The sequence below is a fragment of the Astyanax mexicanus genome, chromosome 21 (genome assembly GCF_023375975.1).
Source record: "Astyanax mexicanus isolate ESR-SI-001 chromosome 21, AstMex3_surface, whole genome shotgun sequence".
In the NCBI taxonomy this organism is placed as follows: domain Eukaryota; kingdom Metazoa; phylum Chordata; class Actinopteri; order Characiformes; family Acestrorhamphidae; genus Astyanax; species Astyanax mexicanus.
Window position 1 is genome coordinate 11,620,258 of NC_064428.1, and position 132,068 is coordinate 11,752,325.

Consider the following 132,068-nt stretch of genomic DNA (forward strand, 5'->3'; position numbering starts at 1 on the left):
ATTCAACCCCGTCACACTCAAACCCATCACATTTAACCCCTTTGTATTCTACCCTGTTACACTCAACCCCATCACATTCAACCCCGTCACACTCAACCCCATTAAATTTAACCCCTTTATATTCAACCTTGTCGCACTCAACCCCATCACATTTAACCCCTTTATATTCAACCCAGTCACACTCAACACCATCACAGTCAACTCGTCACACTCAACCCCGTCACACTCAACCCCATCACATTTAGCCCAGTCACACTCAACCCCATCACATTCAACCCCGTCACATTTAACCCCTTTATCTTCAACCCCTTCAACCTCAACCATTGTCACATTCGGAAAGTCCAGAGGTTTGTATTTATCAATACTTTTAATTATAACACCTACATAGATCCAAGCTGTATTGAAATGTGGATTATCTCTTCAATCATGTTAATATTCTCAACTCAACTGATTGTTTTGTATTAATATTTTGCTTATAAGAGAAAAAATATGAGGTAAATGTTTATTGCACTGTATTTGTCATTTACATGACAGTTATTCAAGCCTAGCACAATCTTGATGGTAATGTACGATTTTGGGTAAAATATGAAGGTAAAAACTGGAAAAAGCTACTGTAAACTGTTTTTACAATCAACTAGTGTGTATTGGTGCATGGCAGGGAATAAAAAGTAAGCAACATGAAGTGATAACATTTCAACATACATTAGTTTCTGTGTAATTTTCAGTCTTATAAATATGAAAAAGAGATAGATAATACTTTGGTATTGCGTTGCTGTTCCGTGTCTCTGAGAGGGTAATTACAGAAACATATGCAAAGCAGGATCTGAGACTGAATACTGTTGCAGGTGAAATCCAAACCATGATGGAGGAGAGAGATGGGAGGGGATGGAAAGTACAGAGATGTAGATATATGGAGAGAGGATAGAGAGATACAGGAACAGAAGAGACAGAACAGAGGAGGAGAAACCAACAGGAGCAGACGAAGAGAGAGGAAAACGAACGACATACTCTCAGGTAGGATCTGCATTTACTCATTTATTATTACAATTTAGTGCAGAAAAGATTTTTTTATATATTTTTTTATTATACAGGACTCTCAGAAATGTGCTTCACTTTTTCTTAAATTCCCTTTTATTCTTTTTTTCCCATTTTCCCAAACTTTTTAGGTTTCATTTTTTTATTTGTACACTGTCCCTTTTACAATTTCTTGATAAGTGGACCAATAGCAATTCTCCAGAATTACCTAAACATTTTTTTACATTGATTTCCATTAAAAGTTAAAGTTTTATCTCTCTCCTATAAAGTTGCTGCCACCACAGTATGAAGCTTTTCCAGGATATGGACCTCATGGTTCTCAATGATTAGAAGTAAACTTTAATTAAATATTAGACCTTTAATTTTGGAATAAAGTAGAATAAAGTATTTTACCAAAAAAAAATCTAAGGATTTTTATGTGTATTATTAGTCGAAAATGTGGATGCTCTTATCTGGGGAGCTGTTAACTTGCGGTTTCTGGGACTGGTAACTGAATTTGATGAATTTGAATCCAGTACAACAGAGGAAACTGTTGCTTCCCCTCTGTTGGGGTGGTCCTGATGAGTGCCAGTTCCATCATTATAGCATCTTCGATGGTCTTTGCGGCAACTGCACTTAAGAATACTTTTTGAAAGTTCTTGAAATGTTTCAGATTGATTTATTCAAGGAGGCCTATGGCTATTCACTGTATACATGTAACTCTATCTCTTTACAACTTTACAACTTTATTAAGAGACATTAACTCTTGATGAGTTCAGCACAGCTGTTAACTGAAAGCCTGAATTACAGGTGACTCTACCTCATGAAGCTGACTGAGAAAATCCAGCCAAGTGTGCAAAACTGTTCTCTAAGCAAGAGATGCTACTTTGAAAAATGTAAACTATAAAACATATTCTAATCAGTTTAACACTTTTTTGTTTAATACACAATTCAATATGTGTTTCTTTATAGTTTGGATGACTTTAGTATTAATCTACAATGAGAAAACACTGAATTTAAGGTGTGTCCAAACTTTTGACACAGACAGGGCATGTTGTTTGACACAGACAGGGCATGTTGTTTGACACAGACAGGGCATGTTGTGGGCACTGTGGTTTAAACACGTTTTTATGTCTGCAGACCTAAAACATTTGGTATTGTTAGCACTTAATTTGAAAGCGATCTACATAGGGGCTACATAACACATTCATAAGCATTGCATAGTGTATTTATAAAGTGGTAATTAAATATTTATGAATAGACTTGCAACATGACATGATAAGACGTTTTACGGAATCATGCAGTGCTGACAATGTATAAATAGAACATGTATTATGTATTTTATATTTGTTATTTAAATGTATGTACATATATTTAGAACTATATACATACATTTATACATACATCATTCTCCCTTAAATGACACTTTATGAGGTTCTGGTCCCTGTCAGCAGTGTTTTTCAGCTTTATATAGAAATGTAATGCCCCTAAGCTAAAAGGATGCTTTATTGTTTAACACTTTTTTATCTTATTTTTATTTCATTAAACATCATATGTTATTTTGAGAGTACGGGCATAAGCTATTCATATATGTTCAGGCATTTCAAAATAAATATATTACGCAATGCTTTTGAATGTGTTATAAAGCTCCTATGTAGATATTTCAAATAAAGTTTTAACCATATTTCAATATCAATATTATTAAACATTTTAATAATATTAGAAGTTATTTAGTGAAGTGATGTTCCCCCAGTCTACAAAGATTTAAATCTTACTTTTCTTTTTCAGAAAATGGATCCGAATTGTATTTCTGTTATGTTCCTCCTCTCAGGTAAATAGTGATTATTTGTTCTTTTGTAATCATGTTTTTAATAAAAATGCTGTATATATAACAGTTGCAGAAGCATAGTACAGTAAACAGATGATGTTTTACTATCCTTTTTAAAGCCCATCCCCACCATGACTACAACCTGCCCCACTAGACCCACATTTATTAGTCTTTTGGTTTGTCTGTTGGCTCAGAGTGGTCTAGCGATCTAATGTGCTGCCACTATGGTTGCTGGTTCGAATCCTAGTTATGCAGCTTGCCATCAGCTGCCGGAGCCCAGAGAGTGCACAGTTGGCCTTGCTCTCTCTGGGTGGGTACAGTAGACGGCGCTCTTTCCCCTCATCACTCCTAAGGTGATGTGGATCAGCACAAGGCTGCATCTGTGAGCTGATGTATCAGAACTGAGTCGCTGCGCTTTCCTCCGAGCGTTAGCGCTGTGATGCCACTCGGCAATGCAGTTAAAAAAAAGAGGCGGAGTCTGACTTTACATTTAACGGAGGAGGTGTGTGCTGGTCTTGACTCTCCTGGTGTTGTGGTATGACTAGTGATAGGGGATATACAGCTGAATAGGTTATTTCTCCATTATCAACCTTAAAACATACTGAATAATGCAACATTAAGTAAATAAATCAGGGAAGCTGCACGAATGGGTGGACAATTTTAGTGAAAATTTGATGGAAATGTGGTTGATCTTGTGCACAATATACTAATGTTGACGCTATTTCTCCTGATCTTCACAGCTGTGTGTGGTGTATCTCCATACGTTCCTCATCGGTATCACTTTGTGAATCAGAATAAAACCTGGACTGAAGCTCAGAGCTACTGCAGAAAGACCTACACTGATCTGGCCACCATCAACAACATGGACGAGATGAAGAAGCTGAACGACACTCTGAAAAATCTGAGAAAATTGGCCATCTACCCTCATATAGGCCTGAAGAGGAGAGGCACTGGGAGATGGCAGTGGTCTCTGGCAGATGAAAGTTTCTACGGTTCAGGATGCATGCTTGGAACCTCCAGCGCTGCACTAGTAAGCAGTCCTGGAAAGGATTGTGTTGCGATGAATAAAAGTGATGGGTCCTGCATTACTTATGACTGTATGACGACATTCTCTTCTTTTGTGTGTTATGGTAAGTAACAAACAGACTGTAGGTAATGTGGGAGTTAAATATGTTTCCAGGTTGAGTGTACCGGGGTTGAATGAGACAGGGTAAAATGAGGCAGGGTTCAGTGTGACGGGGGTTCAGTGTGAAGGGGTTGAATGTGACGGGGTTGAGGGTGATGGGGTTAAATGTGACAGGATTGAGTGTGATGGGATGGAGTGTGTCTGGGCTGAATGTAACAGGATTGAATGTGAAGGGGTTGAGTGTGACAGGGTTGAATGTGATGGGGTTGAGTGTGAGGGGGTTGAATGTGATGGGGTTAAATGTAACTGAGTTGATTGTAATAAGGTTGAGAGTGACGGGGTTGAATGTGACGGGGTTGAGTGTGATGCGATTGAGTGTGACAGAGTTGAATGTGACGGGGTTAAATGTGAAGGGGTTGAGTGTGTCTGGGCTGAATGTAACAGGGTTGAATGTGACGGGGTTGAATGTGACAGGGTTAATTGTGACAGGGTTGAATGAGACGGGGTTGAGTATGATGGGGTTGAGTGTGTCTGGGCTGAATGTAACAGGGTTGAATGTGCCATGGTTAAATGTAACAGGGTTGAGTGTTAGGATTTTGAGTTTGTCGTAGCTGAATAATAATTTGGTTGAATGTGACAGGGTTAAATGTGATGGGATTGAGTGTGAAGGGACTGAGTGTGTGCAGGTTAAATGTTATGGGGTTGAGTGTGTGCAAGTTAAATGTGATGAGGTTGAGTGTGATGTGGTTTAATGTAACATGGTTGAGTGTGACAGGGTTGAGTTTGTTGTGGTTGAATGTGATGATGTTGAGTGTGATGTTGGGTTTAATTCAACAGGTTTGAATATGATGGGGTTGAGTGTGACAGGGTTGAGTTTGATGGGGTTATACGTGATGGGATTGAATGCAATATGGTTAAAAGTGATAGTTGAGTGTGACAGGGTTTAATGTGTCATGATTGAATGTGACGGGGTTGAGTTTGTTGTGATTGAATGCGATGGGGTTAAATATGACAGGGTTGAATGTGATAGAACTGTGTCCAGGTTGAGTGTGACGGGGTTGAATGTAAAAGGTTCAGTGTTACAGGGTTTACTATAACAGGGTTACATTAACATCTATTTTAATCAATGTAATATAGGTCATTATCACCTGAGCTTTTGTTGTATTTTGGGCAAAAACTCACTGAATTGTTAATTTGTCTAAATGTTTTTCAGTGGATAAAATAGGCCCAGGAAATTATATATTCATTAATGACAGTAAGACCTGGCGTGAAGCTCAGAGCTACTGCAGACAGAGCTACACAGACCTGGCCAGTGTGAGGAACCTGACAGAGAACAAGCAGATCTGTGAAGTGGCAGAAAACAGCAGTGGTAGTTTCTGGATTGGCCTGTTTTACGATATCTGGGAGTGGTCTGATCAGAGTAACTCCTCATTCCGGTACTGGAATTCTACCCAGGCAAATAATAATCAGCAAGTAGCTGGTGGAGGTGAGAACTGTACCGGCGTGTCTTTAAAACAATCGGGTCTGTGGCATGATATAAATTGTGACGTCCAGTTTCCATTTATCTGCCATGAGGGTGAGTTACATTTAAATGATTCATTATGGTCAAAATAATGCAAAATTTCTGGTGATTACAGATTAAAAAATTTAATCTGATCAATCACAACAATAGTGTGTTATTAACTACGATTCATTGAACTTGTTCTTCTTAAGACACAAGTTTTTATAGTTGTCATATCCTTGCCCTGTTCCCTGTCGTTTTCCTTCCCTCCACGTGCACTCTGTAGCCCCCCCCATTACCTGTCCCCAGGTGTTCTTTGTTTCCTGCTTCGTCCATGTGTATTAATAGTCCATTTGTCCTAATGTCTGTGTCCGTTCTTGTACGTGTTTACATCTGTTAGGTTGTTAATTTTCTTAGTTTCTATTCAGTCTTTTCATTGTTTCCAGGTTTTGGTTTATTTCTCTTTATTTCTGGTTCTTTGTTTGTTTTCTTGTTTATATTGTCAGTAAATACTTGCATTTGCGTCTGCTCTCCGTGTCCTCTCCCTGCTTCAGCATGACAATAGTGGATATCTAAATGTAAATAAAAGAATGAATGTAAGAAATGTAAAATTGTAAAAATCTCAGCTTGGTTGTAAGGATGTCTGATTTGCTGAGTATGAAAGGACATAAAATTTCACAATCTAGCATTGAATACTTTATGCAAAGAACCCAAATGGTGTCCTAAATCAGTTTTATTCTCCCTTCCTCCAGATAAGCTGATCTTGATCCAGCAGAAGCTGAGCTGGAGAGAAGCTCTGAGATACTGCAGAGAGAATCATGTGGACCTGGTCTCAGTTCACTCTGAGGAGATCCAGCTCTGGGTGAAGGATGTGGCTCAGAAAGCCTCCACTAATCATGTGTGGCTGGGTCTGCGTCACACCTGCGCCCTCAGCCTCTGGTTCTGGATAAGTGGAGACTTTATCTGCTATGATAACTGGGCTCCAGGTAACGGTGCAGAAGGTGAAGACTGCAGTCCTGTAGAGAGAACCGGAGCGGTGCAGGCTAGAGGAGATCAGCAGTGGGTCAGCCTGCCTGAGAACCAGACACTCAACTTCATCTGCATCAGATATGAAGGTTAGGTCGTGAGTGTTTGTGGTGGAGAAGATTGATGCAGGCCTTGTTGTTCAGCCTTCTTGTACTTCTCTTTCTGGAATCAGGGATTCATTATCCAGAGTTCCTATCGTTGTAATTCTCATGATTGCAAAAGTTGCATTCCTATACTCTTTAATTGTTTTGCGCAACATTTACACGGTGTAGCTAGTAATGACCAAAAAAATAGTGTACCAAGAAATTCGCCCATTTTGCCATTTTCTCAGGGTTGTTGAACCTGGGCCTGAAGACCTGCACACTCGTAGATTGCTGGAGCTGGTGTCCCAGCCAATCAATTTCTTTAAATGTCCCTTTAAACCCATTATGTATGTTTTTCACTATAAAACGCACCAGAATATAGGTTGCATTTTGCAACACTAGTAAGGAACAGGGGTGTCACCATGTTTTCCGACATGTTTACAGCAGGACTTGCAGCTGGATGGTGGTGGTGTTGGTGAAGGGTAGGCTAACTAAGTCAAGTAATGCTTAGATAAGATAAAAACTGTGATTCTTAAACTTTATTTGGGTGAGTAAAGCACTTCTGTTAATTTACAGTAAGCTTAGATTTCCAGATTTCCACTAAGGATGCATCAAAGCACTACACTGAGGAACCCTGAGTGTTTCGATAAGCCTGGGTGATATAACAGAAAGAGCTCACATTTAGCGCTTTTCTGCTAAAAGAACCAGCCCACATTTCCAGCAGATTTAGTCTAACCACCAAAACATCACATTATATGCCATCAACAGAGGGTGCTACACAGTGGCCCTGAACAGAAGCAGTCACAGTTTGCACTGAAAAACCTAGTATTCTTCGGTTCCCGCTGTGAACAAACATTCCTTGTTCCAGTCCAATGATTTCTTTTGTCAATAAGTGTACATGGTTTAATGCTTTAGTCTATAATAAATTGTATAGCTTATATAAAATGTATAGCTTAAACTACATTCTTTTGTTTCTTCTGTTTTTTATGCTTTTTATTGCTGTTTATTCACTGCATGAATAGGTGTTTATATCTATATGATGGGCTGTTTCTGCATATACCTGTAACATACAGTACATGTCAACCCACTTTTATTTGCTTTATTATAATTTTTAATTAAAATCTATGTAAAAAAAAAATCTGGGTTTGGCTCCATTTATCTGTTTAGCTATACAGTATGTGAATTAATAACAAATAAAAAAGTTCCATTCACACTTTATACAAAGATCTAAAAAATGAACAAGTAAGCACATATACTGATCAAGCGTTATAACATTATAACATTATGACTTTTTTCTATACACTATATCTTTTTTAAGCTCTGATAATACCAGAGCAATTTGTAGTTCCATAATTACAATCTGTAGTCCTATATCTATTTTTCTGAATACTTTTCTATCAGGACCACCACATATGAACTGTTATTTGGGTTGTGAGTCAATAACACTGAATAGATTGGTGGTGGTGTATGAGGTGTAAGTGTGCGTTGTGCTGGTACAGTGCTGCAGGAGTTTTAAACTCTGTGTTCACTCACTGTCCTCCACTCAATTACACACTCCCACCTACAGCTGCTTCCCATAGGAAGCAATCCATAGGATGCTTCCCATAGGACACTGGCCATAGGACACTTCCCACAGGACGTCACCCATAGAATGCTTCCCAGAGGATGACGGCCATAGGACGCTTCCCACAGGATGTCAGCCATAGGACTCTTCCCACAGGACGTCAGCCATAGGACACTTCCCACAGGACGTCATCCATAGGACGCTTCCCATAGGACATTTCCCATAGGATGTTTCCCACAGGATGCCACACATAGGACGCTTCCCACAAGATGTTGCTCATAGGATGCTTCCCACAGGACGTCACCCAAAGAACGTTTCCCACATGATGCCACCTAGAGGATGTTTCCCACAGGACGCTGCCCAGAAAATGCTTCCCCCAGGATGCCACCTATAGAATTTTTCCCACAGTCACTGCCCATAGGAAGCTTCCAACTGGTACCGCCCATAGGACGCTTCCTACAGGACGTTGCCCAAAGAACGTTTCCCACAGCACGCTGCCCGTAGGACACTTCCCACAGGATGCCGCCCATAGGACATTTCCCACAGAATGGCGCCCATAGGACACTTCCCACAGGATGCCGCCCATTGAATACTTCCCACAGCATGCTGCCCATAGGACACTTCCCACAGTATGCCGCCCATATGACGCTGATCACACGATGTTGCCCAAAAGACAACGCCCATAGGACACTTCCCACAGGATACCGCCCATAGGATGCTTTTCACAAGATGCTGTCCACAGGACCTCACCCACACAATGCTGTTGGTGGACAGTAGTGACAGTAAGTTAACCTTTTTTTGTAATTAATAGCTAAAATGTTCTCCTATGATGCAATGAAACATATAAAATCTTATATTATACATGTTTTTTAACCTTTAAAAAAAATGTTTTTATTGTGGTCATTTCCACCAATGTGCTATAGGCAAGGATTATATTTCCGTGTATTTTGGTAGGCACAATATGCAAATCAGTTAATCATTAATACCACACCCTGGTTATGTCTAACCATCTGTGACTCAATGCTATTAGAGGCACACTGCTCAGTCCAATCAGCTCCCCCTCCTGCCCCACCACTAAACCCATACATCACCCAGTGCCCCTCCCAAACTACTTCTTCCATTTTTTTTTTCACAACACACACTAACACCACCACCATGGTAATCAGTGCTAAAAAAGAGAAAAAAAACAGTGGTATAGTGTCATTTCCTCTTGTGAATTATTAGTAATCAGTGAACTAATGTATTATAACTGTTCTATACTGTTCTTTTCTCATTTGTTCCTGTATCCATTTATCTCCTCTCAAATCTCTGTTAGCTCCAACCCGTCACACACACCCATCGTCTGAGGCTGAAGTCATTTGAATTAGATGACAGCTTACAGGTTCAGGGCCTACGGCACAAGTTTTGCATAACTTTATCAGAAACATCAGAGACATATCAGGTATCTACACCCACTGCACCTGTTTTGCATATGTTTGAAAGTACAAGTCAGTGTAATAGGGAAGAAGATTATCATGTACACACAATGTTGAGCTGATGTTGCAGGATCTTTCTAGGACCATTTTTTATTGCTGTATGAAAAAGGGAGCGAGGGTTTGAGTCTTGTTGAATGCACTATGTTTTTTAAAGGCAGTTTGGATAGATCTGTTTCTAAATTCAGATTTTTTTATTGCAAATTATGAAACATGATTGAAATGTGTTGCTTTTTTGTCTAATATGTCCAACCTGTCTACTAAAAAAGTAAATAAACAAATTAAAAAACATCACTACAGATACATTTCTGCTGCTTTTCTCTGCTATGGAGCTTCTTAAAAGGAACTATTAGATAAAAACACATGAAATTATAGGAATTATACATTATAATTGGGTAAAGTTTAGGGTTAGGTTGAGGTGTGGTTTAATCCTAGTTTTAGATACAGGTTGAAATTAGGTTATGAGTCCAGCTAAGGATAAGTTATAGTTGAACTCCATCTCCACAATACTCACACTGGTAACTGAATACAGTGTAAATACTACACTCTGGCACACTTAGAGTGTAAAATCCAGTGAACAGCAAGGGTTAACAATCTTCCTCAGTAATCCAACACTGGCAGCTTGTCGAACCCAGGTATCAAACCCCCCCAAAAATGCTATAATCAATAATTGAGTGCTGTAACCACAGAGCCAACATGCTCCAGATCTCAAACTGAAAGACCTGACTTGTAATCATCCATGTTCTGGCTGATGAGCCTTACAATCAATGTGTTTATGGGTGCAGGATCTCAGAGACTTTTGGATTTTGGTCAGTTTTAAACACCCTGAGCTTCTGGTTGGGAAACATTTTGATGGTGGTTTGTTGGACTGTACTAGTTGCCATTTCACAGTAAGGCCACAATTGACCTCTGTACCTTCAGTGGAACGTCTACAGCCGTAGGCCTGGTAAGGTCAAATCAGGTCAGTGATGGTATCTCTACAAATTTGCATTCGTAGAGGTGGCTAGTGGCTACATGTGGCAGCTCTGTTGAGGCCAGTGGCAGCTCCAGTGTGTCCTCCTCCAGCTCAATCCATACAGTGGAGGTTTGGCCAGCAGTTCAGGAAAGATGTTGCTGACGCCCTCACCTTCTTAGGCCAAACAGAACAGAAACAATAACTAGATTGCTATTTCTGCTGGTGTTAATTTGTGACTGGTTGCTATTTGCTAAGCTGTTGCTAAACGGTTGCTAGGTGGTTGCTAAGGTGTTGTATTATTATCCATGTTGGTTGCAATGTTGTTTCTGCTGAGGTCTTGGTAGTGCCCATGGTGGTTGCTATCTTGTCGCTTGGTGGCTGCTAAGGTATTGCTCGGTGGTTGCTAAGATGTTGCTATACATCAGCTCACCAAACTCTGGCCCTTAATTCTCTGTGTTTTCATTCTTGTACCGAATAACCACATGCTAATGTCATGTTCCATGCTAGTGGTATTATGAAACTTTAAAGGAGCGTGCCTGATGCCTTTCACCCCCTTCTATTCTAACGTCCTTTTAATACCACCCTCTCCCGATTATATTGTGTTTAATGTTACTCTTTACTTTTTCTCTGTGTGTGCTTGTTTACCTGTATCCCCAAAAATAAAATATTTAAACAATATCTCAACAATTACTCAAATTAAAATGTAAAATTCAAAAGTTGGAAGCCATATAAATTTCATCCAATGTTATTAGAGAAACAACAATCTAGCTAAACCTGGTTCTTCGGCTATGACTTAATTAACCCTGAAGTGGTGCGTTATTTTCTCAGTTTAACATCAAAACCAAGAAGTCAAGACATAGCTTTTTAGTGTCACCTGCTAGCTAGCTAGTAAATATTCTATCGTAGGGGAGCTTGGTCTTACACAGAGTGTACACTTGCATGTTTAGCTGGAATGTATTTGGCTGAATTTAACTCTCATGTTAATATTAATTTCATGTCTGATTTGATGTTACAGATTAACGTGGACACAAAAGTAAGTTCAGAACATTTTATACAAGAGTGTTTTTTTAAGACACTGGTTGAAATGTGAAATTTGAAGAAGGATGCTGTGCCCATGTTATTTGCCTGGGCAGAGTTAGTATATAACTGGTTAGCAAGCTAAGCTAACGTGCGAGAACACAGCAAACAAAGGCGGTTACCTAGATACCATCCACATTGTGCCCATAACCCTTAATCCAGTTACTGAAGTCTTTTAGTAAAACAGCCAGAGTATCTTGCACCAATTTTCTCCCCATTTTTGAACTAGTGGATATTCTGCTGGCTCCTTCACTGCCTTGGAATTTCAGGTTTAGGAACGTACCCCCCAGCCTCACTTTCCTTTCAACATGGGCGCAGAGTGAATAAGGTGCATATGGTACTTCATTGGGCCCTGGCACTAAGCCTGTATTTGATCGATGCACTACGTCCCGTACTTCATTTTTACTTTAGGGTTAAACATCCATTTGCCATTCTTTGGCCCAATCCCATTTTACCCCTTGGCCCTACCTCTTACCCCTACACCTCTGTTTTGAGAGTGCAAACCAAGGGGTAGGGGTGTCTGGATTCTTGTTAGGCTGGAGGGGTTGGTTAGATGAAGGGATATGACTTGTAAGATCTACATACAGAGATTTTTCAGATGCACACTTCATACTGAGGGGTATGAGAACCACTGGTAAGATGGTGGAACAAGCGACCAAAAAATACCACCTGTTCAAGGGGTAAGTGGTAGGGCCAAGGGGTGAAATGAGATTGGGCCTCAGTTACCTACTTGTGGAAAATCAGCTGGCATCTTTCCTTTCTAAAAAAGGTTCTCCTAACTCTTCCTTTCCCCCTGTAGGGGAAAGCAGAACACTTCTAACTAAACAGTGCTTTAACAGATTTCTAAGACTTTCTAAGATTTTTCTGATCCCATCAGCAACATTTAACACAAACCCAAGACATCTAACCATCCCCTCACCCATATGACTCTCATCAAGTAGGAATCTCCCTTTGGTTCCCAATGTTTAACTGAATTAGACCCACAACACCTCCACAAGACTCAGCAGTGATTCCTGGAGCGCCAGACTTACTATCAGGGCGTAAGGGGTTAACAGTGTATGAACCACAACTCAGAACTGAATGGTGACATTTAAGCCATGCTGATTATTTGTTTTGTAAATCCATCTGCAGTGGGCTACATTTCCTCTTTACAGGTACTTCCCAAATACCGTCAGTGAAACTGTTGTAGGGCAGATTAAAGCAAATCAGAGATGCTATCTTCATATGACTGCGTTCAAGAGAGGAGGAGCGATATTAGAGAGAATAATAAAGAAAGAGGAGAGATACTGTACAGATCACAACAGGAGGTGAAGAACGACAGAGACACATCAGGACGAAGAAATCGGATCTGAACATCTAGATTCCAGAAATGGATCAGAAGTGGATCTCAGTCTTTCTGCTGTTCTCAGGTCAGTGAACATCATTTAGTACTAAATTACACACCAGATAATACATTTTTAACTTTTTGTTAACTTTCCTAAGCACATGTATCTGCAGACACTCATCTTGTTACGAGTTTCAGTCATGATTTTTGTGCACTGGAAGTTTACTACAGAAAAAAAAAACAAGAATTAAATGTGACTCACCACAGTATAGACTTTATTTTTGACAATTTGACAATTTATCAAACATTTAACACAATACTTTAAAAACAATAGTTTAAAAACATACTTTTCAAATCATGTTTTTCTCTTTTTATGCAAAATATTCTGTTCACCTCATCTTTAAACAATAATTAGACTAATTTAACACAATATTACATAATAAAATGATTCCACAAAAAAAACTAGCCTGACTCTGCTTTAGATTTGCTTTAGATTTGGACATTGTGTTTCCTTTAAACCCCTCTCAGCATCACCAGCTAAAGAGAAGAGAATCCAATGACAGTTTTTAATCGTACAGCAACAACAATGTGCTGTTTTAAGCAGGATTAATCGCTTGGTGAAATGAATTGAAAAATTAAAAGTCCTTTCTTTACTATTTTTTCCCAGTAAACATTTACAGTATTTCCATAAAATTATATATACATTGGAATACATGAATTACTGGTGTTTTACCAGCTTTAACTGTCCATTTTAAGGAAAATTACTTTAAAATAGTAGGTTTTCTTATTAAAATAATATGAAATTACTAATTACTGTAACTATATAAAAAAATACCGGATAAGTTTTATCACACCCAATTAAGTTTATTATAAATAATTAACTTTTTTTTTTTTAAATCAGTATGCATAACTGTAGTACATGAGAATATTAACTAATGTAGTTTTTACTTGTTTACCTAACATCAGTTACTATTATTTATTATTATTTATCTCATGTGTTGTTCATGTTAACAAATGCTTTACTTTTAATGTTGGTTGATCTACATAGCATTAAATAATGCAGTTGTTACATGTTTAACTAACATTATGTAAGCATTGTTAATGTATTTGTAATGGTTATTAATGTTATTTAGTCAATTCTTAATGTAAAATGTTACCACACTTTCTCCTGATCTTCACAGCTGTGTGTGGTGTATCTCCATACGTTCCTCATCGGTATCATTTTGTGAATGAGAGTAAAAACTGGACTGAAGCTCAGAGCTACTGCAGACAGAACTACACTGATCTGGCCACCATCAACAACATGGACGAGATGAAGAAGCTGAACGACACTCTGATAAATAAAGATGGCGAATATGTCTGGATTGGTCTGGAAAAAGGGAACATCGGGAAATGGGGGTGGTCTCTGGGAGGTGGAAATTTCTACAGTGTCGGAGATTCGTACCGGAACTGGGACAGTAAAGAACCAAATAATGATGGAGGGAATGAGTTCTGTGTTGGGATGTATAAAAAAAGCGGACAGTGGCTTGATGTCAACTGTGGAGATAATTATCGTTTTGTGTGTTTTGACGGTAAGATCTCCTACTAGATACAGACTAATGAAGAATAATACTAAAACCTGATTGGTTGTTCATATTCATTCTTTGATATTATTGAGCTGTGTTTCTTTGTTAGTTTTAAAAGTGCAGTTTTATCTGATTTTGTCTTTCAGAGAAGAAGACAGGAACTGAGAGATACATATTCATTAATGAGTCAAAGACCTGGCGTGAAGCTCAGAGCTACTGCAGAGAACATCACACAGACCTGCCCAGTGTAAGGAACGAGACAGAGAATGAGCAGGTTTGGAATTTGGTAAAAGCTCATTGTCACGATGAGAGGGCTTGGATCGGCCTGTTTATTGACTCCTGGGAGTGGTCAGACCAGAGTAAATCTTCATTCCGTTACTGGAACTCTACCCAGCCAGATACTGATGATAAATGTGCTGCAGCCTCTGTGAAGGACCAGTCTCAGTGGTATGATGTAAACTGTAACACATCATTCCCTTTTATCTGCTATGAGAGTAAGTTATGCTTAACTTATTCAATAAAGGAATAATGTATTTTTATTACATTTATTTTTTACATGGTTTAAACTGCAATATCTTTAATAATTTTGATAATAATATCAATAATATTTAATGTTCAGTTTTGCCTGTTTTTCTTTTTTCTCCAGATGAGCTGATCTTGATCCAGCAGAAGCTGAGCTGGAAAGGAGCTCTGAGATACTGCAGAGAGAATCATGTGGACCTGGTCTCAGTTCACTCTGAGGAGATCCAGCTCTGGGTGGAGGATGTGGCTCAGAATGCCTCCACTGATCATGTGTGGCTGGGTCTGCGTCACACCTGCACCCTCAGCTTCTGGTTCTGGGTGGGTGGAGAGTCTTTCTGCTATGATAACTGGGCTCCAGGTAACGGTGCAGAAGGTGAAGACTGCAGTCCTGTAGAGAGAACCGGAGCGGTGCAGGCTAGAGGAGATCAGCAGTGGGTCAGCCTGCCTGAGAACCAGACTCTCAACTTCATCTGCATCAGATATGAAGGTTAGATTTAGTGTTTATTAGTGTGATTTCTACAGAATATTCACATAGATCTCATTAAAATAACCCTGTTTTTTTCCACAGACTGAAACCAGGTGTGAAGTGTCTTCTGGTTCATCATCAGCTTTCCAACATTTACTCTATATTAGCTTATATTAGTGGTTTATATCTTATATTCTAGAACCATTGAGCTAAACTGCATTTACTTTTTCATATTTGAGCCTCTTTATCTGTTATCTCTTTATCAGTTACTAAAATTCAGAAGTAATAAATTCAGTTTTGTAATGTTGTCATTGTGCATAAGTGATGTTTATTGATCATTTTACTGCTGATAGTATGCACAGATTAGACTGATCGTAACTGTAACAGCCTAAAAAAAGCATGCTGATATCTAGAGCGGAACTCTCCAGACCAATTTTATTTTCATATCTAAAATTTCTAAATACGTTAAATCTGTTATATCAAAGAATATGTTTTTTATTTCTTTTCATCTTCATCTTAATGTATTTTCTAATATTATTTTAATCATTCTAAAACTGTTATTACTGTATTCTTTATTTGAATAAAGCAGATAAAATCAGATAATTGTCAGAATTTATTTTTACTATAAAAGAATCCATTATTGTTTTCTATGAAACCAATCAAGGGTGACAAAATTAAACTGTGACACATCACATCCATTCAGTTTATATTAATGGTTTATACTGTATATACTGTAACTGTTGTGGCTTTAAGTTTTTCTTAGATTTGCTTGTTTATCTGTATGTCAAATACTTGCATAAATTATTAAACTGAAAAAAAGTAAAAAAAAAAGCAAAAGCAAAAGCTCAATATTAGGACAGTAACTCAGTTGATGTTCATTGATTTTCTGCTGATAGGGGTAGCAGGGTTCAAGTATATAGAGCTTTACAATCTGCACAGATTAGATGGATAGTAACAGTAATAGTCCTGTCATCCTGCCACTGAGTCTGTATTAATATACTGCCTTATAATCCATACATCACTACAAATGGGGGGGGGAGGGCGACTTCACAACCACTTCAAGAGGTGGTGGCTGACTTCACATGTAAACAGACGCAGCAGTGTACGCTGCTGGCACAGGAGATGTGGAGGTGGCGGATGCCACTGTCACAGGAACAGAAGTGCCACTGGCACTGGAGCTGTGACGTAGGCGTGCTCCACTGGCACTGGAGCTGTGACGTAGGCGTGCTCCACTGGCACTGGAGATGTGGAGGTGGCAGAGGCCACTTGCAAAGGTACAGCAGTGACAGCAGCTCTTGCTGCCACAGGAACAGAGGCGGTGGGCTCTGCTGGAACTGGATCTGTAGTGGAGGCGGGTGCCACTGGCACTGAAGCTGAGTTGGCAGCAGGCACTGCTGGCACAAGAACAGGTGTGGTGCCGTGTGCAGCTGGCACTGAAGCTGCAATGACAGGCTTTGCTGGCACTGGAGCTAAGGCAGCGGATGGCTCGGGCAGTGTAGCTGTTGAAGTTGGTACTGGAACAGAGGTGGTGGGGCGCCGCAGGCACTGGAGCTGAGGCAGTGGGTGCCAACAAAGCTAGCACTGGAGCAGAAGAGGTGGGTGCCGCTGAAGTTGGTACTGGGGCAGAAGAGGTGGGTGCCGCTGAAGCTGATACTGGAGAAAAAGACCTGGGTGCCGCTGAAGCTGGTACTGGAGAAGAAGAGGTGGGTGCTGCTGAAGCTGGTACTGGAGCAGAGGCAGTGGGTGCCGCTGAAGCTGGTACTGGAGCAGAAGAGGTAGCTGCCGCTGAAGCTGGTACTGGAGCAGAGGCAGTGGGTGCCGCTGAAGCTGGTACTGGAGCAGAAGAGGTAGCTGCCGCTGAAGCTGGTACTGGAGAATAAAAGGTGGGTGCCGCTGAAGCTGGTACTGGAGCAGAAGAGGTGGGTGCTGCTGAAGCTGGCACTGGAACAGAGGCAGTGGGTGCTGCTGAAGCTGGTACTGGAGCAGAAGAGTTAGCTGTCGCTGAAGCTGGTACTGGAGCAGAAGAGGTAGCTGCCGCTGAAGCTGGTACTGGAGCAGAAGAGGTGGGTGCCGCTGAAGCTGGTACTGGAGCAGAAGAGGTGGGTGCTGCTGAAGCTGGCACTGGAGCAGAGGCAGTGGGTGCTGCTGAAGCTGGTACTGGAGCGGTGCAGGCTAGAAGAGATCAGAAGTGGGTCAGCCTGCCTAAGAACCAGACTCTCAACTTCATCTGCATCAGATATGAAGATTAGGTAGTGTGTATGTGTGCTTTGTACTAAACGTGCATATAGACATGACATAAAATCTTAATTATAGATTATTTTTCACAAATTGAAACCAGGTGTGAAGAATTTGTTTTGAATTTGTTGCCCAGAATCAGCAGCTCAACAACTTTACCACATTCTCTGTATATTAGCTTAAAGTAGTGCTTTATACTGTATGTGCTGTAACTGTTAAGGTAAAATGCATTTCCTTGTTTCATATCTCTGCTTTTTTACCTCTTTCCAATGACTTTCATCACTTACTTAACTGTGAAGTTAAAAAAGCAAATACATTTATGAGAATTTGGAGAGTGAAAAGCCTGCCCAAATCTAGAGCAGAGCTCTGAGACTAAAACTTGAAGCTTATTAATTTTTTTTTTACGTACTTTCTGTTCACTTCATATAAATGTATTTTGTACACTTATGTTAATCATCATGTCACTGCTCATACTGGATAAGTTATTTAAATAAATTTAATAAAAATCAGTTCACCGTCTGTCTTTTTCGTCACTCTCAATGAAAACAACTATTATCACACAGTGGTAAAGATAATAAATGGCAGTCTCTATCTAGAATTGTTGGTGTGAACAGGCAAGCTGGAATCAACTAATCAACTTTTGTTCAAAACACTTTACTTCTGTATATTTTTCCAGTGAGTAAAAGACAACGTCCATGCACCTTAATTATGTTCATTTTCAAGTCAAGTCAAGTCAATAGGCTTTTATTGTCAGTACAACTGAGTACAGGTACACAGTGTAATGAAATTACGTTCCTCCGGAACCACAGTGCAACATGGAACAACAAGCAATAGACAACATAAAGTGCAAGAGTGACGACAGTGCAACATAAAACTATAACTCTAAATAACAATAAATACAATAAATAAAAAAAAACGAGACAATTTAAAAGACAGGACAGTGCAGTACCTATATGGTATAATAATGTGTGTAGTGAGGATAAGGTGCAGAGATGTGTAACAAATAGAACATATATAATCACAGCAGTTACTGAGGTAGAGAGTTTATAGGTTTTGAGAGTAGCAGCAAATATTGCTGATAGAAATAAAGACATTTCAGTCTCTGTGTGCTGAGTGGGCATCTGTGTGTGTGGTTGATGTACAGTCTTTTTGTGTGTAAAGGGTGGGGGTGTACAGTTTAGTTTTGTGTGAGTGTGTTGGGTGAGTGGTGGGTGGGGGGGGTCAGCTCTATCTCTGTATGTTGAGGAGTCTGACTGCCTGGTGGATGAAGCTGTTGCAGAGTCTAGTAGTGGAGGCTCGGATGCTCCTGTATCTTCTGCCGGATGGCATCAGAGCAAAGAGTCTGTGTGACAAATGGGTGGGGTCGTCCACAATGCTGGTGGCTTTGCGGATGCAGCGTGTGGTGTAGATCTCGAAGACTGAGGGAAAGGAGACACCGATGATCTTCTCAGCTGTTCTCACTATCTGCTGTAGGGCCTTGCAGTCTGAATTGTTGCAGTTCCCAAACCAGACGGTGATGCAGGTGCTTAGGATGCTTTCTACAGTCCCTCTGTAGAACATGGTGAGGATGGGAGGTGGGAGATGTGCTTTCCTCAATCTCTGCAGGAAGTAGAGTTGCTGCTGGGCTTTCTTGGTTATGGAGCTGGCGTTGAGGGACCAGGTGAGATTCTCTCCAATGTGAACTTGGTTTTCTTCACAATTTCCACAGTAGAGCCGTTGATGTTCAGCTGGTGGTGGACACCTGGAGCTCTCCTGAAGTCAACAACCTTCTCTTTGGTTTTATCCACGTTTAGAGATAGGTTGTTGGTTCTGCACCAGTCCGTCAGCCACTGCACCTCCTCTCTGTATGCTGACTCGTCGTTCTTGCTGATGAGGCCAACTACAGTTGTGTCATCAGCCAACTTGATGATGTGGTTTGAGCTGTACTTGGCAGTACAGTCATGAGTCAGCAGAGTGAACAGCAGTGGACTGAGCACACAGCCCTGGGGGGCGCCGGTGCTCAGTATGGTGGTGCTGGAGGTGTTGTTTCAGTCAGGAAGTCCAAAACCCAGTTACAGAGGGAGGAGTTCAGGCCCTGCAAGCTCAGTTTTCCGATCAGGTGCTGAGGGATGAAGGTGTTGAATGTTGAACTGAAGTCAATGAACAGCATTCAAACACAGCAGTATTTGTTGTCCAGATGGGTGACAGCCAGCTGGTTTTTGATGTGCCTCATGACCAGCTTCTCAAAGCACTTCATGATGATGGGAGTAAGTGCAATGGGACGTTAGTCATTGAGGCAGGACACTCGAGACTTCTTTGGCACAGGGACGATGGTGGTCGTCTTGAAGCATGTTGGCACGACCGCAGTGCTCAGAGAAATGTTGAAAATGTCCGTGAGAACATCCGTGAGTTGGTCTGCACATTCTCCGAGCACTCTGACAGGTGTGCTGTCTGGTCCTGGGGCTTTCTGTGGGTTGACTCTGAGTAGAGTTCTCCGCACATCAGCTGAGGACAGGCACAGTACCTGGTCGTTTGGAGGAGGTGTGGTCTTCCTTGTTGTCGTGTAGTTCTGTGCTTCAAATCTAGCGTAGAAGGAACCTCTTCCAGCTGGCAGGCTCAGGAAACGGCGTGGATCTTAGCAGGCCTAGCGCGTAGCTCCGCTCGTATTTTTCAGAGTTAAAGAGGGTCTGTCAATTGTAAATGTGGGTGCCAGTTGTTCTCATAGCAAACTCTTGCATGATTGCAAGTTCAGATTGGATTATTTACAAAAAAACAAGCAAAAAAGCACCGTGTTTTGCTCCTGGAGTGGCCACTGCGACCGCTCGCGCCACCGACAGGAAGTATTTTGAAAGATTCCATTACTCATTTTTTAAGGCAACAGTTTTCCTCTTAGGGGTTAACAGTGTTTGATCATCAACCCAGAACTGAATGGTAACACTGAATCCTGCTGCTTATTTGTTTTGTAAACACATTTCCTCCTCAGGGGGGCTGCCCAAATACAATCAATAGAACTGTTGCTGACCTAGCTCTGACGAACGCTAATCAAATCAGAGATGCTATCTCTACAGAATTACGTGCAAAGGTAGAGGGGTGGAGCAATATTATAGAGAATTAAAAGAAAGAGGTGAGATACTGTATACTTCAGAACAGGATGTGAAGAACAACGTTGACACATCAGGAGAGAAATCTGATTTGATCTACGTTAACAAATTTTATTAAATATTTTATTCATGATATGGACCAGAAATGGATCTCAGTCTTCTTGCTGTTCTCAGGTCAGTGTACATCATTTAGTACTAAATTTCACAACGGAAAATATATTGTAAATTAGAATACATGAATTACTAGTGTTTTACCAGCTATAACTGTCCATTTTAGGGAAAATTACTTTAAAATAATAAGTTTTCTTAGCAAAATAATTTGAACATTACTGATTACTGAAATATATATATAAAATGACTAAACAAGTGTTATCACAGCCAATTCAGTTTATAACTACTATTTAGTTCATCATAAATAAATAACAATGCTTTTTCAATCAGTATGCATAACTGTAGTACATGAGATTATTAACTAATGTAGTGTTTACCTGTTTACCTAACATCAGTTACCATTATTTATGTAGTATCTCATGTGTTGTTCATGTTAACAAATGCTTTACTTTTAATGTTGGTAGATCTACATTCCCTTTGAAATTAGCATTAATTAATGCAGTTGTTACATATTTAACTAACATTATGTAAGCATTTTTAATGTATTTGTAATGGTTATTAATGTTATTTAGACAGTTCTTAATATAAAGTGTTACTACACTTTTTCCTGTTCTTCACAGCTATGTGTGGTGTATCTCCATACGTTCCTCATCGGTATCACTTTGTGGATCAGAGTAAAACCTGGACTAAAGCTCAGAGCTACTGCAGACAGACCTACACTGATCTGGCCACCATCAACAACATGGACGAGATGAAGAAGCTGAACGAGACTCTGAAAAATAAAGATGGCAAATCTGTCTGGATTGGTCTGAACAGAGGGAACACTGGGAAATGGGGGTGGTCTCTGGGAGGTGGAAATTTCGAAAATGTAGGAGATTCATACCGGAACTGGCACAGTATAGAACCAAATAATGCTGGAGGGAAAGAGTTCTGTGTTGCAATGTTTAAACAAAGCGGAACATGGTTTGATGTCAAATGTGAAGATAATTATCGCTTTGTGTGTTTTGATGGTACGAATTTCTACTTTAAATACAGATTAATTAAAGGCATGATCACATTATTCAGTGAGTTTGAATAATACTAAAACCTGATTGGTTGTTTCTATTTAATCTTTGATATTCTTGAACTGTGTTTCTTTATAAGTTTTAAAAGTGCAGTTTTAACTGATTTTGTCTTTCAGAAAAGAAGACAAACACTGAGAGGTACATTTTCATTAATGAGACAAAGACCTGGCGTGAAGCTCAGAGCTACTGCAGAGAACATCACACAGATCTGCCCAGTGTGAGGAACCCGACAGAGAACCAACAGATCTGGAGTGTGTTAAAAACTGATGACAGGAATTGGATCGGCCTGTTTAACGACTCCTGGAATTGGTCGGATCAGAGCAGCTCCTCATTCCGATACTGGGATTCTAACCAACCAGATAATAACAATGGAATTCAGCACTGTACTACCATGATAATGACTGAACAGGGTCACTGGAATGATAAAGACTGTGATACACCATATCAATTCATCTGCCATGAGGGTGAGAAGAACCTATTGTGTAATATTTTATGTTAATGTTGTTTAATATTCTAGAGTATTTTCAGTATGCATTTACTCCTTTGCCTTTTTTCTCCAGATAAACTGGTCTTGATCCAGCAGAAGCTGAGCTGGAAAGAAGCTCTGAGATACTGCAGAGAGAATCATGTGGACCTGGTCTCAGTTCACTCTGAGGAGATCCAGCTCTGGGTGAAGGATGTGGCTCAGAAAGCCTCCACTGATCATGTGTGGCTGGGTCTGCGTCACACCTGCACTCAGGGATTCTGGTTCTGGACGAGTGGGTTTACCGTCTGCTATCAGAACTGGGCTCCAGGTAACGGGACAGAAGGTGAAGACTGCAGTCCTGTAGAGAGAACCGGAGCGGTGCAGGCTAGAGGAGATCAGCAGTGGGTCAGCCTGCCTGAGAACCAGACACTCAACTTCATCTGCATCAGATATGAAGGTTAGATTTAGTGTTTATTAGTGTGATTTCTACAGAATATTCACATAGATCTCATTAAAATAACCCTGTTTTTTCCCACAGACTGAAACCAGGTGTGAAGTGTCTTCTGGCTCATCATCAGCTTTCCAACATTTACAGTGTATTAGCTTATATTAGTACTTTATACTTTATATACTGGAATGGTTGGGCTAAACTGCATTTACTTTTTTTATATGAGCTTCTTTATCTGTATTCCACTCAATTTCATAAATTGGTTGATAATTTTGAAACTGAAAATTTTGTACTAAAATTCTAAACTAATAAGTTCAGTAAGTGTTTGGACAGTAACTGAGATTTGTAATGTTATCATTGTACATAAGTGATGTTTATTGATTATTGTACTGTTAATAGTATGCACAGATTAGACTGATAGTAACTGTAACAGCCTAGAAAAGCCTACTGAGATCTGGAGCGGAATTATATTTTATATCTTATATTTTTAAGTATTTTAACATGTTAAGTCTGTTTTATCAAATAATATTGTTTCACTTTCTCTTCATCTTAATGTATTTTTTACTATTATGTTAATCATCATAAGATTGTTATTACTGGATGAGTAAATTGAATAAAGCAGATAAAATCAGATAATTGTCAACTTAATTTTGTGACTTAATTTTTACTATAAAACAATTAATTATTAATTATTTCTATGCGACCAAGAAGGGGTGACAAAATTAAACTGTGACACAGCACATCCATTCACTTTATATTAGCTTATATTAATGGTTTATACAGTATTTACTGTAACTGTTTGGCTAAACTGCATTTACGATTTACTTAGATCTGATTGTTTATCTGTATCTCATATACTTTAATAAATTACTAAACTGAAAAAACCTAAAAAAGCAAAAGCTCAATTAAGATTTGGACAGTAATTCAGTTGATATTTATTGATTTTTCTGCTGATAGGGGTAGCAGGATTAACGTAAATAAAGCTTTACAATCTGTACAGATTAGACTGAGAGTTACAGTAATAGTCTATATATGGCACTCCGTTGGGTCCTGCCACTGAGCCTGTTTGAGTACACTGCCTTATAATCCATACATCACTACAGCTGGGGGGGGGGGGGGTAGACCTGCCGTCACCCCTGTACCTGTGTAGATGGCACCTGATGCCTCTGCATCTCCAGTGCCAGTGGAGCACAGCTATGCCACAGCTTCAGTGGCACTTATGTTCCTGTGACAGTGGCATCTGCCACCTCCATTCCTGTGCCAGCAGCGCACGCTGTTCCTGTGGAGCTGTGGCGTAGGTGTGCTCCACTGGCACTGAAGATGCAGAGGCAGCAGGTGCCATCTGCACAGGTACAGGGGTGACGGCAGGTCTTACTGCCACAGGAACAGCAGGCACTGCTAGCACTGGAGCTGTAGTGGAGGCTGGTGCCACTGGCACTGAAGCTGAGTTGGCAGCAGGCACTGCTGGCAAAAGAACAGGGGTGGCGCCATGTGCAGCTGGCACTAAGCTGCAAGGACAGGCACCGCTGGAGCTGGTACTGGTACTGGAGCTGATGCGGTTGGTGCCACTGAAGCTAGTACTGAAGCGGGGGCAGCAGGTGCTGCTGAAGCTGGTACTCAAGCTGAGACAGGTTGTTTATAAAACCTGAGTTTTAGTAGTTCAAGAAACCCTCCACAGTCCTAGCATTTTTAGGCCTTTTTCAAAAATAATGTTAGCCCACTGTAAACTATTAGCCCTTATTAAAGTCTACATAAAATTAACCTTCACAACATCTGAAGAGGTAGGGCAAGTAAGGAGCTGTAAGGATACAGTTGGAGCACTGCATAATAAAGCCTTCACAGGTGCCATGCTGTCCATCATACTCACAGGGAATAGAAACCAAGAAAGGAAACACTAGCGTTTTACCATATTGCAGTACAGAAACCAGGTTGTCCAAATAACCCTCTTGTTTTGCCTTGACAAAAACAGACTTGCTGCATCCTCAGTGTGTCGTACTTTAGGTAACGCTTTCGAGGCAGGAGGCAAATGCAAGTCAGCTTTATTTTCCACTTAAACAAAAGAACAAAAATAAAGACAGAGAAACAAACTCTAGGACTAAGAAAACTGGGAAACATGAAACACCTGGGGAAGGAAACGAGGGGGCAAGGTATCAAACAAAACAGGTGAGAACACTAAAACAAAGGTGGGGCAGGGGCGGAGACAAGACTAAAAACAGGACAGGAATGGAAAAACACAAGAGATACAAAGGCTCAAAACTATTAACAATCCAACCTCAAGAATAACGTTGTTCAGTTTAGCTGACAGCTGTTCCCATACCTTTTTACCACTTTTTATCTACTGTAGTATAAGGTTGATTCATCATTAAATTGATATGAGACAATAACTGTCCATAAATTGAAGCAACGGTCTGGATCCACACAACACCTCTACAAGTTTCAGCAGTGATGTCCCAAACTCCCTATAAGGGGTTAACAATGTATGAACTACAACACAGAATAGAACAGTAATATTAAAATATGTGGCTTGCTTGTTTTGTAAACACATGTGCAGTGGGTTACATTTCCTCTTCACGGTTACTGCCTGAATACAATCAGTTGAACTGCTGCTGCCCTAGCTCTGACGAACTCTAATCAAATCAGAGATGCTATCTTCATAGGATTGCGTGCAAGAGAGGTGGAGCGACATTAGAAAGAACAATAAATAAAGAGGTGAAATACTGTATTGATCAGAACAGGAGGTGAAGAACGACGGAGACACATCAGGACGAAGAAATCGGATCTGAACATCTAGATTCCAGAAATGGATCAGAAGTGGATCTCAGTCTTTCTGCTGTTCTCAGGTCAGTGTAAATTATTTAGTACTAAATTTTACACCAGATAATACATTTTGAGCTGATGATTTTTGTGCACTGGAAGATTACCACTGAGTAAAACAAGAGTAAAAAGTGACTTACCACAGTGTAGGCATTATCAGACGTTTAACAAAATATTGTATAAAAACATACTTTTCAACACACATTTGAAATCATGTTTTTCTCTGTATATGCAAAATATTATGTTCACCTTATCTTTTAACAGTAATTAGACTAATTTAACACAATATTATATAATAAAATGATTCCACAAAGCAAATTAGCCTGATTGTGCTTTAGATTTGGCCATTGTGTTACCACAATTTCTCCTATTCTTTACAGCTGTGTGTGGTGTATCTCCATACGTTCCTCATCTGTATCACTTTGTGAATCAGAGTAAAACCTGGACTGAAGCTCAGAGCTACTGCAGACAGACCTACACTGATCTGGCCACCATCAACAACATGGACGAGATGAAGAAGCTGAACGAGGCTCTGAAGGATAAAGGTGGCGACTTTGTTTGGATTGGTCTGAACAGAGGGAACACAAGGAAATGGGGGTGGTCTCTGGGAGGTGGAAGTTTCTACAGTTTTGGAGACTCGTACCGGAACTGGGACAGTCGAGAACCAAATAATGCTGGGGGGAATGAGTACTGTGGAGCGATGTATCGAGACAGCGGACAGTGGCTTGATCACAGCTGTGAGACACTAAATGCTTTTGTGTGTTTTAACGGTAAGAACTACTATTGTAGATACAGATTAATGAAAAATGTGATCATTGTATTCTGCGAGTCTGGATAATATTGAAACCTGATTGGCTGGTCATTTGTGTATCATACAAAAGTTGAGCTTTTTTGTGCAATGTTAGACTCTGAAAATGGATCCGTTTTTAATAATGTAAATTTAATGCCTTTCAGAAAAGAATACAAGCACTGAGAGATACGTATTAATTAATGAGAGAAAGACCTGGCGTGAAGCTCAGAGCTACTGCAGAGAACATCACACAGACCTGCCCAGTGTGAGGAACCAGACTGAGAACCAGGAGGTTCGGAGTGTGGCAAAAAATGTTGGTGATATGATCTGGTTCGGCCTGTTTAATGACCCCTGGAAGTGGTCAGAAGATCAGAATAACTCCTCATTTCGATACTGGTCTCCCAACCAGCCAGATAATACTGATAAATGTGCTGCAGCATCTGTAAAGGACCAGTCTCAGTGGTATGATGTGAACTGTAACACATCATTTCCTTTTATCTGCTATGAAAGTAAGTTATGCTGAACTTATTCAATAATATAATAATGTATTTCTTAAATTTACCTTTTTAAATAGTTTAAACTGTAATAACTTTAATTATTTTGAAATTTACTGATAAAAGCAGCAGAACTTTTTTAGTGTTAATGTTCAGTTTTTGCCCTTGTTCTTCTCTCTCCAGATGAGCTGGTCTTGATCCAGAAGAAACTGAGCTGGGCAGAAGCTCTGAGATACTGCAGAGAGAATCATGTGGACCTGGTCTCAGTTCACTCTGAGGAGATCCAGCTCTGGGTGAAGGATGTGGCTCAGAAAGCCTCCACTGATCATGTGTGGCTGGGTCTGCGTCACACCTGCACTCAGGGATTCTGGTTCTGGACAAGTGGGTTTACTGTCTGCTACCAGAACTGGGCTCCAGGTAACGGTGCAGAAGGTGAAGACTGCAGTCCTGTAGAGAGAACCGGAGCGGTGCAGGCTAGAGGAGATCAGCAGTGGGTCAGCCTGCCTGAGAACCAGACTCTCAACTTCATCTGCATCAGTTATGAGGGTTAGGTAGTTTTGACTTTGTGCTTTGTATGTGCAAATAGACATGACATAAAATCTTTTCATAAAATCTGAGACCAAAATTTAAAGCTTATTTTATTATTTCTTACATTTGTAAAATAAAAATATTTTTTTTAAGTATTTTCTGTACATTTCATGTAAATGTATTTTATACAATGTTATGTTAATCATCATGACACTGTTCTTACTGGATGAGTTATTTGAATAAATTTAATAAAATCAGTTTATTGTCAGACTTTCTTTTCTTACTATAATACAATTCATTGTATACAATACAATGGATTATCTATGCAACCCATTTACAGTAGGTTGGGGAGCAGCGGCTCTCCAGCCCAGAGGGTTGCAGAACCCAATTGCAGAGCAGCAGGGTCTCAAAGCTGGTGAGGAAAAGGGGAAAAAAAGGGTGAAAAAACACAATAATTGGGTGGAGCCCCCAAAAACAGGTTGAAACCCTGGAATCGGCATGGATAGAACAGTGGGAAAAGAAAAGAGCCGAGGCTCGCTCAAGAAACTGGCATAGATAACAGCTTCAAAGCTTCACCCAGGACCTTTCTTAGGTACTGGAGACCCCTGCGTGCCCTTCGGGAGTCAAGGAGTTGTCGGACAATGTAGGCGGAGGCACCATCCACAGTATGGGGACTGGGGAAAGAGGCAGGGCCCACAGAACAAAGGTAGGGCTTCAGGCGGGAAACGTCAAGGAGGTATAAAACTGGATTAATACTAGATTAAAAGGGTTCCAGGTAACGTGGGGCCAGTTTTTGTGGGTTACCACGCAACAGGATTTCCTTGGCCAACAAACAGACTCGTTGACCATCCCGATAAGAGGGGGCGTGCTGCCGCCTCCTGTCTGTGTGGTGCTTCTGGGTCACCGTGGCAGACAAGAGGGCAGCCCAAGCCCTTGTCCACTCTCGGCGGCAAAGGTGGGCGATCTGGTCAGCGAAAAAGTCTCCCGTGACTGTCTTCTGTCCAGGAAAAGCAGGTGGAGCATACCCAAACTAGCACTTGAAGGGCGACATCCCCAGAGATGAGTGCCACAGAGTGTTGTGGGCATACTCTGCCTACTTTAACTAGTCGTACAGAGCAGAAGAGGCCAGACAGCAGAGGATCTGTTCTAGGTCCTGGTTGACCCTCTCTGTCTGGCCGTTGGACTGAGGTTGGAACCCTCACGACAAGCTGGCTTCTGCCCCCAGCAAACAGCAAAAGGCACCCCAGAATCGACTGATAAAGTGCACCCCATGGTCTGACATGATGTAAGAGGGCAGTCCATGGATGCAGACCACCTGGTCAAGCAACACCTTGGCCGTCCCCTGTGTGGTTGGAAGCTTGGGCAGAGTCATAAAGCACAGCCTTGAAGAACCTGTCCACTATGACTAATATCACAGTGTTGCCCCAGGATGAGGGAACCCCGTGATAAAGTCTAGGGACAGGTGGGATGCAAGAGAAGTGCAAGGGAAGGGTGCAGCAGACCCATGGGTTTGGTCCTGGGGTCCTTGTTCCGTGCCAATATTGCGCAGGCGTTCACAGGCATACGCATGTCCAGGAGCTCAAACATGCGCGTGACCCCTGGATTTACAGCCTGGGGTGAAACCTGTCCCCTGGTGAGTACCTGCTGAGGGAGGCGTGTACAAACTCTTGGCCATCTCCTGTACCCGGATCGGTCACTTGGGCCACACCTCCAGGGTGAGCTTCATGGCCAGTTCCCGATCTCCCACCATCTAATCCCTGCAGAGTAGGTGCAATTAGCCATCCAGCCCAACTCTCTGGGACAAGTCCGCACCCACACCTACTTCAGAAGCGTCCACCTGCACGACAAATGGGAGTCTGGGATCATGCAGTTGGAGACCCGAAGCCCGGGTCATCAGAGGGGTTAGCGTGGAGGCCACAGCGCTAAAATTCCTCACGAACCTTTGGAAACAGTTAGCAAAGCCCAGGAAGCGCTGGACCAGTTGCACAGATGTGGGCCGGGGCCAGTTCTCGACTGGCTTGACCTTGGTGGGGTCCGTGCGCAAAGCATTATGGGACACGACAACACCCAAAAATTAGATGGACTGCTCATGGAACTCGGACTTCTTCAGTTTGACGCAGAGGTGGTTCTTTTGGAGTAGTTGAAGAACCTGATGGACAAGGGTAACGTGTTCGTCCATAGAGCGACTGTACATATTGTATTCATGTGAACAGACAAGCCTGTATTAACTTATCAACTTTTGTTCTGTACACTTCATTTCTGTATTTATTTCTAGTGAGTGAAGAGACAACATCCATGCAACTCAATTATGTTCATTTTGATTGAATCCATTGGTAAATTTTTTAAGTCAGCAATTTATTACCTCTTAGGGGTTAACAGTATACGAACATCAACCCAGAACTGAATGGTGACATTTAAGCCATGCTGCATATTTGTTTTGTAAATACATTTCCTCTTCACGTGCAATGCCCAAATACTGTCAGTTGAACTGCCGCTGACCTAGCTCTGACGAAATCAAACCAAATCAGAGATGCTATCTCTACAGAATTGTGTGCAAGAGGGGTGGAGCGATATTAGAGAGAATCAAAAGAAAAAGGTGAGACACTGTACTGATCAGAACAGGAGGTGAAGAACGACGGAAACACATCTGGACAGACAAATCAGATCTGATCATCTATGGCAACACATAATAGTAGATATTTGATTCTAGGGATGGATCCGAAGTGGATCTCAGTCTTCTTACTGTTCTCAGGTCAGTGTGAATTTTGTATGTACTAAGAGCCTCATTAGTACTTACTTAGAAACCGGCTAACACATTTAGCTTTTTTGTAAATTGTCCTGAATAGCTGTATCTTTGCATTCTTTGATTTTCACTTTACATAGGGTATAATAAATTCAGTGAACAGAGCTGCATAAGTGTGTAATAATGTTTAACAGACCTAACTAATAACAATGGCATTATTGGTTTCAATACAAAGCATTTAAACTAAAAGTAATTACCTAAAATACTAAACATTACATCAATTAATGTATGTGAATAAATAAATAGAGGAACCAGGTACCACTGCATAAAATGTAGTACAGCCAACTTTATAAGTTTATAACTGCGTTTTAATTTTTAATCGATATTTAAAAATGCTTATCCAACCAGTACGCACAACTGCAATACATGGGAACATTAATGCAGTTATTTCTTCTCTACCTAACAGTGGCTAACATTATTAATGTAGTATCTCATGTGTTGCTCATGTTAGCAAATGCTTTACTTTTTATTTTAGTGTGTAATGAGCATAAAATATGGATTAATTATTGTATTAATTAATGTTAGTTAGTCAAGTTTCCACACTTTCTCCTGATCTTCACAGCTGTGTGTGGTGTATCTCCATACGTTCCTCATCGGTATCACTTTGTGAATGAGAATAAAACCTGGACTGAAGCTCAGAGCTACTGCAGAAAGACCTACACTGATCTGGCCACCATCAACAACATGGACGAGATGAAGAAGCTGAACGACACTCTGAAGGATAAAACTGTCGGTGATGTTTGGATTGGCCTGAACAGAGGGAACACTGGGAAATGGCGGTGGTCTCTGCCAGATGGAAATTTCTACACTGTAGAAGATACAGACCAGAACTGGAGCAGTGGGGAACCAGATAATCGTGGAGGAATAGAGTTCTGTGTTGCGATGTATAAATTTGATAAAAAGTGGTTTGATGACAACTGTGGGAGTAAACATACTTTTGTTTGTTTTGACGGTAGGAACTTTTACTCTAGATACAGGTTTGGACAATACTGAAATCTGATTGGCTGTTTAACTTGGTGTTCTGTTATTTACTGTACAGTTTAATGTCTTTCAGAAAATAAACCAAACAATGAGAGATACGTATTCATTAATAACAAAAAGACCTGGAGTGAAGCTCAGAGCTACTGCAGAGAGAATCACACAGATCTGGCCAGTGTGAGGAACAAGAATGAGAGAGAAATGGTCTATGCAGCAGGAAAGGATAATCATTTCTGGATCGGTCTTTCTAAAGACATTAACAACACCTGGAAGTGGTCAGATCAAAGTAGCTCCTCATTTCGATACTGGAACTCTAATCAGCCAGATAATACTTATAATACAAATTGTGCTGCAGCTTCTGTAAAGGACCAGGGTCAGTGGCATAATATAGAATGTGGGGAACAGCGCCCTTTCATCTGCCATGAGAGTAAGTTATACTTAATGTATATTAACAAAACTTTTATTTGGTTTATATTTTTATAAAAATGGTTTATTGCAAATTTCTCTGCAGCAGAACTATTTTAGAATATTCATTGTTCATTTATGCCCTTATTCTTCCATCTCCAGATGAGCTGATCTTGATCCAGCAGAATCTGAACTGGGCAGAAGCTCTGAGATACTGCAGAGAGAAACATGTGGACCTGGTCTCAGTTCACTCTGAGGAGATCCAGCTCTGGGTGGAGGATGTGGCTCAGAAAGCCTCCACTGATCATGTGTGGCTGGGTCTGCGTCACACCTGCACTCAGGGATTCTGGTTCTGGACGAGTGGGTTTACCGTCTGCTATGATAACTGGGCTCCAGGTAACGGGACAGAAGGTGAAGACTGCAGTCCTGTAGAGAGAACCGGAGCGGTGCAGGCTAGAGGAGATCAGAAGTGGGTCAGCCTGCCTGAGAACCAGACTCTCAACTTCATCTGCATCAGATATGAGGGTTAGGTAGTTTTTATGTGTGCTTTGTACAAAATGTGCATATAGACATGACATAAAATCTTAATTATTCATTATTTATCATTCATTATATTATATCACAACCAGGTGTGAAGATTTTTCTTGCCCAGAATCAGCAGCTCAACAGGTTTACCATATTCACTGTTTATTAGCTTAACTAAGTGCTTTATACTGTATGTGCTGTATCTGTTAAGGTTAAATGCATTTCCTTGTTTCTTATTTGTGCCTATTTACCTCTTTCCAATGACTTTTATCACTTACTAAACTGTGAAGTTTAGAAAATCAATTCATAAGCATTTGGACAGTGAAAAGCCTGCTCGAATTTAGAGCAGAGCTCTGAGACCAAAACTTGAAGCTTATGTTATTATTTCTTATATTTTTAAGATAAAAAAATGTAATTTTTTACACCTATGTTAATGATCATGACACTGCTCTTACTGGATGAGTTATTTGAATAAATTTAATAAAATCAGTTCACTGTCTGACTTTCATTTCTTACTATACTATAATACAATTCATTACGGATTATCTATGCAACCTATCAAGTATTTCCCCTCGGGATCAATAAAGTATCTATCTATCTATCTATCTATCTATCTATCTATCTATCTATCTATCTATCTATCAAACAAACTGACAACGTGCACAATGATGATAAAGACAACTCTAGATTAACACAATACATTAACACAATCAGCACAAACATCAATTATGAAAAGCATAATTGTAACTGTAATACAAAATGTAAAAAAAACATATTCAAGTTAATCTGCTAATGTCAAAACATAATGAACAAAATCAGAACATTGGCTCTTTCCTGAACTTCATATTAAAATCAATATTTTCCTGAATACAAATTAAACAGTTCATGTCCTCCAAACCTTTAGTTTCATTATGTTTGTCTAGTTTTACATCTATTTTCAAACATGCAGAATTCGGGTTGATTCCTGTTGTTACTGATCTGGAATTATTAAGTGGAGTAGAGAGAAAGTGAACAGGCAGCTTCTCCAAGTGTCCTGTAGGAGATTTCAAAACCATCTTTTTTTTTTACTGTAGAAAAAAAGGTTTTGTATCACCTACACCTTTAGCCCATATATGGTACAAGGCATTTTAATGGGTTAAATTTGCTCCTCTGAGTTGCTGACTACCCACCTGTCCAACCTGATATCAAGGGACGTTGGACCCTCAGGTTTTCCTGTCCCTGTCTCCATCACAGATCAGCTGCCCATCATCCAGTTTTGCCTCGGACTAGTGACTCACTTTCCACAACCAATTACATCAAAGTTTACATGAACTGCTTTCATTGCTGGTGTTGCTATACTCCTGAATATATACAGTAAGATGTGGACATAAAAAGACATTTTAACATTCAATTAAAATCTACTGACCAGTGGTAGGATGATGGACCCCACATATATGTGAGTCTTGGTCCTCCCAAGGTTTCTTCCTCCTGCAGCTCTAAAGGTGATTTTTCCTTGCCTCCACATTTACTGGGGGTTCTGTATTCTGTATTTTATGTTGAATGTTTTGCCTGTTTTTCTGTCCTGTGGTCACATTTCTGTGAAGCTGCTTTGTGACATCAGTTGTAAAAAGTTCTATAAAAATAAATTTAACTTGACTTGAAACAAAGTCAAATGGATGTTTAGCCCCAGAGTAAGAAAACCTACACTAAACCTAAACTTAATGTACTACACCTCAAGTTAACCATATCCTTACCTTGACCTCAGTTTAGCCAAACTTACTCTTTACCTCTAACTAAAACTAAGATTAACCCACATTTTAACACAACCATAAACGTTACCCAAGTACAATGTGTAATTCCTATAATATTTCATATGGCATAAAACCATGTTACTTTAAACCTGCTACCCCTATCAGCAGAAAATCATAAATAAATATCAATTATCTACAATGAAAACAGTACAAGTTACTGACTTACTGTCCAAATACTTATTAAACTTTTGCTTTTTTTTTCAAGTTCATTAATTAAAGAAAGTCTTTGAGATACAGATAAACAAGCACATACATGAAAAAAGTAGAAGCAGTATAGCCAAACGGTTACATTATATAAAATATAAATCATTATTATAAGCTAATATAAAGTGAGTTGATGTGTCACCGTTTTCATCATTTCAGCCATATAGACTGTTTAGTTTTAATGGAAGACAATAAGTATATGCTACCCATTCGCAAAGAACAAACAGAATCACACATGATCTGTTTTCATCTGATTTATTCAAATAACTCATTCAGTGAAAACACTTTTACTATGATTAAAAGAATAGAATAAAATACGTAAAGATCAGAATACAAGAAGAATACAAATATAATATACAGAAATTTATGTAATCTAAGTTATGCTCTCAGATCTCAGCAGACTTTATCAGTCTAATCTGTGCATACTATCAGCCGTAAAATTATCAATAAACATAATTTATGTACAATGACAACATTACAAAACTGAGTTACTGTCCTTATTTATTAATTTATCTGTATCCCATGGAATACAGATAAAGAAGCTCATACATGAAAAAGTAGATGCAGTTTAGTACAGTTGCAATAAAAAGTATGTGAACTCTTTAAGATTACTTGGATTTTTGCATAAAGTCACAACAATTGACAAACACAGTCTGCTTAAACTAATACCACACCGTATTCCCACATGGTTTAATTCAACACAGCATGTTAACATTCACAGTGAGGGGGGGAAAAGTATGTGAATTTTTGGATTTAATAACTTGTTTATCCTCCTTTGGCAGCAAAAACCTCAACTAAATGTTTCCTGTAGTTGCAGATCAGACCTGCAGAATGGTCAGGAGGAATTCTGGATCATTCCTCTTCACTAAACTGTTTCAGTTCTGCAATATTCTCGAGATATCTGGAGTGAATCACTCTCTTGCGGTCAGTACACAGCGTCTCAATTGGGTTCAGGCGGTCAGGACTCTCCAGAAGGCCCAGTATTTTCTTCTGTTGAAGCCGTTCGGTTGTTTATTTACTTCTGTGTTTTGGGTCGTTGTCCTGTTGAATCATCCATCCTCTTTTGAGCTTCAGTTGGGGGACAGATGGTCCCAAGTTTTTCTGCAAAATGTCTTGCATTACTGGGAATTCATTTTTCCTTTGATCACGGCAATCCGTCCAGTAACTGAGGCAGCAAAGCAGCTCCAAACCATGATGCCCCTTCCACCATGTTTCACAGTTGGGATATGGATTTGATGATGGTGTACTGTGCCTGTTTTCTCCACAGATAGCGTTGTGTGTTTCATCCAGACAACTCAATTTTGGTTTCATCTGTCCACAGAATATTTAGCCAGTGGTGCTGTGGAACATCCAGGTGCTCTTTCACAAACTTCAAACGTGCAGCAATGTTTTTTTTTTTTTACAGCAGTGGCTTCCTCCGTTGTGTCCTCCCATGAGCTACATTCTTGTTTAATGTTTTCCTTGTTGTTGATTTGTCAACAAAAATGCTAGTATGTGCCACAGATTTCTTCAGCTGACAAACTAGGATTCTTTCTCACCCCATTGATTATTCTGTGCTGTGCTTTTGCAGTCATCTTTACAGGATGACTGTGCCTAGGGAGAGTAGCAGCAATGCTGAAATTTCTCCATTTGTAGATCATCTGTCTTACCGTGGACACATGAACATCAAGGCTTTCAGACATACTTTTGTAACCCTTTCCAGCTTCATGCAAGTCAACAATTCTTGAACGTAGGTCTTCTGAGAGGTTGATCTTTTGTTCAAGGCATGATTCACATCAAGCAGCAATGCTTCTTAAGGACAGCAAACTCAAATCTGGTGTGTTTTTATAGTGCAGGGCAGCTTTAATCAACATATCCAGTCTCATCACATCCTGCCTTCAATTAGCTCTTAGAAAAGTCATTAGCCTAGGGCCGAGGTCACTAATGGGCGGACCACGGTCTTGGTCCGGACCCAAACGTTGTCCAATGTGGACCCAAACCTACTGAGAAGGTTTTTATTTGTATACATGCTTTGCGGCGCAGTAAATCACAGACCAATCACATGTGGAGTAAGATCACCAAACGCTCTCTTCAGTCAATCAGATCTGTGCAGACGTGGTAAGGAAAAAAAAGAAATAAACACAGCGCTTCTCGTGCAGGATCGAACCCGTGTTGTCAGGGTCGCGGTCCCGCTGCTCCGGCTGTTGATTTGGGACGTGGGACGAGACATTAAACAGGCCAATCCAATTCCTGTCATCAGTTTTTAACACACTCCAGATCTGCTGGTTCTCTATCTGGTTCCTCACACTGGGCAGGTCTGTGTGATGTTCTATGCAGTAGCTCTGAGCTTCAGGCCAGGTCTTTGTCTCATTAATGAATACGTATCTCTCAGTTCCTGTCTTCTTTTCTGAAAAACAAAATTAGATAAAACTGACTGCATCGGGCACTACTGCATTTACCCAGGACAGAGTGCCAATACATATCTGGGCACAGTCATACATACATTTACACACACAAACTTACATACACACCAGACACTTTACACACATACACACCAGATCAATTAAGAGTGTCCAATTTACCAGATCAATTTAGAGTGTTCAATTTTCTGGGCAGAAAATTCCCAGCGAGGAAACCCACGCTGGGAAGAACATGGAAACTCCACCCAGATTGGGACTTGAACCCAAGACTCCACTGCTGAGAGGCGAACGTGCTAACCACTAAGCCACCGTGCCGCCCAATTTTACTATGTGACGTTGTGTTAAATTAGTCTAATTACTGTTTAAAGATGAGGTGAACAGAATATTTTAAATATACAGAGAAAAACATGATTTCAAATGTATATTGTATATATATATTGTTTTTAAACAGTATTGTTTTAAACATGGTCTATTGTCAAAAATAAAGTAAGTCACTTTTTACCCTAGTTTTTCTCAGTAGTAAGCTTCCAGTGCACAAAAATCATAACTAAAACTCATGACAACATGAGTGCCTGGAGATACATGTGCTTAGAAAAGTGAACAAACAGCTCAAAATGTATTATCCAGTGTGTAATTTAGTACTAAATGATTTACACTGACCTGAGATCAGCAAGAAGATTGAGATCCACTTTTGATCCATTTCTGGAATCTAGATGTTCAGATCTGATTTCTTCGTCCTGATGTGTCTATTTCGTTCTTCACCTCCTGTTCTGGGGTGGGTTTCCCGAAAACGATCAACCTTAGCGAATAACGAACGAACTAACGAATGACGTGAGTAAAGAACGAGCCAGTTCTGCGAGTGTTTCCCAAAGAGCTTCGCAACGTGAAAATTAACGAACGAGGTTATAGAACGTCTTTGTTGACTCCTCCCCCGAAACAGCGCGCTCAATCGATCCACAAATATCGATTCAACACTGCATATATGCAGTATTTATTCACTATTACACCCTAAAAACGTAGAAATGTGTTGTAATCAACACCATTATACAAATTATAATATTTAAATTACAAAAGGATGTACTTTGTCATTAATAAAATACTCCTAAAGATACATGTCTAAATAAATACTCGAAAATCTAATCTATTTTAAAACATTAAACTTTTTTTTACTTTTTTAAAACTATTATTTTTTATACATATTATATTAATATATATTATACTAATATTAATTTATTATTATTATTATTATTATTATTATTATTATTATTATTATTATCATAATTATTAATAATATAAAAATAATATAATAATACATATACATATAATACATACACGTGTATATATATATATATTTTTTTTTTTGTTTACTAGATTATTCCATATGAGTCAATTTATAGTTTTCATGGTTTTAATATTAATTGACAATGTAGAAAAAAATAAATAAAAACATTAAATGAGACGTGTCAACTTTTGACTGGTACTTATATATTTGCGAGCTGACACACCCCAGAGTTTGCCCAGATGAATGGCCACAGTGTTGGTTAGAAGCACCTGATTAAGGAATAATATTAAATATTACCTGCACATTCACTGATACCCTTTACAATACGTGTAGGTGTGATTAAAGACACCGCAGGCGTCCCCTGCACCAGACCTACAGTACCAAGAATTTTCCCAATAGCATGGACATATATTATGTTGTGCTGTAATTCCCTGGTTGGAAGTGTATATAAGTGTGTGTATTCCACAGTAACAGCCTGATTACAGAATCCACGGACTTGGTGACTTTGCAGCTTTGCTTAGACCGTGAACATCATCTGCAGGAATCTGGATTTTAACTATTTATTCGTGGGTTTGATTGGTCAATTCCAATATGCCCAGTTAGACAACAAGCCACAGACAAAGTTGGCATTATAATATAATATAATATAATATAATATAATATAATATAACTCATTCACTCACTTACTCACTCATCGTCAACCGCTTTATCCGTTAAGGGTCGCGGGGGGCTGGAGTCTATCCCAGCTGGCATCGGGCGGAAGGCAGTATACACCCTGGACAGGCCGGCAATCCATCGCAGGGCAGACAGACACAGACACACACATCCACGCACACACTCACACCTAAGGGGCAATTTTTATCCGACATTCCGTTAGCCTGAAGTCTTTGGACTGTGGGAGGAAACCGGATATATAATTATATAATTATATAAATATATAATTGATTATAATTAATAGTAACATAATATAATTGCTTCAACCATGGAAATTATAATTTTTCTCCCTCAAAATTGGCGGTCCCTGGTGTTTAAGGTGCTGAACTGCAAGTCGAGATCCCCTAAAGAAACTCTCTAAAAATAACGATTGGGTCAGGTTACTCGTTAATCTGCGAGCGAGTTTACGTAGTACTTTAGTTACGCACTGGTTTGGGAAACACTCTTTAATTAACGATCAATCTTAAGTACGAGTTAACGAAGTTTTTAGCGTTACGAAGCTTTCGGGAAACCCACCACAGATCTGTACAGTATCTCTCCTCTTTCTTTATTATTCTCTCTAATATCGCTTCCTCCTCTCTTGCACGCAATTCTATGAAGATAGCATCTCTGATTTGCTTTAATCTGCCCTACAACAGTTTCACTGACGGTATTTGGGCAGTACCTGTGAAGAGGAAACGTAGCCCACTGCAGATGGATTTACAAAACAAATAACCAGCATGGCTTAAATGTCACCATTCAGTTCTGAGTTTGATTCATATATTGTTAACCCCTGACCCCCCTGATAGTAAGTCTGGCGCTCCAGGAATCACTGCTGAGTCTTGTGGAGGTGTTGTGGGTCTAATTCAGTGAAACACTGGGAACGAAAGGGAGATTCCTACTTGATGAGAGTCATATTGGTGAGGGGAAGGTTAGATGTCTCGGGTTTGTGTTAAATGTTGCTGATAGGATCAGAAAGATATGGCGTAGAAAGATTTCTTAAAATTATCTCAGCATTTCTTAGAAATAAGTCAAAGCACTGTTTAGTTAGGAGAATTTGGCGGCTCATGTCCCCCTGTCCGGCCAGACTAATGGAAGTTCCTGGAAGTCAGCCTTCCCCATCCACCATCCACCACCCACCACAGATCAGCTGCTCATTGTACAGTTTTTGCAAGATGCCTCTGACACTAGTTGCTCACTTTCCACTACAGTTTAATTGAACTCTAACTGCTTTCATTGCTGGTGTTGCTATACAACTGAACATATAAGACCTGTTTGGATGTATAATTACTTTTTTACATTAATTTCAAAGCTGTCTGAGCAGATGATGGTCCCACCCTATATGAGAGTCTCGGTCCTCCCAAGATTTCTTCCTCCTCCAGCACTTAGGGAGTTTACTCACTGGGGGTTCTCTATTATATGTTTAGTCTTCTACAGACTTGCGAGTATTTATTGAAAAACACAAAATAAACAAAAAACAAACAACCTAAAAACTGTAGAACTAAAGAACCGAAACAAAAGGAAATACGGAATACTCAGGAACTAATAGGAGGACTATTTATACACACAGAAGGGAACAGGGAACGGGAAACACCAGGGACTGGGTAACAAGGGGGAGGGGCTACAAATACACATGTAAGCACACAGAAGACAGTCACAGAGACACAGGAGGAGGGTAAAAGGACAGCTACTTCTGGCTTTAGTAACAACAGCAAGGCAAATAAAAGAAAAACTGGTGTAATGTGTCACAATTTTCATCATTCCAGTTACTCTGGTGAGTCATTAAATTGTTAGTACAGTTTTGATTTCAACTGGAGTTATCTGGCTGATCAGACTCCCAATATCAGAATGACACAATAAAATGAAAATAATGACACAATAAGATTCATTCAACAAGACTCAAATGCTCGCTTCCTTTTTCATACAGCAATTAAAACATGTTCCTAAAAAGATCCTGCAATAGCAATTCAACATTGCGTGCACATGATCATCATCTTCACTTTTACACTGACTGACCTGTGTTTCCAAACATATGCAAAACAGGTGCAGTGGCGGTAGGTACCTGATATGTCTCTGATGTTTCTGATAAAGTTATGCAAAACCTGTGCCGTAGGCCCTGAACCTGTAAGCTGTCATCTAATTCAAATGACCTCAGAAGATAGGTGTGTGTGTGAGGGGTTGGAGATAACAGAGATTTGAGAGGAGATAAGGAGATACAGGACCAAAGGAGACAAAAACAGTATAAAACAGTTATACTACATTAATTCAGTGATTAATAATAATTCAGAAGAGGAAACTTACACTGTACCACTTTTTTTCTTTTTCTTTTAAAAGAGTTAATTGAAAAAAAATGTAACATGTTTATTTTTAATACAGGTTGACATATTTTTCATTCTTGTTTTTATTATAATTATTTATGTGTTACATATTTGTATTTTTCTTACTAAATGCATTTTGAAATGTATGCCCAATTCCACCTATCAAGCATAAATTATGACCACTTCCTTCTTTCTACAGACATTCTACACCATTATTTTTCAGCTGCAGTGATTTGCACTGATTAGCATGGTGGTTGTCACGTAAGTAAGGGGATGGACGCAAGTGCAGAATATAGTGATAAAGTATATATTTATTAAACAAACAAGAGAAATCAAATCAGTAAACAAAACGCGGGTAATGCAAAAAACTCAGAACTAAGAAAACTATGAACAAAACTAGGTGTAACTTAATAAATAAAACACAGAATAACTATAATAACACTAGAAACATATACTTAACAAACTTTGTAAACTAACTAAGATAACAAAACAACAGACCTGGATTCAGGGACCACGGAACACAAAACTACACGGAGTACACGGAAGACAAAGATACAAAAGACTCGACACTGCACATTCAAACAGAGGGGCTTAAATACATGAGGAGAGTGAGAAACACCTGGGCTTGGATGACAAGGGGGCGGGGTTACAGACAAGACACAGGTGAGAACACTAATTGCTAGGGCAGGGCTGGGGCGGAGCTAGGGTGGAGACAGGTACAAAAACACATCAATAGCACATGGCTGGGAAACATGACCGGTAAACAGAGGGGCAGGAGCACATGGGACCAAATGAAGGAGAAACACAAGACAGACATGGGCTACACTGTGACTGGTGTATGAGGTGTTAGTGTGTGTTGTGCTGGTATAGTGAGTGGATCAGATGCAGCAGTGCTGCTGGAGTTCTTAAAGGGTTAAGTTATTTGCTGACTCCTCAGTCAGCTCAAATTTGAAAAATGCTAAAAAATGTGTACTAATAGTTTAATAATAAAGGCTCAGTGCCAGGACCCAACAGGGTCTAATAGGTTTCAGTCTAATAGGTTTAGATTGTAAACCTCTATACACGTTAAACTTGATTACCCTATCAACAAAACAATCATCAATAAACATCAATTATGTACAATAAAAGCATTACAAAACTAAGTTACTGTCCATATACTTTAGATAATATAGAAATATGGATAGAGCCAGGAGACAGATCCAAGTGTGTGACAGATGTGTTGTGTTCTTCCAGAATAGTCTTTATTATCTTTTGTTCATTTTTGGCACTTTTGATGGGTTGCATAGAAAACAATAATTAAATTAAAAAGTCTGACAATGATCTGATTTGATCTGATTTATTCAAATAATTCATTCAACAATTCAGTGAAAGCACTTTTATTGTGATTAAAATAACAGTATAAAATACATTAAGATAAGAACACAAAAAGAATACAAATATAATATATGGAAATATAATTGGTCTGGAGAATTCCGCTCCAGATCTCAACAGGCATTTCTATGCTGTTACAGTTACTCTCAGTCTAATCTGTGCATACTATCAGCAGTAAAATTATCAATAAACATCACTTATGTACAATGACAACAAATTATTATTATTGTCCAAATAATTATTACAATTATTAATTTTGATTAATACTAAAACTTATGAAATTCTATGGAATACAGATAAAGCAGGTCATATATAAAACAATTAATGCAGTTTAGCCCAACAGTTCTAGTATATAAAGTATGAACCACTAATATAAGCTAATATAGAGTAAATGTTGGAAAGCTGATGATGATCCAGAAGACACTTCACACCTGGTTTCAGTCTGTGGAAAAAAAACAGGGTTATTTTAATGAGATCTATGTGAATATTCTGTAGAAATCACACTAATAAACACTAAATCTAACCTTCATATCTGATGCAGATGAAGTTGAGAGTCTGGTTCTCAGGCAGGCTGACCCACTGCTGATCTCCTCTAGCCTGCACCGCTCCGGTTCTCTCTACAGGACTGCAGTCTTCACCTTCTGTCCCGTTACCTGGAGCCCAGTTATCATAGCAGAAGGACTCTCCACCCACCCAGAACCAGAAGCTGAGGGTGCAGGTGTGACGCAGACCCAGCCACACATGATCAGTGGAGGCATTCTGAGCCACATCCTTCACCCAGAGCTGGATCTCCTCAGAGTGAACTGAGACCAGGTCCACATGATTCTCTCTGCAGTATCTCAGAGCTCCTTTCCAGCTCAGATTCTCCTGGATCAAGACCAGCTTATCTGGAGATAAAAGGAAAATGAGTAAATGCATACAGTCTGGAATATAAAAAACATTAAGGTTAAATATTCTAAAGTAAGTTCTTCTCACTCTCATGGCAGATGAATTGATGTGAAGTGTCACAGTTATCATCGTTCCAGTGACCCTGTTTGGTCATTATTATAGTAGTACAGTTCTCTTTTCCACCATAATTATCTGGTTGGTTAGAATCCCAGTATCGGAATGAGGAGCTGCTCTGATCTGACCATTTCCAGGAGTCATTAAACAGGCCGATCCAGATCCGTTTACCAGTTTTTAACACACTCCAGATCTGCTGGTTCTCTGTCTGGTTCCTCACACTGACCAGGTCTGTGTAATAATCTCTGCAGTAGCTCTGAGCTTCAGGCCAGGTCTTTGTCTCATTAACGAAAACATATCTCTCAGTGTTTGTGTTCTTTTCTGAAAAAAAAAATGAGGTAAAACTGCACTTTTAAAGCGTTGTAAAAAACACGGCTCATGAACAGATCAAAGAATATTTCATTAATCTGTATTTAAAGTTCAAGATCTTACCATATAAACACACAAAACTATTTTTATCTTCACATGGGGCATCAAGCCAGGTTCCATCTTGTTTATACATCGCAACACAGAACTCATTACCCAGAGCATTATTTGGTTCTATACTGTTCCAGTTCCGGTATGAATCTCCTACACTTTCAAATCTTCCACCTCCCAGAGACCACCCCCATTTCCCAGTGTTCCCTCTGTTCAGACCAATCCAAAGAGCGCTGACATTTTTATCCTTCAGAGTCTTGTTCAGATTCTTCATCTCGTCCATGTTGTTGATGGTGGCCAGATCAGTGTAGGTCTGTCTGCAGTAGCTCTGAGCTTCAGTCCAGTTTTTACACTCATTTACAAAGTGATACCGATGAGGAACGTATGGAGATACACCACACACAGCTGCAAAGACCAGTAGAAAATGTGCTAACACTTTACATTTAGGATTTAATAATTAACATTAATTAATGTGATTATTATTATGAAAAATACATAATAAATACACTAAACATGCTTACGTAATGCTTTCTCATTATATTTAGACATATTAATTAACAATTAAAGCATTTGTCAACATGAACAACAGATGAGATATTACATTACTGTAATCCAGTGTTAGCTTAAGAAGACACAATAGCATTAGTTAATGTTCCCATGTACTGGAGTCATGCATACTGGTTGAACAAGCTTTTTAATTTAATTTATTATAAACCAATAAGATGTTATAAATATAATTGTCTATATTAATTCTTATGCAGTGGCAGCTGGTTCCTCTTTTAATTTAGTCACATACTTTAGCTGACAAAATATTTATTTTTAAGAAATTACTTTTAGTTTTGCTATTGTATGAACATTGAATGTTTTATTTCACTGAATTTAATATACCTGAAGTAAAAAAAACAAAAATGCAAAGACACAGCTATTCAGGAACTTTTACAAAAAGTAAATTATGTATTAGCTGGTGTCTAATTAAGTACTAATGATGCTCTTAGTAAATACAAAGTTCACACTGACCTGAGAAGAGTAAGAAGACCGAAATCAACTTCTGATCCATTCCTAGAATCAAATATATACTAATATATGTTAATGTAGATGATCAGATCCGAGTTCTCCTTGCTGATGCGTTTCAGTCGTTTTTCACCTCCTGTTCTGATCAATACAGTATCTCACCTCTTTATATAATATCACTCCACCCCTCCTGCAAGCAGTTCTGTAGATTTATAATCCCTAATTTGATTAGCGTTCGTCAGAGCTAGGTCAACAGCAGTTCCATGGATTATAAAGTGGTAGTTTCTGTGAAGAGGAAATGTAGCCCACTGCTGATGTGTTTACTATACAAATAAGCAGCATGACTTCAATGTTACCATTCAGTTCTGGGTTAATGTTTAAACACCTGTTAACCCCTAAGAGGTAGAGTAAGAGTAATCGCTTCACTCAAAATGAACATGTGTGGTAAGAGAGGATAATAGTAATAAATGGTTATAGTGAAAAATAGTGCACGACTATGCCATCTAAGTGAATTTCACCCCTAGGAACTATAACTGGCACTTGAGGCCAAGAAAATAAAGGACACACAGATTCAACATGCTTAGAGACCAGAGACGTAGGTCTGGAATTGAAAAAGAAATTTTATTAACAATTATTATTAAAAAAAAAACACCCAGAATCACTGGAATGAGCAAACACAGTTTAATACATTAAAAACTCAGATGGTAAGGGTTGGATTGAGGGCCTCCCACAGCAGAAGAAAGCAGGGGAAGAATAAAACATCACTTACACTACACACCACCCGTAACTGCACTGCATATCTCAAACACCAAAGTGATCAACACTACATAATGGTGAAAGGAATTACACACCCCAAGGTTTGCCTCTTTGGCCCACAGCTCCTGTCCAAGAGAAAAACTAAATGAAGTACGGCAGGTGGTAGAGGGGAGAGACCAACAATCACTCTTTAAACCTAATGTCTCTCAGCAGGACTGAGGGCTGAACTTGTTTTTTTCCAAAACATCAAAACCTTGCTAGGAACAGGGTCTGCATCCTGCAATGAATAAATATCTTAAGTGGAACTACCTGGACGCACAGAGACCACAGTCTGAGTTGCAGATACCATAGGGTCCACCTGGGAGGCCTGTTGGACTGACACAGGAAAAGGGGTACCTGAGAGGTACTCTGCCAAACCAGGACCTAGTGGATGCTGGCAAGACAATGCATCTGCATTTCTTGTTACTTTGACCTGAGCACTATTTTATTTCAAAATCGAAAACTGCAAGCTGCACAGCCCATCGGTGCTTTGTCGCTCCCAGTTTTACAGACTGGTGATAACTCATTGTATTGTTATTTGTATACACTACACACTTGTGCCCCAATAGGTACTCACAGATCTTTTCTTCCATGGCTCACTTGAGTGCAAGAAATTCCAACTTCATGGAACTGTAGTTAACCATGTTGCACTCAGAGGGCTAAAGACCTCGACTGGCAAAATCTACTGGCCGTAAACCACCTCCATGTTCTTATGAGAGCACAGCTCCCAGACTACTATGGCTACCATCAATATCCAGGGTGAAGGGACGTGAAAAGTCTGCATAAGCCATAACTGGGGCATTGGGATGTGCAAGCCATTCCCAAAGCCTGCCCTGGCCCCTTTTCGCCTTTCATGCCTATAAGTGCAGTCACCAATTTAATTGAGCAAATACCTCGCCTGTAAAAGCTGGCGAATCCTAAAAAGAAGCACAGCTCTGACACATTACCCGGAAGCTGTCACTGTGCTACTGCCTTGATTTTATCAGGATCACTACTAGAGTTAACATTTTAGCAGGATCTACTACTAGAGATAACATATCCCAAGTAGTTAGCTTCATATTGGAAAAAGACACATTTCTCCAATTTAACTTTTAAACCCTCCTTTTTGAGGTACCCAAGTACAACTTCCAGCCACTGCAAATGCTGTAAACAAAATAGGAGAACAAAATAATATCATCAGGGTAAAAAAGAATCGATTGTTACTTCTGATCCCCAAACATCTGTTGCATCAACATTTGGAAAGTGCTTGGGGCATTGCAAAGTCCAAAGGGATTCCGGTTCCACTCAAATAAGCCAAACGGTGTGCAAAAATCAGTTTTGGCCTTTTCCTGTTTTGCCACCGGGACCTGATTGTACCCACTGGCCAGGTCCAAGGTGGAAAAGTGCATCTAAGCTCTCCTCAATGCGAGCAGTGCTAAGAGATGTAGTGGTACTATTGATAGCATGCCTATGAGATGCTTCCAGTATCATGGAGTTTACTTACAAAAAGCATTAAAAGGTAAAAATACCAGGATGGACCATCTGCAAAGAGCAGCCTCAGTGTTTATGAACATATTCAACCTCTCCCGGGTGCAGTGGTTTGTTTCAGCCTCCTTTAAACAATACATCATCCCTGTCCCAATGATGAAAAACTACACTGATGGAAACTGATATCTGATGCCCCACCCTCTTCTTCAGCAATGTAGACTCCCAGGGTTGTGTCTGGAGCCCCCTAATCCGTCTACTCTACTGGCCGCAAAAATAATGCAGTGAAAAAATAAGCAGTTTAAAGTAAACTGCACTTCATATCTCACAAAAGCCCCACACTTTACATTGGACAGTACTAGAATAAAACAATTATTTATGTGTTTATCCATATTCATCATTATATAATAAACCTTGTCATGTTCGATGGGTCGCATAGATGATCCATTGTGAATTGTATTATAGTAAGAAATGAAAGTCTGAAAGACAACTGATTTTATCACATTTATTCAAATATATTATCCATAATTAACAGATTCATCATGATTAAAATAATTTAATTAAATGCATAAAGATGAAAAAATGATACATTAAAAGAGTTTCAAAATTGATCTAACAATGTAAGCAATGAAATAAGGTCACAGAGTTCTGCTTATTGATTTCTTTGCTTATTATTTTTAGCAGATGATACAATCTTATGGGATAGAAGTAAAGAAGCAGATATATGAAAGACGTTACAGCACAAACAGAATAAAGCACTACTTTAAACTAATCTACAGAGATTGTGGTAAAGTTATAGAGCTGCTGATTTCGGGACAGAAGAAGCTTCACACCTGGTTTCAGTCTGGATGAGGAAAAAAATTGAGAAAATAATAAATAATGAAGATTATACATTTTATTTCTATATACTGTATGTGTCTCTATTTCAATATTCTGAACAAATAACACATAAAGCAAATGAAGTTGAGAGTCTGGTTCTCAGGCATGCTGAACCACTGCTGATCTCCTCTAGCCTGCACCTTTCAAATCTTCTACCTCCCAAAGACCACCCCCATTTCCCAGTGTTTCCTCTGTTCAGACCAATCCAAACAGCACTGACAGTTTTATCCTTCAAAGCCTCGTTCAGCTTCTTCATCTCATCCATGTTGTTGATGGTGGCCAGATCAGTGTAGGTCTCTCTGCAATAGATCTGAGCTTCAGTTCAGGTTTTACTCTGATCCACAAAGTGATACAGATGAGGAACGTATGGAGATACACCACACACAGCTGTGAAGATCAGGAGAAAGTGTGGTAACATTTTACGTTAAGAATTGTCTAAATAACATTAATTACCCATACAAATACATAAACAATGCTTACACAATGTTAGTTTAACATGTACCAACTGCATTATGTAATGTTAATTTCTACATTAAAAGTAAAGTACTTGTTAACATGAACAACACATGAGATACTACATTAATATTGGTAACCGATGTTAGGTAAACAAGTAAAAACTTCAGTAGTTAATATCATCATGAACTACAAACTGGTCGAAAAGCATTGTTAATTATTTATGATAAATTAAATAGTAGTTGGCTCTAATAACACTTATCCAGTAATTTCATATTGCTAAGAAAACAAACTGTAATTTTCCTTAATATTGAGAGTTAAAGCTGTGAGAACACCAGTAATCCATGTATTCTATTCATAAATGTTTGACAGTAAATCATATGACATGAAAAACTGGCTATTTACATATTTGGGTACTACCTGTGAAGAGGAAACGTAGCCCACTGCAGATGGATTTTCAAAACAAATATTGTTTGTTTCTATGGTTTTTGTCTCATTTTTTTTCTGTTTTGTTATTGGTTTTCTGTATTTTTTTAACAATTACTTGCATTTGCAACTGCTCTCCACATACTCTTCTTGCCCTTGCTGCACCATACCATGACCATGGACTTAAAAGTGGACGCAGTGAGTTGTTCTTTCCTGAGTGTTATGTTGGCGATCCGGCGGACCCCTTTCTCTTCTCCAGTGTGCCGGCAGTGTCCACCTCTCTGGAGGTCTCTGATAACCATGGCCGGAGGAGGCTAAGAGGATGGCCTGATACGGCTACAGTTACACCAGCTAGGCTAATAAAAACTAAACTGATGTAATGTGTCACAGTTTTCATCAGTCTAGTTACTCTGGTCAGTCATTAACTTGGTAGTACAGTTTTCATTTCCACTGAAATTATCTAGCTGATTAGACTCCCAATATCAGAGTAACACATTTAACTCATCTTTTATCATTTGCAATAAAAAAAGTTGAACATAGAATAAGATCTATGTAGACTGCTCTCAAAAACTTTCAACAAGACTCAAACCCTCACACATCTTTCATACAGCAATAAAAACATGCTCCTAAAAAGATCCTGCAACATCAGTTTATGTACATTGCGTGTACATGACAATCTTCCCTTTCACACTGACCTGTGTTTCCAAACATATGCAAAACAGGTTCAGTGGACGTAGGAACCTGATATGTCACTGATGTTTCTGATAAAGTATGCAAAACCTGTGCCGTAGGCCCTGAACCTGTAAGCTGTCATCTAATTAAATGACTTCAGCCCTTAGAAGATGGGCGTTTGTGTGTGTGTGTGTGGGGGGGGGGGGGGGGTGGGGGTTGAAGATAACAGAGATTTGAGAGGTGATAAAGAGACACAGGAACAAAGAAGACAAAAACAGTATAGAACAGTTATAATACATTAATTCACTGCTTAATAATAATTCAGAAGAGGAAATTACACTGTTCCACTTTTTTCTTTTTATATTATGAGTTTAATGAACAAACTGTATGTTTTTTCTCAATAAGTGCATTTTTAAATGTATGTCCAATTCCACCTATCAAGCATAAAATTATAACCACTTCCTTCGTTCTACATATATTCTACAACACTATTTTTCAGCTGTAGTGATTAGCACTGATTAGCATGCAGGTGGTGTATGAGGTGTTAGTGTTTGTTGTGCTGGTATAGTGAGTGGATCAGATACAGAAGTGCTGCTGGAGTTCTTAAAGGGTAAAAAAAGAAGACTCCGCAATCAACTAAAATTTGAAAAATGCAAAAAAATTGTGTACTACTAGTTTACTAATACAGGATCAGTGCCAGGACCCAACGGAGTTCCATATATAGACTATTACAGTCAGTCTAATAGGTTCAGATTGTAAAGCTTTATATAATTTAAACCTGCTACCCCTATCAGAAGATAAACATTAATAAATAACAATTATGTACAATAAAAAAAATTAATATACATTAATATAAAGTGAATGAATATCATGCTTCACAGTTTAAATTTGTCAAACTCGATGGTTTGCATAGAAAACAATTCTAATTCTAAAACAATTGTTTTATAGTAAAAACAAAGTCTGACAATTATCTGATTTTATCTGCTTTATTCAAATAACTCACCCAATGAAAACAATCTTATGATGATTAAAATAGCATAAAATACATTAAGATAAAGGGAAATTATAACATTATTCTTAGGTAAAAACACATTTAACATTTGTTAAAATATTTTACATTATAAGATAAGAAAATATATTTCCACTCCAGATCTCAGGAGGCTTTTCTAGACTGTTACAGTTACTATCTGTCTAATCTGTGCATACTATCAGTAAATATTAATCCATAAACATCACTTATGTACAATTACAACATTACAAAACTGATTTACTGTCCAAATATTTATTGAACTTATTAACTTTGAAATTTAGTAACTGATGATATCCTATGTAATACAGATAAAGAAGCTCATATATAAAAATGCAAATGCAGTTTTGCCCAACAGTTCCAGTATATAAAGTATAAACCACTAATATAAGCTAATATACAGCAAAAGGTTGGAAATCTGATGATCAGCCAGAAGACACTTCACACCTGGTTTCAGTCTGTGGAAAAAAACAGGGTTATTTTAACGAGATCTATGTGAATATTCTGTAGAAATCAAACTAATAAACACTAAATCTAACCTTCATATCTGATGCAGATGAAGTTGAGAGGCTGGTTCTCAGGCAGGCTGACCCACTGCTGATCTCCTCTAGCCTGCACCGCTCCGGTTCTCTCTACAGGACTGCAGTCTTCACCTTCTGTCCCGTTACCTGGAGCCCAGTTATCATAGCAGATAAAGTCTCCACTCATCCAGAACCAGAAGCTGAGGGTGCAGGTGTGACGCAGACCCAGCCACACATGATCAGTGGAGGCTTTCTGAGCCACATCCTTCACCCAGAGCTGTATCTCCTTAGAGTGAACTGAGACCAGGTCCACATGATTCTCTCTGCAGTATCTCAGAGCTCCTTTCCAGCTCAGCTTCTGCTGGATCAGGATCAGTTTATCTGGAGATAAAAGGGAAAGGAGTAAATGCATACAGTCTGGAATATAAAAAAAATTAAGGTTAAAAATTCTAAAGTAAGTTCTTCTCACTCTCATGACAGATGAATTGATGTGGTTTGTCACACTTGTCATCGTTCCAGTGTCCCTGTTTGGTCATTATTATAGTAGTACAGTTCTCTTTTCCACCATGATTATCTGGTTGGTTAGAATCCCAGTATCGGAATGAGGAGCTACCTTGATCCCACCACTTCCAGGAGTCGTTAAACAGGCCGATCCAGATCCGTGCACCAGCTTCACTCCAGATCTGCTGGTTCTCTATCTGGTTCCTCACACTGACCAGGTCTGTGTGATGTTCTCTGCAGTAGCTCTGAGCTTCACGCCAGGTCTTTGTCTCATTAATGAAAACGTATCTCTCAGTGTTTGTCCTCTTTTCTAAAAAATCAGATAAAACCGCCCTTTTCAAACTAATAAAGAAACACAGCTCAAGAATATCAAATAATTAATATGAACAACCATCAAATTATCTTTCATTAATTTGTATCTAGTAGAAGATCTTACCGTCTAAACACACAAAACGGTAATTATCTTCACATGGGACATCAAGCCACATTCCATTTTTTTTCTTCATCGCAGCACAGGACTCATTACCCTTAGCATTATTTGGTTCGCCACTGCTCCAGTTCCGGTATGAATCTTCTACACTTTCAAATCTTCCACCTCCCAGAGACCACCCCCATTTCCCAGTGGTCCCTCTGTTCAGACCAATCCAAACAGCACCGACAGTTTTATCCTTCAGAGCCTCGTTCAGCTTCTTCATCTCGTCCATGTTGTTGATGGTGGCCAGATCAGTGTAGGTCTGTCTGCAGTAGCTCTGAGCTTCAGTCCAGGTTTTATTCTGATCCACAAAGTGATACCGATGAGGAACGTATGGAGATACACCACACACAGCTGTGAAGTTCAGGAGAAAGTGTGGTAACACTTTACATTAAGAATTGACTAACATAAATTAATGCATGGGATTAATAATTAATAATGTAAACTTCTGTTAGGTAATCAGTGAAAAACTGCATTAGATAATATCCTTGTATTTTGTTAATGTACTTGGTGATACATACCATTTGAATAAGCATTTATAAAATTGTATCATGAACTAAATAGTAGTTATAAACAACTTAATTGTCTGTCATAACACTTATCCAGTAATTTAATAAAAATGTATTCAAAGAAAACTCGACAGTTTAAGCTGGTAAAACACAGGTAATTAATGTATTTAATGTATTCACACAACACATTAATATTGCTTTAAAGAATCATTATAGGCAATTTAGACATTTAAACACTGTCACTGTATTCTCTTCTCTTTATGTGGAAATGCTGAGAGGCATTTAAAGGAAACACAATGTTGAAATCTAAAGCACAGTTAGGCTAATTTGTTTTGTGGAATCGTTTTATGATGTAATCTTGTCTTAAATTAGGCTAATCTTTATTTAAAAATGAGGTGATCAGATTTTTTTTGCATAAATAGAGAGAAACATGACAAATGTGTATTTAAAATAATTTTAAACAGTATTGTAATAAAGGTCTAATACATTTGGTCTATTTTCAAAAGTAAGCCATTTTTTACCCTTGTTATACTCAGTAGTAAGCTTCATGACTAAAACTCGTAACAACATAAGTGTCTGCAGATAGATGATCTTAGAAAAGTTAACAAACAGTTCAAAATGTATTATCTGGAGTAAAATTTAGTACTATATGATGTACACTGACCTGAGAACAGCAAGAAGACTGAAATCCACTTCTGATCCATGTTGTGAATAGATTATCTAATAATATTTGGTAACATAGATGATCAAATCTGAGTTCACTCCTGATGTGTCAACGTTGTTCTTCACCTCCTATTCTGATCTATACAATATTTCTTTTTGTTTTTTCTAACATTGCTCCACCCTCCACCCCTTGCACGCAATTCTGTATGGATAGCATCTCTAATTTTTTTTATTTCGTGAGAGCTGGGTCAGCAACAATTCCAGGGATTGTATTCTGGCAGTCTCCATGAAGAGGAAATGTAGCCCACTGCAGATGGATTTACAAAACAAATAAGCAGCATGACAATGTTACCATTCAGTTCTGGGTTGAGGCTCATACACTGTTAACCCTTAAGAGGAAAGCTGTTGCCTCAAAAAAATTACTAATTGTTTCACTCAAAATGTAAAAAAGAATTAAGTTGCATAGACGTTGTCTTTTCACTCACTGGAAATAAATACAAATGTGAAGTGTACTGAATATATGATAATAAGGTGATACAAGGTTGTCTATTTACATGGACAATTCTAGACAGAGACTGCCAGCCATGATCTTTACCATCCAGTGTGTTGACTGGGTACATGAAAAGAGCTAATATTTTAAAACTTAAGTTACGTTACATCCATGGCAGCATAGGGTGAGTAGTAGTAATGCAATAGAAAATACACTACAAAAGCCCATCCTTGGGACCGGTAATCGAAATGAGCTAAAAAATGTAAGCTTACATTCAAGAAGGTCCTTACAAAGCAGAAAGCTCAAATTCTAATCCCCCCACCCCCACCACCACTGCAACATGGCCATAGTCCTACTGCCTGGGACTAGCCCTACCAGGAGAAGGTTGTTTTCTCAGGCCCTGAAGTTAGAGCAATGATTGAGTATATCCAGACGACCCTTACCCTGGGGTTTATCTGTCCTTCCTCCTTCCAGGCCAGCACCAGAATCTTTATCGTAGGCAAGAAAAGATGGGGGGTTGAGGCCCTGCTTAGATTATAGGGGTGTCAGTAAGATTATGGTTAAGAACCGTTACCCCCTGCCCCTAATGTAATCCACCTTTGAGGCACTGCAGCGGGCCACAATTTTTACTAAACTGGTTAAGTAAGCATAGTTAGGGTAGGGCGGGTGACGAATGGAAGACGGCATTCACCCCAACCAGGCACTATGCATACCTGGTGATTCCATTCGGGTTGATGAATGCCCCTGCTGTCTTCCAGGGGTATATTAATGAGGCACTCCAGGAGGCGTTGGACCGGTATGTGTTTGTCTACTTAGACGACATTCTTATATACAGTCACTCTATGTATGAACATGTTACCCATGTCTGATGGGTTCTCCGGCCACTCCTGGAGAACCAACTTTGCGTCACTGGAAAAGTCCATGCGCAGTCCATCTCATTTTTGGACCTTTTATAGTGTCCCATAACACTGCGCATGGACCCCACCAAGGTCATGGCAATTGAAAACTGGCCCCAGCCCACATCTTTGCACCTGGTCCAGTGCTTCCTGGGCTTTGCTAACTTCTTCTGAAAGTTTGTGAGGAATTTTACTGCTGTGACTTCCCAGCTAATCGCTCTGACACGGAAGACATTGGGGCAGTTCAGCTGGTCCACAGATGCCCAGGAAGCGTTCGATGCTACCAAGCATCTTTTGACCCAGGACGTCCTCTCTAACCTGTGGGAGCATCTCCCTCTTTCGGGTGGTCCTTCTACAATCGTACCTCCAGCTAGGATCCTGGCACCCATGAGGTGGGCCCAAGAAACCGATATGGGTCCAGGAGACCTTAGGAGATGGGTACTCACCTGGAGACACTCTTTACCCCAGGCTGCAAATCAAGGGGTCACGCACACATTCATGCTCCTGCAACATTGGTTCTGGTGGCCCCACATGGAACAGGACATGGGCATGCACGTGACCGCCTGCACAATATGTGCACAAAACAAGGACCCCATAACCAAACTCACAGGTCTGCTGCACCCTCTGGCAGTTCCCACTTCTGGTGTCTGGTCCCACCTGTCCCTAGACTCCCATCGTGGGACAACACCGTGATATTAGTCATAGTGGACAGGTTCTCCAAGGCTGGGTGTTTTGTGGCTTTGCCTAAGCTCCTGTCTGTGCAGGACACATCCAAGGTGTTGCTTGACCAGTAGATCAGTGTTCATGGACTGCCCTCTGACATTGTGTCAGACCGTGAGGCGCACTTCACCAGTCAGTTCTGGGGTGCCTTTTGCCGTTTGCTGGGGGCAGAAGCCAGCTTGTCCAATGGCCAGATATAAAAGGTCAACCAGGACCTAGAACTGACCCTCTGCTGCTCTGTCCGAACAGTTGAAGTGGGCAGAGTATGCCCACAACACTCTTTGGCACTCATTTCTGGGGATTTTGCCCTTTGAGCAGTTTGGGTATGCTCTGCCTGCTTTCCCTGGACAGAAGAAGTCACAGGAGTCTCCTCAGCTGACCAGACTGTCCACCATTGCCGCAGAGAGTGGAGGAGGGCTCGGGCTGCCCTCTTGTCTGCCAGGGTGATCCAGAAATGCCACACAGACAAGAGGCAGCGGGTCGCCCCCTCTTATCGGGTTTGTCAAGAAGTCTGTCTGTCGGCCAAGCACATCCTGTTGCATGGTACCCTGGGTGAACTGGTGGCACGTTACCTGTAACCCTTTAAATTAGTGTGCCGGATTAATACAGTTTTGTAATGCCTTGCCCTGCCACCTGCCTTAAAGGTCCACCCGACCATTCACGTGTCCCGCCTGAAGCCCTACCTTTGTTCTGTGGGCCCTGCCTCTCCCCCCAGTGCCCATACTGTGGATGCTGCCACCGCCTACAACCTTCCACCAACTGGGGGTCTCTAGTACCTGAGGAACAGTCCTGGGTGCCAACCAGTCACTCCGCGCTAGATCTTTGAAGCTCTTATCTATGCCAGTTTCTTGAGCAAGCCTCTGCTATTTTCTTTTCCCACTTCTCTATCCATGACGTTTCCAGGATTTCAACCCGTTTTCGGGGGCTCCACCAGTTTTTTTGTGTTTTTCACCCATTTTGGGATTTTCCTCCCTTTTCCTCTTGAGTTTACCTGCTTTGGGTCCTGCAACCCTCTGGACTGGAGAGTTGCTGCTCCCCAACCCATTATAAATGGGTTGCATAGATAATTCATAATAAATTGTATTATAGTAAGAAAATAAAGTCTGACAATGAACTGATTTTATTTAATTTATTTAAATAACTCATCCAGTAAGAACAGTGTCATGATGATTAACATAATTGTATAAAATACATTTATACGAAATAAACAGAAAATACTTTTAAAAAATGTATATTCGTTTTTTTATTTTACAAATGTAAGAAATAATAAAACAAGTTTCAAGTTTTGGTCTCAGAGCTCTGCTCTAGATTCGAGCAGGCTTTTCACTGTCCAAATGCTTATTAATTGATTTTTTCTTAAACTTAACAGTTAAGTAAGTGATAAAAGTCATTGGAAAGAGGTAAAGAGGCACAAATATGAAACAAGGAAATGCATTTTACTTTAACAGTTACAGCACATGCAGTATGAAGCACTACTTTAAGCTAATATACAGAGAATGTGGTAAAGCTGTCAAGCTTCTGGGCAAGAAATCTCTTCACACCTGATTTCAACCTGGGAAAAATAATGAATAATTAAGATTTTATGTCATGTCTATATGCACATTTTGTACAAATCACACATAGACACTACCTAACCTTCATATTTGATGCAGATGAAGTTGAGAGTCTGGTTCTCAGGCAGGCTGACCCACTGCTGATCTCCTCTAGCCTGCACCGCTCCGGTTCTGACCACAGGCTCACAGTGTTCTCCCTCTGCACCGTTACCTGGAGCCCAGTTCTGATAGCAGACGGTAAACCCACTCGTCCAGAACCAGAATCCCTGAGTGCAGGTGTGACGCAGACCCAGCCACACATGATCAGTGGAGGCTTTCTGAGCCAAATCCTCCACCCAGAGCTGGATCTCCTCAGAGTGAACTGAGACCAGGTCCACATGATTCTCTCTGCAGTATCTCAGAGCTTCTGCCCAGCTCAGTTTCTTCTGGATCAAGACCAGCTCATCTGGAGAGGGAAAAGACAGGGCAAAAAAACTGTTCATTAAATATCCTAAAATAGTTTAGCTGCTTTTATTAGAGGGACTTGTAATAGATTTCAAAATTACTAAAGATATTACAGTATAAACCATTAAAAAATTAAATAACTTAAGCATAACTTACTTTCATAGCAGATAAAAGGGAATCCTATGTTACAGTTTACATCATGCCACTGAGACTGGTCCTTTACAGATGCTGCAGCACATTTATCATTAGTATCTGGCTGTCTGGGAAGCCAGTATCGGAATGAAGAGCTACTCTGATCTGACCACTCCCAGGAGTCGTTAAACAGGCCGATCCAGATCCGTTCACCAGTTTTTAACACACTCCAGATCTTCTGGTTCTCAGTCTGGTTCCTCACACTGGGCAGATCTGTGTGATGTTCTCTGCAGTAGCTCTGAGCTTCACACCAGGTCTTTGTCTCATTAATGAATACGTATCTCTCAGTGTTTGCATTCTTTTCTGAAAGACATTAAATTCATGTTATTAAAAATCATGATGATACACATAATATGATACACACATGATATTATACACAAATGAACAGCCAATCAGTTTTCAGTTTTCTTACCGTCTAAACACACAAAACGATAATTATCTTCACAATAGACATCAAGCCACTTTCCAGTTTCTTTATACATCGCAACACAGAACTCAATCCCCCCATGATTACTTGGTTCTCCACTGCTCCAGTTCCGGTATGAATCTCCGTCAAAATTTCCACCTCCCAGAGACCACTGCCATCTCCCAGTGTCCCCCCTGTTCAGACCAATCCAAACAAAGTGGCCACCATTATCTATCAGAGTCTTGTTCACCTTCTTCATCTCGTCCATGTTGTTGATGGTGGCCAGATCAGTGTAGGTCTGTCTGCAGTAGCTCTGAGCTTCAGTCCAGGTTTTACTCTGATTCACAAAGTGAAACCGATGAGGAACGTATGGAGATACACCACACACAGCTGTGAAGAACAGGAGAAAGTGTGGTAACATTTTACATTTAATGGAAACAGAATGGCCAAATCTAAAGGCTAATTAAAAGGCTAATTTTATTTTGTGAATTTATTTTATGTAATATTGTGGTAAATTTGGCCAATTATTGTTTAAAGATGAGGGGAACAGAGTATTTTGCATATACAGAGAAAAAATAAGTACGTTTTTAAAAAGAATTGTGTTAAACGTGGTAAATTTGGTATATTGTCAAATATAAGTCAACCCTGTGCTAGGTCAATTTTTACCCTTGTCTTTTTTTTTCAGTAGTAAGCTTCCAGTGCACAAAAATCATGACTGGAACCTGTAACAAAGATGAATGTCTACAGATACATGCACTTGTGTATTAATGTATTATCTGGTGTGAATTTGTGTACTAAATGATGTTCACTGACCTGAAAACAGCAAGAAGACTGAGATCCACTTCTGATCCATTTCTGGAATCTAGATGTTCAGATGCGAATTCTTTGTCCTGATGTGTCTCCCTCGATCTTCACCTCCTGTTCTGATTAATACAGTATTTCACCTCTTTCTTTATTGTTCTCTCTAATGTCGCTCCACCTCTCTTGCACGCAATCCTATGAAGATATCATCTCTGATTTGATTAGAGTTCGTCAGAGCTAGGGCAGCAGCAGTTCAAGTGATTGTATTCAGGCAGTAACCGTGAAGAGGAAATGTAACCCACTGCATGTGTGTTTACAAAACAAGCAAGCCGCATATTTTAATATTACTGTTCTATTCTGTGTTGTAGTTCATACATTGTTAACCCCTCATAGGGATCTGGGACATCACTGCTGAAACTTCCAGAGGTGTTGTGCAGATCTGGACCGTTGCTTCAATTCATGGCGGGTTATTATCTCATATCAATATTATGAGTAATCAAACTTATACTTAAGCCATGTGCTTGTTCTGTTTCTGTCTTGTCTCTGCCCTTGCCCCACCTAATCATTAGTGTTCTCACCTGTCTTGTTTGTTATCCCACCCCCTTCTTTCCTTCTCCAGTTGTTTTCTGTTTTCCAGTGTGTATACATACACCATGTGTTCTTTTGTTCTCTGTCGTGCTTTTTGTTTGACCCTGTCGTGTTAAACCCAGTTTGGATCTTTCATCATAATTTGTTTGAGCCTCAGTCGTGCTGTGTTTTTTGTCTACTAAGTTTCTGGTTTGTTATGTTTAGTTTGTCTGTTTGTTTTCTTTGTTTTCTTGTTACTTGTTAGTCCTGTGTGTGTGAGTAATCACAAGGCATGTGTGAAGCGTCTAGTGTAGTAGTGTAGGAATGCTTGTAGTTAGTGCATGCTAAATGCTGTTTTCTGCTTGCAATGTTCTGCTTTTAGCTATTGAATCTTGGAGCAGCAGGGTGCAGGCCCACATAATGCTTCCTGAGTCACAGTGCAGGTTTAGAAAGAACAGGAGCACCATCAATATGGTCTTCACAGCCCGGCAACACCAAGAGAAGTGCAGGGAACAAATTTTTTTTTACCAGTTTATGGCTATTGTCAACCTCTCTAAAGCCTTTGACACTGTGCAGAGAGAGCTCTTGTGGGGCTTCCTTCTCCAGATTGGATGCCCCACAAAGTATGAAAACATCCTACGACAGTTCCATGAGGGAATAAGTGGTAGGGTAGGGTAGTCATAGGAGGGCAAGTGTCAGACTCTTTCCCTGTGCATACAGGGGTAAGGCAGACGGGTGTGTACTGGCACCAGTACTATTTAACATCTTCCTCTTATGCGTCACACTCAAGTAGATCAAAGACAGCAGAGAGGTATCAGTGGCATACAGGGTAGCTGGCAAGCTCTTTAACATCAGGAGGCTGCAAGCAACCACCAAACTGCACAGAGTAAGGATACTGGAGCTACAATTTGCAGACGACTGTGTTCTTGGGTCCAACACTCCACAAGACTTCCAGTCTGTCCTCAATGCAGAAGCATTGCATACAGCATGGGGGTAGTCTGCCAATGGCGTGACAAAATCCCACCCACATCACCCACCTTTACTGTTGCAGATGAACCATTGTCAGTTGTTCCATCCTTCAGGTACCTTTGGAGTATTCTGTCTGATGACAATACTATCGAAAATGAAGTCCAGAACACAGTTTTTTTGCCTTTGGGAGACTTAGGTACCAGGTCTTCCTGAACAAAAACCTTCTGAGCACAAAAAAATGGTCTACAAAGCAGTCTGCATCACCACCATCCTCTAGAGCTGTGAAGCCTGGGTTACTTATAGCCGCCTGGAATACCAAAACTCTGGAATACTTTCACTTCCGCTGTCTCCAGCAAATCCTGGAAATTACTTTGGCGTAATTGAGGGCTGCACATTGAGATCTTGAGGAGAACAGGCTGCAGTAGCATTGAGACCACTATCACTCAGCATCAATCACGGTGGCTGGGACACGTCATAAGGATGCCCTACAACCAGCTGCCCTGCAGGGTGTTGTATGGCCAGCTCTACCATGGTAAGTGCTTTGCTGGAGGCCAGAAGAAGCACTTTAAAGGCGAGCTGAAAATAGCTCCTAAAAGGTGTGAAATCAAACTGAGATCTGGAAAATATGGCTGTTGACCTCAACACCTGGAGGCAGCTGTACCTAGATGGGACCCAAACACTGAAGGAGGAAAGGGCAGCCAGGAGACAACAACAATAACAACAATGAGTGCTCAGGAAAGAAAAAACCCTGGTTGCCAGCCAAACAAACACTACCTCCACACGACCTGCGTACAATAGAACTTGTGGATTCAGCATTGGCCTGTTCAGCCATAAGAAAACTCAAGTCTGTTTTTGGCAAGGCAAAAGGAGTTGGATTATTTGGACAAACTGGCTTCTGTACTGCAATATGGTAAAACGCTAGTGTTATCTTCCTTAGTCTCTATTCCGTGTGAGTATGACAGTGGACATGGCACCTGTAAAGGTTTTTAAATCCATCTGCTTCCTCACAGCATCTGACTTGCCCTACCTCTCCTAATGTTGTGAAGGTTCTTTTTTATAAAGGATTTTCTGAGGGATAAGGCTTTACAATGAGCTGACATTATTTTAAAAAAAGGCCTAAAATTGTAAGCACTGTGGAGGGTTTCTTGAACTGCTGAAACCCGCTACAGCTTGAGTACCAACTCCAGCAGCACCCTCCACTCCTGTTCCAGCTCCAGCAGTGCTTATCGCCCCAGGTGCCCACTGCCTCTGTTCCAGTACCAATTCCAGCGTCGCCAACCACATGCTCAAGTTCTTGTGGCACCCGCTGCCTTAGCTCCAGTGACAGCAACACCCACAGTCTCAGCTCCAGTGCCTGCAGCGCCCACCACCTCAGCTCCAGTCTCATCAACACCAGTCGTCTCAACTCCTGTGTCAGTGGCAGCTGCTGCCACGTCTGCTCCTGTGCCAGCATCACCCTGTGCCTCACAGTGTGCTCAAAGCAAAAGCACTATTCTGATATACCAGCTCACAGACACCTTGTGCTGATCGACATCACTCTAGGAGTGGATGATTGATTCACTCAAGGATGATTGAAGGCAGCTTCACGGCAGGTGGCAGGGTGGTACAAAACTGAATTAAACCGGCACACTATTCTAAAGGGTTCCAGGTAATGTGGAGCCAGTTTGCGCGGGGCACTGTGCAACAGGATGTCCTTGGCCAACCACCAGACTCATTGTTCAACCCAATAAGAGGGGGCAACACCCCGCCTCCTGTCTGTGACGTGCTTCTGGATCACCCTGGCAGACAAGAGGGGAGCACAGACCCTCCTCCAGGAGTCTCCCGTGTCTTCTGCCAAGGGAAAGCAGGCAGAGCATATCCAAACTGGCACTCAAAGGGTAACCAGGTGGATAGAGCCAAAGAGGCCAGACAGCCTCCGCCAGAGGGTCCGTTTTAGGTCTTGGTCTGGGGTTGAAACCCCAAGGACAAGCTGGCTTCTGCCCCCAGAAAACGGTAGAAGGTACCCCAGAACCAACTGTGCGGCCCATGGTCTGTCAGTGGGCAGTCCATGGATGCAGACCACCTGGTCAAGCAACACCTTGGCCGTACCCTATATTGTCAGGAGCTTGGGCAAAGACACAAAGCGCCCAGCCTTCGAGAACGTGTCCACTATGACTAATGGTGTTGCCCTGAGATGGGGGGATCCCCATGATAAAGTCTAGGGACAGGGGAGACCATGGATGCACAGCCTGGGGTAAAGAGTGTCCCCAGTTAAGAACCCATTTTCTGGACCCAGATTGGTCTCTTGGTACCACCTCACAGCATCCAAGAGCCCTCACTGAAAGGGAACAATCCACATCTGGCCTGGTGTGGGATCAGGCACTTGGCTTGCTGCATGTATGCCAGATTTTTGTAGTCAGTCCAGACTAGAAAGGGATGTTTGGTTCCCCCAATTCAGTGCCTCCACTCCTCCAGGGTGAGCTTCACAGTCAAGAGTTCCCCAGAAGGTGCATGGGTGCAGTCAGCCATCCAGCCCCACCTGCTGGGAAAAGACCATGCCCACACCTACTCCAGAGGGGTCCACCTCCATGACAAAAAGGAGTCTAGAGTCAGGCAGTGGGAGGACCAGAGCCTCGGTCAAAAGATGCTTTATGGCATCATATGCTTTATGGTCTCTGTGGACCCAGCTGAACCATCCCTATGTCTTCCTTGTCATAGCAGAGAGGTCACAGCACTAAAATTCTATGGAAGAAGTTGGATCAGGTGCACAGATGTGGGCCATGGCCAGTTCTTGACTGCCTTGACCTTTAGTGGGGTCCATGCACAGTGTTATGGGACACTACAAAGCCCAAAAACAAGATGGACTGCACATGGAACTCAGACTTTTATATTTTGATGTAGAAGTGGTTCTCCAGGAGTAGCTGGAGAACTCAACGGACATGGGTAACATGCTCGTCCATAGAGTGACTGTATATAAGAATGTCGTTTAAGTAGACAAACACATGCCGGTCCAATGTCTCTGAGAGCACCTCTTTAATATAACCCTAGAAATCAGCAGGGGCATTCATCAACCCGAAAGGCATCATCAGGTATTCATAGTGCCCGGAGAGGGTGATGATCGCCGTCTTTCATTTTTCACCTGCCTTTACCCTAACCATGTTTTAGCTCATTTCGATTAGCAGTCCAGAGGATGGGCCTTTGTAGTGTATTTGTAGTGTATCATCCTGCATTACTACTTCCAACCCTATGCTGCCATGCCAATGCCATGCCTATGTAGCCAGTGCTTGCCTCCACCTGATCCCCCTGATCTACTCTGCTAATTGGGTCAGTTGTTTCTGGGCAATTTCCTTGCCACTACCATCAACCTCACTCTTCTTTTCAGCAATTCTGAAAAGCAATTCTTTGCCTGGGTCTAAGTGTCCATTGGCCAATCTCTGCCCCATAGATGCACAGCCAATGCCCTTTTTGTGCCTCGTTCTTCCTCCCCTATTTACTCCAAAAGTTTCTGAGGCAATACTAAATTCTGTTCGACCATGTTTCCCCAGTAGAGGTTCTTCTCTCCACCATTGGTGATGAACACAGCATGAGCTTGACTTCAACAGAAGGCCATGATAACATCACACCCTCTGTGCATTTTACGTGATATTACATCCGAAGATTAAACCACTCCTGAGTCATTGCAGCCTGTGATCGCCTGTGTTGCTGGTCCCATCTCTACCTTGCTTGACTCATGAGCTCCACTGCCTTGTCCTTAAAGCTTTTCTTTAATCATCCCAAGTCTCCTTTTGCAACTATCCCATGTGCCCCTGCTCAACAATACTTCCCTAGTACTCTTTACATTTACATTACATTTATATTTATTTCCAGTGAGTAAAGAGACAACGTCCATGCCAATTCATTTATGTTCATTTTGAATGATTCCATTACTCAGTTTTTTAAGGGAACAGCTTTCCTCTTACGGGTTAAAAGTGTATAAACATTAACCTAGAACTGAATGGTAACATTGAAGTCATGCTGCTTATTTGTTTTGTAAATCCATCTGCAGTGGGCTACATTTCCTCTTCATGAACACTGCCAGAACACAATCAGTGAAACTGCTGCTGACCTAAGTCTGACGAAATTTAACCAAATCAGAGATGCTATTTCTAGAATTGTGTGCAAGTGGTTGAGGGTAGAGAGATATTAGAGATAATTTAAAAGAAAGAGGTGAGATACTGTATAGATCAGAACAGGAGGTGGAGAATGACATCAACACATCTGGGGAGAAATCAGACTTGATCTAACAAATATTATCTCATATTCTATTCACAAAATGGATCAGAAGTGGATCTCAGTCTTCTTGCTGTTCTCAGGTCAGTGTAAATCATTTAGTAATAAATTTCACACCAGATAATACATTTTGAGCTGTTTATTAACTTTCCTAAGCGCATGTATCTGCAGACACTCATGTTGTTATTAGTTACAGAGTTTTAGTCATGATTTTTGTGCACTGGAAGTTTAATGCTAAGTAAATATGATTTAATGGGTAAATTGTGAAAAAAAGGTTTCTTCGATTAAAGTAAATTAAATTACTGGATAAGTGTTTTCATAAATGCTGGGATGCTTAACTGCTTTACATGAACAAAAGACAAGAAAATTAATGAAGGCAGTTTTTGCTTGTTTACATAAGTGTAATTATTAATGCAGTATTTAATGTGATGTTCATGTTAACAAATGCCACACTTTCTCCTGTTCTTCACAGCTGTGTGTGGTGTATCTCCATACGTTCCTCATCGGTATCACTTTGTGAATCAGAGTACAACCTGGACTGAAGCTCAGAGCTACTGCAGACAGACCTACACTGATCTGGCCACCATCAACAACATGGACGAGATGAAGAAGGTGAACGACACTCTAAAGGGTAAAAGTGGAGACTATGTTTGGATTGGTCTGGACCGTGGGGACACTGGGAAATGGGGGTGGTCTCTGGGAGACGGAAATTTCGACACTGTAGGAGATTCGTACCAGAACTGGAGCATTGGAGAACCAAATAATCCTGGAGGGAAAGAGTTCTGTGTTGCGATGTATAATCAAAATGGAACGTGGCTTGATGTCGAATGTGGAGATAAATATCGTTTTGTGTGTTTAGATGGTAAGAACAACTACTACAGATACAGATTAATGAAAGGCATGATCAGTTTATTTAGTGAGTCTGAAATTATTGGGTCTTATGGAGTCTTATGTGATTTAATGTGTTTTAGGTTTTAAGACAAGCACTGAGAGATTCATATTCATTAATGAGAGGAAGACCTGGCGTGAAGCTCAGAGCTACTGCAGAGAGAATCACACAGACCTGGCCAGTGTGAGGAACCAGACAGAGAACCAGCAGGTCTGGAATGAGGCAAAAAATGTTGGTATTATGAAATGGATCGGCCTGTTTAATGACCCCTGGAAGTGGTCAAATAAGAAGAACTCCTCATTTCGATACTGGTTTCCCAATCAGCCAGATATTACTGATAAATGTGCTGCAGCATCTGTGATGGATCAGAGTCAGTGGCATGATGTAAACTGTAACACATCATACCCTTTTATCTGCTATGAGAGTAAGTAATGCTTGACTTATTCAATAATGGAAACCTTTTCTTTCCTAAATTAAGCATCGTACATTTTATATCTTTTTTTAAGTGTTTTAAATTGTGATGAATCATTAATTGCCCTTTTCCTATTCCCCTTTAGATAAGTTGGTCTTGATCAAGACAAATCGGACCTGGAGAGAAGCTCTGAGATACTGCAGAGAGAATCATGTGGACCTGGTCTCAGTTCACTATGAGGAGATCCAGCTCTGGGTGAAGGATGTGGCTCAGAAAGCCTCCACTGATCATGTGTGGCTGGGTCTGCGTCACACCTGCACCCTCAGCTTCTGGTTCTGGATGAGTGGAGACTTTATCTGCTATGAGAACTGGGCTCCAGGTAACGAGACAGAGGGAGAAGACTGCAGTTCTGTAGAGAGAACCGGAGCGGTGCAGGCTAGAGGAGACCAGCAGTGGGTCAGCCTGCCTGAGAACCAGACTCTCAACTTCATCTGCATCAGATATTAAGGTTAGATAGTGCAGATTACATTAAGGACTAATCCTTTTCCCTATTTATACTCTATTCCTTGTTTTTAATAGTCAACCTTCCCCTGGAACTGAGTTGTAAGGAGAAGTAGTTAAAACTTTCCCCCTAATTAATAGAACAACTCTTCTAGAACCCGATATGTCATCAAATAAATAAATAACACAGTTTTTTAGCAGCTATGAGCCGCCCTCTGTAGTCAACACTGCCAGTCTGTTTTGATGCAAATGAGCGATACATTTTAGTATTCTCAATGTTGGGCTTCAGTTACACACAGTAATGACACCTAGTGCATAGGGGTGTGAAGCCACTGGCCTGGCAGTCAAGAAGCAGCAGAGAGAGACACATGCACAGGGTTTCCGTGAATTAAAACTATATATTTATTAACAACTTTCCCTGCACCACGCCCAAAACAAACTTGAACCTGCATGATAGCTGCATGATTGTATTTTTCCTAGGAAAACATGCACTGTTTAAATAGGCCCAGCTGTGCTAATCAGTCTATTTTGCTCATGAGCGACACACTGGCATGTGCCTGGAGGGGGAAATTGCGGCTGACAACATGAGCCAGGTATTTGGGGGGTCCTCCTCGTTGGCAGGGGGCATTGCTGCCAAAATGAAATTGGGGCATTGCTAGGGTTGGTATGCTCCAGGTCAAACTATAGGATGGCCATTGGTGCTGCAATTGTGAAGGCTCTTGTGGTGTCAGTCCAGACTTTACTGGATCCCTGGCCATTAGGGGTAGTGACCAAGGGAGCTGCAGCACAGATTGAGGCAGGACCATTCTTAAATGTGACTACTGGTGCTGGAGCTTGTGAAAGTCCTGGACTGTCCAGGGTAGCATCGACCCCTACATCCTGGCCAAGGCTGTCCAATGGAGTTGTGGGGGCACCTGGTACTGACTGTATCAGGCTGTGCCATCCATCCTTGGACTTTCCCAGGACTTGGTTGATTGACGGTTCATTCAACAGTCTTGAGGCAAGGGGTAGTCTTTTGCAAAAAGAATAGGCTGTGTACCTTAAAGATGCTGTTGCCATGGAGCTTGCCGTGTACCCCCGTTTAAAGACGTCTGAAACTGTTAGAAGTTTCTTATAATGGAGTGTTGGTTTATTTGTTGGAGCTGGTAATGTCTGCTTAGTCGCTTGCACTGTTAAAAAAATCCATTGTGGGTATTTATGGTGCTGTGCAGTTGAGTTGTAGGAACGATCAGTGATGAATTGGAGGTAAAAAGAAAAAAGAGGATAAAACCTGACCAGTTTATACTTAGAATAAATGTAGTATAGGTATAAAAAGGTAGTATTCATATCGAGTAGCTGTATAACTCATTGGCATTGCTGCAGGACTGACACGATATTGCTTTTTAAATTTTTGTATCAATAAAGGTTTGACATGCGGAAGACGTATCTACAAAGCCTCCTTTCTGCTGCCGATGCTTCGACTGGCCTCTCCCTGATGCTGATGGATCTATGATCTATTCTGTTGGATGTGTGGTTGAGTAGGTCCATATAAACTGGTCCATGGGAGTGGAAGTTAGCTATTTGCTAGCATTTAGCCTTAAAAGGTGGAGCATGATTTTAAGTGGGACTAGCTAGCTAGTTAATTATACTTGATATGATCAAGGCATGATTGTGCAAAATGGAGGGATAGGGCTAAGTGTTAGGGACAAGGGCTGAAATGAGACTGGGCCTAAAATCTCCTTCTTCTTTCTTTCTGTTTTTTAGACTGAAGAAGAATGAAGTCTGGTGTGATCCTGCTTCCATGTTTGACGTCAGTGGATTCACAGTTGTAATTTTTAAATTTTACTATTCAATGTTTTTAAATGGATTTTGTAATTGTACGTGTAATTAAGTGTTTTAGGGGTGTAGTAATGTTATATTATTAATTAAATATATTTAAAGTGCTATGCAGATGTTTGGGCAGCCTTGGTCAAAATGTCTATTACTGTAAATAGTAGCACCTAAGTGTATATAAAGCTGTTTTGATATGGGTTGATATTCTGTCACTCTCTCACCTGCTTTTTCTCGCACTCTCTCTCTCTCTCTCTCTCTCTCTGGGATATCATAATACAGTAAAAAAGAAATAAACCTGCTCACTGTTTGTTTGTTCCAACAAGATCCCAAAGGTGGAGCCTCTGTGTAAACCGAACCGTGAAATTTTCTGTTCCGTTACACCCACGGTGCCAGTGTGTGTGTGTATCAGACACAGCAGTACTGCTGGAGTTTTTAACACTTGAATGTTTTTAAAACTAAGAATAGTCTTAAGTTTACTTTGTTTAACAGTAAATTAAGCCATGATATTTTACAATCAGTCCTGTTCAGATAGTGATTGCTGCAGTACTACCTTATCAATGGATGAGGTAAAAAATAGAATACATTAAAATATGGATCAACAGGAAATGTGATAATAAGATAATAACAAACATTATATTGAAAAATATTAAGCCAAAAAAGCTTAGAACAAAGTAAGTAGCTGGTTTGTAATATACTATCTGATGTCCTTTGTGCAATGTGTCGGCTTTCTTGGTTGTGGGCCTGAGTATCCTGTGGGAAGAAACTATTCCTCATCCCCTTTCAGGGTTTTCACCATCAGGGAGCAAAAGCACCTGCAGACCAACTGCAGCATCAACCCCACATCATTTTCTTACTTAAATCCAGGTGGCCAGGCAGTGTATTATCACCAAGGTTTTCAAATCTCAGCCACTTACATTCCTCAATCGTAATAGTAATGATCAGCAGCTTTTGTCTACATTTACTTGTGTGAACTGACAAGCTTGTATTAACTCATCAACTTCTGTTCAAAAAACCTCAAAATACAGTGAAAAGACAATGTCCATGCAACTCAATTATGGTCCATTTTGAGTGAAACAATTGATATTTTTTTAAGGCATTAACTTTCCTCTTAGGGGTGTGGTGTGCGGAGGCGGGGGAGCCGTGGGTCCACCCCATGCTGTGACATACAGCCCCTACCTGTCCCAGCTGGTCAGCATCTGGAATGATTAAGCAGCCACCTAGGACAGGCATAAAGACTCTTCCTCGTCCCTCCTTTGGAGAGAGATGCTGCTGGTGAGAGGAGAGCTGAGGCAACACAGACCCTTAAAGTCAAGAGTTGTGTAACTAGAGCTCCATTGGGCCATAGATATCTTTATTTAAGTTTTTTTGGGTGTGGTGGAGGGCCTTAATAAATTTACATTTTGAGTTCATTTACTCCCCATGTCTGTGTATCTGTGGGCTTTCTGACTGCCGGGTCATGGTGGCCTCGCCTCTATCCCTGGGGTGTCCGTCGAATTGGTGGAGAACGCGGGCTCGAAGGAGGGAAACCGTCTCATCACAAACCCGGAGGAGAAACCAACGGCTAACAGGGTCCAGAGCGGGGATGACAACGGGCTGGTGGTGCCAGCCTGCAGCGAGGACGGTCGACAGGATCCACAAGCACCGGTGCCAGCACCACAGCCGGCTTAGCAGCACAGCCAGGAGCTAGGGGCTACAGAGGTGGGCCAGAAGGTGGCCCGCGGTCCAGCTGCCCGAATCACCACACTGCCTGCTCCAGCGCCACGAGTCACCAAGCTGCCTGCTCCAGCATCACAAGTCGCTGCGACAGCTGCAGCTACTCCCACAGGCCACGTGGACGGTGGCTGGGAGGCACCTCGACATCTCCCAAGGCCCCTCCCTGGAGAACGGGGCCTGAATGAGCAAACTGAATCCCCTGCTCTCCTCACGCTGCTGCTCTCTTTTCGCCCCAGTCACCAGGAAATGCCTCACTTTTGACCCTGGTGGCTGGAAGCTTAGGGGGATGGACTGTGACGTGTGGAGGCACGGGAGTTGTAGATCTGCCCCATGCCGTGACAAACAGCCCCTACCTGTTCCAACTGGTCAGTATCTGGAATGATTAAGCAGCCAGCTGGAACAGGCATAAAGACTTTGCCTTGGCCCTCACTTGGAGAGACACTGCTGGTGAGAGGAGGGCTGAGGCAACACAGAGCCTTAAAAGGACTAAAAGTCGAGAGTTGGGTGACTAGAGCCCCATTGGGCCATAGATATGTTTATTTAAGTTGTTTTGGGTGTGGTGAAGGGATTTAAAGCTGAATAAAGCTACATTTTGAGTTCATTTAATCCCTTTGTCTGTGTGTCTGTGTGCTTTCTGACTACCAGGTCACGGTGGCCACACCCCTATCCCCGGGGCGTCCGTCACAGGGGTTAAAAGTGTATGATTCTTAACCCAGAACTGAATGGTAACATTGAAGTCCTGGTGCTTGTTTATTTTGCAAATATATCTCAGTGGTTTTCATTTCCTTTTCAAGGGGACTGCACAAATACTATCAATGGAACTGTTGATGACCTAGCTCTGACGAAAGCAAACCAAATCAGAGATGCTATCTCTACAGAATTGCGTGCAAGGTGTGGAGGGTGGAGGGATATTAGAGATAAATAAAAGAAAGAGGTGATTTACTGTATAGATCAGAACAGGAGGTGAAGAACGAAGGACACATCAGGAGCGAACTCAGATCTGATTATCTATGTTAATTACTATTGGATAATCTATTCACAAAATGGATCAGAAGTGGATCTCAGTCTTCTTGCTGTTCTCAGGTCAGTGTACATCATTTAGTACTACATTTTGAATAATACATTTTGAACTGTTTGTTAACTTTCCTAAGTGCACGTGTCTACAGACACTTATGTTCTTACCAGTTCCATTCATGATTTTTGTGCACTGAAAGCATACTATTTAGAACTACTAAGAAAAACAAGAGTAACTAGAAAGTGAAAGTTTAAGAACAAAGTTGGCCTGGAAAAGTGCACTAATAACGTTAAAAGTTAAAATGGTTGCAAAGCTGTTTCTGTCTGAAGAGTCTGACAAGTTGTTGCTATGCTGTTGACTTTAGGCCAAATGCTAAACTCCGAAAAGTTTTGGCTGAAATTATGAAATGCTAATACTTTTGTCTGATGTACCAGGGTCCAAAAACCTAGGCTAAAAGCAAAATTCCAAAACTTTTGCTTTAACTATGGCTAACAAATCAGTGTACAAAACCCTTTGAATACATGGTTGGTGTGGAATTCCAGGTCATTGCTAAGTGGGTGCTATGGTGTTGCTATTGTTTACCAATGGGTTGTTAAGGTGTTATGTTGTTGCTATGGAGTTCTAGGTTCTTGCTAACATTTTGCTGAACTGTTGCTAGGTGGTTGCTATCATATCTGTGGTCATTGCTAAGCTTTTGCTAGGCAGTTTCTAAGGTATTACAGTTGGTTGCTAAGGTGTTGATAGGATGTTGCTAGGCATTTGCTGTCATATCTAAAATGATTGACAAGATGTTGCTAAGCAGTTGCTCGGATATTTCAGATTGTTGTTAATTGGTTGCTATGGTGTTGTTTTGGTGTCCATGGTGGTTGGTACGGTGTTGCTAGGTGGTTGCTATGGTGTCCATTGTGTTTGCCAAGGTGTTGCTTGGTGGTTCGTAAGGTGTTGCTATAGTATCTGTAGTGGTTGCTTAGGTGTAGCTAAGCAGTTGCTAGAGGATTGCTGAGGTGTTGTAATGGTATCCGTGTTAGTTGCTATGTAGATTCTAGGTGGTTGCTATGTGTTGCTAGCTGGACGCTTGCTAAGGTGTTGCTATGGTGTCCTTTGTGGATGCTATGGTGTTGCTATGGTGTCCTTGGTGGTTGCTAAGGTGTTGCTTAGCAGTTACTAGGTAGTTGATAAGGTGTTGCTAAGCAGTTGCTATATGGTTGCTACGGTGTTGCTAAGTGTCTGTGGTGGTTGCTAGGTGATTGCTATGATGTTAATATGGTATGCATGTTGGTAAATATGTAGTTTCTAAATGTTTGTTTGGTGGTTGCTAAAGTTTTGCAACAGTATGGTGTACACGGTGGTTGCTATAGTGTTAATATGGTGTCCTTGGTAGAGCTTAGATTCTCTGCCCAAACCCGACCTGACCCGAGGACCGACCCGGGTCGGGCCGAGATTTCCCACCACATTCCTCGAGTCGGGTCGGGTCGGGTTGGGTCGGGCTCCAGAAAATAGTCCGAGATGTAGGCATCTGTTTTCTAATTCTAAAAAAATAGTGAAAACTGAAAGTGAAAAACCATTTGTGTTAACGATAATTAAAAGCAAAAAACATAACTAACTCGAGCTGTATTGTGTGTTTATAAAACTAACTAAAACTAACTGAAATTACTGATAGAACACCCACATTTTCGTGTTTAATTTATTTATAAGTGCTGTTGTACAGCGGACGGTGTTGTGCCGATTCTGTTTGCGAAGCGGAGTCGGATTCAGCAGGGAGTCGGATACGGCACAGCGGCAGTGCCTGGCACCTCGTGGTCCGTGGCGTTTGTTCTTGTTTAAATCGCTCGCGCTAGCTGCAAAACACGACAGAAAACACTGAGAAACTGCAGAACTATGTATGCGATTACAATATGAGCACCAGGCAGATAAAAGAGAAACAGGAGATACAGTGTGTGAGAACATTTACCTGTGAGTAGCTCATACACCAGAACACGCAAATCTCTCTCTCTCTCTCTCTCTGATTTCTTAGATTGATCTCTCTGATGAGTTGTGTGAAAACTAATAAAAACTTGCAAGCCCACCCTAAAAACAAATTAAAACTTACTGAACTGTAGGAGAAAAAAATAAAAACAAAATGAAATTAAACTATAATAAAAATGGGTCGGGTCGGATTTTTTGGGCCCGATCTAAGCTCTAGTCCTAGGTGATTGCTAAGGTGTTGTTAAGCAGTTGCTAGGTAGTTGGTAAGGTGTTGCTAAGCGGTTGCTATGGTGTTGCTATGGTGTTTGTGGTGGTTGCTAAGGTGTTGCTAAGTGGTTGCTAGGTGATTACTATGGTGTTGCTATGGTATCCATGTTGGTAACTATGTAGTTTCTAAGTATTTGCTAGGTGGCTGCTAAAGTGTTGCTACAGTATGGTGTCCGTGGCGGCTGCTATGGTGTTCGTGGTGGTTGGTAAGATGTTGCTTAGCAGTTGCTAGGTAGTTGGTAAGGTGTAGCTAGGTGGTTGCTAAGGCATTGCTATGGTGTCCGTGGTGGTTGCTAAGGTGTTCCTAAGCAGTTGCTAGGTAGTTGGTAAGGTGTTGCTAGGTGGTTGCTAAGGTGTTGCTATGGTGTCCATGGTGGATGCTATGGTGTTGCTATGGTGTCCCTGGTGGTTGTTAAGATGTTGCTTTGCAGTTACTAGGTAGTTGGTAAGGTGTTGCTAAGCAGTTGCTAGGTGGTTGCTATGGTCACTGTGTTGGTTGCTAGGTGATTGCTATGGTGTTGCGCTCACTGGGGGTTCTGTATTCTGTATTTTCTATGTTTAGTGTTTTGCCTGATTATTTGTCCTGTGATCATGTTTCTGTAAAGCTGCTTTGTGACAACACCAGTTGAAAAAAGCGCTATACAAATACATTTGATTTGATTTGATTTGCTGTGGTATCCATGTTAGTAACTATGTAGTTTCTAAGTGTTTGTTAGTTGGTTGCTAAAGTGGTTCTACACTATGGTGTACATGGCGGTTACTATGGTGTTGCTATGGTGTTTGTGGTGGTTGGTAAGGTGTTGCTTAGCAGTTGCTAGGTAGTTGGTAAGGTGTTGCTAGGTGGTTGCTAAGGCATTGCTAAGGTGTCCATGGTGGTTGCTGAGGTGTTGCTAAGCAGTTGCTAGGTAGTTGGCAAGGTGTTACTAGGTGGTTGCTAAGATGTTTCTTTAGTATCCGTGGTGATTGCTTTGGTGTTGCCATGGTATTTGTGTTGGTTACTATGTAGTTTCAAAGTGGTTGCTAAGGTGTTGCTAGGTGGTTGCTAAAGTGTTGCTATGCTTGGTGTCTAAACGTTTAACCAATAGCTGCTTTATCCAATAGCTCCTCCATACACGCACAGTACTGCAGAGCAGGGGAGAGAAAGAGTTCTGTGTGTAGAGCTGCTGGTGTATGAAATAGAATGTTGGGCCCCTCATTTATTCCTATGGGTAAATTCTGTACGATAATTGTACGAAAAATGTAAATCAGACTGATTCAGAAGGCTTGTTTTCGAAAAAAATTGTTCTATATTAATTTTCAATGGGAAAAATGCGAAAATTAACGTTAAAGTTTTTATGAAAAGCATACGAAAAAAAAATACAAATAACAGCCAATTGAGATAATAACTACTATTTAGTTCATGATACAATTTTAACAATGCTTATTTAACTGTATGCATAACTACAGTACATAAACAAAATAAGAACAAGAACAGTAACTAATGCAACTTTTACTCGATTACCTTACATTAGTTAACATTATTAATTATTAATCTAATGTACTAATTCATGTTAGAGTGGCTTGCAAAAGTATTCATACCCCTTGACCTTTTCCATATTTTGTCACATTACAACCACAAACTCAAATATATTTCACTGGAATTTAATGTGAAAGACCAACACAAAGTGGCTTACAATTGTGAGGTGGAAAGAAAGTTATGCATGATTCAAAACATTTTTTACAAATAAAAATCTGGAAAAATGCAATGTATTCATCCCCCCTGAATCAATACTCTGTGGAACCACCTTTTGCTGTAATTACAGCTGCAAGTCTTTTAGGGTCATTGTCCTGCTGGAAGGTGAATCTCCACCCTAGACTCAAGTCTTTTGCAGCCTCCAACAGCTTTTCTTCCAGGATTGTTCTGTATTTATCTCCATCCATCTTCCCATCAACTGTGACCAGCTTCCCTGATTCCTGAGCTGTCTGATTTGTTCTTTGGACACGTAGCAGCTGTATTTGTACTGAGATTAGATTTACACACATGTGGATTTTTTTTAGTCATTAGGAGTGTTGGTCTTTCACATTAAATTCCAATGAAATATGCATATTTATTTATTTATTTGTGGTTGTGATGTGAGAAAATACGAAAAAGTTCAAGGGGTATGAATACTTTTGCAAGCCACTGTATTTAGAGAATTCTTAACGTAAAGTGTTAGCACATTTTCTCCTTATCTTCACAGCTGTGTTTGGTGTATCTCCATACGTTCCTCATCGGTATCACTTTCTGGATGAGAAGAAAAACTGGACTGAAGCTCAGAGCTACTGCAGACAGACCTACACTGATCTGGCCACCATCAACAACATGGACGAGATGAAGAAGCTGAACGACACTCTGAAGGGTAAAGGTGTAGAATTTGTTTGGATTGGTCTGAACAGAGGGAACACTGGGAAATGGCGGTGGTCTCTGGGAGATGGGAATTTCCACAGTGTAGGAAACTCGTACCAGAACTGGAACAGCGGAGAACCAGATAATGCTGGGACGAGGGATGAGTTCTGTGTTGCGATGAAGAAAGACACAACCTGGTTTGATGTCAGCTGTTGGAAGAACTATTCTGTAATGTGTTTTGATGGTAAGATCTACTATTGCAGATACAGATTAATGAAAAACATGTTCACTTCATGAATTCAGTCTGAAAAAAAACTGAAATCCTATTGGCTGTCCATTTGCGTATCATATTCATTCTTTGACATTTTTGTGCAGTTTTTAACTACGTGAGTTTAATGTTTTTCAGAAAATAAACCAAACAATGAGAGCTACGTATTCATTAATAACAAAATGACCTGGCGTGAAGCTCAGAGGTACTGCAGAGAATATCACACAGACCTGCCCAGTGTGAGGAACCCAAATGAGAGCCAGTTGATTATAAATGCGACAATAAATGATAATCATTTCTGGATCGGCCTGTTCAATGACTCCTGGGAGTGGTCGGATCAGAGTAACTCCTCATTCCGATACTGGAATTCTAACCAGCCAAATGATTTCAATGGAAATCAGAACTGTACTACCATGATAATGACTGAACAGGGTCACTGGAATGATAAAGACTGTGATACACCATATCAATTCATCTGCCATGAGAGTGAGAAGAACCTAATTTGATTACATTTAATCTTAATGTATTTTATATTTCAGACTGTATGCATTTACTTCTTTTCCTTTTCTTCTCCAGATAAGCTGATCTTAATCCAGGAGAATCTGACCTGGAAAGGAGCTCTGAGATACTGCAGAGAGAATCATGTGGACCTGGTCTCAGTTCACTCTAAGGAGATCCAGCTCTGGGTGAAGGATGTGGCTCAGAAAGCCTCCACTGATCATGTGTGGCTGGGCCTGCGTCACACCTGCACCCTCAGCTTCTGGTTCTGGGTGAGTGGAGACTTTATCTGCTATGATAACTGGGCTCCAGGTAACGGTGCAGGAGGTGAAGACTGCAGTCCTGTAGAGAGAACCGGAGCGGTGCAGGCTAGAGGAAATCAGAAGTGGGTCAGCCTGCCTGAGAACCAGACTCTCAACTTCATCTGCATCAAATATGAAGGTTAGATTTAGTGTTTATTTGTACAGAATATGCATATATACATATACAGTATAAATAGGTATAATGTAAAATATATTAATTTTCTTTCCTGTTTTTCCCCAACAAGACTAAAACCAGGTGTGAAGTTTCTTCTGGTCCAGAATCAGCATCTCTACAGCTTTACCACATTTACTGTATATTTGCTTAAAGTAGTGGTTCATACTTTATTATTGTCACATATTAGCCAGTGTCTGTCCAGTGTTTTTTCCACTTTTGGTTCTATGTGCTTCTGCTCTGTTTTCCTGTCTGTGTTTCCAGCCATGGGCTTTTTTGAGCACATGGCAAAGTTTTGTTGTTGTTCTGTCTCCACCTTAGCCCCGCCCTAGCCATTAGTGATCTCACCTTGTGTCTTATTTGTTACCCCACCCCCTCGTTATCCAGTCCCAGGTGTTCCTCCCTCTCCTTGTGTATTTAAGCCCCTCTGTTTCAGTGTTTTTTTGGAGTCTTTTGTGTGCTACCTTGCTGTGTATGTGTCAGGTTGGGTTTTGAGTCTAGTTATATTGTTTTCTTGGTTTTGATTGTTCTTTAATCTCATCTTTGTTATTTTTTTATTCAGTCTTGTATTTTTTATTTGTGTTGTCTAGTGTTTGCTTTCTGTTTTATTTACTGGAGTTTATTAAAATTTATATCTGCACTTTTATTCTGTAACTGTTAAAAAAACTGCATTCACTCGTTTATGTATATGCTTGTTTATCTCTGTCCCATAGGATTTCATTGATTACTAAACAAGTTAAAAAAGCAAAGAAATCAATAGGCATTTGGACAGTGAAAAGCCTGCTCATATCTGGAGCAGAGCTCTGAGACCAAAACCTGAATATTTTTTTATTTTTTATTTTTTACTTCTTAGATGTCTAATCTTGTTTTAAAACCATATTCTTTAAATGTATCTTCATCTTAATGTTTTTTATACAATGACTTTAATCATCATGTAACTGTTTCTACTGGTTGAGTAATTTGAATAAATCTAATAAAACCACATCACTGTCAGACTTTCTTTCCTTACTATAATACAATTCATTATGGCTTATCTGTGCAACCCATCAACATGACAAGCTATATTTTTAGATGATAACGATGAATCTGGATGAACATAATACATCTGTCACACTTTTGTGTCTCCAACTGCCATAAAAACATCCTACAGTCCACTGTTCCTAAAGGAACTGTTCTAACATTCATCACCACCCGAATATTGATTTTCCTCAGCTGTTTAAAATATATATAGTAACAGGAAAAAGTATGTGAACCCTTTGGGATTATATTTGGATTTCTGCATAAATTGGTCATTAAATGTGTTCTGATCTTCATCTAAGTCACAACAATAGACCAACACAGTCTGCTTAAACTAATACCACACAAAAATGTATATGTTTGCATGGTTTTATTGAACACAACATTCACATTAAGGGGGGGGGGGGGGTATGTAAACCCCGAGGCTAATGACTTTTCTAAGAGCTAATTGGAGCCAGGATGTGATGAGATAGGATGTGTTGGTTAAAACTGCCCTGTCTTAAAAAAACACACACCAGTTTACTGTTCTTAAAAAGCATTATTTGATGTGAATCATGCCTCGGACAAAAGAGCTCTCAGAAGACCTACATTCAAGAATTGTTGATTTAATGAAGCTGGAAAGGATTACAAAAGTTCACAGTGAGACAGATGGTCTATAAATGAAGAAAGTTCAGCACTGTTGCTACTCTCCTTAGGCGTGGTCATCCTGTAAAGATGACTGCAAGAGCCCAGCGCAGAATGATCAATGAGGTGAGGAAGAATCCTAGAGTGTCAGCTGAAGACTTACAGAAATCTTTGGCACATGCTAATATTTTTCTTGACAAATCTACAATAAGAAAAACATTAAAGAAGAATGACAAGAGTTCATGGGAGGACACCACGGAGAAAGCCACATCGCTATGTGTGGAGAAAAAAGGCACAGCACACCATCATCAAAACCTCATCTCAACTGTGAAACATGGTGGAGGCTACATCATGGTTTGGGGCTGCTTTGCTGCCTTAGGGCCTGGACAGATTGCCGTCATCTACAGAAAAATTAATTCCCAAGTTAACCAAGACATTTTGCAGGAAAACTTAAGACCATCTGTCCGCCAACTAAAGCTCAAAAGTTTTTTTTTATTTTAATTTATATTATCTTTATTTTTTGCATAGCTATTTTTCCCCTTGTTTATGTAAATAAGTTTGACATGCCACTGTATATGAAAGGCATTTTGCAAACAAACTTGCCTTGCTTCTTAAGTAATTTTTTTTACCTTTTTTTTTAGGCTTAACCCAAATTATGTATTCAGCCCCAAATAAAAAAAGAGACTTTTGTTTGAGACAGTATGAACCCAATATATTTAACTTTTAATATACATCAATTCCTGCATTTAATCCCAAGATTGTGACAGAATTTACAGGGTTGTCATGTTGTCATTCCTTCTCACAACATTAAAAGGTGTTTTGACACTGTGATACCAAGGGATGTGGTGTTTCATTCTGTCAATAAGTAAAAACATATATAGTCCAATAATTTCCTGATCTACTGAGAATGTTTTTTCTGATCTCTCTGTTTTGCTTACTATGTTGTTTTACCATCATCATCAAGTCTAGCATTGTCTGCTTCTGTAAACAGTACTCTGGAATAACAAATCTCCTGTGGTAGCTGGCTTACTTTTGTGTTGAAAAAAGGATGTCAGCATGTGGGCCTGTATTAATTACAATAGTATTAACCAAGTAACAAAAACGTACCCATTGCCATTAATATATGTGGCCTTAGAACAGCTCCTCGGGGCCACAATTTTCTTAAAACTGGATCTTCTTGATTTTCCTACCAGTTTAGGACAATTTGAGTAGTTTGCCATGCCTTTTGGTCTAACAAAAGCTCCATGTGCTTTTCAAAGCATTCACTAACAATGACCTCTGAGAAGTACTTGGTGCTATGTACAATAAACTACCTAGCAGACATATTGACTTTCTCACTCACTTTACCTATACAAGTTTCATGGCTGTCTATTCTTCTTAATGAGCAGCTCTTTGTTAAATGAGTTAAGGAATGACAAGCTTTTCTCTAATTTGCTTACTTCTATTGAAGTTTTATTAGAAATCTCAACTCTGTGGCTCCATTCCCCTTGGTTCTCCTTAAGAGAGGGGCTAAAAAGCTTAAATGGGACCCTCAGGCTCAGTTTTCTGGTCCTTGAAAAAATGCTTTACCTTAGGTTTCTCTATTGAAGCATCTAATCCTATTTAACCATTTGTTGTGGATGTGGATACCTCAAATGTAGACAAAGGGGCAATTCTGTTGCAATGGTATGCTACCCTAAGTATGTTATTTCCAATTGCAGTCTACTCACACAGACAATTGGTTTTACAGTGCTAAACATTTACAGACCATAATAATCTAGAATGTCTACCCTCTGTTAAAATAAAGGGTATCAATTATTTAGTGATTTAACTGGTATTAAATTAAATTCAACTTAATTTCTATTAAATTTAACTGAACATGGTGAACATAAATTACTCACTATTGAATGTTTCCCTACATCCAACTGTAACCTAACCACTAGACTTAACATTTTAGGGCTAGTTTTAGGTTTAGATTTAAATTTTAGATTTTAGCATTGATTAGTTGTTGCAGTTAGGCTTAGTGTTAAGATTCAACGTAAGCTTCTATTGGGAATCATTTATATTCAACTTAGGGTTACATTGAACAGACATTCTGTTGAATCCACAATGGACCATCCAAGTAAAGAGTTACCTAGCATGATCTGAACTTAAAGGTGAATTAACAAGTTGTCTAAACAAGTTGAACAAGTGGGACTTTGGATACATACATGCATATATATATATATATATATATATATATATATATATATATATACACAAAGTTATATTACAAACACATGAGTAAAATCAGTACTCAGGTGATGATGAACATTTGAACAGTTCCTTACTGGACATATGTGACCTTCATAAAAGATGTTTTATGGAAATTGTATTTCCATATCCACATCATGATTGTTATCTTCAAATGATATTCCATGTCGTGTTGATAAGTTGAATAGATAAGCAAATCTGGGTTGTAGTATAGCAAGGAAAGAAAGTGTGAAGTGAAGTAATTTTATGAGATTTATTCAAATTACTCAACCAGTAAGAACAGTTATATGATTATTAAAGTAATTGTAGAAAACATATTAAGATTAAGATAACTTTTAAAATGATAAGACATAAAAAATATAAGAAGTAAAATAATAATAATAATAAGCTTTATACTTTGGTCTCAGAGCTATGCTCCAGATCTGGGCAGGTTTTTCCCGGGGTCAGGGTAAACGAGCACATTTTAAAAACAGCTACAGCACATACAGTATAAAGCACTGCTTTAAGCTAATATACAGAGAATGTGGTAAATCTCTTGAGCTGCTTATTCTGGACCAGAAGGTTCTTCAGACGTGGTTTCAATCTGGTTGAGAAAAAGAGTGAAAATAATAAATAATTAGGATTTAACATTATGACTATTTCCATATTCTGAACAAATCACACATAAACACTAAATCTAACCTTCATATTTGATGCAGATGAAGTTGAGAGTCTGGTTCTCAGGCATGCTGGCCCACTTCTGATCTCCTCTAGCCTGCACCGCTCCGGTTCTCTCTACAGGACTGCAGTCTTCACCTTCTGTCCCGTTACCTGGAGCCCAGTTATCATAGCAGATGGTAAACCCACTCGTCCAGAACCAGAATCCCTGAGTGCAGGTGTGACGCAGACCCAGCCACACATGATCAGTGGAGGCTTTCTGAGCCACATCCTTCACCCAGAGCTGGATCTCCTCAGAGTGAACTGAGACCAGGTCCACATGATTCTCTCTGCAGTATCTCAGAGCTCCATTCCAGGTCAAATTCTGCTGGATTAAGATCAGCCTATCTGCAGAGAGAAGAAAAAAAGGGCAAAACTGAACCTTAAATATTGTAAGATTCTAAGTTTGGCTGCTTTTTTCACAGAGATTGGCAATAAACAATTATTATAAAGTTATAAACCATATATGAAGGTAGTTAATACATAAATATATTAATATAGTATTGAATATATTAAGTATAACTCACTCTCATGGCAGATGAAAGGGTGCTGTTCCTCACATCTTATATCTTCCCACTGACCCTGGTCCTTCACAGAAGCTGCAGCACATTTTGTAAGACCATTATTATCAGGCTGGCTAGAATTCCAGTATCGGAAGGAGGAGCTGCTCTGATCAGACCACTCCCAGGAGTCTTTAAACAGGCCGATCCAAAACCGTTCGACTGCTATTCCCACACTCGAGATCTGCTGGTTCTCTATCTGGTTTCTCACACTGGCCAGGTCAGTGTGATGCTTTCTGCAGTAGCTCTGAGCTTCATACCAGCTCTTTGCCTCATTAATAAACACATAACTTTTAGTTTGTGTGTTCTTTTCTGAAAAACATTAAATTCAGATTATTAAAAACATAAAACTGCACAAAAACCCCAAAATGTTTGTATAGTACATAACTGAGCAGCCAATCAGATTCTAGTATTGTCCAGACTGCCTTTCATTAACCTGTATCTACAGTAGTATTTCTTACCGTCAAAACAAGCAAAAGTATAAGTCTTCCAACAGCCCTCATCAAGCCAGGTTCCACTTTGGTTATACATCGCAACACAGAACTCATTCCGCCCATCATTATTTGGTTCTTTCGTGTTCCAGTTCCGGTATGAATCTCCTACACTGTAGAAATTTCCACCTCCCAGAGACCACCCCCATTTCCCAGTGTTCCCTCTGTTCAGACCAATCCAAACAGAGCCTTGAGCTTTATCCTTCAGAGTATCGTTCAGCTTCTTCATCTCGTCCATGTTGTTGATGGTGGCCAGATCAGTGTAGGTCTGTCTGCAGTAGCTCTGAGCTTCAGTCCAGGTTTTACTCTGATTCACAAAGTGATACCGATGAGGAACGTATGGAGATACACCACACACAGCTGTGAAGAACAGGATAAAGTGTGGTAACATTTTACATTGAGAATTTACATGAATAAATGCAATAATTAACATGAAAAATACATAATTAATACAATAACAAAGCTTAGGTAATGTTGGTTAAACATGTAACAACTGCATTAATGCATTATTGTTACTTTCATATGGAATGTAGACAAACTAATAACATAAGAAGTAAAGCATTTGTTAACGTGAAAAACACATGAGATTAATAATAGACCACATTAATAATGTCATCCAGTCTCAGCTAAAGAAGAATCAACTGCATTAGTTGTTAATGTTCTCATGTACTGCAGTCATGCAAACTGGTTGAATAAGCTTACTATAAACCAGTAAGTAATTATAAACATAATTGTCTATAATAACTCTATGCAGTGGTCCTCTTTTTATTTATTCACTTTATTCATTAGCTGATACCATATTCATTTTTATTTCTTTTTCTGAGGAATTACTATTATGTATTGCGAGTGTATGAACATTGATTGCTTTGAATTGAAATCAATAATGCCTTTGCTATGCATTAAGAACGTCTGTTAAACAATAATAAACACTTTTGCAGCTCTGTTTACTGTTTACTTTATTTAATATACTCCAAAGTAAAGTGAAAACCAAAAATGCAATGATACAGCTATTCAGGAAAAAATACAAAAAAATTGACTACATGTTACTATGATGCTCTTAGTAAATACAAAGTTCACACTGACCTGAGAACAGTACGATCATTGAGATCCACTTCTGATCCATTTCTAGAGTCAAATATCTAAAAATATTTGTTAATATAGATGATCAGATCTGAATTCTCCCTCCTGATGTGTTTCCGTCGTTCTTCACCTCCTGTTCTGATCTATACAGTATCTCACCTCTCTCTTTGAATTTTCTATAGTATCGCTCCACCTCTTTTGCACGCAGTTCTGTAGAGATAGCATCTCTGATTTGATTGGTGTTCGTGAGAGTTAGGTCAACGGCAGTTCCACATACAGTATTTGGGGAAGTCCCCGTGAAGAGGAAATGTAGCCCACTGCAGATGTACAGTATTTACAAAACAAATAAGCAGCATGGCTTAAATGTCACCATTCAGTTCTGGGTTGAGGTTCAGACACTGTTAAACCCTAAGAGTTAAAGTGTTGCTTTACAAAAATGAGCAATGGAATTAATCAAAATAATCATAATTGAAGGGCATGGACAAAAGTGAAGTGTTTTGAACAAAAGTTGATAAGCTGATACAAGCTTGTCTGTTTACATGGACAATTCTAGCCTGAGCCTGCTGGTCACGTCGTCCATATGGAACTATAGATTGAGGAATTTTAAGTGCCTGAGATTAAAAAACCTGGGTGATAATAGTTCCTTCCATTGAGTGAGAGATAAAAAAGGATGATTTGGAGTCATCGTATGACTGAGGAAAGTGTAGGGAGGATTTAGAAAGGAAAAGAGATGATTGAGTAATGGGGAAGCATGGTTGGGAAGGAGCTTGTAGGATAATTAAGGAAATTGAGGATGTAAGGACCAAGCAGTGGAGCTCATGAGTCAAGCATGGAAGAGACGTTTCCAGCAACAGAGGCAAACAGAAGCATGAACGATGTGGGATTATGGCAGCAGAATGCACAAAAACAACACCAGATATGAGTCAAATAGCTTGCGTGATTAAATATATCCACAAGAAAATGTGGAAGATGGGATGTCACTGTGGTCTGCTGCTGATGCTAAGCTAATGCTGTGGAGAGAAATCCTCTAGAAAGGAAAAACTAGCAAAAATATAAACTCAGCATTCCCTCAAAACCTTTTGAAGCCCATTGACCATTCAGTCTATGTAAGAATAGGAAGAAAGAGGTACATGGTGGCCATTTGACACCAAAGATTCAGGCAAAGAATTGCTAAAAAATAAGAGTAAGGTAGATATGAGTATTAAGGAAGATGGTCCAGATGATTATCACCAGGAGTGGCAGGTTCAGAAACAACTGCCCTCATTAGCAGGGAAGATTAGAGGGATCAGGTAAAGGAAAGCGCTGGCTATCCAGAAAGAACTTTTCATCCAAAGCAGTGATGTTGCATCCATGGTAGCATAGCGTGAGAAGAGGTAATACAGGAATAAAGAATACAAAAGCTCATCCTCGGGACTAGTAATTAATGCATCTTTATCATCATGATACATCTGATGGATTGCATAGATAATTTACAATTAATTGTATTATAATAACAAAGAAAGTCTTACAGTGAACTGATTTTAATAAGTTTATTCAAATATCACATCAAGATAATTGGAATAATTGTATGAAATACAAACATAAGCTTCAAGTTTTGGTCTCAGAGCTCTGCTCCAGATCTGGGCAGGCTTTTCACTGTCCAAATGCGTATTTATTTATTAGCTGTTTTAACTTCAAAGTTAAGTAACCAATGAAACTCTATGGGATAAAGATAAAGAAGCAGATATATTCAAACATGTAAATATATTTTAGCTTTAACGCTACAGCTCATACAGTATAAAGCACTACTTTAAGCTAATATACAGACAATGTGGTAAAGATAGTAGAGATAGTAGAGATGCTGATTCTGGACCAGAAGATTCTTCACACCTGGTTTCAGTCTGGTTGAGAAAAACATGGAAAATAATAAATAATTAGAATTTTACATTATGACTATTTCCATATTCTGAACAAATCACACATAAACACTAAATCTAACCTTCATATTTGATGCAGATGAAGTTGAGAGTCTGGTTCTCAGGCAGGCTGACCCACTGCTGATCTTCTCCAGCCTGCACCGCTCCGGTTCTCTCTACAGGACTGCAGTCTTCACCTTCTGTTCCGTTACCTGGAGCCCAGTTATCATAGCAGACGGTAAACCCACTCGTCCAGAACCAGAATCCCTGAGTGCAGGTGTGACGTAGACCCAGCCACACATGATCAGTGGAGGCTTTCTGAGCCACATCCTTCACCCAGAGCTGGATCTCCTCAGAGTGAACTGAGACCAGGTCCACATGTTTCTCTCTGCAGTATCTCAGAGCTCCTTTCCAGCTCAGATTCTCCTGGATCAAGATCAGCTTATCTGGAGAGAGAAGAAAAAAGGCTAAACTTGAATATGAAATATTCTAAGATTCTAAGTTTTGCTGCTTTTATGAGAGAGATTTGCAATAAACAGTTATCATAAAGATATAAACCAAATATGAACGTATTTAATACAAAAAAATAGATTAATATAGTATTGAATACATTAAGTATAACTCACTCTCATGGCAGATGAATGGGCGCTGTTCATCACATTCTATATCGTGCCACTGACCCTGGTCCTTCACAGAAGCTGCAGCACATTTATCATTATTATCTGGCTGATTAGAGTTCCAGTATCGGAATGAGGAGCTACTCTGATCCGACCATTCCCACCAGTCATTAGAGTCTTTAAACAGGCCAATCCAGAAATTATCACCTTTTGCTGCTGCATTGATCTGCTGTCTCTCATTCTCGTTCCTCACACTGGCCAGGTCTGTGCGATGTTCTCTGCAGTAGCTCTGAGCTTCATGCCAGGTCTTTTTGTCATTAATGAATATGTATCTCTCAGTCTTCGGTTTATTTTCTGAAACACATTAAAGTGGACATGAAATCCATTTGTATGGGTTTTCTACTTAATTAAATATGATGAAGATTTTTTAAATATAAATTGTTTACGCAATAAATTATAATATATTTATGTTTGCTACTAATCTAGACGTTTGCGCTTTTGTTCCCGCCATTTCTCCCACTCAGCATTGATGACATCACAAGGTTGGTTGAAGATAATCCAGGGACATAGCTAGTCGTCACGGTTAAGAAAAAGAGCTTGTTGTTTGTCGAGATTATGGAAGAAGACGAAGCTGAAAGTGGGTTTTTGATCAGATTCCTAGAAATCCAATGGGTTAGTCATTCGAGCCGGCGAGAAGACGAGAGAGATAAATGATAAAACCTCCCTGTACAAGTGGAGAGGGTCGGTAACACTACCTGCTGCAAATGCATGATCACTGCACTGCACTGCACTGCTGATTTGACATCAGGAGGCTAACAGGGACCATTAGCTCAGAGATCTTCTCTTCATAACCCTGAACAGAACTTTACAGATTCTTTCTATGCTCTTTCTGAATGCTGGTTAGCTAGCAATAGCTATTTAGCTAGTGTTAGCTGTTTAGCTAACTAGCTTAACATAGCAAGCAGTAGCTATTTAGGTAGCTATCTTAACATAGCTAACTAACTTAACATAGGAAGCATAACCTATTTAGGTAGGTATCTTAACATGGCTAGCGTTCTCTATGTAACTAACTAGCTTAACATAGCTAGCGTTAGCTATATAGGTAGCTATCTTAACATAGCTAGCAGTAGCTATATAGGTAGCTATCTTAACATAGCTAGCGTTCTCTATTTAACTAACTAGCTTAACATAGCAAGCGTTAGCTATTTAGGTAGCTATCTATTTAGGTAGGTATCTTAACATAGCTAGCGTTAGCTATTTAACTAACTAGCTTAACATAGCAAGCGTTAGCTATTTCTCCTGCTTATCATAGCAAGCGTTAGCTATTTAGGTAGCTATCTTAGCATAGCAAGTGTTAGCTATTTAGGTAGGTATCTTAACATAGCTAGCGTTAGCTATTTAGGTAGTTATCTTAGCATAGCTAGCATTAGGTTTTTTGCTAACTAGCTTAACATAGCAAACGTTAGCTATTTAGGTAGCTATCTTAACATAGCTAGCATTAGCTTTTTAGCTAACTAGCTTAACATAGCAAGCGTTAGCTATTTAGGTAATTATCTTAGCATAGCAAGCGTTAGCTATTTAGGTACTTATCTTAGCATAGCTAGCGTTAGCATTTTTGCTAACTAGCTTAACATAGCAAGCGTTAGCTATTTAGGTAGCTATGATATGTTTCACACTGACACTTTTTTTAACAGTTTCCTGCTGCACCTCGACACTTCTGTCCCTTCCTATCAGACTGCTCCTCAAGTTGTCCAACAGTTTCATGCATGTTTGCCTAACTTGTGAAAATATAGAAATTGCCAGTAAGGATTACTTTTTAAGTGCTTTATAATACAATATTTTATAAATAAAAAGTGTGGTTTGGCTTTTATTATCCACTGCAGGCTTATAGTTGATGTGAGCTTGGTGTTCCAGAACTAACTTAGTGGTGTCACATACAGCGCAAGGAGAGGATGGCGCTACATTTGCATGAAAAATAATATTTATTTTGTAGTTTATTTTAATTCAGTTTCACTGACAAGTAAACTTATAAGATTTGCTAGAGTGAAAATACATCTTGAATGAATTATACTAAATACTTTAAATGTTTCATATCCACTTTAAATTCAAATTGTTAAAAACTTGTACATGTACGTAACAGAACACTGCACAAAAATTTTTAAGAATGAGTGTGATACTTAAATGAACAGCCAATCAGATTTCAGTATTGTCTGGACTGATTTTATGAAGTGATCAGTCCAGATGATGAAGATGGCGGCGCGCAGTAGTGCAGCGGCTACTCACGCTCCTAGCGAACACCCTTTTTTGAGCTGTTTTTCCGTCGGTTCTGAACCCAACTTCACGCACCCCACGCGTGTGAGTTATAGCAGAACCGAACTGTTGAGGATTATGGACAGTTTGGTCAGTAAAACAGCAACTTTGGACAATAATATCCGAGCTACGCTGGGCGAGCTACAGCTCCTCCGCGCTCCGGCGTGGGGGAGCGGATCGCTGCAGACAAAGGGCAGGAGGAGGCGGTGCCAGCGGCGTCAGAAGCGAGGTAAACGCGGTGGTGTGCTAGCCAGGCTAAAGGCTAATGCTAACCGGCCCCCGATTCCGTCGCTTTTCCTGTCTAATGTCCGCGCTTTGGATAACAAACTGGACCTGCTGCGGCTGAGGATGAATGTTTCTGAGGAGATGAGGAACTGCGCTGTGATTTGTCTCACGGAAACCTGGCTGAATCACACCATGCCGGACTCAGCCTTCCAGCTCGCCGGCCGGCAGCTCTTCCGAGCGGACCGCAGCCTTTTATCTGGAAAATCCCAGGGGGGCGGTTTGTGCGTCTACATAAACAAAGGTTGGTGCACAAACTGCGTGTTGGTAAACAGCCACTGCTCCGAGGCGACAGAACAGCTGACTGTGAAGTGTCGCCCTCACTATCTGCCTCGTGAGTTTTCGGCGGTGTTCGTGATTGCTGTTTACATAGCACCAGATGCTAATGCTAACAACGCGCTGAAGGAGCTCCATGAGAACATCAGCTTGCTTCAGAACAAGCATCCGGACGCGTTCTACGTGGTAGCGGGGGATTTTAACCACGTAGAACTGAAGAACATGCTGCCGAGGTTTTACCAACACGTGAACATCCCAACGCGAGGTAATAATACGTTAGACCGCGTTTATTCCTCCGTGAAAGACGCTTACAGGGCATTCCCGCGCCCCCACCTCGGGCTTTCAGACCACATCTCCATCATGCTGGTCCCCGCATACCACCCCCCGCTGCGACGCTCCAAACCCACACAGAAGACCATCACTGTGTGGCCCAGTGACGGCGACGCTGTGCTGCAGGACTGCTTCGGCTGCACAGACTGGCAGGTCTTCAGGGATGCTGCTGAGTGTGAGGGGGAGCTGGATCTGGAGGAATACACATCTGCTGTTCTTGGGTACATCAGCAAGTGCACTGAGGATGTCACTACCACCAAGACTGTGACTTGCTACCCCAACCAGAAGCCCTGGCTGAACGCAGAGGTGCGTTCTCTGCTGAAAGCCAGGGATGCTGCCTTCAGGTCTGGAGACCCAGACGAGCTCAGAAGGGCTAGAAGAGAGCTGACTGTTGGAGTTAAGAGGGCAAAAGCTGCAAATGCTCAGAAAATCCAGGGACACTTTTCCTCCCAGGATCCACAGAGCATGTGGAGGGGCATCAAGTGCATCACGGACTACAAATCCAAAGCTGCACAAAGCTCCAAAGACCCATCCCTGCCTGAGGCTCTCAACAAGTTCTACGCCCGCTTTGAGAATCCTGACACCCCCCCCAGCACCAGACTCCCACACTCACCAGGAGAGGAGCCCCTCAGAGTGACACCAGCAGAAGTAAGGAGAACGCTGAGAAGGATCAACCCCCGAAAAGCTGCTGGCCCGGACAACATCCCCGGACGGGTGCTAAGAGACTGCGCAGACCAGCTCTCGGACGTCCTGGCCGACATTTTCAATGCGTCCCTCATCCAGGCAGCTGTCCCCACTTGCCTGAAGACCGCCACCATCATCCCAGTCCCCAAGAGCTCCGCAGTGACAGGTCTGAATGACTACCGGCCAGTGGCCCTCACTCCGATAGTCACAAAGTGCTTTGAAAGACTGGTTCAGACCCACATCAAAGCCACCATCAACGTCACTGTGGATCTACACCAGTATGCATACAGGAAGAACCGATCCACAGAGGATGCCATCTCCTCCGTGGTCCACACTGCCCTCACCCACCTGGAGCACAAGGATTCCTACGTCCGTATGCTCTTTGTGGACTTCACATCCGCTTTCAACACCATGATTCCACAGACCCTGATAAATAAACTCTCCTCACTAGGACTGAGCTCTTCGCTGTGCAACTGGGTCCTAGACTTCCTGACCAACAGGCCACAGTCTGTGAGGATTCACAACATCTCCTCCCCCACCATAATCCTCAGCACTGGCTCCCCTCAGGGCTGTGTGCTGAGCCCCCTCCTGTTCACACTGCTCACATATGACTGCTCACCTCTCCATCCAGGCTGTCATATTGTGAAGTTTGCAGACGACACAGCAGTGGTTGGATGCATCACAAACAGAGATGAGTCCAGCTACAGGCAGGAGGTGGAACACCTGGAGGGTTGGTGCAGAGAGAACAACCTCTGCATCAACGTAAAGAAGACGAAGGAGATGATTGTGGACTTCAGAAGAGGCCAGCATGCCCACCTCCCCCTGCACATTGGAGGATCTGCGGTGGAAGTGGTCGACAACTACAGGTACTTAGGGGTGCACCTGAGCAGCAACCTCACCTGGAGCAACAACACCTCCACTCTGGTCAGGAAGGCACATCAGCGGCTCTACTTCCTCAGGAGGCTGAGACGAGCTGGACTCGGGAGCGCAGTCCTCACCTCCTTCTACAGATGTGTGGTGGAGAGCGTTGTGTGCTCCAGCATCAACGTGTGGCATGGAAGCTGCTCTGCTGCAGACAGGAAAGCTCTGCAGAGGGTGGTGAAGGCTGCACAGAGGATTGTTGGAGTCAGCTTCCCCAGCACCATGGACATCTACACCTCCAGATGCAGGAAGAGGGCCACCTGCATCAGGAAGGATCCCACCAACCCAGCACATGCACTTTTTGTCCCGCTTCCCTCAGGACGGAGGCTGCGGAGCATCAAGTGCAAAACAACCAGACTGAGAAACAGCTTCATTCCGGAAGCTGTAAGACTCTTAAACTCCACTTAACAACACACTGCACTGACACACAAGGACAATTACTGTACAAACACGGTCACTTTACCCGCACTGAGACACTTTATTTTCTACTGCTCTAATTCATTTCATGCTGCTATAGCACATTTGCACTTTGGACTTGTTGTTGCAACGTGTCTACTCTTTTTATTTATTTCATTTTGGGGTATTTATCTTTAACTATTTTGTAAATTCTATTTTTATTGTATTCCTTTATTGTACTTTTATCTATATATCTATTAATAACAGCTCTTGGGTGTAAACTGGATCGTGAGATCACAATTTCGTTCCACCTCATGTACCACATAAGATGCGAATGACAATAAAATCTCCTTGAATCCTTGAATCCTTGAATCATTTTTTTCATTGATCTGTTTCTACAGTAGAAGTTCTTACCATTAAAACATATGAAAGTATGTTTACTCCCACAGTTTTCATCAAACCACTTTCCATCTTCTTTATACATCGCAGCACAGAACTCCTTTCCTCCAAGATTATTTGGTTCTCCATTTCTCCAGTTCTGGTCTTTATCTCCTACAGTGTAGAAATTTCCATCTGGCTGAGACCACCTCCATTTCCCAGTGTTCCCTCTGTTCAGACCAATCCAAACAAAGTCTCCACCTTTACCCTTCAGAGTCTCGTTCAGCTTCTTCATCTCGTCCATGTTGTTGATGGTGGCCAAATCAGTGTAGGTCTGTCTGCAGTAGTTCTGAGCTTCAGTCCAGGTTTTATTCTCATTCACAAAGTGATACCGATGAGGGACGTATGGAGATACACCACACACAGCTGTGAAGATCAGGAGAAAGTGTGGTAAAAATTTACATTAACAATTGACTAACATTAATTAATGCAATAATTAACATGAACAATAGATGATAACTACACTAACAATGTTTAAGTAATGCATGTTACACATTTAAAAACTGCTTTAATCACTGTTACTTTCACATAAAACACAGGCAAACTAAAATAACAAGTAAAGCATTTGTCAACATATAGACAACAATTGAGATACTATATTAATATTGTAATCGTTAGTGTAATGTTAGCTAAAGAACAAAATGCATTACTTTAATATTTGTTATTAAACTATTATACAACAGTTAGTTCCGACCTCACAATCTGATTGGTTGAGAAGTGTTCTAGCGTAATGATATTTGTGATAACATCACGGCCTTCTCACACTAAACCTGTATCACTCCGCCAACGCGTTGCCGAGTAACGGCGTATATATACACACAGGACAGCTTAGAATCATCAACCGCATCAGCGGCAGCGTTAGCTTAGCACAGGCTAGCGGTCAGTGTGTTATCACGAATAACATCACGGCTGTGATGATCTACAGCACTAACCATATTATTTGTGATAACACACTCCCTCTCGTGTTCTATTGCTTAAGTATACAGCTTTTCGATTGGACATACGAATTTTGTTAAATCTTTGTAAATGTATGCTTTTTTGCCCATTGAAAATGAATGGAGAGAAATTTGCACGCTTGTGTACGTCACAACTTTTGAGATATGGAGACCAAATTCGGATTGTCTATAGAATTTATGTATGAAATTATATGATGTATGATTTTCGTACAATTGTCGTACGAATTCACACCTAAGGAATGAATAACAAAGGTGCTCAAGAAACGCCCAGAGCCCCAGTATAGTGAGTGTATGGAGGAGCTATTGGATAAAGCAGCTACTGGTCAAAGTTTCAGACACCCCGGACGTCCAGAGCAACCTAGCGTCCATAGCCAAGCGATGCATTGGCACGTTGCGCAGCACATTTTAATCTTATTTTTGTGAATATATTACCTCCCAACACCATAGCAACACCTTAGCAAACACTTAGCAACCACTTAGCAACCACTTAGCAACCACCACGGATACCATAGCAACACCTTAGCAACCACTTATCAACTACCAAAAAACACCTTATCAACCATATAGTAACATCATATCAAGCACCACTGATACCATAGCAAAACCTTAGCAACCACCTAGCAACACCTTAGCAACCATCTAGCAACTACTAAGCAACACCTTAGCAACCACATGGAAATCCTAGCAACACCTGAGCTACCTCCACAGATACTATAGCAACATCTTAGCAACCAAAAAGCAACTGCTAAACAACAGCTCAGCAACCAGCATAGACACCATAGAAATCAGCCATGAATCAGCACTGTAATCACACTTGCAGTTACTTCTGCAGAAAATGCAATCTAGTTCTGCTATTATATGAACATTGAATGCTTTGTATGGAAATCAATAATGCCTTTGCTATGCTTTAATAACATCTGTTAAACTTTAATACACACTTATGCAGCTCTGTTGACTTAATTTAATATACCTGAAGTAAAGTGAAAATCAAAAATGCAAAGATAAAGTTATTCAGGAACATTTACAAAAGCACGATATGCATTAGCTGGAGTCTAATTAAGCACGACTCATAGTCTTACTAATTACAAAGATCACACTGACCTGAGAACAGTACGATCATTGAGATCCACTTCTGATCCATTTGTAGAGTAAAATATCTAATAATATTTGTTAATATAGATGATCAGATCTGAATTCTCCCTCCTGATGTGTTTCCGTCGTTCTTCACCTCCTGTTCTGATCTATACAGTATCTCACCTCTCTCTTTGAATTTTCTATAGTATCGCTCCACCTCTTTTGCACGCAGTTCTGTAGAGATAGCATCTCTGATTTGATTGGTGTTCGTGAGAGTTAGGTCAACGGCAGTACCACATACAGTATTTGGGAAGTCCCCGTGAAGAGGAAATGTAGCCCACTGCAGATGTACAGTATTTACAAAACAAATAAGCAGCATGGCTTAAATGTCACCATTCAGTTCTGGGTCGAGCTTCAGACAGTGTTAAACCCTAAGAGGAAAATTGTTGCTTTACAAAAATGAGCAATGGAATTAATTGAAATGAACATAATTGAGGTGCATGGACGTTGTCTCTTCACTCACTGGAAATAAGTGTAAATGTACTGAACAAAAGTTGATTTAAGCTTGTCTGTTTACATGGACAATTCTAGACAGAGGCTGCCAGTCACGATTATCACCACCCACTGTTTTGTCCATGTGAAACTATGGATTGAGGAATTTAAAGTGCCTGAGATTTGAAAACCAGGGTGATAATAGTTGCTTCCATTGAGTGTAGGATGGGGAAGTGTAGGGAGGATTTAGAAAGGAAAAGAGATGATTGAATAATGGGGAAGCATGGTTGGGAAGGAGCTTGTAGGGTAATTAAGGAAATTGAGGATGTAAGGATCAAGCAGTGGAGCTCATGAGTCAAGCATGGAAGAGACGTTTCCAAGACGAATACAGGCTCGAACGATGTGGGATTATGGCAGCAGAATGCACAAAAACAACACCAGATATGAGTCAAATAGCTTGCGTGATTAAATATATCCACAAGAATATGTGGAGGATGGGATGTCACTGTGGTCTGCTGCTGATGCTAAGCTAATGCTGTGGAGAGAAGATCCTCTAGAAAGGAAAAACTAGCAAAAAAAAAATAATCTCAGTATTCCCTCAAAACCTTTTGGAGCCATTGACCATTCAGTCTATGTAAGAATGGGAAGAAAGAGGTACATGTTGGCCATTTGACACCAAAGATTCAGGCAAAGGTCGGTAGAATTGCTAAAAAAAATAAGAGTGAGCTAGATATGAGTGGCAAGAAATATGGTTCAGATGATTAGCAGCAGTAGTGGCAGGTTCAGAAACAACTGCCCCCATTAGCAGGGTAGATTAGAGGGATCAGGTAAAGGAAAGCGCTGGCTATCCAGAAAGAACTTGTCATCCAAAGCAGTGATGTTGCATCCATGGTAGCATAGAGTGAGGAGAGGTAATACAGGAATAAAGATTACAAAAGCTCATCCTCAGGACTAGTAATTAATAGGGGTGTGACGAGATCTCGTGGCACGAGATCTCGCGAGATTAAAACAGACGATATTTCTCGTCAGGCTCAAACGTTTCTCGCGGGGCAAAAAAAAAAACAGTTGAGTGTGGACTTTTTAAGCGGGATCTGGCAACCCTGTAGCGATAGAGTATGGTGGAGAGCAGTGATGCAAAAAGGGGGTATGCAGCCTATGCGACGCATAGGGGTGCTGCACTAGAGGGGGCGCCAAATCCAAGCCCCAAATAAATTTGCGGAGCGCGGTGGGAAAGTAAAGACAGGATGCTGACGATTTTAAAATGCATCTCCCACCCCCCCACCCGCTGAAAAAAACACAAACCATAGGCTTAATATGACTGGTTGTGGTTTGCACTTATTGTTTGTACTATATAAGACCTAGAAAAGTTTTTATTTTTATTTTTACTCTCATTTCTATTTCTTGTAGAATCATTGTGTGAGAGAAACCAGTCTGTTAAGTTTGCGTTATATGATTTTGTCAAATAAAACTATAGTTTTCAATAATTTTACATTTTTGACGTTTTCTATAAAAAATTATTTTTAAATCTCGTCTCGTTCTCGTGAACCCAGTATCGTGTCTCATCTCGTCTCGTCTCGTGATATTAGTGTCTCGTCACACCCCTAGTAATTAATGCATCTTTATCATCATGATACTACATCTGATGGGTTGCATAGATAAATTACAATTAATTGTATTATAATAACAAAGAAAAACAAATATCACATCCAGTAAAAACAGTTCCATGATTATTAGAATAATTGTATGAAATACTAAAATAAGCTTCAAGTTTTGGTCTCAGAGCTCTGCTCCAGATCTGGGCAGGCTTTTCACTGTCCAAATGCTTATTTATTTATTTGCTTTTTAACTTCAAAGTTAAGTAACCAATGAAACTTCATGGGATAGAGATAAAGAAGCAGATATATGAACTACTTTAACCTCTTAATACGCCCTGGCCCGCCGGCGGGCCAGAAAAATATGATATTTAATATCTGGCTGTGTTTATGAATAGTTATAGGTTCAATATAGACACCCAATATACCATTTTAAAGCTTAGAATCCTTGCTTTTCAGTTATATAGCCTATTTAGCTGTATCTCCTTTCAGAAAATAAACATTTAGGGCGAAATATGCCTTGGTTATGAAAATATTAAATCATAATTTTCATATTTCCGTTTATCGGACGTCCATATTTGATCGAATGCGGACATGTTATACACCATTCGAACCGTCTGGCTCTCCGGATTCCGAAACTGTGCTCCGTTTTAGTGTAGGATGTACGGTCCCTGAATTAGAGCTGAAAGAGCGCGTTGCAGCGCGTGTTCAGAGTTGAAAAATGCACAGGTTTGGTCCTGTAGTTACCTACAGTCACTCCCCCCACCCCCCCAACACCCACCAGCGCGTCCCCCACTCTCTTACCTTCAAAACGAGTCCACACGCAAGAAAATCCATCGATCCAGTCTCCTATAATCCACAGTTATATCCACCCCGCGCGAGGAATAATGTGAGACGGAATCTTAACTTTAATTACGAATTAAAAGCATTTTATTCGACGCTGCTCCGATTCTGGCCCACAGCCAGACAGGGCGGAGCCTACTGGACATGACGGTATGAGAATGAGGTCTCTCAGCCAATCAGGTGGCGAGCTCGGCCAGCTGAGAGGCTAAGGAAGAGAGATGCTTGGCCATAGAAACTTTGTCTAATAGATTTCCACTCAGCAGAACAACCGCTCTTAAAGAGACACTGCGGATTTCTGTTTGTATATGAGTAGACCACACAAAAACCCAGAGTTTACTGCAAAATGAGTTATAAAAGTGGTCTTTTTTATTCTTATAAAGTTTCCAGTCCTTTGGAGAAAGAAAAGACCATTACTGGTTCAAATCACTATAACTTCTAACCAGTAATAGGTAGCAGTTTAAAATTTTATATGATGATTGTAAACACATTATAGTAAAATATAGAGTTGTCAAAACCCTTCATCCATATAAATAGTTCATTTTATGTGTCTGAAAATAAAAAAAAATAATAGAAAATCTGAAAAGCGCCTAAAACTTTTCCTGGTTTTTACCATATATTGGCCATTACATGTTCAATTGAATAATTAAAATGCCTTAAATGAATTGTGTAAAGGCTTCTAAGTAATATTACTTCATAGAATTGACTCTAAATAATTTAATATTGGAGTGATAAGCCTTCAAATGTGAGTATGTAATTTCAGGCGGAAAATGGTAAAAATAGGCTTGGAGCATAATACAGAGAAAGTGGTAAAGCTGTAGAGATACTGATTCTGGACCAGAAGATTCTTCACACCTGGTTTCAGTCTGGTTGAGAAAAACATGGAAAATAATAAATAATTAGAATTTTACATTATGACTATTTCCATATTCTGAACAAATAACACATAAACACTAAATCTAACCTTCATATTTGATGCAGATGAAGTTGAGAGTCTGGTTCTCAGGCAGGCTGACCCACTGCTGATCTTCTCCAGCCTGCACCGCTCCGGTTCTCTCTACAGGACTGCAGTCTTCACCTTCTGCACCGTTACCTGGAGCCCAGTTCTGGTAGCAGACGGAAAACCCACTCGTCCAGAACCAGAATCCCTGAGTGCAGGTGTGACGCAGACCCAGCCACACATGATCAGTGGAGGCTTTCTGAGCCAAATCCTCCACCCAGAGCTGGATCTCCTCAGAGTGAACTGAGACCAGGTCCACATGATTCTCTCTGCAGTATCTCAGAGCTTCTCTCCAGCTCAGCTTCTGCTGGATCAAGATCAGCTCATCTGGAGAGAGAAGAAAAAAAGTTAAATATGAATATGAAATATTCTTGAATATGAATATATACTCTGCTTTTATCAGAGAGATTTGCAATAAACAATTATCATAAACATATGAACCAAATATGAAGGTATTTAATACACAAATAGATTAATATAGTATTGAATACATTAAGTATAACTCACTATCATGGCAGATGAAAGGGTGCTGTTCCTCACATTTTATATCATGCCACTGACCCTGTTCCTTCACAGAAGCTGCAGCACATTTATCATTAGTATCTGGCTGGTTAGACTCCCAGTATCGGAATGAGGAACTACTCTGATCTGACCACTTCCAGGAGTCTTTATACAGGCCAATCCAGAAATTAACACCATTTCCTGCTGCATTGATCTGCTGTCTCTCATTCTCGTTCCTCACACTGGCCAGATCTGTGTGATGTTCTCTGCAGTAGCTGTGAGCTTCACTCTAGGTCTTTTGGTCATTAATGAACACGTATCTCTCAGTGTTTGGTTTATTTTCTGAAAGACATTAAACTCACATTCTTAAAAACTGCACAAAAATGTCTAAGAATTAGTATAATACACAAATGAACAGCCAATCAGATTTAAGTATTGTCCAGACCATTTTCATGAAGTGATCACATTCTGCATTAATCTGTTTCTACAGTAGTAGTTCTTACCGTCAAAACACACAAAAGCATGATCACTCCCACAGTTTTCATCAAACCACTTTCCACCTTGTTTAAACATCACAACACAGAACTCATTCCCTCCATTATTATTTGGTTCTCCATTTCTCCAGTTCTGGTCTGTATCTTCTACAGTGTAGACATTTCCATCTGGCAGAGACCACCGCCATTTCCCAGTGTCCCCCTTGGCCAGACCAATCCAAACAAAGTTTTCACCTTTATCCTTCAGAGTCTCGTTCAGGTTCTTCATCTCCTCCATGTTGTTGATGGTGGCCAGATCAGTGTAGGTCTGTCTGCAGTAGATCTGAGCTTCAGTCCAGGTTTTACTCTGATCCACAAAGTGATACCGATGAGGAACGTATGGAGATACACCACACACAGCTGTGAAGATCAGGAGAAAGTATGGAAACAATTTACATTCAGGATTGAATAATTACCTTTAATTAATGTGATTAATAACATGAAAAATACATGATAAATACACTAACAATGCTTAGGCTCTTTTAATTTAGTCACAAACATTAGCTGATATAATATTTATTTTTATTTATTTTTAAGAAATTACTTTTAGTTTTGCCATTGTATGAACACATAATGCTTTATTTGGAATCAATAATGCCTTTACTATGCATTAAGAACATCTGTTAAACATTAATAAACACCTATGCAGCTCTGTTTACTGATTTTAATATACCCGAAGTAAAGTGAAAACCAAAAATGCAAAGATACAGCTATTCAGGAACATTTACAAAAAGCAAATTATGTATTAGCTGGTGTCTAATTAAGTACTAATGATGCTCTTAGCAAATACAAAGTTCACACTGACCTGAGAAGAGTAAGAAGACCGAGATCAACTTCTGATCCATTCCTAGAATCAAATATCTACTAATATCTGTTAATGTAGATGATCAGATCCGAGTTCTCCTTGCTGATGTGTTTCTGTCGTTCTTCACCTCCTGTTCTGATCAATACAGTATCTCACTTCTTTATATAATATCACTCCACCCCTCCTGCAAGCAGTTCTGTAGATTTATCATCTCTAATTTGATTAGCGTTCGTCAGAGCTAGGTCAACAGCAGTTCCATGGATTATATTGTGGCAGTACCAGTGAAGAGGAAATGTAGCCCACTGCTGATGTGTTTACTATACAAATAAGCAGCATGACTTCAATGTTACCATTCAGTTCTGGATTAATTTTTAAACACTGTTAACTCCTAAGAAGTAAAGTGTTGCCTTAAATATCAGAGTAACTGCTTTACTTAAAATTAACATTGCATGTTTGGCAAGAGAGGGTAATAGTAATTTGAGAGGGTAATTTGGCTTAGTAGTTAGCACGTTTGCCTCCCAGCACTCGGATCTTGGGTTGAAGTCCCTATCTGGGTGGAGTTTCCATGTTTTCCCCATGTCTGCATGGATTGGCACACTGTCCTGGGTAAATGCAGTAGTGCCCGATGCAGTCCTTCAGGTGGACGGTTGTTTCCGGTTGAGAGTATGCTGTGCGCTATTGGCTGCAGCTTCTCACCAGTGTGTGGATGAGTGTTGATGTGTAATATGCTTGTGTGTAAAACATGTAAATTGTAAAGCGTCCTTGGGTTTCTAGAAAGGCGTTAAATAAGTTGAACATTCATTCATTCATAGTAATAAATGGTTATAGTTTAAAATAGTGCACGACTATGCCACCTAAGGGATAGAGGACAGGCAGATTCAAAACACTTAGAGACCAGAGACGTAGTTCCGACATTTAAAAAGCAATTTTACTAACAATTATTATTTAAAAAAACATTTTCACACTGGAATCAGCAAACACCGTTTTATATATTACAAACTCAGATGGCAAGGACTGGATTGAGGGCTTTCTGTAGCAGAAAAAAGCAGGGGAAGAATAAAAAAATCACTTACACTACACACCACACGTGACTACACTGCATATATCAAACACCAAAGTGCTCTACACTACATAATGGTGAAAGGCATTCCACACCCCAAGGTTTGTCGCTTTGGCCCACAGCTCCTGTCCAGCCAAAAGAAAGAGACAAAATTAAGTACGGCAGGTGGTAGAGGGGAGAGACCAATAATCGCTTATTTTACCAGAACCATATTGCTGTTTAAAACTATATAACTACACAACTATTTATGATATGATATGATAAAAGAAAGAGGAACAAAAGAAAAGCCTTAATATCCAAAATGTAACCCAAATTAAAGTAATCCAAGCACAAAATACAAAAACAAAATCAAGAAAATGTAGTCAATTTACTGTAAAAATCCTCAAAAGAAAAATAATCTCACAAAATCAACCCAACCTGACTTAAATTATAATGAAATTTAATATACAAAGCAAATGAAAAATACTTAATAAATAACAATACACCAATTCATGAAATAAACTATTGCCACTATTGTCTTGAAGGTAAACCAGCTGACCCTCCTGTTCTCCCTCCCGAACCTGCTGATCATGTCTTTCCTTCCGGCGACCAGCAGCTACCAACAGCTGCTCATAGGCTTCATCGAACGCCAACTTTAACTTGGCCTGATGTTCCACCACCCAGTCCTGGACCTCACCAGGAACGGGATCCTGTACCTGACCCAATATAAAATCTATAGTAGTTCTAGGTTCCCGGCGAAACATCAAAAAGTATGGAGACTCTCCAGTACCCTGATGAGGAGTAGTACTGTAGCAGAAATTAACCTGTGGCAAATGTAACGTCCAGTCCTGTTTTTGGGAAGTTGTTAAAGCATGTTATAAAATGTTCTATTGAAATGCTTGCACTGCCCATTACCAGCCAGATGCTTTGGGGTTGTGCAGGACCTTTTAACTCCACATAACTGGCAAAATTGCTGCATTAGATCACTATCGAAACTTCTACTCTAATCAGAATGGATACGGCTTGGAATGCCACACTTCAAAAACCGTTCCTTCAGCAGAACCTATGCCACAGTGGAGGCAGGCGGACCATGAGTGGGAACTGCTACAGTGTATTTACTCAACACATCAGTCAATACAAGAACATTTTCCAATCCATTCCGGGATGTCTCCAGTATTATAAAATCAATGGCCAAGATCTCATTTGGCTTAGATGCCAGCACATGACCCATGAAATTGTGAGGTATCTGTCCTGAATCTTTGGTGACTTGACAACGCTCACACCCGTGGCACCACTGTTTGATGTTCGCAGTCATCTCCAGCCAATAACAATGCTGCCTTACTGATTCTGTGGTCCTCTCAGTGCCCTGATGGCCATGCTAAAATTTTCCTTACCACCGTCTGACTGAAACACCCAGCGATCAAACACTCCCTCTTTCTCGACCAGCCTGTCCCACTGGTGCAACAGTGCCATGTCTGGTCTTGAAACTTGATGTCTCTTGGCAGGGGAAGGCTTAACTAGCTTTTTCTAAAACGCCAAAACCTCTCTAGGAACAGAATCTGCATCCTGCAAGGAACAGATATCTGAAGAGGAACTCCCTGGAAGCACAAAGACCACAGTCTGAGTTGCAGATACCATGGCATTCACCTGGAAGGCCTTTTGGACTGACAGAGGAATAGGGGTACCTGGGAGGTACTCTGCCAAACCAGGACCTAGTGGATGCTGCAAGCTGTGCAGCCCATCAGTGTTATCTGTATACACTACACACTTGTGCCCAAGAGATAATCTCATAACTTTTCTGTCATGGCCCACTGGATGCAAGAAATTCCAACTTAATGGAACTGTAGTTAACCATGTTGCGCTCAGAGGGCAGAAGACCTTGACTGGCAAAAGCTACTGGCCGGACACCACCTCCATGTTCTTATGAGGACACAGCTCCCAGACTACTATGGCTAGCATCAATGTCCAGGATGAAGGGATGTGGAAAGTCTGCATGTTCCATAACCGGATAACTGGGATGTGCAAGCCATTCCCAAAGCCTTTCCTGACCCCTTTTTGCCTTTTGTGCATATAAATGCAGTCACCAACTTATGCAGAGGGCCTGCTAATTAAGCAAATCACTCTACAAAATGCCTGTAATAGCTGGCAAATCCTAGAAAGGAGCGCAGCTCTGACACATTAACCAGATGCTGCCACTGTGCAACTACCTCGATATGAACAGGATCAGTCGAAACTCTACTACTGGATAGAACATGCCTTAGTAGCCAATTTCCTGTTGGATAAAGACACATTTATCCAATTTATCTCTCAAACAACTTCCAGCCACTGCAAATGCTGGGAAACAGAAGAGGAGAACACGATGATATCGTCAAGGTAAAGAAGAAGTGATGGATACTGTTGATCCCCAAACATCCGTTGCATTAACCTTTAGAAAGTGCTTGGGGCATTGCAAAGTCCAAATGGATTCCGGTTCCACTCAAATAAGCCAAATGGTGCGCAAATAGCAGTCTTGGCCTTTTCCTGTTCTGCCACCGGGACCTGATTGTAGCCACTGACCAGGTCCAAGGTGGAAAACCAGCGAGCTTCAGAAAGTTCTCCTCAATGCAAGGCAGAGGGGAAAAGAGCAGCAAAAGTGGCAGCAAGAGTGGCAGGTTCAGAAGCAACTCACTGAATTCGCAGAGTAGATCAGAGGGATCAGGTAAGGCAAGCACTGGCAACCATAGCAGTGATGTTGCATCTACGGCAGCACAGGGTGAGGAAAAGTAATGCCGGACAAATAGATTACAAAAGCCCATCCTCGGGACCAGTAATCAAATGCTCTTATTAAGGCTCCAGCTTGCAGTGCTAAGAGATGTAGTGGTACTATTGATAGCATGCCTAAGGAATGCTTGCTTGCAAAAAGCATTAACAGGTAAAAATACCAGGATGGACCGTCTGCACAGAGCAGCCTCAGTGTTTATGGACATATTCAACCTCTCCCGGGTGCAGTGGCTTTACAGCCTCCTTTATACAATTCGTTATTGTTCCTGTCCCAAAGAAACATGAGCCTTCCTGCTTCTTTCAATATTACGTGATGTTGTGCTTTCGAATTTTGAATGCTAATGAAAAACTTCACTGATGAAATGGATATCTGATGCCCTACCCTCTTGTTCAGCACTGGAGACCCCCAGGGTTATGTTTGGAGCCCCCTACTCAGTCTACTCTATTGGCCACAAAAATAACGAATAAAAGAAAAGCAGTTGTAAGTACATTGAACTTCATATCTCACAAAAGATCCACATTTTCACAGGTACATTGGACACTATTAAAATAAAACAAGTGTTGGTGTCTTTATCTAGATTTGTCTTCATCACACGATACACCTTGTCCTGTTCAATTGCATAGGTTTTCCATAATGAATTTTATTATAGTCAGAAAAGTGAACTGATTTTATTACATTTATTCAAATATCTCATCCAGTAAGAAAAGTTTCAAGATGGTTAAAATAACTGAATTAAAAGCATCAAGATGAAATATTATACATTAAAAAAGCAGTTTCAAAACAGTATAAGCAATAAAATAATGAAAGAAGAGCTTTGCATATTGATTGCTTAGCTTATTATTTTTTTTAAATGATAAAATCTAATGTAAAGAAGTAGGTATATAAAACAAGTAAATGCCTTTTACCTTAACAGTTACAGAACATACAGTATAAAGCACTACTTTAAGCTAATATGCAGAGAATGTGGTAAAGCTAAAGAGATGCTGATTCTGGGCCAGAAGACACTTTACACCTGGTTTCAGTCTGGTTGAAACATAATAAATAATTAGGCGTTTACATTATGCCTGTATGTGTACAGATCACACATAAACACTAAATCTAACCTTCATATCTGATGCAGATGAAGTTGAAAGTCTGGTTCTCAGGCAAGCTGACCCACTGCTGATCTCCTCTACAGGACTGCAGTCTTCACTGTCTGTCCCGTTACCTGGAGCCCAGTTATAATAGCAGATAAAGTCTCCACTCATCCAGAACCAGAAGCTGAGGGTGCAGGTGTGACGCAGACCCAGCCACACATGATCAGTGGAGGCATTCTGAGCCACATCCTTCACCCAGAGCTGGATCTCCTCAGAGTGAACTGAGACCAGGTCCACATGATTCTCTCTGCAGTATCTCAGAGCTCCTGCCCAGCTAAGATTCTTCTGGATCAAGATCAGTTTATCTGGAGAAGAAAAGAAAAAAGGCCAAACTGAAAATTCAATATTCTTTTATCACAGGGACTTGCGATTAACATTTATCATAAGCACATAAACCAAATAAAAATGTTATTAGTACAGAAATACATTAATACAGTATTAAAGACATTAAGTATAACTCACTGTTATGGCAGATGAAAGGGCGTTGGTCCTCACATTTTATATCCTGCCACTGACCCTGGTCATTCACAAAAACTGCAGCACATTTTGTGTTATTAGTATTATCTGGCTGATTAGAGTTCCAGTATCGGAATAAGGAGCTGCTCTGATCTGACCACTTCCAGGAGTCTTTAAACAGGCCAATCCAGAAATTATCACCAGTTCCTGCTGCATGTACCTGCCATCCCTCATTATTGTTCCCCACACTGGCCAGATTTGTGTGATGTTTTCTGCAGTAGCTCTGAGCATCACGCCAGGTCTTTTGGTCATTAATGAACACGTATCTCTCAGTGTTTGGTTTATTTTCTGAAAGACATTAAAATCACATTTTTAAAAACTGCACAAAAATGTCAAAGAATTAGTTTGGCACACAAATGAACAGACAAGATTTAAGTCAAGTCAAGTAGTTTTATTGTCAATGCTGCATATGTACAGGACATACATAGAATTGAAATTACGTTACTCTCCTTCCCAATTTTACAGCAAGTACAGATAATGGATAATAAAGAAAAATAAAGAAAAAGGGGAGACACTATGTGTACAATACAGCAGCAGGGACACAGACATACATGAGACAGAACAAGGTGCAGTAGTGGTGGGGGTGAAATAGATATATAAATAGAAATAAAAAGAAATAAATATATAATCTAAATCTAAATGAGTGGGAGACACTATATGTACAATACAACAAAAACACAATAGACATTTGTGAGACAGAAGATAATAGTGCAATATTAATGGTGATTAAGATCAAGTGACAATATAAATAGAACCCGTATAACAGTAGTGCAATGTTGTATCTAGCTTAAGGCTGGTAAAGTTCTTAAAGTTCCCAGTTCTTGGGGAATTAAAGTGTGTATGACAGTGCAGCGTAACAGTAGTGCGTAACAGTAGTTAAATAACAGTATTTAAGTATTGTTAAGACCATTTTTATGAAGTGATCACGTTTTGCATTAATATGTATTTGCAGTAGAAGTTCTTACCATCAAAACACACAAAAGTATGTTTACTCTCACAGTTGTCGTCAAACCACTTTCCATCTTGTTTATACATCGCAACACAGAACTCTATCCCTCCATAATTATTTGGTTCTCCATTTCTCCAGTTCTGGTCTTTATCGTCTACAGTAAGGGAAAGGGACTTGCGATGATTTAAGGAATGGGGAAAGGATGTGAGGACTGTATTATTAGGTTAACTGCATAGGGGCAGGAACCCTTGTTCTAGTAACTGTTGACCTAAAGGGGGTGACTAATAAATGTACAGAGCTCTAGAGTGAAGCCTGTTTGTGGATTTATCTGTTGACGCTTCACTCTCTTCATATGGTCTAACCTGCTTGTGCAAAGGTGTCATCTACATGCAACAAGTTGCCAGAAACTCAAATCTCAAACTGAACAAAGCCTGTTTTTTTTCATATTATTTACATGGGGAACATGCCTACACAACATTAGATTTCATCATAGAAAATTCACTTACCATCAAAGCCTTTACATAACACCACTGAACAACAGATAAAATCTAAATGAAGTCATTTTTTCACTTGTTCACTTCTCACCACTTCTCTTGTTCACTGCATCTATTTCCAGCGTAACTGGAACATAATATTCTCAAGCACTTAGGGACCACACGTTATGTTGTTTTCACATAGAGCTGTATGTGAATTAAAAGCTGAGGACATGGTCATGATGACAGATAATATAACTGTTGGGTAATATTCAAACAAGCAGCAAGGGTGATGTTTCTTTGGGACAGGAACAATGATGTATTGTTTAAAGAAGGCTGAAATAAGCCACTGCACCAGGGAGAGGTTGAACATATCCATAAACATCAAGGCTAAATGTTCTGTGCAGATGGTCCTTCCTGTATTTAATAACTTTAACCCTGGTGGTAAGCATGCTCCATAATGCTGAAAGCATCTCAGATAAATGTTGCCATTAGTACCACTACATCTCTTAGCACTGCAAGCTGGAGCCTTACTGTGAGCTTTTGATTACTAGTCCTGAGGATGGGCTTTTGTAATCTTTTTTTCTGCATTACTTCTCCTCACCCTATGCTGCCATGGATGCAACATCACTGCTCTGATCACAGTTCTTTCCGGGTAGCCAGCGCTTGCCTTTACCTGATCCCCCTGATCTGCTTTGCAAATATGGTCAGTTGCTCTGAACCGGCCATTCTTGCTGCCGATTTTGCTGCTTCCATGAACCTCTCTGTCCTTTTCAGCTATTCTGCCGATGTTTGCTAGTGTCTTTGGCATTCATTGGCTGATCTCTGCACCAAAGAGATCTGCACAGTCAATGACCTCCTTGTGCTTCATCCTCCAATTTTTCTTCCCCTTCTAACTTAGTCTGGATAATCATTGGAAAATCACTGAAAAGTTCTGAGGGAATACTGAATTCTGGTTGCTTGTTTTTCCCCAGTAGAGGGTCTTTTGTACACTGTTGAGTATTCTAGGTGTTATTATATCACACAGTCTGTCTAAGCCAACACTGCTCCACTGTCTGGTCCTTGCTCTGTTCCTGTGCTGGCTACTCCCGGCAGCTCAGCAGTTCCTGTGTTGGCTTTGCCCGGCAACTCCAAGCGGTCACTGGTTGCCAAATCGGTGACTCCTGGCTGCTCAACGGTTCCCCCATCGGCGACTGCCGGCATCTTACCTTTTCCCGCATTAGCTACTCCTGGCAGCTCTGCAGTTTCTGCTACTCTTGCTGGCTCAGCTCTTCCCATGTTGGCGACTCCCGGTGGCTAACTCTTCCTGCGTTGGTGACTCCCGGTGGCTCGGCTCTTCCCATGTTGGCGACTCCCGGTGGCTCAGCTCTTCCCGCGTTGGTGACTCCCAGTGGCTCAGCTCTTCCCGCGTTGGCAACTCCCAGTGGCTTAGCTCTTCTCGGGTTGGCAACTTCCACTGGCTCAGCTCTTCCCTCATTGGCGACTCCCAGTGGCTGTGTCAACGGCTCCAAGTAATGTGAATGTCCAGAGGGCAGGTATTTGGGGGCTTATATTTTTTTACCCACCTCTGCAAATGCTCTGTGTTTACCGTGTCTCTTCACCCCTGACTTCTCTGTGCTTACCTATTAATTTGTAGCTCTGCCCCGTTGTTACCTAATCCCAGGTGTTTCCTGTCCTTGTCCTTTTGTATAAATAATCCCCTTGTATCTGTTCCCCCTGTCCGTGCTTGCACATCCGACCATCAGTCAGGTTAGGTCAGGTGTTTCCTATGATACCCGTCTTTCTTTTTCTTGCACTTTTTGGTTTGTTTGTTGCTGTTTATTGATAAATAGTGCATCCACTCTCCTCATCTTCTTCCTGCTTCCAAGCTGACAGATGCCAATAATTATGGAGGGCACTGTATGTACAAATATTCATACCTATGTTTACCAGCTGTACTTGCTACACAATATGACGTGCAGCTTTATCCAGATTTGTCTTTATCATATAATACACCTTTGATGGGTTGCATAGATGATCAATAATGAATTGAATTATAGCAAGAAAAGAAAGTCTGGAAGTGAACTGATTTTATTAAATTTATTCAAATATCTCATCCAGTAAGAACAGTTTCATGGTGATTACCATGATTGAATCAAATATATCAAGATAAAATGAAAAGCAACTAACAAAATTATACTTAAAAAAAGCATTGTTTTAAAATAAATCTAACAATATAATCAATAAAATATTGAAAAAAAGCTTTATGTTTTATCTCAAAGCTCTGACTATTGCTTTGCTTAATATGTTTAACAAATGATAACATCTTATGTGATAGAGGTAAAGAAGCAGATATATATGAAACAAGCAAATGCATTTTACCTTAACAGTTACAGCAAATACAGTATAAAACACTACTTTAATCTAATATACAGTAAATGTGGTAAAGCTGTAGAGCTGCTGATTCTGGACCAGAAGATCATTCACACCTGGTTTCAGTCTGGTTGGAAAAAACAGGGAAAATAATAAATAATCAGGATTTTACATTGTGACTATTTCCATATTCTGAACAAATAACAGATAAACATTAACCTTTATATTTGATGCAGATGAAGTTGAGAGTCTGGTTCTCAGGCAGGCTGACCCACTGCTGATCTCCTCTAGCCTGCACCGCTGCGGTTCTCTCTACAGGACTGCAGTCTTCACTGTCTGTCCCGTTACCTGGAGCCCAGTTATCATAGCAGAAAGACTCTCCACCCACCCAGAACCAGAAGCTGAGGGTGCAGGTGTGACGCAGACCCAGCCACACATGATCAGTGGAGGCTTTCTGAGCCACATCCTTCACCCAGAGCTGGATCTCCTCAGAGTGGACTGAGACCAGGTCCACATGTTTCTCTCTGCAGTATCTCAGAGCTCCTTTCCAGCTCAGATTCTGCTGGATCAAGATCAGCTTATCTGGAGAGAGAAGAAAAAAGCCAAACTTGAATATGAAATATTCTAAGATTCTTAGTTTTGCTGCTTTTATCAGAAAGATTTGCAATTCCCAATTATCATACACATGTAATCCAAATATGAAGGTATTTAATACACAAATACATTAATATAGTATTGAATACATTCAGTATAACTCACTCTCATGGCAGATGAAAGGGTGCTGGTTCCCACATTCTATATCATGCCACTGACTCTGGTCCTTCACAGAAGCTGCAGCACATTTTGTTTTATCATTATAATCTGGCTGGTTAGACTTCCAGTATCGGAATGAGGAGCTGCTCTGATCTGACCACTTCCAGGAGTCTTTAAACAGGCCGATCCAGAAATTAACACCATTTCCTGCTGCACTGATCTGCTGTCTCTCATTCTCGCTCCTTACACTGGCCAGATCTGTGTGATGTTTTCTGCAGTAGCTCTGAGCTTCACGCCAGGTCTTTTGGTCATTAATTAATACGTATCTCTCAGTGTTTGGTTTATTTTCTGAAAGACATTAAAATCACATTCTTAAAAACTGCACAAAAAATGTTAATCTGAATCTACAGTAGTAGTTCTTACCGTCAAAACACACAAAGGTATGTTTACTCCCACAGTTTTCATCAAACCACTTTCCACCTTGTTTAAACATCACAACACAGAACTCATTCCCTCCATTATTATTTGGTTCTCCATTTCTCCAGTTCTGGTCTGTATCTTCTACAGTGTAGACATTTCCATCTGGCAGAGACCACCGCCATTTCCCAGTATCCCCCTTGGCCAGACCAATCCAAACAAAGTTTTCACCTTTATCCTTCAGAGTCTCGTTCAGCTTCTTCATCTCGTCCATGTTGTTGATGGTGGCCAGATCAGTGTAGGTCTGTCTGCAGTAGATCTGAGCTTCAGTCCAGGTTTTACTCTGATCCACAAAGTGATACCGATGAGGAACGTATGGAGATACACCACACACAGCTGTGAAGATCAGGAGAAAGTATGGAAACAATTTACATTCAGGATTGAATAATTACCTTTAATTAATGTGATTAATAACATGAAAAATACATGATAAATACACTAACAATGCTTAGGCTCTTTTAATTTAGTCACAAACATTAGCTGATATAATATTTATTTTTATTTATTTTTAAGAAATTACTTTTAGTTTTGCCATTGTATGAACACAGAATGCTTTATTTGGAATCAATAATGCCTTTACTATGCATTAAGAACATCTGTTAAACATTAATAAACACCTATGCAGCTCTGTTTACTGATTTTAATATACCCGAAGTAAAGTGAAAACCAAAAATGCAAAGATACAGCTATTCAGGAACAGTTACAAAAAGTAAATTATGTATTAGCTGGTGTCTAATTAAGTACTAATGATGCTCTTATCAAATACAAAGTTCACACTGACCTGAGAAGAGTAAGAAGACCGAGATCAACTTCTGATCCATTCCTAGAATCAAATATCTACTAATATCTGTTAATGTAGATGATCAGATCCGAGTTCTCCTTGCTGATGTGTTTCTGTCGTTCTTCACCTCCTGTTCTGATCAATACAGTATCTCACTTCTTTATATAATATCACTCCACCCCTCCTGCAAGCAGTTCTGTAGATTTATCATCTCTAATTTGATTAGCGTTCGTCAGAGCTAGGTCAACAGCAGTTCCATGGATTATATTGTGGCAGTACCAGTGAAGAGGAAATGTAGCCCACTGCTGATGTGTTTACTATACAAATAAGCAGCAGGAATTCTATGTTACCATTCAGTTTTGGGTTAATGTTTAAACACTGTTAACCCCTAAGAGGTAATATGTTGCTGTCACAGTTTAGCCCATGTCTGTCTTGTGTTTCTCCCTCATTTGGTCTCTTGTCCTCCTGCCCCTCTGTTTACCTGTCATGTGTTTTCCAGCCATGTGCTATTGTTGTGTTTTTGTACCTGTCTCCACCCTAGCTCCGCCCCAGCCCTGCCCTTGCAATTAGTGTTCTCACCTGTGTCTTGTCTCCAACCCCGCCCCCTCGTCATCCAAGCCCAGGTGTTTCTCACTCTCCTCGTGTATATAAGCCCCTCTGTTTGAATTTACAGTGTCGAGTCTTTTGTATCCTTGTCTTCCGTGTACTCTAGTTTTGTGTTCCGTGGTCCCTGAATCCAGGTCTGTTGTTTTGTTATCTTAGTTAGTTTACAAAGTTTGTTAAGTATATGTTTCTAGTGTTAATATAGTTATTCTGTGTTTTATTTATTAAGTTACACCTAGTTTTGTTCATAGTTTTCTTAGTTCTGAGTTTTTTGCATTACCCGCGTTTTGTTTACTGTTTTGATTTATCTTGTTTGTTTAATAAATATATACTTTATCACTATATTCTGCACTTGCGTCCATCCCCTTACTTACGTAAAAGTTGCCTTAATAATTACAGTAATCGCTTCACTCAAAATGAACATTACATGTGGTGGTAAGAGAGGGTAAAAGTAATAAATAGTTCTAGTGAAAAATAGTGCACAAATACGCCACCTAAGTGAATTTCTCCCCTAGGAAATATAAGTGGCACTTAAGGCCAAGAAATGAAAGGACATACAGATTAAAACACTTTAAGACCAGAGACATATTTCCTCAATTTAAAAAGCAATTTTAATAACTTTTATTATTAAAAAAAAAATGTTTTCACATCCAGAGTCACTGGAATCAGCAAACACAGTTTAAAACTCAGATTGCAAGGATTGGATTGAGGGCTTCCCACAGCAGAAGAAAACAGAGGAAGTATAAAAGATCACCTACACTACGCACATCATGTAACTACACTGCATATCTCAAACACCAAAGTGATCAACACTACATAATGGTAAAAGGCATTTCACCCCAAGGTTTGTTACTTTGGACTACAGCTCCTATTCAGCCAAGAGAAAGAGACAATATGAAGTATGGTAGGTGGTAGAGGGGAGAGACCAACAATCACTTATTTTACCAAGAGGAACAAAAGAAAAGCCCAAATAACCAAAATTTACCCCAAATTAAATTAATCCAAACACAAAACACAAAAACAAAATCAAGAAATGGCAGTCGAATGACTGCAACAATCCTCAAAGTAAAAATAATCCCACTAAATCAACCTACACTCAGACTCAAATTATAATGAAATCAAATATACGAAGCAAATTAAAAGTACTTAATAAATGACAAGACAACAAATAATGAAAGAAACGTGACCAATAAGAGATCAACCCCAAATCCAAAAGAAAAAAAGCAAAATACGCAAAAAAATTAGGGTTGATAATGCAAAGCAAAATTATATAAATTTAAAGAAAGAAAATAAAGGGCCAAAACAAAGAAAAAAAAATAAAACAAAAATGGCAGAAAAAATAATAAAACAGCAAAGAAAATATAACAGAAACATAACAGCAGCACTGCAAGAGGATAGACACCAATCAACACACTATGGGTGAGAAAACCTATAAAATACACTAAAATTGTAATTAAACAATTTAAAATAACCAATTTAAGAATTTAAGTATTATGCTTACTAGCATACAACATGCAGTTTCCCCAATAAATAAGATTTGAGTGCAGACAGCAGAAAATGGCACCGGCAAACACATCAAATACAGCAGAGAAATACCCCCAGAGAAACCCTAGCTGTAGAAACAGGAGCCTCTTTTTAGACTTGGGCTTTCAACAGGTCACAATGGACATGTTTTACCTTAGCTTACTGTACCTTAGCCCCTTCCCCAACAGGAGCTCTCAGCACTTGAATGAATACAGAACTCCATACATGCTGAATGCACTATTGTCTCGGGCTAAACCAGCTGACCTTCCCATAAGGGCAATTCCCGAACCCACTGATCATGTCGTTCCTTCTGGCGACCAGCAGCTACCAACAGCTGCTCACGGGCTTCCTCGAACCCCAACTTAAACCTGGCCTGATGTTCCACCACCCAGTCCTGGACCTCTCCAGGACGGGATCGCGTTCCTGACTCAACAGAAAATCTATGGTAAGTCTAGGTTTCTGGCCAAACATCAAAAAGTATGGAGACTCTCCAGTACCCTGATAAGGAGTAGTGTAGGAGAAAATGACCTGTGGCAAGAGTGAACCCCTATCCTGCTTCCGGGAAGTTGGTAAAGTACATAAAAGGTTATGCAATGTTTTACTGAAATGCTCGCATTTCCCATTACCAGCCAGATAGTTTGGGGTTGTCCAGGACCTTTTAACTCCATATAACTTGCAAAATGGCAGCATTACAGCACTCCCAAAACTTCTACTCTAATCAGAATAGATACGGCTTGAAACACCAGATTCCAAAACAAAAAACAGTCCTTCAGCAGAACCTGTGCCAGAGTAGAGGCGCACTTATCATGAGTAGGAACTGCTACAGTACATTTACTGAACACATCAGACCTGACTGTAGCCATTGACCAGGTCCAAGGTGGAAAAGTGCAACTAATCTCTCCTCAATGCAAAGCAGAGGGAAAGAGCAGCAAAAGCGGCAGCAAGATTGGCAGGTTCAGAAACAACTCAGAGAATTTGCAGAGTAGTTAAGAGGGATCGGGTGAAGGCAAGCACTGGCTACCTGGAAAAAATGATCATCCAAAGCAGTGATGTTGCATCAACAGCAGCATACGGTGAGGAGAAGTAATGCCAGACAAATAGATTACAAAAGCCCATCCTTGGGACCAGTAATCAAATTATTATACATCATTGTTCCTGTCCCAATGATGAAAAACTACACTGATGGAAACTGATATCTGAGGCCCCACCCACTTCTTCAGCACTGGAGACTCCCAGGGTTGTGTCTTTGCCTTTACTCCGTTTACTCTACTGGCCACAAAAATAATGCAGTGAAAAAATAAGCAGTTTAAAGTAAACTGCACTTCATATCTCACAAAAGCCCCACATTTACATTGGACAGTACTAGAATAAAACAATTATTTATGTGTTTATCCATATTCTTCATCATATAATACACCTTGTCATGTTTGATGGGTTGCATAGATAATCCATAATGAATTGTATTATAGTAAAAAATGAAAGTCTGAAAGAGAACTGGCTTTATTAACTTTATTCAAATATCTTATGTAGAAGTAACAGATTCATGACGATTAAAATAATTAAATTAAATGCATCAAGACGAACAAAATTATACATTAAAAAGTTTCAAAATAGATCTAACAATGTAAGCAATGAAATAAGGTCACAGAGTTCTGCTTATTGATTTTTTTGCTTATTATTTTTAACAGGTGATACAATCTTATGGGATAGAGATAAAGAAGCAACTATACAAAACAAGTGTAAATGTGTTTTACCATAACAGTTACAGCACATACAGTATAAAGCCCTACCTTAAGCTAATATACAGTGAATGTGGTAAATCTCTTGAGCTGCTGATTCTGGACCAGAAGATTCTTCACACCTGGTTTCAGTCTGGTTGGAAAAAAACAGGGAACAATAATAAATAATTATGATTTTCCATTTTATTTCTATATACTGTATATGTCTGTTTCCATATTCTGAACAAATAACAGATAAACACTAAATCTAACCCTCATATCTGATGCAGATGAAGTTGAGAGTCTGGTTCTCAGGCAGGCTGACCCACTTCTGATCTTCTCCAGCCTGCACCGCTCCGGTTCTCTCTACAGGACTGCAGTCTTCACCTTCTGTCCCGTTACCTGGAGCCCAGTTATCATAGCAGAAAGACTCTCCACCCACCCAGAACCAGAATCCCTGAGTGCAGGTGTGACGCAGACCCAGCCACACATGATCAGTGGAGGCATTCTGAGCCACATCCTTCACCCAGAGCTGGATCTCCTCAGAGTGAACTGAGACCAGGTCCACATGTTTCTCTCTGCAGTATCTCAGAGCTCCTTTCCAGCTCAGATTCTGCTGGATCAAGATCAGCTTATCTGGAGAGAGAAGAAAAAAGGCTGATTTTATCAGAGAGGGTTGCATAATAAACTATTTTCATAAAGATAAACCATATTTTAAGGTAATTAATACATAAACACATTAATACAGTATTGAATATATTAAGTATAACTCACTCTCATGGCAGATGAAAGGGTGCGGTTCCTCACATTCTATATCATGCCACTGACCCTGGTCCTTCACAGAAGCTGCAGCACATTTTGATTGATCTGGCTGATTAGAGTTCCAGTATCGGAATGAGGAGCTGCTCTGATCTGACCACTTCCAGGAGTCCTTAAACAGACCGATCCAGAAATTAACACCACTTCCTGCTGCATGGACCTGCCATCTCTCAGTCTCATTCCTCACACTGGCCAGATCTGTGTGATGTTCTCTGCAGTAGCCCTGAGCTTCATGCCAGGCCTTTGTCTCATTAATAAATATGTATCTCTCAGCGTTTGGTTTATTTTCTGAAAAACAATAAACCCACATTGTTCAAAACTGATACATTTATATAATAGAACACTACATAAAAATGTCAAAGAATGAGTATAATACACAAATGAACAGCCAATAAGCTTTTTAGTATTGTCCTGATTTCATGAAGTGATCATGTTTTTCATTAAGCCTTAGAACCCTAGAGACGTTTTTTCTGTCCAAAATCGCACCTTGTTATCTCAACTGAATTACTCAGGAATCCCTTCCATATATGGTTAAAAAGGGCGGAACTTACTCTTTCTAAAACTAGTGATGAACCCAGTGCGGTAATGCTAAATCTACAAGAAACCCATTGAGAAAAACACTTTAAAAAGTGAGATCTTGTTCCCAACCACTTTGGTTGGTTTGCAGCAGCAGGGAGGACGTGAGGCGGACGTAAACGCAGGTAATATATTTATTTACAAGTAAACAAACAAACAAACAAACACTAAACTCAAAACAAGATTCATTAAGAGACAGGACTACTGGAATTGACATAGAATAAACTACAAAAAAAGAAAACAAGGAAACAGCAACCTGACGGCATCAAACACACACAAGACCAGACAACCACATGCTCAAGCACAGGGGCTTAAATACACACAATGGAAATGGGAAACACCTGGAATCACTGATGAGGGGGCGGAGCTACAAAGTGAAACAGGTGTGAGCACTAAAGACATGGGCGGAGACAAGGGGAGAGACAAGTGCTCTGAGCACATGGCTTTGAATACAAATAAAGGAAGGGAAGAACATAGAGGCTGACAAGGGATAAGACAAGAACGTGACACCAATATTATTTACCTTTAGTGCTTCAAACATATTTATATGATGTTTCAATCCAAATAATTATCAGTAAATAAAGACTCAAAAGTGTCCACAGAAAAAGTGTGAAACTATCTGCTTTACTCAAACTAAAGCTAGGTATGGTGTGCGCACTACTTTATATAGTTTTTATTTTACTTGCATATTTTTACTAATTAGTTATTTTGCAATAAACATTTTTATTTATGTAGACTAAACAGTAAAAGTAAATTGTTTTCTTTGTGTGTCCTGATTAAAATACTGAAAGGCATAGGCTGCTCTGAGTGTCAGGTTTTTAGTATCTACATGTATCCTAGAGGTGTGATTATTGATTATCAAGAAAATAGGCTCAGCCTGATGCTCTTTCTCCATGTATTTTATCAAAGTAATAATTAATAAGCCATGTAATGAACTATTATCAAAATTCTTGTGCTTTTAACTAATAAACACTCTAGTCTAACCATTTAACTAATAAAAATAAATAAAATAAATAAAATTTTGACCAAAACATGATCAGTTCCAGGAAAAACTAACAATTCTCCTTTGTTTTTACAATTTAAATGATTATATTTTTGAGCAGCTGTATGTCTTCTGAAATAAAAGAGATCAGGGCATGTGTCTGTCTGATATAATTACTGTGTTTTAAGACCTGAAACAGGAACTGACAAAAACTAAGAAAAAACACACCAAAACAGCCTAGAGTTCAAAGGGTTAACCTGCATCTACAGTAGTTGTTCTTACCGTTGAAACACACAAAAGTATATGTACTCTCACAGCTGACATCAAACCACGTTGCATCTTGTTTATACATCGAAACACAGAACTCATTCCCTCCACGATTATCTGGTTCTCCATTTCTCCAGGTCTGGTTTTTATCTTCTACAGTGTAGAAATTCCCGTCTGGCAGAGACCACCTCCATTTCTCAGTGTCCCCTCTGTTCAGACCAATCCACACAAAGCCTTGAGTTTTATCCTTCAGAGCCTCGTTCAGCTTCTTCATCTCGTCCATGTTGTTGATGGTGGCCATATCAGTGTAGGTCTGTCTGCAGTAGCTCTGAGCTTCAGTCCAGGATTTACTCTGATCCACAAAGTGATACCGATGAGGAACGTATGGAGATACACCACACACAGCTGTGAAGAACAGGAGAAAGTGTGGTAACACTTTACATTAACAATTGACTGACATGAATGAATGCATTAATTAACATAAACTATATAGGAGATAATACATCTACAATTGTTGAGTATTAAGTATGTAGGCTACACAAGTAACAACTGGATTAGTTAATGTTTTACAGTACAGTTCAAAATTTATTATCTGGTGTGTAATTTAGTACTAAATGATGTACACTGACCTGAGAACAGCCAGAAAACTGAGATCCACTTCTGATCCATTTCTGGAATCTAGATGTTCAGATCCGATTTCTTCGTCCTGATGTGTCTCCGTCGTTCTTCACCTCCTGTTCTGATCTGTACAGTATCTCTCCTCTTTCTTTATTATTCTCTCTAATATCGCTCCACCTCTCTTGCACGCAATCATATGAAGATAGCATCTCTGATTTGCTTTTATCTGCCCTACAACAGCTTCACTGACGGTATTTGGGAAGTACCTGTGAAGAGGAAACGTAGCCCAATGCAAATGGATTTACAAAACAAATAATCAGCATATTTTAATATTACTGCTCTAGTCTGTGTTGAGGTCCATACTAATGCATCTAAAAAAGAGAAAATAATTGAAAAGTTTATTTCAGTAATTCTATTCAAAATGTGAATCTCATATATTATATAGATGTGTTACACACAAAGTGATCTATTTTACTGTGTTACTAGTTTACTGTGGGTAACAAGTGTTTGTCTTGGATGGCTGTGTTATAATGCACCTGCCTAATGTTGTTTAAAGAATTATTGCACACTTACTGTAAACCCCATAAACTTTATTTCACATATCAAATATCACTTGTTTTTTCTTGTGTTTGTCTTATATATGATACAGCACCCTCCATAATTATTGGCACCCCTGGTTAAGTACTATGTAGTTACACAGTAACAATCCTACAGTGTAACTACTGATGAAGTACACATTGTTACAGATTAACTACAGAGGTACAGGATATGTAATTACACATGTATTAAGGTTAATTTTGACTTGTGTAAATACACATGTGTACTAGGGGTGAGTGTACTTACACATGTAATAGAGCAAGTGTACTTACACATGTATAACGACGTGTGTGTACTCAATCAGCCCTAATTACATACTAGACAATAGCTGTTGTATAAGTTTATACTGAACACACACTATTACATACATGTAAGTACACACACATTGTTACACTTGTGTAAGTACACTCACCCTTGTACTTGTGTAATTACACAAGTCAAAATTAACCTTAATACACGTGTAATTACATAAACTGTATCTCTGAAACAATGTGTACTTCATCAGTAGTTACACTGCAGTTACATGGATTGTTACTGTGTAACTACATAGTACTTGGGGACACTTATTGTAAAGTGGGACCAATTGTTCTTTGGCTTTTAACAACAGTGCAACAATGCAAAAAAAGCAAAAATTCTAAGCTCACATTAAGAATCTTTTAAATGAAATCATGTGTGCCACAATTATTGGCACCCCTGATGTAAGTACTTTGTACAACCTCCTTTTTGCAACAAGACACCACTTAATCTTCTATAACTCTTTACAAGATGGGAGAATACAGAAAGAGGGATCTTCTACCATTCCTTTTTACACAACCTCTCAAAATCAGAGATCCAGAGTCATGGATCTTCTCTTACGCACTCTCTTCTTCAGCTCACCCCACACCTTTTCTACTGGGTTGAGGTCTCGCGACTGAGAGGGTCATTAGAGGAGCTTGATTTTGTGCATTGTGAACCATTTTTTTAGTAGATTTGGCCACATGTTTAGGGTCATTATCTTGCTGAAAGACCCAGTGACATCCCATCTTCAGCTTTCAGGCAGAGCTCCCTAGATACTTATTTAAAATGTCCTGATATTTCCAAGAGTCCATGATCCCATGTATTGTTACAAGTTTCCAAGGTGCTCCGGAGAAAAAACAGGCCCACATCATCACCAATCCTCCCCCATTTTAAGCAGTGGGCATGAGCATCCTTGGGCATGGGCCTTTTTCTCACTTTGTGTGGTCACAAGATACACTTCATATACAGCAGTGTTGGGTCAGACAGAATGTGTGATGTAATATCATTTAGAAACAACTGACCCTATTTAGCAGAGTAGATCAGAGGGATCAGGTTAAGGCAAGCACTGCCTACTCTTAAAGAACTTGTCATCCAAAGCAGTGATGTTGCATCCATGGCAGCTTAGGGTGAGGAGAGGTAATACAGAAAAAAAAACAGATAACAAAAGCCCATCCTCAGGACTAATAATAACTATTTTAAGCTTACATTAAGGCTGCAGCTGGCAGTGCTAAAAGATGTACACAGCTTAGTGTATATATTTTATTAAATTTGTACACAAAGTTATGAAACACCAGGAAGGAGCATCTGCGCAGAACAGTTAGCCTTGGTGTTTATGGATATGTTCAACCTCTCCCTGAAACAATGGCTTGTTTCAGCCTCCTTTAAACAATAAATCATTGGTCCTGTCCCAAAGAAACATCAGCCTGGTTTCCTGCTTGTTTGACTATTACCTAACAGCACCATCCTCAGTTGTGATGATGTGCTTTGGAATTCTGATGAATAACCTCACTGATAAAAACTTTCTCAGCACTGGAGACCCCCAGGGTTATGTCTGGAGCCCCCTGCTCAGTCTACTCTACTGGCCACAAAAATTGCACTGAAAGTTTAAGCAGTTTTAAGTACATTGTTCTTAATATCTCACAAAAGCACCACATTTTCACGGGTACATTGGACAGTAGTAGAATAAAACAAGTATTTGTGTGTTTATCTACATTTGTCTTTATCATATAATACACCTTGTCTCATTGAATGAGATGAATTGTGATGAATTGCAATGAATTGTAATATAGTAAGAAAAGAAAGTCTGAAACTGAACTGATTTTATTAAATTTATTCACATATCTCATTCAGTAACAACAGTTTTATGATGATTAAAAAAATATATAAAATATCTCAATATAAGACTAGAAACAAAATCTAAAGAAAGAAGCTTAATGCTTTGGCTTATTGTTTTTTTTTTTTTTTTTTTTTTTAACAGATAATGAAATCCTGTGGAATAGAGGTAAAGCAGCAGATATATAAAACAAGAAAATGCATTTGACCTTAACAGTTACAGCACATACAGTATAAAACACTACCTTAAAACAATAAACAGTGAATGTGGTAAAGCTGTAGAGATGCTGATTCCGGGACAGAAGATTCTTCACACCTGGTTTCAGTCTGGATGAGAAAAAATTGGGAAAATAATAAATAATTAGGATTTTGCATTTTATTTCTATATACTGTATATGTCTATTTCCATATTCTAAACAAATCACACTAATAAACACTAAATCTAACCTTTATATCTGATGCAGATGAAGTTGAGAGTCTGGTTCTCAGGCAGGCTGACCCACTGCTGATCTCCTCTAGCCTGCACCGCTCCGGTTCTCTCTACAGGACTGCAGTCTTCACCTTCTGCACCGTTACCTGGAGCCCAGTTATCATAGCAGATAAAGTCTCCACTCATCCAGAACCAGAGGCTGAGGGCGCAGGTGTGACGCAGACCCAGCCACACATGATCAGTGGAGGCTTTCTGAGCCACATCCTTCACCCAGAGCTGGATCTCCTCAGAGTGAACTGAGACCAGGTCCACATGTTTCTCTCTGCAGTATCTCAGAGCTCCTTTCCAGCTCAGCTTCTGCTGAATCAAGATCAGCTTATCTGGAGAGAGAAGAAAAAAGGCTGCTTTTATCAGAGAGGGTTGCATAATAAACAATTTTCATAAAGATATAACCTTACATAAAGGTAATTAATACAGAAATACATTAATATAGTATTGAATATATTAAGTATAACTCACTCTCATGGCAGATGAAAGGGTGTTGTTTTTCACAACCTATATCATGCCACTGACCCTGGTCCTTCACAGAAGCTGCAGCACATTTTGTATTATAAGTATTATCTGGCTGGCTAGGCTCCCAGTATCGGAATGAGGAGCTGCTCTGATCTGACCACTTCCAGGAGTCTTTAAACAGGCCGATCCAGAAATTATCATCATTTCCTCCTGCAATGATCTGCTGTCTCTCATTCTCGTTCCTCACACTGGCCAGGTCTGTGTGACGTTCTCTGCAGTACCTCTGAGCTTCACGCCAGGTCTTTTTGTCATTAATGAATACGTATCTCTCAGTGTTTGGTTTATTTTCTGAAAGACATTAAACTCACATTCTTAAAAACTGCACAAAAATGTCAAAGAATGAGTATGTTAGATAAATTAACTGTAAATAAATGATCTGTTTCTACAGTAGAAGTTCTTACCATCAAAACACACAAAGGTATGTTCACTCTTACAGTTGTCATCAAACCACTTTCCATCTTGTTTATACATCGAAACACAGAACTTCTTTTCTCCAGGATTATTTGGTTCTTTATTGTTCCAGTTCTGGTCTGTATCTTCTACAGTGTAGAAATTTCCATCTGGCAGAGACCACCTCCATTTCCCTTTGTCTCCGCGGTCCAGACCAATCCAAGCAAATTCTCCACCTTTACCCTTCAGAGTCTTGTTCAGCTTCTTCATCTCGTCCATGTTGTTGATGGTGGCCAGATCAGTGTAGTTCTGTCTGCAGTAGCTCTGAGCATCAGTCCAGGTTTTACTCTGATCCACAAAGTGATACCGATGAGGAACGTATGGAGATACACCACTCACAGCTGTGAAGATCAGGAGAAAGTGTGGAAACACTTTACTTGAAGAATTGACTAACTAATATTAATTAATACAATAATTAACATGAATAATACTTAAGTATTGTTAGGTAAAGAAGTAACAACTGAATTAATTAACGTTCTTGTACAGTACAGCTCAAAATGTATTATCTGGTGTGTAATTTAGTACTAAATGATGTACACTGACCTGAGAACAGCAAGAAAACTAAGATCCACTTCTGATCCATTTCTGGAATCTAGATGTTCAGATCCGATTTCTTCGTCCTGATGTGTCTCCCTCGTTCTTCACCTCCTGTTCTGATCTGTACAGTATCTCTCCTCTTTCTTTATTGTTCTCTCTAATATCGCTCCACCTCTTTTGCACGCAATCATATGAAGATAGCATCTCTGATCTGATTTGCTTTTTTATCAGTCCAACGCGAACAGCAGTTCCAATGAAGATATATTTGCACAGTACCTGTGAAGAGGAAGTGTAACTCAATGCAGATGGATTTACAAAACAAATAATCTGCATATTTTAATATTACTGTTCTAGTCTGTGTTGAGGATCATACTAGTGCATCTAAAAAAAGACTTATTCATTTAGTAATTCAGTCTAGACCAATTGGTTCTTTTGGCAGTGTGGGCAGTGTGCCAAGTCCTGCTGGAAAATTAAATCCACATCTCCATAAAAGTTGTTATCAGCAGAGAGAAGCATGAAGTGCTGTAAGATTTTGCGGGAAAACAAAACTGCACTGACTTTAGACTTGATAATAAAACACAGTGGACCAACACCAGCAGATGACAGACATGACTCTCCAAACTATCACTGATCATCAGTACATTTTACATTTCATTTAAAGGAAATCAAGGGATCAGAGTCTGAAGGAAGAGTGGAGAGACACACAGTCCAAACTGCTTGAGGTCTAGTATGAAGTTTCCACGAAGGACTTGGCACACTGCCAAAAGTATCAATTGGTCTTATATAATATTAAAATTGTCTGAGACACTGATTCTTGAAGTGGCTAGCCATGATGCTAACACCATGCCTTGGAAGCATGGTTAGCACCAGTTAGCATCAAGGCTAACCCACCACAAATGTTTCAAACCCAGCTGCTGTTTCTCTTGGAAAGAGTTGATATAACATATCTCGGGCAGGGTGTACGATAGAGGCCCAACCTTCCTGACACTGGCCAGCACATTTCTCTCATCCTCTCTTGATAGTCTTGAACAAATCAGCCCCAGGACATAACAGAGCCTCCACCATGTTTCACAGTAGGAACAGTGTTCTTTTCTTAATATGCTTCATTTTTCCGTCTGTAAACATAAAGCTGATGTACCTTGATACCAGTTTCTCTGATTTTGCTATTTATAGGTAAATATTTGAGGACAATTAACACTGTAGTTTTGTTCTATAAACTACAGACAAAATTGCTCCCAAATACCAAATTAAAATAATGTCACTTATAGCATTTATTTGCAAAAAATGAGAAATGGCTGAAAAAAAAATCAATATTTGGTGAAATAACCCTGGTTATAAATTACAGTTTTCATGCATCTTGGCATCATGTTCTCCTCCACCAGTCTTACACACTGCTTTTGGATAACTTTATGTCTTTACTCCTGGTGCAAAAATACAAGCAGTTCAGTTTGGTGATTTGATGGCTTGTGATCATCCATCTTCCTCTTGATTATATTCCAGAGGTTTTTAATTTGGTAAAATCAAAGAAACTCAAAGAATCATTTTTAAGTGGTCCCTTATTTTTTCCCCAGAGCTGTATTTTTCTCACCAGTCTATAAGACATTCTCCCAGAAGCTTTGTGGCTTATCAACATGTAGTCCTCCTTGGTCGTCTCCCTGATGTTCCTTGAGCTTGAAGTTCACCTTTAATCTCTTTAAAAGTTTTTTTTCCTCTTATGTTCTGGGCTCTTTTGTTACCATTGATTTGGGTTTGCATGTTGTGACAGTTAAAAAAGATATCACTGAAAGAAATATTGCCATGTTATTTATGTCTATGGGGCGTGTATGCAAAGTTTTACTACAATATTGTCACTGAGAGTGCATTGATGTAAACTCATGCACTGTTTTCTAATCATACGACTTTCCAGGCAGTAAAACTGCTATTCGCTTGAGATGACATCAGTGTGTAATCTGGCAGAGATAAGAGGGGTCTCTAAGAGATATAAGTAGAGGAACTCAAGGCGAATAGAGTTACACAAAGCTGGAGAGGAACAGAGCAACAAACTGCCTGGTAGGATCACTTTTCTCTTTTTTCAAATTGACCTGTTTTTAAGTTTAAAGATTAAACTTCTTCTGCTTGCCTTAATAAGTGTAATCTAGATATAATATGAAAATGGTTCATCTCACATATCACACATGTTTTATATATTGGTCTTTTAAAAGTAATAAAGTAGAGAAACATAAAAAAAAGTTTGAACATGTATTTTTTTTTATGAAAAACGAGTGAATTATCCTAATTGAACCATTACCTGTTACATTATTGCACTAAATATTAATAGAATAATTAGTAATGGAGATAATTAAATATTCACACTGCTTGTTTAGATTTTTTTGGTTTTAGATATATTTTGGATAATTAAACATGCACCAGTTCAAATTGACCTGGGACCACCATTGCTGTACCTTATAAATGAACATAACAGGAGGGTTAACATTCATTTACTGCAATAATAAAAAAAAAAACATATTAATGACATGATGTTCTCTCATTTTTACATCTCTCAGAAATGGATCAGAAATGGATTTCAGCCATCTACTTTTTGTCAGGTAGGTGTATTTTGCCACTGTCCAATGTAAATCGAGTTTCTCCAAAAGGTACCACTTTAAAATAAGTGTATTAATGCTTATTAATCAGGTTATAAACCATTAATAAGCAGTTATATTACATAATTTGGAAGGGCAACAGTGAGTGGCCTGTCGTGTACCAAATAGTGATTCCACATTAATTTATACTGTTAAACCTCAGATCTAGATCTAAAACTAGATGTTTATTTTACTTGTCTTTTCCATCAGTCATCATTAACTTAATTTCTGTTAAAAAAAATTTTTTATTTAATTTCATCTCTGGAAAACAAATAAGAGAGCACTTCAGTTTCTGAATGAGTTTCTCTGATTTAGCTATTTATAGCTATATGTTTGAGTAAAATTTACATTGTTGAGTTATTCTAAAAAACTATGGTTAATATTCTTCCAAATTCCAAATAATAATATTGTCATTTAGAGCATTTATTTGCAGAAAATTAGAAATGGCTGAAATAACAAAAAAAAAAAAAAGGATGCAGAGCTTTCAGACCTCACATAATGCAAAGAAAACAACAAGTTCATATCCATAAAGTTTTAAGAGTTCAGAAATTTGGTGAAATAACCCTGGTTGGTTTTTAATCACAGTTTTAATGCATCTTGGCATCATGTTCTCCTCCACCAGTCTTACACACTGCTTTTGGATAACTTTATGCTGCTTTACTCCTGGTGCAAAAATTCAAGCAGTTCAGTTTGGTGGTTTGATGGCTTGTGATCATATATCTTCCTCTTGATTATATTCCAGAGGTTTTCAATTTAGTAAAATCAAAGAAACTCATACTTTTAAGTGGTCCCTGATAAGTGGTAAAATGATAAAATTAAACTTAATAGTAAGTTTAATTTGGAAAGGTTACAACAAGCAAATGGCTCCCATTCGGTGGAATGCCAGCAATGCACTAAAAATAACCAGTTCCTGTCCTTTACAGTGGTCAGTGTTTCTGCATACGTTCCTCATCGGTATCACTTCGTGAATCAGAGTAAAAACTGGACTGAAGCTCAGAACTACTGCAGACAGACCTACACTGATCTGGCCACCATCAACAACATGGACGAGATGAAGAAGCTGAACGAGGCTCTGAAGGATGTGGTGAAGAGCTCTGCTTGGATTGGTCTGAAGAGAGGGGACACTGGGAGGTGGCAGTGGTCTCTGGGAGGTTTCTACAGTGTAAAAGACTCGAATTGGAATAAAGGAGAACCAAATAATGATGGTCGGAATGAGTTCTGTGTTGCGATGAAGAAACATAGGGGAAAGTGGCTTGATGAAAGCTGTGGGCGTCAATTTCCTTTTGTGTGTTTTGACGGTAAGAACTACTACCGTAGATATTTTTATTTTTTTATGTGGTGCCATGTTTATTGCCATTTGTTTTAATGCTAATTAATCTATAAGGCTATTGGCCCAATCCCCATTTGTCATTTTGGCCCTACAACTTACCCCTACCCTTTCTTTGCGAGTGAAACCCTTCGAGAGTAAGGGGAGAAATCAGGATGCGAATTATACAATAATTCAAGTATTTCTTTGGGGTGTAAATGGAAACCAGTACAGCTAAGGCGCATGCTTCAATAAACTAACAAATGTCTCACTTCCTTACTGTAATGTCTACAGCACCTAAAAGATAAACCCATTACATCAGCTAATGTAGCACTTAAATACCACATAATAACCTTTATACTCCTAAATGATATATTATAAAGCAAAATCCACAGTTAATCCTGCTAAAACACACACACACAATGCTTCTGGCTGCTATCTTTCATCAGCTTTCTCGCCATTCAATTTTAATTCATATTCGACATACAGTATTCTACGGCATCTCTCCTACAGGAATCATCAGCGCTGAAGTTCAGTAACCGAGCTGCTGCTGCTGCTGCTTAACTAGTTAACTTTAGGACGTATTTTATTGTATGTCTTCAGAAAGGAGGGAGATGGTGCAGAAATTAAGTATTATTGTCCATTACTTAATTCCTAACTCTGTGAGGTGTAGCTGAAATTAGCTTTGATTATTTTTATTTTATTTATTATTATTATTTACACTGTTCCGCCATAAATTCTGCAGGTCCTGCCATCTGTTGCACCATTTAAGGCGGAACTGGAGAGTTAGATAAGCTAGCTAGCTATTAAGAAAAACTACTAGCAATCTTTTTTGTGCTAGTTATGAAGAATTTAGCTATAAAACATTGAAACCACACATTAAACTGTGGTAATATAGCACTAATCTTCACTTTTAACAAGGAAAATACTTACATTTGTGAGTTTCTTTGGTGGCTAACAAGCCCTATCCCTTCCCCTATCCTACCTCTCAAGCCCAAACAAGAATTGGGAAACTCCTACCATAGTTAACATACTGTAGATATTATAATGTTATAAACTTACGAAAACTAACCACGTTTTCTTGAATTCCAGACAAGAAGAAAAACACTGAACCCTACATTCTTGTTGAGGAGAAAAAGTCCTGGCATGATGCTCAGAGGCACTGCAGGCTGCATCACAGAGACCTGACCAGTGTGAGAAACAAAAGTGAGAGAAAGCAGATTGAGCATGCCGTTAAAATATTGCACTTTTCTCGGCTTTGGATCGGCCTGTTTAATGAATCCTGGGAGTGGTCAGATAAGAGTAACGCCTCGTTCCGATACTGGGAGTCAAGCCAGCCAGACAACCAAGAAAACAATGAAAACTGTGCTACAGTGCACACGGTTGACCAGGGTTACTGGCACGATGAGAACTGCAAAAAAACACATCCGTTCATCTGCCACGAGGGTGAGTTTTACAGTATTTAATTCATTAATTCATTAACAATGTCTAACCAGGCCAACAGGTTCATGTGGGGGGCTTGCATGGGTAAAACTAGGTGAGCTAGGTGGGTTCCAGGTGGGAAAGGTCTTTGAGTTGGTGTGTACAGGTTTTGTTACTGGGATCCTGCGGGGCTTTCAAATGGCCCTATCGTTCAGCCCACCTTAAATTCATATGGGTCCTATCTAGACCCTAAGCCCAATCCCATTCCACCCCTTGGTCCTACCACTTACCCCGACCCCTTGTTTTTGTGTGTAACTCTTCCCCTTGGAACAGAGTTATAAGAGGAAGGTGTGAAATCCTCCACCCTAAGAATTGGGACAACCCTTCATCAGGGGCGCTAAAGTTCAGTAGCGTAGCTGCTAACTAGCTAATTTTAGGGCTTTGCACGTCTTCAGAAAGGGGGGGGCGTGGTTCAGAAATTAATTATTATTGTCAATTTCTTAATTTCTCTGTGATGGGGAGCTGAAATTAGCTTTTATTTTACTTTATTTTCCGTTGCACCTTTCCATTCTGCTCCTGCTGGCTGTTACACCATTTAAGGTGGAACGGGAAAGTTAGCTGGCTACTACCTTCTGAGATAAACTACAGGCAATCTTTTTTATGCTTGTTATGAAGAATTTGGCCATAAAACATTGAAACTACACATTAAACTTTAGTAATATAGCGTACATAGTATATCACTTTTAACAGGGAAAATATTCTGGCTTTTCTTAGCAGTGATTCTTATACCCCTTCATTTGAAATAGGTATCTGGAAAATCTCCATTTGAAGAGCTAACAAACCCAATCCCTTCACCCTAACCTACCCCTCCAGCCTAACAAGAATCGGGACACCCCTACCCCTCAGGGTGTACTCGCAAAACAGAGGGGTAGGGGTAAGGGGTAGGGCCAAGGGGTGAAATGGGATTGGGCTATAGACTGGATTCGTATATTTACAGTTATTGGGCTTCTCAAATGGGCCCAATCATTACAGCTTATCTTAAGACCCAAGAATGGGTTTGTAGATGCGTTGTTATGGGGCTTCCCAGTCAGGCTTCCCAAATGGGCCCCATTGGTATAGCCCACCTCAATCTCATATTAGTTCAATCTAGGCCTTAGACTGGGTTTGTACATGCTTTGTTACAGGGACCCAGGTAGGCTTTCCAAATGGTTCCTACCATTACAGTTCACTTTAATCTCAGAGGGTTCCATCTAGACCCTAAACTGGGTTCCAACAACAACTGTTATTGGACTTCCTAAATGGGCCCCATCAGTACAGCTACCTTAACATGGAACCATCTAGTCTCTAGACTGGGTGGGTTTGTATATATGCTGTTACTTGGATTCAGTTGGGCGTCCCATATGGACCCCATGGTTTCAACCACCTTTACAGGGTACCATCTAGCATTATATAACATAATATAACATGCAGAAAAGGTTCTATCAACCAAAAATTGTAAGCTTTGTTAAAATTGTAAGCTATTAGTTGGGTAAATGTCAAATCATTCCCTCTATTACCCTCCAGATAAACTGATCCTGATCCAGAAGAATCAGAGCTGGGCAGAAGCTCTGAGATACTGCAGAGAGAATCATGTGGACCTGGTCTCAGTTCACTCTGAGGAGATCCAGCTCTGGGTGAAGGATGTGGCACAGAAAGCCTCCACTGATCATGTGTGGCTGGGTCTGCGTCACACCTGCACTCTCAGCTTCTGGTTCTGGGTGGGTGGAGAGTCTACCTGCTACCAGAACTGGGTTACAGGTGATGCTCCAGAAGGTGAAGACTGCAGTCCTGTAGAGAGAACCGGAGCGGTGCAGGCTAGAGGAGATCAGCAGTGGGTCAGCCTGCCTGAGAACCAGACTCTCAACTTCATCTGCATCAGATATGAAGGTTAGGTTGAAGGTCGAAGGTCTGTGCAGGTGTGGTCACTGGAATATTAATCTAGATTCTATAAATCTTGTGTGATTACGCTTGAAAACATGCAAAAGCAGATCTTTGGGGCCAGTTTTATCACTTTTATACTTATACTTATTTGTAGTGTTTGTACTCTTTTATATATATAATCTAAGACTAAAGCATATATAATCAGTTTTCTGTGCATATACCATCATTTATGCACCATAATAACCAGAATATATTTTTTATTTTTATTTTACATTCTTCAAATTATCACCTTTTGTTTAGATGATCGGTTTTGCACATCTCTGCTGGATTTTCTCAGTCAGCTTTATGAGGTAGAGTCACCTGGAATTCAGGCTTTCAGTTAACAGCTGTGCTAAACTCCTCAAGAGTTAATTACTTTAATTTCTTGTCTCTTAATAATGTGTAATAATGAGCATCAGTTGTAAAGTAGTGAAGAGGTACAGGTATACAGTGAATAGCTCTATTTGAGTAACGTTCTAAAACAGATTATGAGAAGCAAGAACTACTCAAGTAATTAAAGAAAAATCAAAAACCATCAAAAATATTATGATGATGAAACTGGCTCTCATCAGGACCACCCCTGATAAGGAAGAGCAAAAGTCTCCTCTGTTGTACAGGATACCTTTATCAGAGTTTCCAGCCACAGAAACCACAATTTAACAAACAGCTCCCCAGAAAAGAGCACCTAAATGCTTCTTCACAGAGTATTTTGGTTTGTTTAACACTGTTTTTAAGTTACTACATGATAACTTATGTGTTCCTTCATAATCTGGATCACTTTACTATTCACTTACTATGTAGAAAAGGTGGAAGGTGTGTCCAAACTTTTAACTGGTACTGTATATATACACAAAAACATTAATAACATGTTTCTACTTGTAATAAGATATTATAATAAACAGTTAATAACAGTACGTTTTGACTCGTCTTTGTTTATTATCCGTTTTGTCATTTTGTGCACTCGACATCACTGATTAGCCATAACATTAAAACCATCAGTTTAATATTGTGTAGGTCTTCTTGTTGCTGACCATCAAAGCATAGACTCTTTTAAGGTGGTCTTTGTCTCTTAGAAGCAAAGATGGACAGAGCTTCTCCAGTCATATGCATTTATTTATATTTTAGAAAGACAGCAATATATATATATATATATACTTTATTGATCCTAAAGGAAATAAACTTAGATACATACACTGATGAACACACAATAAGCATAGTTAAAAAATAGTGAAAAAGTATCTGGTCACTACATATTTTTAACAAACGTTAATATCAGAAAAAATAATCTGAGTAAATATAAACAGCTTATTTCAAATGATCATTTCATTTATTAAGAAAAAGGCAATCCAAACCAATCTAGCCCTGTGTGAAAAATAACTTGGTTCTTGTTCCTTGGTGGCAACAACTGCAATCAAGCTTTACTGATAACTGATAACAAGTCTTTCACTCTTTTATCTCTGTGGAGGAATTTTGTTCCACTCTTCTTTACAGAATTACAGCTTTAATTCAGACACATTGGAAGTTTTTCCAGCATAAACGTCCTGTTTAAGATCATCCACAGCATCTCAATCAGACTTTAACTAGACCCTCCAAAACCTTCTTTTTTTTTTTTTAACCCATTCAGAGGTGGACTTTGTATTTGTGTGATTTGGGTCATTGTCCTGCTGCAGAACCCAAGTACACCTGAGCTTGAGGTCACAGATGAACAGATGGCCGGATATTCTCCTTCAGGATTTTCTGGTAAACAGCAGAATTCCTGCTTCCATCTATTACAGCAAGTTCTCCAGCAGCCCCAGACCATCACACACACACACACACACACACACACACTACCACCACCATGTTTTACATTCAGTGAGATTTCAGTTCATTTTCTAAAATTACGTGTTTTATATGTTAACGCCAGATGTAACGGGACACACACCTAATCTAATGTGTCACTTTATCACATTAGACCGAAGAATATTTACCCAAAGTTCTGGAGATCATGTTAGTTGGTAAATGTGAGACGGGTGGTTGTGTTGTTTTTGGCCAGCAGTGTTTTTTATATTAGAATTCTCCCATGGAGACCATTTTCACCCAGTCTCTTTCTTATTATTGAACCATTATCACTGATCTTAACTGAGGCGAGTGAGCTCCTGCAGTTCTTTAAATGTTGTTCTGGGTTATTTTGTGACCTCCTGGATGAGTTCTTCATGCCCTTTTGGAGTAATTTCTATAGAACCGGTCACACCTGGGAAGGTTCACCAGTGTTCCATGTTTTTTTTTTCTCCATTAGTGAATAATAATAGCTCTCACTGTGGTTCTCTGGAGTCCCAAAGCTTTAGAAATGACTTTATAACTTCTTTCAGACTGATAGATGATCAATTACTTTGTTTTCTAATCTGTTCCTGATTTTTTTATAGATCTGTTTCATATTGTCAGACAGGTTCTATATACATTTTTCTTGACTCTACAGATCTGACAGTAAAAAGGCCTAA

At 40.0% G+C, this 132,068-nt stretch overlaps 10 protein-coding genes across 10 annotated transcripts; 3 read left to right on the plus strand and 7 right to left on the minus strand.

Annotated features, from left to right (window-relative positions):
• The first annotated feature begins 2,804 nt into the window (after positions 1-2,804).
• On the plus strand, positions 2,805-77,028 carry LOC103037236 (C-type mannose receptor 2-like). Its single transcript, XM_049470052.1, has 5 exons — positions 2,805-2,845; positions 3,583-3,972; positions 5,182-5,544; positions 6,222-6,584; positions 76,672-77,028. The coding sequence occupies exons 1-5, from the start codon at positions 2,806-2,808 to the stop codon at positions 76,674-76,676; spliced, it is 1,161 nt and encodes a 386-aa protein (XP_049326009.1). The 5' UTR covers position 2,805; the 3' UTR covers positions 76,677-77,028.
• Positions 12,902-23,067, plus strand: LOC125785900 (macrophage mannose receptor 1-like). The gene is made up of 4 exons (XM_049470109.1): positions 12,902-13,055; positions 14,152-14,541; positions 15,182-15,544; positions 23,018-23,067. Exons 1-4 carry the CDS (start codon positions 13,016-13,018, stop codon positions 23,020-23,022), a joined length of 798 nt encoding a protein of 265 aa, XP_049326066.1. The 5' UTR covers positions 12,902-13,015; the 3' UTR covers positions 23,023-23,067.
• Positions 24,078-27,576, plus strand: LOC103039357 (macrophage mannose receptor 1-like). The gene is made up of 5 exons (XM_049469677.1): positions 24,078-24,140; positions 24,226-24,540; positions 26,175-26,511; positions 26,696-27,040; positions 27,209-27,576. The coding sequence occupies exons 1-5, from the start codon at positions 24,078-24,080 to the stop codon at positions 27,574-27,576; spliced, it is 1,428 nt and encodes a 475-aa protein (XP_049325634.1).
• Positions 56,835-61,624, minus strand: LOC103039659 (C-type mannose receptor 2-like). The gene is made up of 5 exons (XM_049470024.1): positions 61,432-61,624; positions 57,943-58,224; positions 57,841-57,843; positions 57,393-57,731; positions 56,835-57,237 (listed from the first exon to the last, which is right to left on the minus strand). Exons 1-5 carry the CDS (start codon positions 61,622-61,624, stop codon positions 56,870-56,872), a joined length of 1,185 nt encoding a protein of 394 aa, XP_049325981.1. The 3' UTR covers positions 56,835-56,869.
• A 4,119-nt stretch (positions 77,029-81,147) lies between the features above and the next one.
• LOC103026851 (macrophage mannose receptor 1-like) lies at positions 81,148-83,341 on the minus strand. The gene is made up of 4 exons (XM_049470053.1): positions 83,302-83,341; positions 82,189-82,578; positions 81,695-82,039; positions 81,148-81,515 (listed from the first exon to the last, which is right to left on the minus strand). Exons 1-4 carry the CDS (start codon positions 83,339-83,341, stop codon positions 81,148-81,150), a joined length of 1,143 nt encoding a protein of 380 aa, XP_049326010.1.
• Positions 83,342-85,271: 1,930 nt separating this feature from the next.
• Positions 85,272-91,829, minus strand: LOC125785875 (macrophage mannose receptor 1-like; the record flags this gene model as incomplete). The annotated part of the gene is made up of 3 exons (XM_049470054.1): positions 85,272-85,644; positions 85,930-86,164; positions 91,424-91,829. Coding segments are annotated over 3 exons (1,014 nt in total), but the record flags the coding sequence as incomplete, so codon positions are not given.
• A 5,486-nt stretch (positions 91,830-97,315) lies between these two features.
• On the minus strand, positions 97,316-104,553 carry LOC125785876 (C-type mannose receptor 2-like). Its single transcript, XM_049470055.1, has 6 exons — positions 104,535-104,553; positions 104,144-104,481; positions 100,839-101,070; positions 98,548-98,795; positions 98,017-98,191; positions 97,316-97,731 (listed from the first exon to the last, which is right to left on the minus strand). Exons 1-6 carry the CDS (start codon positions 104,551-104,553, stop codon positions 97,361-97,363), a joined length of 1,383 nt encoding a protein of 460 aa, XP_049326012.1. The 3' UTR covers positions 97,316-97,360.
• A 4,127-nt stretch (positions 104,554-108,680) lies between these two features.
• On the minus strand, positions 108,681-110,517 carry LOC125785877 (C-type mannose receptor 2-like). Its single transcript, XM_049470056.1, has 4 exons — positions 110,478-110,517; positions 109,868-110,032; positions 109,226-109,567; positions 108,681-109,048 (listed from the first exon to the last, which is right to left on the minus strand). Exons 1-4 carry the CDS (start codon positions 110,515-110,517, stop codon positions 108,681-108,683), a joined length of 915 nt encoding a protein of 304 aa, XP_049326013.1.
• A 2,337-nt stretch (positions 110,518-112,854) lies between these two features.
• Positions 112,855-117,635, minus strand: LOC103027743 (macrophage mannose receptor 1-like). The gene is made up of 5 exons (XM_049470057.1): positions 117,596-117,635; positions 116,982-117,371; positions 115,097-115,429; positions 114,596-114,958; positions 112,855-113,027 (listed from the first exon to the last, which is right to left on the minus strand). The coding sequence occupies exons 1-5, from the start codon at positions 117,633-117,635 to the stop codon at positions 112,855-112,857; spliced, it is 1,299 nt and encodes a 432-aa protein (XP_049326014.1).
• A 3,097-nt stretch (positions 117,636-120,732) lies between these two features.
• Positions 120,733-122,326, minus strand: LOC125785878 (C-type mannose receptor 2-like). The gene is made up of 4 exons (XM_049470058.1): positions 122,287-122,326; positions 121,695-122,084; positions 121,240-121,581; positions 120,733-121,100 (listed from the first exon to the last, which is right to left on the minus strand). Exons 1-4 carry the CDS (start codon positions 122,324-122,326, stop codon positions 120,733-120,735), a joined length of 1,140 nt encoding a protein of 379 aa, XP_049326015.1.
• Between the last annotated feature and the right edge of the window lie 9,742 nt (positions 122,327-132,068).

Excerpts from the sequence above, each read along its gene's own strand:
- LOC103027743 (XM_049470057.1), bottom strand. The coding sequence starts at position 117,635 with ATGGATCAGAAGTGGATCTCAGTTTTCTGGCTGTTCTCAG. Across the intron at positions 115,430-116,981 it reads TACTTTTGTGTGTTTCAACG|AAAATAAACCAAACGCTGAG; the intron begins GTAAGAACAACT and ends ATTGTTTTTCAG. Across the intron at positions 113,028-114,595 it reads CATCTGCATCAGATATGAGG|GAACGCGATCCCGTCCTGGA; the intron begins GTTAGATTTAGT and ends CTGTTGAGTCAG.
- LOC125785876 (XM_049470055.1), bottom strand. Across the intron at positions 101,071-104,143 it reads CATCTGCATCAGATATGAAG|GGTACTGGAGAGTCTCCATA; the intron begins GTTAGATTTAGT and ends ACTCCTCATCAG. Across the intron at positions 97,732-98,016 it reads CTCATTCCGATACTGGGAGT|CAGATGAGCTGATCTTGATC; the intron begins CTAACCAGCCAG and ends TTCTTCTCTCTC.
- LOC125785900 (XM_049470109.1), top strand. The coding sequence starts at position 13,016 with ATGGATCAGAAGTGGATCTCAGTCTTTCTGCTGTTCTCAG. Across the intron at positions 13,056-14,151 it reads AGTCTTTCTGCTGTTCTCAG|CTGTGTGTGGTGTATCTCCA; the intron begins GTCAGTGAACAT and ends TGATCTTCACAG. Across the intron at positions 14,542-15,181 it reads TCGTTTTGTGTGTTTTGACG|ATGAGCTGATCTTGATCCAG; the intron begins GTAAGATCTCCT and ends TTTTTTCTCCAG.
- LOC125785878 (XM_049470058.1), bottom strand. The coding sequence starts at position 122,326 with ATGGATCAGAAGTGGATCTTAGTTTTCTTGCTGTTCTCAG. Across the intron at positions 122,085-122,286 it reads AGTTTTCTTGCTGTTCTCAG|CTGTGAGTGGTGTATCTCCA; the intron begins GTCAGTGTACAT and ends TGATCTTCACAG. Across the intron at positions 121,582-121,694 it reads TACCTTTGTGTGTTTTGATG|AAAATAAACCAAACACTGAG; the intron begins GTAAGAACTTCT and ends AATGTCTTTCAG.
- LOC103037236 (XM_049470052.1), top strand. The coding sequence starts at position 2,806 with ATGGATCCGAATTGTATTTCTGTTATGTTCCTCCTCTCAG. Across the intron at positions 2,846-3,582 it reads TGTTATGTTCCTCCTCTCAG|CTGTGTGTGGTGTATCTCCA; the intron begins GTAAATAGTGAT and ends TGATCTTCACAG. Across the intron at positions 5,545-6,221 it reads TCCATTTATCTGCCATGAGG|ATAAGCTGATCTTGATCCAG; the intron begins GTGAGTTACATT and ends CCCTTCCTCCAG.
- LOC103039659 (XM_049470024.1), bottom strand. The coding sequence starts at position 61,624 with ATGCTGGCACAGGAGCAGACGTGGCAGCAGCTGCCACTGACACAGGAG. Across the intron at positions 58,225-61,431 it reads GGTTGGCGACGCTGGAATTG|CTGTGTGTGGTGTATCTCCA; the intron begins GTACTGGAACAG and ends TGTTCTTCACAG. Across the intron at positions 57,238-57,392 it reads CCCTTTTATCTGCTATGAAA|ATGAGCTGGTCTTGATCCAG; the intron begins GTAAGTTATGCT and ends TTCCCTCTCCAG.
- LOC103026851 (XM_049470053.1), bottom strand. The coding sequence starts at position 83,341 with ATGGATCAGAAGTGGATCTCAATGATCGTACTGTTCTCAG. Across the intron at positions 82,040-82,188 it reads TACTTTTGCTTGTTTTGACG|AAAAGAACACACAAACTAAA; the intron begins GTAAGAAATACT and ends AATGTTTTTCAG. Across the intron at positions 81,516-81,694 it reads CCCTTTCATCTGCCATGAGA|ATAGGCTGATCTTAATCCAG; the intron begins GTGAGTTATACT and ends TTCTCTCTGCAG.
- LOC125785877 (XM_049470056.1), bottom strand. The coding sequence starts at position 110,517 with ATGGATCAGAAGTTGATCTCGGTCTTCTTACTCTTCTCAG. Across the intron at positions 110,033-110,477 it reads GGTCTTCTTACTCTTCTCAG|CTGTGTGTGGTGTATCTCCA; the intron begins GTCAGTGTGAAC and ends TGATCTTCACAG. Across the intron at positions 109,049-109,225 it reads CCCTTTCATCTGCCATGAGA|ATAAGCTGATCTTGATCCAG; the intron begins GTGAGTTATACT and ends TTCTCTCTCCAG.
- LOC103039357 (XM_049469677.1), top strand. The coding sequence starts at position 24,078 with ATGGCACCTGATGCCTCTGCATCTCCAGTGCCAGTGGAGCACAGCTAT. Across the intron at positions 24,141-24,225 it reads GCTATGCCACAGCTTCAGTG|GTGTGCTCCACTGGCACTGA; the intron begins GCACTTATGTTC and ends GCTGTGGCGTAG. Across the intron at positions 24,541-26,174 it reads AGCAGGTGCTGCTGAAGCTG|AGTAAAACCTGGACTGAAGC; the intron begins GTACTCAAGCTG and ends TTTGTGAATCAG.